This window comes from Amblyomma maculatum, chromosome 11 (genome assembly GCF_055883805.1).
Source record: "Amblyomma maculatum isolate TAMU_Amacu chromosome 11, ASM5588380v1, whole genome shotgun sequence".
Taxonomy (NCBI): domain Eukaryota; kingdom Metazoa; phylum Arthropoda; class Arachnida; order Ixodida; family Ixodidae; genus Amblyomma; species Amblyomma maculatum.
Window position 1 is genome coordinate 10,822,335 of NC_139354.1, and position 144,179 is coordinate 10,966,513.

At 46.1% G+C, this 144,179-nt stretch overlaps 3 protein-coding genes and 1 long non-coding RNA gene across 7 annotated transcripts; 2 read left to right on the forward strand and 2 right to left on the reverse strand.

The window, feature by feature from the left end:
- Positions 1-19,605: 19,605 nt before the first annotated feature.
- Positions 19,606-56,284, reverse strand: LOC146172852 (toll-interacting protein B-like). 3 transcript variants are annotated; one of them, XM_084585074.1, is made up of 8 exons: positions 56,212-56,284; positions 52,912-53,097; positions 49,533-49,666; positions 45,660-45,708; positions 41,047-41,199; positions 32,034-32,127; positions 22,768-22,904; positions 19,606-22,327 (listed from the first exon to the last, which is right to left on the reverse strand). In XM_084585074.1, the coding sequence occupies exons 1-8, from the start codon at positions 56,257-56,259 to the stop codon at positions 22,208-22,210; spliced, it is 921 nt and encodes a 306-aa protein (XP_084441200.1). In that variant the 5' UTR covers positions 56,260-56,284; the 3' UTR covers positions 19,606-22,207. The 3 variants fall into 3 exon arrangements, with proteins under 3 accessions (XP_084441200.1, XP_084441199.1, XP_084441198.1); XM_084585073.1 differs by lacking the exon at positions 56,212-56,284 and adding an exon at positions 55,666-55,960; XM_084585072.1 differs by lacking the exon at positions 56,212-56,284 and adding an exon at positions 55,627-55,960.
- A 153-nt stretch (positions 56,285-56,437) lies between these two features.
- On the forward strand, positions 56,438-97,469 carry CCT2 (chaperonin containing TCP1 subunit 2). 2 transcript variants are annotated; one of them, XM_084583862.1, is made up of 11 exons: positions 56,438-56,506; positions 62,537-62,690; positions 63,410-63,524; positions 70,523-70,712; positions 73,979-74,181; positions 75,070-75,254; positions 80,483-80,630; positions 86,462-86,676; positions 89,465-89,602; positions 93,822-93,921; positions 97,165-97,469. In XM_084583862.1, the coding sequence occupies exons 2-11, from the start codon at positions 62,544-62,546 to the stop codon at positions 97,332-97,334; spliced, it is 1,611 nt and encodes a 536-aa protein (XP_084439988.1). In that variant the 5' UTR covers positions 56,438-56,506; positions 62,537-62,543; the 3' UTR covers positions 97,335-97,469. The 2 variants fall into 2 exon arrangements, with proteins under 2 accessions (XP_084439988.1, XP_084439987.1); XM_084583861.1 differs by lacking the exon at positions 56,438-56,506 and adding an exon at positions 56,555-56,671.
- Positions 97,470-101,017: 3,548 nt separating this feature from the next.
- Positions 101,018-115,893, reverse strand: LOC146172854 (uncharacterized). The gene is made up of 7 exons (XM_084584413.1): positions 115,811-115,893; positions 114,458-114,949; positions 113,010-113,087; positions 110,654-110,710; positions 107,899-107,984; positions 103,291-103,455; positions 101,018-101,085 (listed from the first exon to the last, which is right to left on the reverse strand). The coding sequence occupies exons 1-7, from the start codon at positions 115,891-115,893 to the stop codon at positions 101,018-101,020; spliced, it is 1,029 nt and encodes a 342-aa protein (XP_084440539.1).
- Positions 115,894-122,072: 6,179 nt separating this feature from the next.
- Positions 122,073-123,417, forward strand: LOC146172855 (uncharacterized). The gene is made up of 2 exons (XR_014702395.1): positions 122,073-122,804; positions 123,293-123,417. It is a non-coding gene; the product is annotated as an uncharacterized LOC146172855 (long non-coding RNA).
- The last annotated feature ends 20,762 nt before the right edge of the window (positions 123,418-144,179 follow it).

The window sequence follows — 144,179 nt, forward strand, 5'->3', positions numbered from 1 at the left end:
AGGGAAATACTTTTTTTGTTTTTCATTTTCGCTGCCTCACGTAAACGATGATCTGTCCCACAGGAGACGTCTCGTAAGGAAACAAAAAGCAGGTTCTATTTTTTTACCGTGCAGACGGAAAGTCAGCCTTCTTGGCTTTATAATGACGACCTGCGAGGACATCTTCGATCTTAGTAACACATTATGAGAAAATTTATTTAAACGATACAGCTGTAAGACGGGATGGAAATGTGCCTAGAGTGCTGAGATTTGTTTTTTTTTTCCTCTCCGAGCAAGCATTGCTTTCAATAGTCAATGTCTAGCTTTCAATCGTCGACTGTTCTTCCTACACGTTTCACAGGACTATCAAAAAATGCAGCATAGTCTACAAAAAGCAGAAAAACTCGGCCAGGTCGTTTCCAGGCCACGACAGTATAAAACTGAAGTGATATTTGATATTTAACAAAAATAACAATCCGGGGTTGTTTTTTTTTTTTTTTCCTTTTTGCATATGACTCTGACCCCTTGGCTTTACAAATACCCACTCCCCATTCAGTGACCTCATATTTACGCGACATTGGAAACAAAACTTATTCTTCTGTTACGAGGGTAAAGTTCTTTCAGAATGGAGATTGTGTTTGACCTCCCGAATATCGTCCTGAGTTTGAATAGAAGATACATAGCATATATATATATATATATATATATATATATATATATATATATATATATATATATATATATATATATATATATATATATATATATTTGTGTGGTAGAAACTCGACACCCTACTCCATCGACAATCAAATAATGCAATTTCTTCTGAAAACTACCACGTAACCCGTTTTATTTTGGAAAAGCTCTCACAACTGATTGTATATACACAGTATAGTAAACATCGGCTGCTTAAATAGTTCAGATTTTTGCTAGCTTCTGCTATGATTAGCAATCAGTGGAATCGCGTTATACCTCCTGTAATCGATCCGCTGTAGTGACACTTAATGCGGCTTATGTTGAATGAAATTCGCACATTCACAGCACAATGCTGCATCGTGAACGATCAATCGCGCTGCTCGTATAAACATTCAGAAACGACTCTAGTCTTGACCCAGATCAGTCTCGCGACGATATCCAAGTAGAAGCCGGGGCACAGTCAGAAATAATCGAACCCCTATGATTACATGTGACCGTGCTTGAATACGAATTCAACTGGGGAAAAGCAAGCTCCGAAAAGAAACGAACAAATGCACACGGCGATGAAATGAGTACTTGCGATGTGGTCCTTCTTCCTTTCACCGTGTCTTTTTACGTCGAGATTCAGTTCGCCACTTCTGAAAATCATGTCTTGACTAATCCCGAATGGCACCCTCTCTCAGTGAGTCCGAACAGAAAACCCCAGTCTCCGCGACATGTTACAATGTAGTTACAATGTTACATGTTTCCCTATGGAGCGCGAGCTACAGTGGGAAAGGTAACAACAGAAAGGACGATGCAAGCCCCGCCCTAGACAATAGCTCTGTATAGCGCGAAGCAGTGCGGTTGACAGAAGTAATGCTACTTCAGTACTGATCTGCCTTTAGTCGCAAGTGGTTGCTTTGGCCACGAGAGCTACGATAAGGGACATTTTTCTTTAGCACAGTCGGTCGATTGCACTCATGGCCATGGCTTTTATAAGCATCTTTTTCTCACCCGACAACTCCGCGAGGACAACTACTGAAAAATCCCAAGAGTGGCGTTGAGTTCCAGCAGGGATCTTGCGCTGATTTCGAAGCCAAGTAGCACATTTCGGGGATAGGAGGAGAGAGTTCCGCCCACTTTACGAAAATGAGAGCCGAAAAACTTCACTGCTTAATATTTCTGCTAAGCACAATGGACATCCAAGACAGCGATTCTCAGGCATTTTTAAGCACAATGGAGTATTCATTCAATCGACTGGCTCGTATCTAAGACAAGCACATGAGAGATCGCTAGCAGCACATTCACGCATCCGCACCTGCAAGCGAAAAGGACACATACGTGGCCGAACGCATTGGTACGGCTTAGAAAAAGAGAAAGCAGGAAAACGCCATTATATGCATACAGAAAACTGCCAGATACGAGTTCAAACCGTGTGTGGGGGGCAGCCTGAGCCATAATTGTCGAAACGTGCTTCGACGGTACACCCTCCGAACCATTCAACGCTGGTACCTACTCTCGGGCGAATATTGCAGATTTTTTATCGTGTGCACCATAGTAATAATGCGATAGTGGTATACGCCCCTTTTTTAGAAAATCCGACGTCGTTGGCATTGTCGGCGTAATCCGCGAAAAATCACGGGAATACTTCTGGAAAGTGGCAGCTGGCAGGTAATTTTATCGGGAACTGATAGGTCGATGGGTTGTTGGTTTGGTTCGGATTGGTTTCTTTCATGTGGTTTAATGTCCCGAAGCGAGCCAGGTTATGAGAAAAGGGGTGTTGTTTTGGTTTTGTTTATAGGGTTTAAGGTCCCAAAGCGGCTCAGGCTATGAAAGGCACAGTTGTGAAGAGCTCCAAGAATTTCTTCCGCCTGGAATTCTTTGATTTGCAGAGACATCGTTCAGCATGCGGGTGTTTTGTTGGTCGCCTCCACCGAAAAGCGGCCGCCAGGGCCGGGATTCGATCCCGCATCCTTCCTTAGACGCCGCCGTCTTGCGTCCTAACCAATGAGCCACCGTGGCGGGAGAGTTGGCGGGTTACGTCACGAGACCACATGAGATGGCCGAGTTGACAGGCGCTACCAACTCGACCTTGTAAAGATGGCAATTGAATCCTCCGGGGACCCTTTTATCCTGAGTCGGACACGCAACTCCTATGCCACGTTGGCACGTTTGTGCGGCTTGGTTAAAGCGCGATTTTTATATATGTCGCGTGGTCTTTCACATAATGCTAATGTGTTATGTGTGGAATGTGACAAGCATAAATTAAGGGAGTAGCGAATAAGCAAGTAAAAAAGGGCTCGCACGCGAAAGAGGATCCTCAAGGGAAGCCACGGACAGGAGCCTTTAATGCGGTAGCCTCATGTGCGATTCATACGCTCTAGCCACGGAGAATAAAAATGAAACAATCTCTTGCAACCTGCTCACAGCCACCTATGTTTGTTAAGGACTAGGAAACGTACGTCATTGGAACTCGGGGATTGACGGCAACGAGCTGGCGAACCAGCTTGCCCGTGAAACTCGTAACCAGGCACCGTTCATCCCCTGGCCAAGAGCCTTGGTGGGTGGGTCGAGACTGACTCTTCGCGCCACCATCAGCGAATATTACAATGCTGCTCGCTTAGACCGCAAGCTCTATCCCGACACTCATCCTAATCTCTCCGTTCGGGAGGCTCATGTCCTTCCGCAGATACAGCTGTATACTCTTATTACCCCTGCACGGCTATATCTCTACAAATTCCGTTGTGATCCACCATGCCCCAACTGCCCTTCCCTTTATGCTGACCTTTTCCACTGCAATGAAATCGGGTTTCTTTCCCACCGCCTCCTATACTATCTGGATCTGTGTGGACTGGCTAGGTGCTGAGGATGAAGAACAGCGCCTGCTCGTCCAGCAGGCCATTGATGTATAGGCGCCTAAGTGTTGCGCCTTAATAAAGTCTCTACTACTATTATTTCTTGTTAACAATATAACTTATTATTGTATTACGGTCACCATGTTACTTTCGCTTATACGACAATTTAAATTTAATCATTGCTGATTTTTTACTTTTGATTGCAGTTGCTGTAGGAGGCTGCCTTCAGGGTTGTGGGGATTTAAAATCAGAGCAGAACGATTATATTGCTTCTTTTTTTTTTAATCGCTCACGTGACCTATACTTGAGTTTGACGTCGAAGCCATCGTTCCTCACCCAAAGAACGCTGAATAGGAAAATTCAGTTAATTTGGACACCCGCTCAAGCTGCCGTCCCTGGTAACGAGGCGGCTCACGAGCTAGCCCAAGCTCTCTACTTCCGGGTAGCCGTCGAGCCCCCCGAACACTGGGCATACGACAAGCGTCTGCAAAATTAGGGGGAAATCATCGACCATTATAAATTGGGACGTAGACTGGTACCCCCGCCAGATGTTAGACTAAATAATAGAGAAGATGTCGCGTGGAGGCGGCTGCAAACTAATAGGTTCATGAACCCGGTCTGGGCGTTTCACGCGCTACCAGACCTTAGAGACAATGATCTGTGCAAACACTGTGGGGCGAGAGGGACCCTCGACCACATAATTTAGGAGTGCCCACAATCTCCAGGAATAGGGCAAAATATTACAAGTAGAGTAGCCTGGGATACCCTGCTGCGAAGCGCGGACCCTGCGACCCAGCACCGCACCGCCCATCTGGCGGAAGAGGCCGCAACAAGCCAAGGACTACCTGCCAGCCTCAAATCCGCGGGCGCACGACTCCCCGTCTTCCCCGGCACGCATGCCGGGGGTGGGGAAGAGGACGCCCATTTCCGATGGAATTAAAAGTTGTGAAACCCAGCGATTGTTGAATTCGAATGAGATGAGAAAACTTTTGATTATGGATAATTTAGCGATGTGAGACAAATATGTGGCCATCCGTATACAGTATAAAGTCTTATGCATGATTACGAAGAATTTTTTCTTGAGATCACTGCAGAATCTGCACTGGAGAATTGCATAAGCCTAAGCGCTGATGTATTGTCCGCTGGATGTGTCAGCGGGATTCCGCGAGTGACAGCTGTAAATCGCAGTCTAGACGCAGTCTAGTCAGCGTCTTTCGTTACCTGTAAACCAATTATAGAACGCCGGTGAACTTTGATACGTTCAACGCTGAATGTGTTCGACAAGGGGCGCGCGATGTACCGTGTGTAGTAGCAACGCTCAGACTTTCGCATTTCTGCACTGAGACACGTGACCGGAAGCTAGGAACCGAAACCGGAAGTTGGCTTGCGGCCACCTTGGTTCCCAAATACATACTTAATTAGCTCTACTTAATAGCAAATTAGCCCACACCAATCATTTTTATCATGTACATACCTTTCCATGACGGTCTATCCGATGGTAACATTATGCTTTTCGATATTCTAACTAGTTCTTCTTTTACAGCACTTACAAGGTCACGCCCATGCGAAAACCGCCTGCATAGCCATAAAATGCTTACGCATTAATAAAACACAAAACCCAAAATGTAGGTGTCTATACTTATTCAATCTAACCGAAAACCACGTGGATTTTGTGTTCCTAAGCTGAGCTGTGAGATCTGAGCCGCACCGTGGTGGAGGACTGCGAAAGAAGGAAGGAAAAACTTTATTTAGCCCTATATTATTTTGGCGGTTTTTAGTACGCCTCCAGAGGTGTTTCTCTCCAACCCAATGGTCGGTTGCCTTCAGTCCAAGGATCCGCTGGCCACTGCCGCCCGTTGAGCTCGCTCTACCAGACCTTGCATGTTGGTCTTCGCAGCGGTCGCTCAACAGCAGTCTCCCATTGCAAAAAAAAAAATAAATAAATAAAAAATTGTGCGGGTTAAAGCATGGGTCTAAGGAAGACTGGAACCTAGCGATAGAGCGAAAGCTGCATGTGCTGTACCGATAGCCCCTCACACACCGCCCCTCACACACCGCCTTTTCCATCCGCGCTTTTTTTTTTCATAACTTTTCTTGACAATAAATTCGTTTACAGGAAAGGAAAAGCGCTCTAGCTTCACACTTTTTGTGTGGACCCCTGAGTGATTTGATTGATTGATTTATAGGAAGGGAAAGGCGAGGTAACTGTCTCACTTGTTTTCTGTGGACACCTCAACCACGCCGTAAGGGAAGGCAGGAAGATGGAAGTGAAAGTGGAAAGAGAGAAAGAGGAGCCGTAGTGGAGGGCTACGGATTAATTTCGACCACCTGTGGATCTTTAACGTGCGCTGACGTCGCACAGCACATGGACGCCTCTTCGTTTCGCCTCCATCGAAACGCAGCCGCCGAGGTCGGGTTCGAACCCGAGTACGCCGGCACAGCAGTCGGGCGTCTTACCACTGCACCAACCCGGCGGGGCATGGGGACCCCTGAACCGCGCTGTAAGGGAAGAAAGTGGGAGTGAAAGTGGAAAGAGAGAAAGAGGTGCCCTAGTGGAGGGCTACGAGGAATTTATGCCACATGGGGATCTTTGACGTGCGCCGACATCGCACATAATATAAGCACCGATCGAGAGAGATCTTGAAACATGGATGCAATAGACGATGAAGCAGGTGCTGCAGGATATGATGCGGCAAATGCAATCGCAAATGTAACAGATACAAGCACAATTGCAGGGCCAGATCTCGGAGATCAAAAGTGCTTTTCAAGAACAAAGAAATAACGAAAACATTATGGAAATAGCGTACAACCGTTCAGCGCTAACAGCTTTTGCTATCGAACAAGGCAAAGCAGTAACGCGTAAACATGGCCGTCAGCAAGAACAAAAATACTTAGATATTTTGCAGCTGAACTGCAGGGACTACAGCAAAAAGCAGAGCCTCATAAAACAATATATATACACACAGCTCACACTCTCCGATGCAATCGCTCTCCAAGAGGATGAAACTAAGCCCAGTTTAAAGGGGTAAGAAGTTCACGAGAGTAAAAAAAAATTAGCGACGATTACGTTACTTCCTAATGCGAAATTTGAGCGCAACAAATAAGCTGTTTCACCTTTTCGATAGATTGAGGCAAAGAAATCGAGCAACACATGTATGCGCTATCACATATTTTTTTTTTTATTTTTCACACGTATTCCTTTAACAAAGACTCCCTTCTCTGCGGCGGCGATGAGCTTCTGCTTCAGCCTCGCTTACACCTGGTTGCTCTCGACGGAGGGTCTTCTCGACGGCGGCGATGAAGAAGAAGAAGAAGCAGCAGCAAACAGCAGCAAACAGCAGCAGCAGCAGCAGCAGCAGCAGCAGCAGCAGCAGCAGCAGCAGCAGCAGCAGCAGCAGCAGCAGCAGCAGCAGCAGCAGCAGCAGCAGCAGCAGCAGCAGCAGCAGCAGCAGCAGCAGCAGCAGCAGCAGCAGCAGCAGCAGCAGCAGCAGCAGCAGCAGCAAGCAGCAGCAGCAGCAGCAGCAGCAGCAGCAGCAGCAGCAGCAGCAGCAGCAGCACACCGGTCGTCTCGCTCATGGCTCAGAAAGAACTGGCAGATAATTTCGCAGTGGCGAACGGCAGCGGCAATTTCGGCTCGGGCGGTGCACATATACAGATCCGCCGCCACCGATCTGGCTCTCTGATTGCCACCGCACAGGGGTTGCATTGGAGGAGGAGCGAAGAAAGGAATTAAGTTCGAGCCGGCGCTTTGACAACCGGAGACTCGCCGGAAGAGGGGGGAGGGGGGCGGCGTGTACACCCAGCGGCAAACGTTGGGGGCAGAAGCGCGCGCAGCAAGCGGACAACGCGATAAAGGGAGGAGGGAAGAGATAGCAGCGACTGACTGATGCTGCTGGCGCCGATAGTGAGTCAACCCCAGCTGCGGAGTTGGTTTCAGGGACAACGCCGCCGATGCCGACGCAAACAATATGATACCCTCGTGGGAAGGTGGTCACGTATTCGTCGACGTGCCGGGGCCTACGTGAAATAACCGGCGCGTCAGCAACTGAAGAGCACCCTATCCGCCACACAGGAACAGGGGGGGGGGGGGGGGGGACCCTCCCCTCCTCTTTCTGCATGTCGGCGACGGTGTTCTATGCAGTCACGTTATCTTGACTCTCTAGCGGCGTCAGCGGCATCCAGCGGTATCAGTCGGTCGCTGCTAGCGCTGGGGGGATGAAAGGGGGGCGGAGCTGGTTACGAGGCCGACGACGACGCCGACGCCGACGCGAAACCCAGGAACGGACGCCAAAGAGCTGCGCTCTAAAACGGAGGTAAAGGAGTCGTCCTAGTCAGCGAAGATTGATACTACCCCTGAAGGGGCTGGGACAGGTAGGTCACCGCCGTTTGCGGCGGGGGCTAGCCTGCCACGAAATTTTTATCAGTTGTAGGCCGTCATTGCACCCGCCACCATTGCAGTGGTGGACGACGGCTGTTGTGGCGGCGCGCGTCTTTCTCTCCCTCTTCTTTTTCTTTATTCTCTCTTTTCTCTTCTGTCCGCACGAGGCAGCGGAGGTGGCTCAGCCGCACGTTAAAGATCCCCAGGTGGTCGAAATTACTCCGTAGCCCTCCACTACGGCTCCTCTTTCTCTATTTCCACTTTCACTCCCATCTTCCTCCCTTCCCTTACGGCGTGGTTGCGGTGTCCACAGAAAAACAAGTGAGACAGTTACCGCGCCTTTCCCTTCCTATAAATAAATCAGTGGCTCAGCTACAGAGCCAGTAGCAGGCCCGGGAAGATGCAAGAAAAACTAACAAGAAGCGACTTCCTGTGTACAGTAATACCTACGAGAAAGAGGGCTCGTATGCTCGCACGAGGCAAGCAAACCGGACCGTCCCAACCAGTGAGGACCTGAAACTCATCTGCCTAAAAGGAACGCCATCCCAGAGTAAATGAGATATGCCGCCGCAGGTTAGAGTCGTACAGTGGGGGCACGTAATCATTTTCTCCGTATACTGACGCCAGCGGGCCATAATACGTGGCGTGTAAGCCGCATGGGCGATGAACTTATTCAAAAATACTTCTTGACTTCGGGTGAGGTGGGTTCTTCTCGTAAAAGGTGGGTCTGGTGTGGCCACCTGCATGCGATGGTGACTGAGGCTACGAAGACTGGTCCGAGTATAGTGCATAAGGGCAAGAGAAGGGGTGAGTTGCCCGCCCAAGGTCGAATAAGGATGAAGCAAAGGGGGTGGGGAAGTAAATGTGGACATCCCACCTGCCAAGGCAGCCACGGCGTGTGCCGTCGCATTGCCCCTGATTCGTCCGAGTGACCTGGAGTCCAGTGAATAGCGACAGTTCTGGTCGAGAGTTGGTGGCGTTTAAGGAGGCGCTGTATAGCCGTAGCTGTTGCATCTTGTGAATCCGGAGTAGCGATTTCCTTGTAAGCTTCAAAGAAATCAGTAAGAATACGTATTGACCCAGTTCCGGTGCAAGGCACTCCTGACAAGGCTCCCCAAATCGCGAGGAGTTCAGCGTGAAGAGGGGTACCTTGAGGTAGATGGCAGGCATAAGCGCCTGAAAGGGAAGTGTTGTCATCGCATACCCAGGCCATAGATGCGAATTCGCTTGTAATCGATGCGTCGGTGTATATGTCAGTCGTATCAGGGATTCGCTCTTGTCGGTGATGGGCAGCGAGGAGCTCCCGGGGAATGACAAAATCGCGGTTTATAGGTCGGCGATGGACGCGTGTGACTACTGGACGCCCCGAGATCGAACCCTACCGCCTGAACTACCGTTCCCTTCTAGAAACTGATGCTAACACACAGATGATATTTGCCAAGTGATTCGAGTGACGACCTAAACAATGAAGATTATGTCTACTCCCCTTTATCCCCATCCATGGCCATGAGCCTTCCCATTCAATAAAGGACATTCAATCAATCAAAAGGAACGCCCATACCGGAAAAGAGAACAATAAGAATTTTCGGAATTTGGATTCAATCCAAACAACGCAGCACTTACACTTTTACCCTGCTCAAAGCAACAACACTACAAGCAGCACGCATGATCACCCGCATCTCCAAAAGGCGACATGGCATACGCGAAGAGGTCACAATAAAAATTTGGAGGACGCTTAAGCTTCGCCTTCAAGAGTGGAACGCGATAGCGTTATTGCACCTCGTCGAGAAAACTTATTAAACGCAAGGGCAGCGTTCGGCGCGGCAACGAAACGTGCGCCTGAGCAAGCGGAACGAACCAAAGAACTCGGTGTCTCGGAGGGAGAAAGCCGGGCAGCGACGCGCCATGAAGGCGGACGCGATCATGGGGCTGACGCCTTGATGGGATCGTCCTCTATCTCGCTTGGGAGCACCATGCAGAAGCATGATTCCTCGGAAGCAACTCGGCACACATCGCAGGGGACGCTTTCCTAGCAGAAGCGCTACGGCGCAGCGATCACGTCAGAGGCGTCCGGCATCAGACGCTGCACCTAGCAATCGCGCTGTGAGCGGAAAGAGGAGCCGCGTCGCCTAAACACACTGTTCGAGTGACGCACGCTGGATATTGGAAGGGGAGAGAGCGAGAAAACGTATTAAACGCAAGGGTATTGGGGCATCCTCGCACCGGTACCCGCGCGTCCCGAAGGGGAGAAGCGGGTGAGTGAAGATAGTGATCTGAAGAAAGGAAAGACGCTTGATTTTACAACCCGTGAGGGTGCACGGCGAAACGTCAGGGGCGAGTGGCGCGCCACGTGTCGGGGCAGCGCCGCACATTGCGAGGAGGGGTTCTTCTGTGTTTGCCGTTTATGAAGTGCATGCCGGGATTTATCGCTCACGGCCAACGCCGCCGACGACACCGGCTTTTCTGCGACACGAGCTCCTTAACGCTACCACGTTAAAATTAGTCAGAATCTCAATAGTTAGCCGAATCACGTACAGCCTACCATATACCAGAGCCTCAACAAGAGCGAAATACAAGCGGATGCCCTGATAAGCAAAACGTATGAGACAGCGCTCCGACTACCAGAGCCTCAACAAGGGCGAAATACAAGCGGATGCCTTGATATGCAAAACGTATGAGACAGCGCTCCGACTACTACGTATCGCGTCTATATACACATACACCCATGACCGATTGTATTGCGAAACACAGCTACGCGCGAGGCGCAGCTTGAGTCGCAAAAACTTAGACTGGCGCAGACGACTGAAAGAGCGCTCTTACAGAGACGGATACCGCGAGCAGATGCGAGAAATGGCGAGGGCGTAAACGAGCTTCGCAAGTCCCTCAAGGTAGCGCCAATCCCGAAGAGAATCGACCCCAACGTCCACCAAGGCAGAAGAGAAGCGAGGGCCAAATTCATTGACAAAACATATGCTCCTCAAGACATGGTCATATAAGCAGACGCGTCCTCTACAGGAGGACAACAAAATTACAGCGGCCACGGTGGTCTATTCGTTTTTACGTGAAATATGACCAGCGCGTCTGTGCGAGATTGGACGGTAGCACAAGCCGGCGAAGTAGCCGTTGCTTTAGCGATCGCGGAGGGCTATACCCAGACTGTCGCTAACAGTTGTTGTTGTTGTGGCTGTAGGAAGAAAGAAAAGAAAATGCACGGGCCTGCTACTGGCTCTGTAGCTGAGCCACCTCCGCTGCCTCATGCGGACAGAAGAGAGAAATTAGAGAAGAAAAAGAAGAGGGAGAGAAAGACGCGCGCCGCAACAACAGCCGTCGTCCACCACCACCGAAGCGGTGGCGGGTGCAATGACGGCCTACAACAGATAAAAATCGGTGGTTGGCTAGCCCCCACCGCAAGCGGCGTTGACCTACCGTCCCAGCCCGCTAGGGCCAGGAACTGCCACCATTCACCCCCTCGCTCAGTCTCTGTCGCTAACTTAGCGACTCTCAAATAGGCTGCCAAAATTGCATGAATAGCAAGATAGATCGTCACGCGCTCTGCATAGTCCTCGCAGCAAGCAAAACCGTGAAGAAAGCGACAAGCTATCTCGCACAAAATTATTTGGGTACGAGGGTACACGGGCGTGGCAGGGAATCAAGTGACCGACAGGATAGCTCGAGGATGCACTATTTTCCGAGCATCCGACGAGACCACAGAACTCGCGCCAGCATGTAAGGAGAAGCAGAAGAATGTGATACCCTGCGCCGCACATATCTCTCAACAGAAAGGCAGATGTCATTTGGAGACAATTACAGACAGGTTCATACCCAAACCTGCACACACTAAACAAAATGCACCCTGCGATATACGAGGACTCATGTCCTTGGTGCGACGACAACCCCACGCTATTTACATCACATGGGCCTGTCAAAACATAAACGCGGTCCCCAATGTGCAAAGTCTGAGTGCGGAGCAGTGTGAGACTCTGCTGCCTAGCGACCGCTGCGAAGATCAACAAGGTCTGGTACAGTGAGCTCTACGGGTGGCAGTAACCCAGCGGAGGAATGGACCGAGGGCAAGCGACCATTGTTTAGAAGCCTGACGAAGGCTCTTGAGGGCACAATAATATAATATAATTGGTTCACAGGAAGAAAAAGGCGCAGTATCTGTCACACTTGCGCTGTGGACACCTGAACCGCGCCGTAAGAGCAGGAAGGAAAGTGGGAGTGAAAGTAGAGAGATAGGGGAGCCGTAGTGGAGGGCTGCGGAGTAATTTCGACCACCTGGGGATCTTTAACGTGCGCTGACATCGCACAGCACACGGACGCCACTTCGTTTTGCCTCCATCTAAACGCAGCCGCCGCGGTCGGGATCGAACCCGGCAACTCCTGCACAGTAGTCGGGCGCCTTACCACTGCACCACAGCGGCCGGGCACTCTGGGGCACAACAAAAACAAAAACAAACAAAAAAAAAAGAAATCTCTGAAGACGCCCAAATTCACCGAAAAAAAAACAGCATAGAACCAAATAAAGATTTCTTTTCCTGCCTGCCTACAAAAGTGAACCCAAGTTAGGGAATATGGGAAGTAGCGTGGTCAAGTCTGCAGTATTTTTGGCCCTGCGCTGTTACCATCGCAAACAACTCACGTCAGCATAACCGCCACACACGTCTCCATAACAGAATGCCACCCACTGTTTACTGTTTGTATAAATAAAAACTGAGCATCAGACTAAATTGCAAGTTCGAACATTTTGATGTGTATGGCTTCTTTGTAAGTGTCACATTTTAAATCTGCTTTCGTTTACTGTTAAGTGGAGATACACACGTTACGTACGATGGTCCACAGTTAGCAAGTGCGGCCTCGTTTTTTTTTTTTATTGTATCCTAATATAGATAACTTTTATATTACTGGTATCGATAATAAACCCTGAATACAAAAATTGTAGATAGTCTTAGATATCAGTTATCCAGCTCCATTAAGTGTTTCCACCCTGCTAGCATGTTGATATTTACGCAGTTTTATTTACAAACCTTACAAGAACGACATCACGTTACCAGCTACCAGTGCTAAGGACGTTACCAGCTACTGATGCATTTATACCTCTCATGATACCTCTCATCAAGAAAAGGGCGAAACCTTATGGAGGACAGCGTCCCAGACAGGAGCGGTTTCTGTTTTCTAAGACGCATTTTCGGAAGCTGCATGTAGTAGCACCACTGTCACACTGGTTCTTCTTTATTGTTGTTGTTGTAGTTGTGGCTGTAGGAAGAAGGAAAAGAAAATGCGCGGGCCTGCTACTGGCTCTGTAGCTGAGCCACCTCCGCTGCCTCGTGCAGACAGGAGAGAAAATAGAGAAGAAAGAAAAGGAAGAGGGAAAGAAAGACGCGCGCCGCAACAACAGCCGTCGTCCACCACCAGCGGTGGCGTGTGCAATGACGGCCTACAACAGATAAAAATTCGGTGCCAGGCTAGCCCCCGCCGCAAGCGGCGGTGGCCCACCTGTACCAGCCGTGTCATCTCCCAAGGCACTTAAGAAATAAACTACTTTATGCAAAAGGTACTTCGGTGCAAACGTTCCTGTAAGCCGTTTTTGAAGACGGTACACTGATGCTTTCTTCCTGAAGCCAATGCATCAAAGGTCGCTATTAAACTGCATTCATTAACTTTCGGGCACGAAACAATTTTTCAGACTGGGGCTACGCAGTTCTCGAACAGATTTCATTTGGTTCCACTAAGCTAGGACATTTCGCCTTTCTTAAGTTTGGTCACCTTCGACCTTTCAATGAGAAAAATACGTGTCCTCTTCTTGATTTCACGAACAGCCCCTCCACAAATGTGCAGCATAACAATTCAAATCTTGACAGCTCCCGTTGCCTTGAAGTTCGAGCGGCTGGAACGACGGATGTTATACCGTGTTTTCAACGTTTGCCGAATCTCACGCTCCTCATCCCAATGAATCAAAACATTGATATTGTAGGCCTTGACAGCGGAGCACTGCAGCTGGTCGCATGGGCAGAGTGGCTGACAGCCTATGCATTTGAATATTGAATATCACGATCTGTGCTGACATGTTTTGACGTTCTTTGGACATCGTTATCCCCTCCGATTGTCAGCAGTTTGAGAAGCGCGCACAAGTTTTAAGCATAATTATACTATGTATTTTAAACTTCTCAAAACTGAGCTCAAACGCACACGGCTGACGCGAATTAAAGCTTTCTTAGGAGTTAGCGTTCCTTTGCCGGCTAAACAACATGTAGAATAGGAACAAGATGATAATAATGATAATAATATATATATATATATATATATATATATATATATATATATATATATATATATATATATATATATATATATATATATATATATAGGGGAAATGAGGGTGCTCGTTATAATACATGAAGGAGAGAAGCCAACAGTCGGCGAGGCCAAAGAAAGCGTAGGGGATGTTATTTTGACTCTTTTTAAATATTTGCTTGGATAATCACAGAAATTAGTAATGTAATCTTGTTTAGGGGAAAGATAATTAAACACTAAGTAGCAGAGAGCTTTCTACTTTTTTCTGCTACTTTGTGTTTAATTATCTTTCCAACATTCCAACGAGATTACATTACTAATTTCTGTAATTATCCAAGCAAATATTAAAAAAAGACAAATACATCCCCTACGCTTTCCTTGGCCTCGCCGACTGTTGGCTTCTCTCCTTCATATATATATATATATATATATATATATATATATATATATATATATATATGAAGGAGAGAAGGCCTCGCCGTCGGGAAGGCATCAAGAAGGAGAAGGCCTCGCCGACTGTTGGCCTCGCCAACAGTCGGCGAGGCCAAGGAAAGCGTAGGGGATGTATTTGTCTTTAAACTTGTATATATATATATATATATATATATATATATATATATATATATATATATATATATATATATATATATATATATGCATGCTTGGGGACCTTTAACGTGTGAAGTCAGCGCACGTTAAAGATCTGCAGGTGGTAGAAATTACTCCGTAGTCCTCCACTATGGGTCGTCGTTCTCCCTTTCCACTTTCCCTCCCACCTTTCTTCCTTTCATTACGGCGCGGTTCAAGTTTGGTTTGGTTTGGTTTGTGGGGTTTAACGTCCCAAAGCAACTCAGTCTATGAGAGACGCCGTAGTGGAGGACTCCGGAAATTTCGACCACCTGGGGTTCTTTAACGTGCACTGACATCGCACAGCACACGGGCGCCTTGCTTTTCGCCTCCATCGAAAAGCAGCCGCCGAGGCCAGGATTCGATCCCGCGTCCTTGGGAACAGTAGTCGAGCGCCGTAACCACTGCGCCACCCCGGCGGGGTAAGGCGCGGTTCAAGTGTCTACAGAACAAGTGTGACATATACTGCTCCTTTCCCTTCTTGTGAACCAATTATTATTATTGTAATATCCTGCCTGACAACGGACGCGGGGAATCAATGCATAATGAAATAAAACAGCGCAAGGAACGGGACGAAACACGAAGGAAAGGAAACAAAGACAGGCGCTAACTAACAACTGAAATTTTCATTATGCAGTACCAACTAGCCCGGCATCTTGCACTTCTGAACTTCATCTCTTGTTCATCGGGCTCTGTTAATTGTTTCACCAGTATTTCATTATGCAGTACCAACTAGCCCGGCATCTTGCACTTCTGAATCAATGCAGTTCCAGGTCTTTAGTAGCTCTACTTGAGGTAGATATACAAACCTTTCTTTCAATACTCAGCTGACTTGAACACATGTAGAATGGAAGGTAAGGATTCTAATCAACGGATTAGATGAAATGGTTTTAAACTGTTGTAATGCGGCAGCGTTGCGTCCCGTTCAATGGAAACCCTGGAGTCGTATAGCACTTGGTGTTGTGCTGACAAAATGCGGATTGCTCGAAAGGGTCGTGACGTCACAGTACGGATAGCAAGTGATTAAAACACACGACAAATTTTGCGATAGAACGTCCGAACGTAAACCCATAAAAGTCTTCATGGTATGTAAAAAATTATCCACGATTACGTTACTTCCTAATGCGAAATTTGAGCGCAGCTCATCACCTGTTTCACGTTTTCGATAGATTGAGGCAAAGATTTCGTGCAAAACACGTATGTACAATTACAGACAACTTTTTTTTTTTTTAATTTTTCACACGTATTCCCTCAAGAAACACTTCACTAACAGTTCTTGGCTGTCATGAAAGAAGCTTTGTGGTTGGAGAAATGAAGAGAGCAATTGAGTTATTGAGGTTGCAGGAAACAGCGCGTGGGCCCATAGGAACGTTGTGCGACGAACGGATAGCAGCGACTGACTGATGCCGCTAGCGAGTGAAGGGAGTGAGAACGGGATCACGCATCGTGATCCGCTGATAGCTAGCCGGCGTTCCGGCAACCGGAGAAAAAAAAAAAAAAAAAACCTGATTGATTTATAGGAAGGGAAAGGCGCGGCAACTGTCTCACTTGTTTTCTGTAGACACCTCAACCACGCCGTAAGGGAAGGGAGGGCGGGAGTGAAAGTGGAAAGAGGAGCCCTATTGGAGGGCTACGGAGTAATTTCGACCCCCCGGGGGATCTTTAACGTGCGCTGACATCCCACAGCACACGACGCCTCTTCGTTTCGCCTCCATCAAAACACAGCCGCCGAGGTCGGGTTCGAACCCGGGTACTCCGGCACAGTAGTCGGGCGTCTTACAACTGCACTACCCCGGCGGGGACAGAGAGCACCCTCGCCGCCACGCAGGAAGAGGGGGGCCCTCTCCTCCTCTTTCTGCATGGCAGTGACGGGCGCCTTTCCCTTCCTATAAATCAATCAGGTGGCTTAGCTACAGAGCCAGTAGCTGGCCCGTGCATTTTTTTTTTTTGCCTTCTTCCTACAGCAACAACAGCAGCAAAGAGAGAATGAGTGTAAGAAGGCGAAGAGAACAGCGGAGACGCCCCAACAGAGAGAGAGAGAAAGGAACGGCTTGGCAAACCGCCAAACGGCGATTCCGGACAGCCGAGCGTAATAGACGGAGCGTAACCGCTGAGATTGGACCTATGGAAGAATTCAGTCAACGGGAACCAACAGAAGAGGATCTGGTTTGATGTGGTTTGTGGGGTTTAACGTCCCAAAGCGACTCAGGCTATGAGAGACGCCGTAGTGGAGGACTCCGGCATGTCGTGTGACTGATCAATCCATTCGAGTTTCCGAAAGTGCATCTGCGACCCGGAAATTTGAAGCAGACTTTGTGAACAATCCGTTTGAAGGCATGTGCAGGTATGCGAGAGACTGTGGCATCAAAGGGACTTGACACCGGTGAGTAGTCCAATGTATGACACTTTGCGTTTGGAGACTGCCAAACCGAAATGCTGTATGGACAAAATTGAGACCGCTGTATGCTATTTCACAGATCATCGGACAGTCTTCATCTCTGTCAAGCAAAATGAATAAAAGATGTGTATACTCAATGTCTCTCATTGCTAAACATGAATGACCACAACAAGCTCAGCCAGGCAAACGTACCTATCGCTACGTATATCTTGGCCATTTTTAAGGCGAAAGCCTTAAATGGCTCATTGTTGTAACTGTATTAGTGACAGCAAAACGGCTGTCTGGAGCTTTGGAAAAGGGGAGGGTCTCGAATGAAACAGTCAAAATTATAGAAAAACTTGAAACAAGGTTTCGAATTATTTGGACCCCTGCGCACTAATCCGCCCCCGGAAACGCGGCGGCGCACGAGCTAGTCCGAGCTTTCTACTTCCGGTCATCCGTCGAGCCGCCTGATTGCAATATGGGATGGACGAGAGGCTGCAAACGTATAAGGAAGTCTTAGGATACTACAGACTGAGCAGAAGGTCCCTGCTACCACCGGCCCGAACGCTAAATATAACAAGGAGGCCATCGCTTGGCGGCGCCTGCAAGCTGGGAATTTTCCACACATGCAAATGGAGGAAAAGGCGGACGATAAATGCGAAACCTGCGGAGAAAGGGGTACTCTGGATCATATAATCTGGCAATGCCCTTGATTCCCCAAGAAAAACGTGAATAGAAGCCTGGGAACTACGAGCGAGTCCCCCGCCAACCAACAGCAATCTATCCGCCTGTCTTTAGTCGCGGAGGCTTCCATCCCATAGGCCTGTGTGCCGGGGAGTAGGGGGCTTCCCATATTGGTGACAAAAAAGGAAGCTCTTGACAACAACAAAAACATGCATATACAAAGCTGACCCCACCGGGCGTCCAATCTAGGCGTCCGTGCGCCCCTACATTTGCCGCTTCCTCGAACGCCGCATCACACAGCAAACAGAACCAGACCCAGATGTCTAGGAGGCGTTAGTACAGCAGGCATCAGATTTATAGGATAGAAAAGGTGCAGTCAAAATTCTCCGCGTACACATGTACCATGCCGTAAAGGAAGGGAGGAATGTGAAACAGTAGTCTACCTCTTTACTCGAAGCATCATTGACAGCCACATTTGCAACAAATGCGTAGCATAATGAGACACTCAGGCTTTCGCCTTTCACCACTTTAGTCGCCAAAGTGTCATATTTTTTTTCTACATTTGTTCCGTGACCAGCCTTCGAAGACAGTATAGAGCTGCTGCGCCCAATTAGGAAGCATGGGACACCACAACCGGAGTAACTATCGACACTTGCGCCCAGCTGGACGGGAATGCAGCATATAAGCACGGAAGTCTTCAGACACTAACTGCGACAGCTCCAGAGAAATAAGAAAATGCGAGCGAAAAATATCGCGAAGATGCATGCGTGCTAGTCGCTGCACTGAGTGAAGTATATCATCACTGGGTCCGGCCCAATTTCTACGACACAATCCCGGGAACGGTCAGAGCCTGAGGAAATTGACCTACCCGGCCTGGGCCCCTGGCTCGAGCAGACCTGGCTGAGGCCCGAAAAAAATTCATAGGCTAAGCGCACTTCTCAAATGCAAATGTTTGTTACTTCAAATTCCATAAAAAGAGGCCCTCGTTTTTAGAAAAATGACGCAAGACTCTGATTCCTCATTCTTGTTTAGATGGTTGTATTTTTTCAATCTCAGAAGAAAGCATAGTGGTTCAGATTCCACGGACACGAATTTTCCGAAAGTAACGCTATCAAATAAGACAGTTGTGACTGTTATTTCTGCTTCATATTTTTAAAGAATAAGTTGCACAAATTCTGACTTCAAAATCGGTTTGCTGCTGGAGGTAACACGACCACGCGAGCAAAGGAGCCTGTGATTCTGCGATTGCAGCTCCTCATGTCAGAAGCCTGCTTGGTGCATTGCGGAGGAGGAGGTGGGGGGGGGGGGGGAGGCTGGAAGTTCTCGCTAACTTACTTAAAAGCAAAGAAAGTACAAGCCTCAAAAATACATGCTGCAACCATATGCGCCCAACATTGAACTCGAACTCACAACATCGGTGGAAGTCTAGAAAAAATTGTAATAAAATAATGTAAAAAAAAAAGCAATAAAACAATTACCCCTGCCCGATCAATGCACCAAGCTTACTTGGAAGAGCACAAATCGGGAAAATTTCAGTGTCAACAAGCACCTGCAGGGGTAGCAACTTCACGAATGACTGCAGCCATGTTCATGGACTGCATTAACTAAGCTCTAAGTTGAATAGTCATTGCTCTTGAAAAACTCGTTATTTACTATAGTTAAAAAGTCTGACATTCTAGCTTCTCTATAGAGATTTCAAAGCTCTTAAAAAGTCTGTGGATTTTAACGTGTTAATAGAAAAGAAACATCTTTATTATCACATTGCCACCGCGCAGCACTTGTACACAGGAAGAAAAACCAGATGAAAGTTGTACATAATCTTCTGACAAGTGACAAGATATATGACCCTGCGTAGCCGGTACACAGGTCGAATGGCACTGTTACCACTTCTAGGCATGGCCATGACCACACTACAATGTTTCTCGGTGAAGGAACAAAAAAAAAAAAAATCGAAGAAATCTACTCTGCTTCCTCAGAAATGCTTGCTGAACTCCTCATACATTCACCACTGCAAAAACGCCGAACTGCATTTCAAGCTTCAACATTTAGACACGGCAACAGTGAACGGCTCATGCAAACAGCAACAAACAAGCCCACAACATGACACAAGCACCGAAAACATGGCCACCCAAATTTACATGCAAATGACCAAGTTTGTGCCCTGAGGGTTCTTGCACATGGGTGGCTGCCAAGCTTTACTGTCCTCATTACAAGCTAGGACAACCTTTCAAATGCATAGCACTTACTGAAGGTTACAACAGAGCAGATTTTGCAAGGCAAACAAACATAGAATCGATCTAGTATGCTTCTAAGATGTACCTCAGGAAGACTCCCTAAAAAGAAAAATATGAACAGCAGAACATTTTTTTTTTCGGGAGACAAGGCATGCTCGACCTCACCACCACATATAGAAAATTTCTGATATATGAATTCTACCTGTTGCTGATAATTAGCATAAAATACTGAAAAAGTTAAGTGGGAGAAGCGGTGTAAGCAGTTCCTTATCTTTATGCAGCAAATAAATGACGTAGCGCATGACACACTTATATAGTTTTGTGCAAAAGACATTAAATGTGCTTCATTTTTCTCAACAGCATGTTCCATATCAAAAATAAGCCTAATACTAGAACTGTCATTGTCATGGTAACTATATTATTTTTCCATCCTGCTTCTCAGTCCTCTTGTACCGCAGCACTTTTATAGAAGCCAGTATTCAACACACTATTCAACATGTTTTTATTTGCAGCAAGTTGAAGCTTTGATGCAATTTCAAATCCTCATAAGCTCATCAACAGCCCACACCACATATTGAAACAGAGCCGCCACAAAGAAAGAAGGGTTCAATATGCAACAACTTCTAGCAAAAGCATGTGACAAAACGTGTTATTACATCACAAATACGAGGAAATAAATGAAAAACCCAAGGCAAGACTAAGCTCTGCTTCACTCTGATGCAACGAGCATTTCAAACGCTGAAATGCACATAAAATTGATCAGAAAAAAGGTTTCCAAGCATGTGTGTTATCCTGAACAAAAGCCTCCCATACAAAAAGAAAATTCTCCTTGGTGCAGAGGTGCTGTGACTTTCAGCTCGCACGTAAAGGCATGCGAATACACCTGTCAATATTGAAAGCGTGAATCCAAGTCAATAGCTAATAATGGAGCTATGGGCTTTGGCTAAGACTCGCATCCCGATTACTCTTTGTCCCCAGGTACTAGTATGTTCAGCAACGTTTGACTTGTTCTTCGTTTAAACAATCGCCAGAACTGCTCAGTGTGAGTAGTACGAGAATAAAGTACAGCTCTGTTTGGCAAAAAATTCCATTTTAACATGCGCATGAAAAGCATGGTGAGGCATTTTTCTCTCGACATTAGATATGGCTGGAGCAACCACTCCTGCGAGCTAGGGTGCAAAAAAAATTGCAACAGATATTTGCACACGCAAATAGTGCACTTTTCGCCAAGAAGAAACGGACCCAACTGACAACAGCCCCGTACCACCACTTTGGGTCAAACTAAACACATCTCTGTACCAGAGAGCCTTGTTAAGCATGAGTTAACAAAATGATACATTCCAGCTTAAGCTCCACACTGAGGTCTATTCAAGGGTGGAAGGTTAGCACTGCATACTAAATTCTGAAATGGATCACTCACAATAAAATGCCTAAAAAGGAATATATAGTACATGGAATGACCCACAGTAAGCTGGTTCATTGAATTAAGTCAAATTAGCCTGAGATTACAAAAAAAAAGTAATTTTTTTTTACTTTACATACTTTGTAACACAGAGCATGTTGCATCAGCAGTATGTAAATTAAAAGAACAACATTTTTAAAAAAGATTTATACAAAAACAGCTAACCAATGATACTTTTCGCTAGCCCAGAACAGCTGACAAGGATGTCCTCAAACTGTAAGAGGCTTCAACTATAGCTATCCGCTGTAGGAAAAAAAACATCGTAATAAAAGAGCTGATGAAGCAGGCCACTTCTAGCTCACAAACTTTTCGCACAGCCTCAGCAAACTGCTCAAGGCAATGGCAAACTTTGGAGTCACACTAACACACCCAAAACCGCAGCAGCTTGCTCGAACTACCACCCTGCCAACTGCAGCTTTCAAAGACATGACACCTAAGGTCAGCTAACCTCGCAGTCACACTTCAAGAAGCAGCTGATCAGAAACACTTTTCACAAACACTCATTTTTCTAACATTGCGGTTAGTGACTCCTGACGCAAAGAGTTTAACAATCACCTCCTGACAGCTTCATGCTTCAAGTCGCGCGCGAGGGAGGCAAAATCTCTCTCGTTTATTTCTAATGTACACAACGAAACCCTAAGCGTTGGCATCATTCATGGAGAGCAATGCATTCACGGCCGCGTCTTTGTTCCCTCGATGGGTCTCAAGGACTCCCTTGACCACCTCTGCGTCCATTTCAGGAAACATTTCTTGGACCTGCAATGAGCGTGCAGTTGATTGGGCACGTTAAGCACCCTGTAGCTCAGCTGTATCTAGTGCAATGACCAAGCAACACCGTGCCCAGCTTTTAAAGATAAAGGTTCAAATATGCTTTGTCCAGAAGAATATATTGAGAGTATGAAAGTTATTCCTACAATATCAGCGGTTCCACTATAGAATGCTCCCTCCTTTTTCTCCCATTCTCCAAATTTTTCCCAAGATAACACTGCAACACATTGTGCAAAGTTGGGACTGTGCGGCCAATTTCTTTTCATAGAACTCCCAGAGAAATGAAGCACAGACAAACCATACATTGTTTTTACATCATTCTATCCGATAAGCGGCTGTATCGATGTTCGTTATAACAAGGTTCAACTGTATCTTATCCTGAATTGAACAGCCTGCAAGGTAGACACTTTTCAGTGTTTCACCCTCACCTGCTTCACATCGTTTTCAGTGATGGGAACAGGTGGGGGCTGCTGAGCAGCCGGCTGCAAAGCCGGGTTGTAGCCGGGAGTAGCCGCCACCATGCCAGGACGCGCCACAGGGACAGTGTAAGGCGGGTACACGTAACCTGGAGGCAGGAATAGATTAGAAAAAAAAAATTGTATATATTGTAAAAGAAGGCTAGGTTGAGACGGCAAGGTCGTGACGGCAAGGCCAGCGATGCCTTGTCTAGCGTTTTTAATCCGGTGACAAAACCCAGGCGCGTGCCGGAGCCGGCGCCGCGGGACGATGATGATGGTATGTACAAATGAAAGAGGAAGATCATGGCATATACAAATGAAATAACATCCACGGAAGGCTCACACAATCTTCCCGGGGGGTCGGAAGCGGCCAGCCTGGCCGCTCCTACCTAACCGATGCATCGCGGCGCACAAACGGTTTCAGGCGAGACACATGAACAATTTCAGTTCCACGGTGGCGTCGATCAGCTGGGGGATCAACAGGCGTCACTTTGTAGTTCACTGGAGAAGTTTGGCTTATGACCTCATAGGGACCTACGTAGCGGTGGTGGAATTTGTCACTAAGGCCAGCGCTGCGCAATGGTGTGTAAAGCAGTACTTCGTCCCCAGGACGAAAAGAGACCACTCGATGTGTAGAATCATAGCGAGTTTTGCGGACTTCCTGGCACGCTGCCGTGTTGACGCGGGCAAGATGACGGCATCTGGCCACACGAGATAAAAAATGGGTAGGTACTGATGTGGAGTAGTCGGGCGTAGAGAAGAAGGAAGCGTCGAGAATTGTAGTGGGAGGACGGCCGTAAACAAGGAAAAATGGTGAGTAACCGGTAGTTCGCTGTACTGCTGTATTATAGGCGAATGTGACGAATGGTAGAATAGTGTCCCAATTTCGATGATCTGGTGTGATGTACATTGATATCATGTCCGACAAGGTGCGATGAAATCGCTCAGTCAGACCGTTAGTCTGGGGATGGTAGCTTGAGGTTGTCTTATGAAGGGTGGATGAGGCGTGAAGAACTTCGGCAACGACTTTCGATAAGAAGGCTGTACCGCGGTCACTTAGGAGCACCCGAGGAGCGCCATGACGCAATACAATTGATCGCAAAAAGAAATTTGCTACTTCTTCAGCGGAACCAGTCGGTACAGGTGCTGTCTCAGCGTAGCGTGTGAGGTGGTCGACAGCTGTTATAATCCAATGGTTACCCCCATAGGAGAGAGGTAGGGGACCATATAAGTCGATGCCGACTACGTCGAATGGCGTGGAGGGACAAGGAAGAGGTTGTAGAAGGCCAGCGGGCGAAGAAGTCAGCCGTTTGCGACGTTGGCACAGAGGGCAGGATGCGACGTATTTGGCAACGGTAGAAGATAAGCCAGGCCAAAAGAATCGTTTTCTCACGCGGTCGTAGGTTTTGTCAAAACCAAGGTGACCTGCAGTAGCGTCATCGTGGAGAGCCGCCAGTATACGTGGGCGAAGCACACGCGGCGCGACTGGGATCCAGCGAGTTCCATCAGGGCAATACACGCAGCGGAGTAAGATGCCATCTTCGAGCTTGAAATTGCGAAGCTGTCGGCGAAGCCTAGCATTGGGAGGGTCCGAAGCGCCGATAAGGCGGTCGATGATAGGACGGCAGTAGGCATCGGCTAATTGCTGTGAGCGGAGAGCGTGCTTGTTCCCAGAGTCGTCAAAACAAACGGTTGTGATATAAGTCGGGCAAAGAGATGCTCGGCTCTGGTCAGAGGTGGAAATGAATTGGGAAGAAAAGCAGCAAGTGGATTCCGAAAGGGGACAGCGAGAGAGAGCGTCGGCGTCTTGGTGTTGGCGACCAGATTTATAAGTGACGTCGAAATGATATTCTTGCAGGCGTAGAATCCAGCGGCCAAGTCGGCCTGTCAAATTTTTGAGTGAAGACAACCAGCAAAGAGCATGGTGGTCGGTCACAACTGTGAAGTGCCGACCGTATAGGTAAGGGCGAAATTTTTGGACAGCCCAGACGACAGCAAGACACTCCTGCTCGGTAATGGTGTAGTTTTTCTCAGCTGGAGTGAGAGTCCGACTGGCAAAGGCAATCACTTTCTCACGCGATGTTGCATCACGCTGCAGAAGTACAGCGCCAAGACCGTGACCACTGGCATCGGTGTGCAGGATAGTTGGAGCGCTGTCACTGAAGTGGCCAAGAACAGGGTCTGATGTGAGGGCGTGCTTGAGGTCATTAAAAGCAGTTTCGCACTGCTCAGTCCACACGAAAGGGCTGCGTGCTTTTAGTAGCTCATGAAGTGGTGCAGCAATAGTTGCAAAATGCCTTATAAAACGCCGGAAATAGGACGCGAGGCCGAGGAAACTGCGCAAATCTGTAGTCCGTTGTGGACGAGCAAAGTTCAAGACCGCGATTATTTTTTCAGGATCAGGGCGAATGCCGTCATGGCTGACCAGATGTCCCAATATTCTAATTTCCTTCTGTGCAAAGTGGCACTTCTTGGTGTTGAGCTGAAGGCCTGCCGAAGCGAGACAGGTGAGGACTTCATTCAGGCGCGTGAGATGGTCATTAAAGGTTGCCGAAAAGATAACAATGTCGTCCAAGTAACACAAACAGGTTCTCCATTTTAGGCCACGAAGTACAGTGTCGATCATTCTTTCAAATGTCGCTGGTGCGTTACAAAGTCCGAAAGGCATAACGTTAAATTCGTAAAGGCCATCGGGTGTTGCGAAAGCGGTTTTTTCTTTGTCGTCCTCGTGCATAGGTATTTGCCAATAACCTGAGCGAAGGTCCAAGGTCGAGAAATATTCGGAGCCTTGGAGGGAGTCAAGGGCGTCATCGATTCGCGGCATCGGATATACATCTTTGCGGGTAATTTTGTTGAGTGCGCGGTAGTCAACACAAAAGCGTACCGAGCCGTCCTTTTTTTTAACTAGCACTACTGGGGAGGACCACGGGCTTGTTGAAGGACGAATTATATTGCGATGGAGCATGTCATTTACATTTTCTTCAATTACTTTTCGTTCAGAGAGGGAAACCCGATAAGGCCGTCGGCGAATGATAGAGTTACCTTCAGTAATGATGCGATGGTGTGCAACACTAGTCCGTCCCAGAGGTGTGGAAGTGGCATCAAAAATGGCTTGGTGGTGTCGAAGCAATGTCAGCAGTTCTTGGCGTTGGTTCGGCGGGAGTTTAGGATTAATAGTCTTTGCGAGAACAGAAAGAGAGACGTCTGTCGAAACACGTTGCTGAGGCGGAGGGGCGGTGAGCACCATCAGGGAAAAAGGTTGAGCATCCACCATACAATTCAGAGAAGTTCCTTTTGGGAGCACGAGGGATTCATGTGAAGTGTTAGTGGCCACTACTGTCGCTGAGCCGTTGTGGAACCGGACAAGACTTGACGGGAAGGCGATGCCGCGTGGAAGATGACTATATGATGGTGCAATGAGTACGTCCCCGTCAGTGATGTGGTCAGAAACAACAGTAAGCAGTTTTTCGCACTGAGGAGGCAAAACAGTATCAACGGCGGCAACGAGGGGATGATGTCGTTCAGAAAAGTCAGATGAAAAATCGCTGTCTGTCATATGGATAAGACGGTCACCACAAGAAATTAACGCTGAAGCGGTTGACAAAAAATCCCATCCGAAAATCATGAGATGCGCACAAGGTGAGAGCACAGCAAACTGCACATGATGGCGGATTCCGTCGATAACAACTCGTACGGTGCACTTCGCTGAAGGGCGCAAAGGGACGTCATTGGCTCCACGGAGTTCAGGCCCATCATATGGGGTTGTCACTTTTCGCAAACGGTAGCACAAATCAGCGTGAATGACAGAAATTGCAGCCCCTGTATCAATCAAAGCTTCAACCGGTAAACCTTCAGCGATAACAGCAATCACGTTATACGGGCGATCAGGAGGACTTTTAGTTAGTTCGCAGAGTGCAGTTTGACCTCCGGAAACTGCAACACTTAGTTTTCCGGATGGCGGACAGGGAGAACGGTTGCGGGGCGGAGAGGGGAAACTGAGCGGCGGTATGGGGATGTGGATCGGCGTCGGGATACATGGTTCCCACGAGGCTCAGAGGAAGATACTGGAGGTGGGGAGGATCGTCGAGGTGGGCTTGGAATAGACCGCCGTTGATAATATGAGGTTGAAGGCATGTCGCATTCGAAGGTGTCGTAACCACGGCGCTCGTTCTGGAGGCGGCGACGACAGAAGCGGGATATATGTCCTCTAATACCACAGTAATAGCAGACTGGTCGGGGGGGACGCCAAGGTGCGTAATTGGGTTGTGTAGGTTGAGCCATCGCCATTGCATTGACGTGATTGTATGTTGGTGCTGGTTGGGGCGGGGGAACCAAAGAAGGGGAGGATGTAGCGACGTGAGCGTAGGTCGGCGCTGGGCGGTTTGCAGAAGGTTCGGTTGTCATAGGGCGGCTGATGGTAGCTAACTCTTCTTTAATCATGTTAACGGCGTCATTAGGAGGCGCGGAAGAATGATCGCAGCCATGTCGACAGAAAGGATTGAGGGCTTGAAGCTCCTCGCGGATGATTGCTCGTATCATTGCCCGCAGATCAAGGTCAGCAGAGGTCGGACCAGTTGCGAAGCCGGGCTGTAATCGAGAGGACTGCAGCTGGTCGCGATTAATGAACCAGTTTCTGGCGACCTCAATTAGATAGAACGAAACGTTGAGGAATTTTAAAGCATCGTCCCACCGGTTATAGGCACTGCAGCGTTCATATGTGTCCAGCCAGTCATCCACGTCTTCGTCACGACGACCAGCGAACAGCGGTGGGTCGCGTTGACGTGTGGGCAGAGTCGGAGGCATCGGTGCAGCTGAGGTAGAGGGTCCGGCCGGGTCGGGATTGCTCTCGGTGGACATGGTTATGGTTGTAGTTGCCAAACGGCGACCGGAACGTAGCTCCAGCGAGAGGCAGCAAGGGGATCGAATTCGACCTCCACCACTTGTAAAAGAAGGCTAGGTTGAGACGGCAAGGTCGTGACGGCAAGGCCAGCGATGCCTTGTCTAGCGTTTTTAATCCGGTGACAAAACCCAGGCGCGTGCCGGAGCCGGCGCCGCGGGACGATGATGATGGTATGTACAAATGAAAGAGGAAGATCATGGCATATACAAATGAAATAACATCCACGGAAGGCTCACAATATGTTCGCATTCCTTTCTGAAGAGCAAGAAAATAAATTTTTTAAGGGTTAGTAAACATGATGAAGCACATACTAAGGCTTCAATTTCTCTGAAATTCATTCTCGTTAAGATGCTAAGTTCTTTGCATTGAAACTTGCTGCAAAGGTCACACATCATTTTTATACAGTGGTAGTTGTGTGGTTGGCACAGTTTATGCATGGAAAATTGAGTCACCTGCAAGACCAGCCCATGTATACCCACTTGACTTTCTGATCCATAAAAGTTTGGCCAGTGGGGAAGGAGGTCCTGCATGCACTGTACATTTTTTTTGAAGCTGATACTTCATGGTTTTCACATATTGCTGGTGTATTTACAGAAAAAAATTGTGAAGCTCGATTATCCTTGCCAACAGGGGAAATTTTCACACCGAAAATACACGCAACGTATGAGGAACAGAAATTCCGATGTGCAATTTCAAAGACAACTGAACATATTGTTGAGGCTTCGAGCATGCGATCGCACTGCGAAGCAGCTGCAGCTGTGAAACACAAAAGTCGTATATTATGTCAGCCGCGGCAGCTGTGCCCGCCAAAAGCAAGGGCAACACAAAAAGCCAAGCTCCTGAAGCCTAGATAAAACAACACGCCACGAGTAATAAAAATGGCACAATAAACCTCTGAAGCAGCTGTCAAAATTTGATTATGGATTCATGCCGATCCCCACTGTTATGACGTCAGCGCGCCGCAGCTCTCGGCCTCTATTACTTTCCATTCCCTGGATTCCCTTTCTCTTACCAGCATGGGCATATAAGCAAAGTCCAACACAATAAAGCTGGCTTTTGCCTTGCTGGCATTCCCAAGTGCAGGCGTTAAGCCACTTCAGTGGCGACGAGGATGGGATGATTCGACGAACACCACCGGGGAGAAGGAATGAGCAACTACGCAGGCCCACCTCCGGTCGACGAGGACGTCGACAAATGGCTCGTGCACCAAGTTCGTTTGGAGGCGTTCTTGAAGGGTCATGGCGTTACGGATGAAAAGAAAAAACGGGCTCTACTTATCTCAACGCTGAGCACCAACACGGTGGGCTTGATTACAGGACGCTATGCGTCAGCCAAGGTGAACAAACTTTTGTACAGCGATGTTGTTGCCTTTCCGCAACTACTTTTTGCCGAAGCCTAACGAGATAGCCCAGTCTTACAAGTTTTTCATGCGCAACCAGTTGCCAGGCGAGCCGGTTAAAGAATTTCAGGTGGCCATTTGTCAGAAGGCAGACATGCGCAATTTTGGAGACAGTCTGGACAGAATGCTACGAGATAGGACCGTATGTGGGTTGCAGAGTTCCAGTGTGCATCGACAGTTTTTAGCAAAGGCAGGCCCGACTAGAAGCGAGGCTGAAGAATGACTAGTAGCAGAGGAACTGGCAGATGACAACGAAAAAGGAATATGCGGGGCCAAGTCAGACGAAGACGTGTATGCGGTGACAGAGAAAAGTGCACTGCGGAAGGGGCACCAAATGTCGTGCTTCAGGTGTGAAGGCGAGGGGCACAGCTCAGAAGCATGCCGTTCCAGCTCTGCTGTATGCTACCAGTGCCACCAATGTGGGCACCTTGCGAGGACCTGCTTCCGTCGCACATATAATAAGCTGCCAACTATGCCAAGAGCACCACCAAGCCATCAGTGTGCTGGGGCTGAGAGACGACAGCGCCTGCGACACCGATACCTTCATGCTGGACGCTGTAAAAGATTATGTCGGGGCTCTCGGTGCAGTCAAGCCGCTCGCTTGTTTGTTAAACTGGGACGGAGTTCCGGTCACCATGCAGCTCGACACGGGGTCGCCCGTTTCAATAATCACGTGGGCAACCTATACAAAACATTGGGCTTCCTGGCTTAAGCGTCAAAACTCTTCGTTAAAGTTAACACACTACTGGGAGTGATGCACACGGCGATTATCAAGCTTCAGCTGCCACTCAAGCGAGCGCGAATTTCCCATTTATTTTAAGCACACGTAGGCTATTTTATGGCTATTTATGTATATTCTATAATAAAGTGTTCAGTGCACTTAATGATGATCCGCATTTTTTTTTTTATCCGATTCACTCATCGCTGAAAATCAGACAAGCCTACATGCATGGGAAAATATGAGTGTGGTCCTCTGTTCTTTTTTTTTTTTCTTTTTGCCAGTCCAGATATAATCATAATTCGTCACAATGAACAGATTTTCCGGTTTTCTCAATGTTCTTATAAGTGCGCTGCACTGTATGTCAAACAAACCTGTTATCGTCCATGTAACATTGCACCTACCTAGCTGCATCGCCCTCAACTCAATTTCAGGCCATTTCATTAGCCTGGAAGTCTTAGCCCTGTAGATGAGTGTCAGCAAGAAGAAATTACCGCTGATCCCGGACATACCGAACCAAAATAAATCAAATTAAGGCTTATATCGAACTGTCAGAGTATCCCCTTAAAGACTCCATGAAAAAGTATAGCCTTGATATCCACCTAAGTCCAGTGCATCTGCTCCACCTTAGGAGGTTTCTCCTAAACGTTGGACTAAAGGTATAGCGCCGCCACTCATACAGTAAAAGCTCGTTAATTCGAACTTCACGGGACCGGGAAAAAAGTTCGAATTATCCAATGTTCGAATTATCGAATGGCCTCGAAAAAACTGACCAAAACAATTTGTATTACGGTAAATGTACCGTATTTAGTCGCGTAACGAACTCGCTCGCATAATGAACCCACGCAGCCCTGTTCGTGCCTACGAATCTGAAAAAAAAAAAAATGATAATAATAAATGCGTCAGTCATTAGCGCGTCCCTCCGTCCACAACACATTTCTTGGCAGTGCGCCAAGATGCTGCACGGTGATAACTGTGTGTTTATCTTTTGACTTTAGCTCCGGCAGGGGGGGAGGAAAGCTAGCTTGGCAAAGTGCCAGCGCTTGTCCGGTTGTGCAAGCCTCCTTTTCAGTACGTTCGTTGGGTGGGCGGCGCCGTCTACTGCCACTCCAATCAAATCATCGGAACGAATGGTGCTAAAAACAGGTGTCATGATCGCCGCTGGCTGACTGGCGTGCTTCCATTGACGACTGATGGGTGGAAGGATAGATGGCTATCGCAAAAAATAATAATAAAAAAAAAAATAAAAAAAAAAAGTTTAACCCATGGTGCCCGTTTGAGATCATAGCCTTTTATGGGCGTTGGCTGCAACCGCGCCGACAGTACTCATCCCTATTTCCAAATTAACAGGGTTGGAATTAACGAGTATTTAGTTGCGAGCTACGGAGGTTTCGCAGAAGAGAGAGCAGGCAGCCGCCGCCGCACAGCCATGCACTGACCTTGCCGCCGCCGCCGTCCCCTCCCTCCAACGCTGCCGGCCTGCCGCCACGCCAGTCATGGTGCCATTTAAGTTTTACCCACTCTTCCATAGTTTTACCTGGTTCCATCTTCTGTCCCTGTTTTGGACGTGCGCAGCCTCTAATTATGCCTACCGATCGCGGAGATGTTTCTTTACTATTTTTTTTCTCCGTGTGATGTGTGCCAAGCCGCCTAGACGCGGCAGCGCGTAGTTCAAATTATCCGTAGCGGAACTGACCTGCGTTCGAATTAACGGGCTTTTTTATACACAGATCTCTATGGGGCTTGGCTGGACCAAGTAGTGTAGTTCGAATTAACGAGCTTTCACTGTATTTACCAAACTTCCATTCGGCAGAATATTCTACGCATCAAACCGCAAGCCGTAAAACTAGAAAGGGCCCTCCTCCCAACAGTGCTCTGCAGCCAACACTTCTCATGCATGCAGCCGGGTCAACTTCACCACATCGAGAACAATATCAATGCTCAATGTCACCAGCTATCTGGCAAACAAAAAAGAATGCAAGGCATAAACTCTGGTCAGCCACAGATAGCACTGAAGAGTTTCATGTGCATGCAGTTGCCTCTGCACACACTGAATCAAAACAACTACGACACTTTTGAAATATGTCTTGGAATCGGCATTCAGAAGTCTCTGCACCCCTGCACCACATTCAGGACTTAATGGGTGATGCTTGAGTCATCAATATTGTCGTGCTACCGCCATACCTCTAGCATCACTGTCAACACATACTGCTACATACCAGCAGCTGCTGGGTACTGCACCACGCCTGGCATCATGTACGGGGTGTTGACAAGTACCACAGGAGGTGCCGCAAGGGATCCAGGTGGAATTGCCTGCAGTGACACATGTACCACGCACAAGATGAGAATGTAGCAACCACATCAGTGTGCGGTGCTACTCTTTTTGGAGGATAGGACAATGACAGGCTACATCAAATAAATTGCATCAAACCATCGCTTGACATCAGCACCCCATGATACTGCTGAAGCAGCAGTAACACGCAGCTTGTATGAACACTTCCATGATCTGGAATAGGCTACAGTTGAATCCCGCTATAACGAAATTCACGGTGCACGAAAAAAAATTCGTTCTCGCGGAACTTCGTTATCGCAAAAATTTGACGTGAAACGCAGAAAGAATTGCCCAAGCAGCAGCAAAGGCGTTTAATGCCAAAAATCTGTAAGCTTGGTTTGCTTACGCTTCACGGCGAGCAACGCCGTCACGCGATTTTCGCACTCGGTCAGCAAACCCATTGCAACATCGTCGTCTCGGACAGCAACGAAATTCCTGATGACATCAAAAGCGTCCATCACCTGTACGGCGGTTGCCGCAGCCGGCGCTTCCTGTACGTCGTCGTCTTCTTCATCGGAAGAGTCCTTATCATTCCGGGCAGCTTTTATGATCTGCTCATCACTCACATCTTCGTGAACAACAACACAAGCGTCAGCGCCGATGTATTCGTCGAGGTCGAGATTAGGCGGCACGGTTCCTATTTCTCCCAGCGTTTTCCAGGCGGCCGCGATCCCCGGAGCCGGTGACGCCTCTTCGTCGTCGTCTGTAACGCCTGGTGTTAGGCCAGCAGAGTGTACGGGTCGACCTTCGGCAAATCCGGCGTGCCTGAAACAGTTCACAATTACTGAGCGCCCCAGTGTGCTCCAGGCAGCAGACATAATCTGCAGTGCCACGTACAAGTCCACCTTCGTGTCTCGGCCGGTTTCAGTGTTAAAAAGCAGCCGCTGAATTAACCTCCCGCGGTAAGCGCGCTTCAGGCTAAGAATCACGCCCTGATCGAGAGGCTGTAAGACAGACGTGCAATTGGGAGGGAAAAACCTCAGCTCCGTGTTAGTGAGCTTGACTTCGTCGGAGTGATGCGCTGAACAATTGTCCAAAAGCAAGCAAACTTTACGGCCCTGTCGCTTCATGTCGCGGTCGAATGCCATCATCCACTCGGTGAAAATAGCGCGGGTCATCCATGACTTGTTGTTCGCCTTGTACTGCACAGGTAGGCTACGAGTTCCCTTAAAACAGCGCGGCTTGGCACTTTTCCCTATGACTAACGGCGGACGCTTGTCCGAGCCATCCATGTTTGTGCAAAGCAGCACTGTGATGCGTTTTTTGCTGTGTTTGCCGCCGTGACAGCGCTGCCCCTTGAAGTCGAGCGTCCTAGCCGGCAACATCTCGTAGAATAGCCCGGTCTCGTCGGCGTTGTAAATGTCTGCAGGCGCGAAGTTGCTTAAAATTCCGGCCATGTTACTCGCCTTCCAAGCAGCTGCTCCGTCCACGTCTGCTGACATTGACTCGCCGCACAACACTTTTCCAACGATGTTATGGCGGGCCTTGAAACGGTTTAGCCAGCCAATGCTGGCTTTAAAATCATCAATGCCAAGTAGGCATGCATAGTTCAAGGCTTTCTGCTGGACGATGCTTCCGGACAGGGGGACGTTGCTGGCTCGTGCTTCCACAAACCACGCATGCACTGCTTTGTCCAACTCTTCATGGAGGGGCCGCGTCACCTTTTTGTGCTTCGAGGATGTGCCTGAAGCAAGTGCCATTCTCACGCTGTCCTTATTGCCTAGAATCGTTGACAGCGAACTTGCAGGAATTCCGAAGTCTTCAGCAATTGCCGCTTTCTTCCTTCCGCTTTCTGCTTGGGCGATTATTTGAGCTTTTTGCTCAAGGGAAAGAGTTTTGCGTTTTTTCACTTGCGTTGCCATCGTGTCCTGCGGATGAAAACTCGTCGTTGTCGAAGAGAAAGGCAGCGAGTGAACAACGCGACCACGACACAAAGCCAAAATGGCGGAACTGCAATCACGTGATTTCATGCTTAATGTGGCTTTGGATTTGACTTGGACTTCTCGCCAATAAAACTAGTTTCGGTTTCGATTTTGAACGCGAAAGTTTCGTTGAAGCGGAAACGCTCTGCAAAAATGGTTCGTTGTGCAGAGAAATTTAGGCCATTAATTCTTATAGGATACTCGCGGGGAATAAAAAATTATTCGTTGTCGCGGAAATTTCGTTGTGGCGGTATTCGTTGTGGCGGGATTCAACTGTAGTAGGCTCCCAACAATATCAACCAACACTATATTCAAGTTCTCTCATAATCAACAAGCATGGTATACATATACCTATTGACCGAAAAAGTTAACAGGAGCTTAACCTGGTTATGAAAATAGCAGTGTGCTGACAAGTACTGGTTTGGCTCATGGCTTAGGTCAAGGTCAAAGGTGAAATCAAGGGTCAAGTCAGGGTCAGTCATAGGCAGAGTTGTATATAATAGATTACTTGTAATTATAACTGATAGCTTTTTTCAAACAGCAATGTTTTGCATAGCTCAATTATTTCAGAAACTGATTACTAGTAACCAATAACTTTTTTGCAAAAAGGCTACGGAGCAAAGCGTTCATGACTATGTGGCTGCAGCAGATCGTTCGGCCGCATGACGGTGGGCACGGCATCAGGGGAACTTTACCAGCTTTTAGCCGAAGAATTGAACTAGCCTTGCTTCGGCTCCACACCAGAAGCTGCACCTAGTGTCCCCAAAAAAAGCACCTAGAGACAATTTTTTGTCAGCTTTACAGTGGCCTTACCCGCAACACCTTCCCGGAAACTCCTTCCAACTCAATCATAAAATCTGGTTTGGCATTGTCACACGCCCCCGCCCACCGCTCAGTGCCACCTGCCGACCACAATCTGGCAGTGCATCCCCATGACATTTTTTGAGGCTGTAAGGTACAAAGGGCGGAGGGTTGCCATTGCAACCACAGGTGGTAGGTTTCTATGGCAACAGCTAATGATGTTACTTCCATCGATGATGTGCCAAAAAAGCTCAGCTAATCAGAGCGACAGCACATATATTTCTGATGCTCTTCTCGGGTGATTTTGTGAGTGTACTTCTCAGCGTACTAAATAACAGAAAGGTCAGGTAAAAAGTGAGGTAAAAGACCGCAATGCCAGACATGCAACACCACCTCCAGCCTTTCCAAGATTTCGCATCATGCTCAAACAACAGCATACCAGAAACAAACAAACAAAATATTCACTACTGCCAAGCCAAACTATCTTTGAGGAGAACCTTGTATGTCCACAAAACTAAAATAATTCCAGAAATGCGCAGGAACAACGCCGCAGAAAAACCACAAAAAGAAAGGCAATCATCGCTTGCCGATTATATCGATGCTCTCGCTGTAACACGAACCTTTGGGATTTTCAAGCGCGCCAGTCACCAAACATCAGGAACCACTTGTAACCGCTACCGACGTTGCAATACATGGGCTAACAAACTATCACAGTGTGCTTCATTTCCTTCAATGTGAAAATTCACCCAACATACAACCAATTTCTGTAGATACAAAGCCACAAAAGCAAATAAGAAAGCAAGAACACAAAAGGCAACATTTGAATAGAAGTGCTGACCATCACAAAGTAACACAGCTATACAACAAAATGCTCTGCTCATAGCAAAGTTTCCAATTTTAAAGCATACTGAGCACATTATGTTTAGTAAAAGAAGTAACCCCTTTACTCTGAAGCTTTTCAACATTTTCAGTTAACGAGAGTGTGCCGCTTTTACCAATTTCATATGCTGAAAGACACCATGCTTATATGATACTAGGTTATATGATGATAGCAGAGTATACAGCTACGTTTTGTAAACAACATAAATTATCAGAAACCAGAATTCAATTAAAAAATCATCCCATACCACTCTGAAGAATCTAAAGTGACCTTTCCATCAAGCCGTCGTCAACCTTTGAGTTCCACGAAAAGTGAAAATGTCTGACACCAGAGAAGAGAAAAAAATCAGGCCAGATTGACTAAAAACTGTGTGATTCAAAGTTCTCTAATACAGGCTACAGAATCCTTCTTTACCCTTACCCACCCTTCACAGCGAATTTTTATTTACCGACTTACAGGATGCTTACATCACCTCAAGGACATTATCACAGGCGGGACAGAAATTGGAAGACAATTTTGCACCCATTTCACACACCAAAAAATAAACAATGAGTAACATAAAGCATACCCTTTCACCACGCACCATGGAGCGTGCTTCGGTATTCTTATACAATGGTACCTTTTTCAAGCCTTACTACATTTTTTTGCTGCACTTGGGTTCCGTGCACACCTGTCAGCTCATGTCGTGGACCCTAACAGTGGCCTACAGGAGGCAAGTACAGTAAAATTGTGTTAATTCGTCCTTCAAGGAACAAAAAAACATGTTCACATTCACTGAAAGTTTGAAATAGCGAATGTGCCTGAAAAATCTACAGCAATTGTTTGCATCACAGTCATTTCCAGTTTTTCACAGTTTCTCCAAGTGCTTTACATTGCGCACACCAACAGAATGGTTGGCTAAAGTAGTGCTTCCAAATCGCTGAGTTTCCCGCTGCGTTTTTAGCCCTGCGAGGTAGTACACAAGTACCTTAAAAAAAAAAGGCCCGCCGTGTTTTGAGGATGCTTCACTGCATAGTTCATGCGGCGAAGCACGCTGCGAAGTGAAAGTCCCTGCGACTAGAGCACAATTTCAGCATGCTGAAAGAGTCATGTGGATGCATACAAAGAATAGATGCATAGTCGTTAGAAGGTTGCGCTACTACCTTCGAATAAAAATCTGGGTGATGCACCAAGGAGCGTCTGAAACAGCGTCTGGGCTATACAGTAAAAACCTCGTTTGATATGTCTTTTTTCTTATGCAGGAAAAATGTATTAATAATGCCGGGGAAGCGTATGATCCATACTGCCTGAGTTTAACTGTACATGAGGTACACAGTCGTTTAGAGTTTGCACTTTCACTGCACAGAAGTGTAGATTAGCATTTCTTGACACCAGGAATGAACGGCTCCTTTCTTAGTTCTCGCAGAATTCCGCCCATATTCGCGTTGTCGTAAGTATGGAAGAAATTTAATAACAATTCTGGTTTGTAGATGGCAATGATGAGCCGGAATGTTATAGCTACAAATGCACAAAGCAGTGTAGTCCGAATTACCCGAAAATTCGAATTATCGAGGTTCGATGCTTTCACTGTATACGAACACAGTTAGTCAAAGTTTTGAAGGCAGTAACCGGAAAATTGTGTTATCCGGGAACATATGAACCAAGAGAAAAATGGTGTAATTCTATGGAAGGTTTTTACTGTCCGCAGTTTTCAGCGTACGAAACGGGGAATCGCGTGGACTGGGAATGTATCAACGATGTTCTACCGCATTTCGGAAATGGAGAGGTCCATATTGGTGAACACGTGCTGCGCGGGTCGTAGCTTGACGTGATCCCTTGTCGTGAATTAACCAGAGTATGGCTGCCCATTGTCGGAATTAATGAGCGTCCGACACCATAAACTTATTGGCATTAGCTGGGATCACCCTCTCATTATCCAAATTTCCTAATTACCGGGGGCCAAATTAACAAGCTTTTACTGTACCACATGTTCATGCACTGAAGTTGACATTCATGTGACGCAGCACTGGCATAGAGTAACCCATATAATTTCAGAGCAGTAGTTTTAACCCTTTCGCTGTCATGAACGTACAGGTATGTTTTCGTTCTTGCCCCTCACAGGATTGTTCGGGTTGTTCTGCCATCTGCCGCAGGTTTGCAGATTTTTATTTTTATTCTGTTTTCGTCTCTGCTACGAAGCCGCGTCAATTCAGGGGCTCACGCCGTCGGCACATGACTCGATCGCTGTTTTCGCTCTCTCTTGCCGGGCTCTTGCTTGCGGCTAGCAGCAGCAAAGGAGGTTGATTTCATGAGTGTTTTAACCTCTTTCCATCTCCTTCTGCCATCTTGATTTCACAACGTGCAATTTTTTTCCGTCGTGCTGGCCACCGAAAGCGCGCCCTCCGTGCACGCGGTTACTTTCGGATGGCTGACCGGGCTGACTGACTGCGGACTGGAGCGATGGCTCTTTTGGTTATAAATACGAGCCGAGCTCGGATTCAGACTCTCAAGAAGTATTGCGCAGTTTTTTCTTATATTATCCTTATTTAACTAATTTATAGTTAGGCTGACAATGATGATGATGTTAATTAACAACGTCTGCAGAACACTGAAATGTGCATATTCCGTTGACTATGTTATATGTATAGCAATCAATAAAAAATAAATCGCTATGCTCGTTACATGATATGCTCGTTCCCTGAAACCAAGCCGACACTGGGGGTGCGTCACAGCCAGAAACACCCGACAGCGAAAGAGTTAATGAAAAACATGGTTTGATGGCAAATTGCTATTAGGCACAAAGCATATTACAATGTAATTCACTTATAACAATAAAATTCTTGGGGTTTATCAGATTAACTACTGCCCCTATGTAAAAATAAGCCATATGTAACGACCGGCAAAATATCGGATACAATGATAGCTTTCTGGCTGGCCAGAAGATTTCTACCACGAAAGAAAATTGCCTAACGTTTTGATAAAAATAAGATAGTAAGAACAGAATGGCATTAAAACTCGGTATAAGTGCCGCAAACCGGCGGCACGGTCCGCGACTCGCTGCCTGTCCCACGACCGTGGCCGCGCAAAGGGTTTGGCCATATTGCTACCGCCATCACCCAATTGTTCGTCCGTGGAAGATAGTGCAGACCATGAAAGACGGCAGTAACTTTTAACGTGAAATAGCAAATTCATCAGGATCTTCAGCACAGATTCAAGGTTGGAAGACTCACGAGAAGATACGGGCACACGCACTCTGCGATTTTAATTATCATTAAGGCTGGGGATATCGTGCAGTTCATCCAGTCGCTGATCGGTTTCGTGCATGCAAAAGGACAGCCGTCAGCATATGCGCTACTAGAAGCGACACAGTGATTGTTGATTTTCAAGCTTCAGCTGCCGCTCAAGTGAGCGTGAACTTCCAACTTTTAACAGGATACTTAAGTTATTCTAGGGCTATCTATGTATCCTGCAATAAAGTGTTCAGTGCTCTTTATGATGGTTCGTGTTGGTCAACTCGATCCACACATTGCTGGTAGGTAAGGAAGACTACATGCGTGAGAGAACACATGCATATTCCCCCCCCCACCAGTTTAGACATAATAATCAGTTATAAGGACGGATTTTTCGGTTTTCTAAATACCATTATAAGTGGACTGCACTGTATTCACCAAACAAGAAGATATATGGGGCAAAGAAGACTTACAAGTGGGCATGAAAAACGCTGAAACAAATAAACATAGAAGAGAAGCACATTAAGAGGAAGACAAGATGGAACAGGCACAATACAAAGCAAACACAAGGCTAACAGCAAAACAATGCATCGACTTCAAAGGCTGGAAGTGGCATGAAGTTTCCAAGCTTTGAGTGAAGTGGGCTCACGCACATATTTCTTATGTCCCTCAAGTTCAATCACAGGTTACTGACTGCATGCACTCCATTTTTACTGATGTCTACAACCCTAGGAATTAGTGTAAAAAGCCCACATATAATACGAATCCACACGTAATACTAAGTAATTTTGGGATAGCAAAAAACGGAAAAAGAAAAAGAAACATTTCTCATCTAGATATAAAGCGAGCGAGGAAAGACCAGTAAAAGTATTTATTTGCACTACATTTCGCCGAGGCTAAAAGAGCCGAGGCGAAATGCCTACAGAGGAGCCGAGGCTAAAAGCCAGAGCATGCTTCTTATCCCTAAGAAGTGTAGGTATTCTCTAAATACAATTATTAGTTGCCTCTTAAAACAGTATAATAAGAACACTCATTACACCAAGCCAATTTCTCACATTTGAATTTTCAAATTTAGAAGAGCCCAGAAAAATTCGTTTCTTTGGCTGCAACGAATAGCTTAGCTGCGCCTGGTTTCAAAAAGTTTCCATAGATGCTGCCAGTTACTCAGGTGAGGGAGAAAAAAATTAAATGAATAAATAAAATGATTCAACTATGCAATGTGCTGTTCAAACAATTTGGCGTGAGCTGGCGGCTGCTTTGCACTGGCTGTTCCTACACTCTCACTCCAGTTACAGGGGGCACCTAAGAGACTTATAAGGCTGACAATGCACTCTTATGCATATGCTTACATTGCCGGCACACTTTAATTGCCTTATCTCTCAATTATAGGCAAATGATGCCATTTTTCATGGCCCCACTTGGGGCAATGGTGTGTTTCTATGACGATGAGACATCATATGCTTCCGTATTATTAAACTACTCATGGCACTTGTGCCCAGAAGGACTGGAGAGCCTGATCCAACACCAACCGTTGTCAAAAGTGAAAAGGGTGAGAAAGTCGCTGCATTCATATTTTTCAGAATTTTTTTTTTTTTCTTTTTCTCTCTCTGACCATGACAGAGTCACTCCATTTTTCTACCGCTACTTTTCTTCTCCCCTTTCACAGATTTCCACCCATCCCTATTTTCTTATCTTTCAAATCTGGCTGCTTTGATCGCCGAGCTCAAGCAGGCTTCCTCCACACCATGTGACGGCCTGAGCCACGAAATTAAGCAGTGAGCAGTCCAAGGGGCCCTCCAGCCAAACTTGCTACAGAGACTTTTAGAGAGGCTTTGGCTCTGTAATTTTCTTTTTCATTGCCAACAAAACCTGTCATCGAGTGTAGTGATTGACAGGAGCTTGTTTCCACCACTCCTTTTCCAGGCTGATTACTAATGCAGCACGTCAGGATACTAGTCAAGGCGCAACAGTCACTGAATACTCAGCCTTTTCTGCGAATAGAAGACAGTGGCATTCACATCAGGCCCCATCAGGGCGGTTGCATGTAACGTGCAGTGCCGAGAGCTCAAAGACTGCCACCGTGCATACCTGGTAGGACAACACGAGGTTAATGTTGCCCTCCTTGCCCTCGCCCTGTCGGCCAGAAAGGGGGTGCCAGATGTCGACCGTCTGTCCCGAAAAGACTGCCTCTGGCACGACCACGTGCGCCCAGGCTATCTTTTCATTCACTGTGAACGCACACTGCAGAAGGAGAAACACAGAGACACACAGCCATAAAAAAAGCCGCCAGAAAAGAAAAAGAAATTCAGAGAAAGAGATATAAAGTGCAAATGTGCATGGTACACAAATGCCCCATATTGACCCCCATTTTTGAAAAAGGCCAAAAAAACAAAAAAGAGAGACAGTCTGCGCAAGAAAGAAACACGATGCATTTCAAACTGCGTATCCACTCTCAAACAGCTAACATTACTTGAATAGTACTGTAGTTCTTGAATCAGAGTAGCTTCAAGGGGTCACTAATGGCTGCTATGAAGATGTGCTAACATAACAGAGCATGGATGCATGGAGAGCATGGAAGAAACTTCAAGAGAACTTAGCAACAAGTTTGTTGAAATGAAACGTTCGATTAACTGAAATAACTGCGTGGACACTTGTTTACATTAGCTCCAAGAAATATCGGGTGTTCAAATCATATCTGAGCCCATTTACTTGTCACTGCACTCTTGATGCTAGCAAAGAATGCATTAACCTTTTGCAGCAGTTCTTAACTTAGGACTATAATGTGTTCTTGAACTCAGTCACAATGTCCCAGCTCCCACGAAGCACAGCTGTCTGCTCGGAAGCAAAGGCCTTTATTTCTCCAAGCTGACCACTGCTTCAACAGATCAGGGTTAACCAGCAAGCATACGTACGCAGTCTTGGGGCTAAAAGGGCTGAGGCTCTGGCTATGGCTGGCTATGACTGTGGAGCCAATTAAGCGTGCAAAGCCAGCTATGGATTCAGCCGGCTACAAGCTTGTTTACATAGCCAATTCAGTTTAAAGCTAAGTGGCAGCCATTTTTCGTCATGCGGTAATGAAACGTGGTTCTTAACATAAAAATATTCAACAAAAAATGCGGGTTGCACTTGCTGAGGTGCTCATTATGATGTGGGATACACAGGATGATGCTGCAGAAAATGTTTGTAGCACTGAAATGAGCAATAACCAAATTTGGTTAAAATTAAGGGCGTTTGCACAGCGTTCAGAGTGGAGCTTCGGTGGGAGGGTTTAAGAATACAACTATGCTCGCCAGAGAGTTAATAAACAGGCAAGGTGGCTCCTCTCTTGTTTACAGATAACGAATAAGTCTGTATGGTACCTTTAAAGCGAACGGCCGGCAAAGTTTTGTGGAAAATAGGTGCACAAAGTAAACACTGTACAGTGCAGTCATTCATAGCGATATTGAGGAAACCAGAAAATTTGATCGTTATATCTGGACTAGCAATAAAATAAATAATAAAACGAAAAACCATCAAAAAAGCACAACACCTATTTTTCCACGAAATGTAGGCCTGCATCCTTACCATCGATGAGCAAATCAGGTTGAACAACGTTAATCATCGAAAAGAGCACTAAATACTTTATTACAGATATATCAACAGCCACAAAATAACTTAAGCATACTTAAAAAAGTCGGAAACTCACGCTCGCTTGAGCAGCAGCTGAAGCTTGGAAATCGCAAAGAGCATCGCTTCGCGGCATTCCTTTTTGTGTGATCGAAAACGATTAGCGGAACCGACTAGCCTTGATGATAGTTAAAATCACAGTGTGAATGCCTGTATTTTTTGATGAGGCTTTCCAACCTTGAAATCCTGCCAGAAATCCCGATGAATCTGCCATTTCATCTCGAGAGCAATCGCGCAGTTGTTGTGGTCGGTGCCATCTTCCACGGACGCACAATCAGCGATGGTGATAAGCCCGCGCCCTTAGCGCAGCGGCAGGCAGCGATTGCGATGATGATAGAGCTCATCCGTTTTCACCGTATATGTCGAGTTTTCACGCCATTCTCTTTTTGGCACTTTATTTTTTATCAAACATTCAAACAAATGTTTGTGGTAAACATCTACCGGGCGGTGATAAATCTATTGTTGTATCCGACACACTGCCGATAATCAATTGTTATATATGGTTTATTTTTACATGGGGACAATGAATAAATTTCAAGAATTTGATCATTATAAGCGATATATTGATATATCTGGTATCAATATAAGTGGACTGCACTGTATTTGGACGGCACGCGTTTACACATGATTGTTCACAATCAGTTTAACAAATGTTCATTCTCAGTAAAAAGAAAATAATACTCTATTTAATCGCACAATTTGCTCCCTGGCATAATTTGCACACCTGTAACTTATTATCCGGATGCAATATAAAAAAAAAAAAAACTTTTAACCACATATTCTGTGCACCTCGTTGCACAAAACTGCCAGCATATGCATGGGAACAAGCAGACCACATTACTGCGGCGCACTGCCAAGGCCAAGCCAAAGCAAGCCCAGCCTAAGCGAAGTAGCAGCGCGGTAGTGCTAGCCAGTCTAGTAGTGCTCGTAGCGCGTCTGGCGCGTCCATCCCTTTGTTGCTGGTGGCTCGTCTTTGTGAGTCTTGGATTGAAGTCTGGTTGTTCGATCGCAATGGGCTGCCGCAACTAACTGGCGAAATTCGGACTCATTGAATTTGCAAAAATAAATTAAAATCGTGCTGCTACCAGGCAGTACCAGCCTAATGAAAGAGACCAGTATTGCACTAGTAAATGTTCATTAAATAATCCCATTTCTTTATTAATCTTTTCTCAAAACATGCATTGTCGGCCACTTGCAGTTTTGCAGCCTCAATATCTCGACACCCAAAACATATAGAGCTGAAGTTTGTTTTGCAATGGGAAGCTGAATGTATGTATGCTGTGTGAAAGGTTAGAAGCAGATTTATTTTGTTATTTAGAGTTAAAATTAATCATTCTGATAAGTTTACTCCTACTTAGTAGACATGTTTTGTATACTGAAATTAATAAGGCTGCAAAATGAGTGCTAATTAACATATCGGGAAGCTGCTCCCAACATTTTATTCTTTGCTTTTCTAACTACCTAACCATGCCTTAATTTTAAGTTTTTAACAACTCATTATTTCAGAATTTAGGCCTTAAAAATTGGAAGTTATTATCTTGCAAACTAATTGAGCTAAGGAAAAAGATTTCATATTTGAAATCAGCATAAAAAATTCAGTAAGGCCGTGAATTTTTATTACAATTCGGCAAAAAATAAATATAGCTCTATGACTCATGTCCCTCTTAAAGGACTATAGACACCAAATTTTCGTGGCATTTTACTTCTTAATGATGTGCAAGTCATTCCTGTATATCGATCCGCACGCAGTTTTCACCTACGACCGCTAAATAATTTATAATTAAATTTTCTTTTCTCACCCGTTTCGGTTTAGATAGCCGAGAGATGGCTGTGACGTCACAATCATGTCTTGAAGCGCGGTATGAAAAAACAGTGATATAATAGCTCATTCTTCACTTGGAGTGATTTCTGTTCTTGAGGCAGGCTGGCTTTATCATTGTAGTGAATTCAAATGACACAGCTATGATTATATCACTGTACTTTCACCCTCGCGTGACGTAAACATGACTGTGACATTACAGCCATCGCTCGGCTATTAAACTGAAAACGAAACAAGTAAAAAAAGAAATTCGATTATTAATTATTCAACCGTCGTAGACGAATGTGACGTGGTGATCCACGTACAGTAATGTCCTAGGCATCATTACAAATGATAAATCTCGAACACAAAAACTAGGTGTCTATAGTCCTTTAACGTCCCAAAGCACCTCAGGCTATGAGAAATGCCACAGTGGAGGGCTCCGGAAATTTCAACCAGCTCAAGTTTTTTATTGTGCACTGGCATCGCACAGCACACGGGCGCCTTGCTTTTCATCTCCATCGAGGAGTGGCGGCAGCAGCCAGGATTCGATCCCGCATCCCTGGGCGCAACAGTCGAGTGTCCTTACCACTCCGCTAACGTAGTGGGGTCCATCAACAAATGGAACAAACTGCCTGATCGTTTTGCTGAATTCAAATTTGAGACTAATTTTCAAACACTGTTGACAGTCAAATGGCGTGCGTGAATGCTCACTTGCTATTTACAGCCTTTTATTGTATCCTTACACTGGTACCACCAGACCATTTGACGTATGTGAATACACAGTTGAACGCTCTTGTTTTTTTATTCTTTCCTTATTTTTTAGCTCCTTTTTGACGTGTATCTTGTAGAACAGGTTGACGCATGTTGTATGTTCAACTTATGCATGGATCCCTCATTTCAATTACGCTGTCGCAGCTTTGCAGGAAACGTAAATATCCCGCCAACGCACATGAAACCTTTGCAACCTCACAATAGCGTCAGAAATAATTCTTCAATGTGTACCTATAACCAATTCCTGCTAGTAGTGCCTCACTGATTAAATTCTCCTCCAGCCAACCTCTTCATAAGGCTTCACGACAGCAAGGATTGAAAATGTTTAGCCAACAAAGACTATTTTAAGCATGCCTGCGACCCATCCATTTTGCTCTTGGCACCCTTTCAGCCAAAACACAGCACCAGCACCTAACAAATGCACCAGCATCAGTGAAGGTTCGGAAGATGGCCATCTACTCACCTCATCATAAATTTCAACCAGGAAAGTAGTCACACCCGGGGACAGGAAACTGGAATTGCAGAAAAACATATACATGAAAGTATAATCTCATTTCGAGACATTGCATTTATATAACGTAACCATGAATGCTATAATATGGAGTATGAGACCTCAAGAAAAAGGTAAAAAAAAAAAAAAAAAAAAAGAACTATTGCCGATCATAATAACTAGGGGTCAGAGTTTTTGCTTTAAACCACATAGTTCACGCCCTCTCCATTGGATCATGTTCCCCATGACATGACACTAACAGTGATACAGAACATACTACACCCACCACAATGGACGAAAGTGGTTCTGTGAACACTCTTAAGGTTAGTTTACATGCAACAACAGAAACATCCACAGAAGTGAAAGATCAAAAGCACATCTGCAGCTCGGCTGATAGAGCACTGCACGAAAAATCCGGTGGCCGTGGTGGGGTTCAGATTCCATCAGCAGCCTGTCATTGTTTTATCGTGTATTTTCTTCTAGTAAGTCACCTCAGCCACAAAATGAGCGTCCTGCCAACACCACACATTAAAAAAAAAATACAGAAGCATCCCCCTATGCTTTTCTTGGTTTCACTGACTGTTGGCTTCCTTCACGCTCACGGCATTTCTCTGCACCTGAATGCTCAATCTGAAATCATGCAAAGCTCACAACTACTATGGTACAGTTGCTCCTTTCTTTTCAAATCACATAACATCTTCAAACGAGCGCCAATTATGTCACAGTACTTCCACGACTCGTGCGAGATTAAATCATCTGTTATGTCACAGCTGAGCTTTTAGAACTGAACAAGCATGAGAAATATATTTGCTTAAAACTACTCAGCTGGTGTAGCTTAGCTTCACATTGTGTCTTATGTGTATACCATTGTCTTGTGAACCATTCCAGAAAAAAAAAAACTAACAAGTGCCTAAGCAGCTTAGGGTCTGGCCTAGTTTGTGATAGCACAGTCAAGCATTTTGAGGGTGGTAGCATAGCACGAGAGACTGCCAGTTTCACACGAGATAAAGCGGAAAGTTGAAAAAATTAGCTGTGGTTTAGATTGTGGTTAAAGCTGGAGTTAAGCAAAAGCAATCTGCATGGCCACGCTTAGGTTCGGCTTGAAAGTAAAGACATGGCTTTTGCACATAGTAGTTTAGTCTGAAGCCCCAGCCAATGGAACGGATCTGTTCTCAACAGTGCGGTTTCAAATTCTACTTCTGGCTTTCAACTTTTTATTTCGTTTCCTCCACAGGCCGTGACAGGCGCCAGGTCAGAGAATGCTTTATGCAGGCTCCTTGTTATACCGCACAAAAATATTTAAGCAAAAATTTTGTGTCTCTACGTCTGTAATGCATGCAGTCCCCAGCGCAGCACGGACCACTGACTGTCACCACCAAGTCATTGGTGGTGCTAAGTGTTTTGTGCTGCCTAGACCTGTGCATGTTTCCCTTTCCTTTGTTTCACAACTGCATTTAACACTTTAGCGCTTCTTTATTAGTTACCCAAGCTACCTTTATCTGCCTGTTCAAAGCGACCCTCCTTTCATTTTCCCCATAAATGCTGGTCCACTGTGTGATCCCAAAGTTATCGAAAAGTTTGCTTCCACTAGCAGGCTCACAAGTCTGGTGATGAAGGCCATCACAAATATCTCTAAAACTAACTAAACAAAATGCATATATTTGCATCTTGGTTCCTAATATACTTCGGTATTGCTCCTGAAACCGAGGAATTGAGGAGAAAAAAAATGGTGCTGCGTTCACTTCAATACAGAGTTTCCAGAGAACCTAAGCATGCCAAGAAAAACAAATAGGCTTGGCTTGAAGCACTACCAGAAGCAAATTGAGGCAAGTGCCTATCAGGAAACATGAAAATCCTGAGACTGAGAAGGGGGCAGAGACACCAAATTACAAGGTTGTGTAAAGCTTGCCACGCGATTCCTTTGTGTTTAAAGACCATCTCAGTCAAGTATTAGACTCAAGGGAGGCGTAGAAAATATTCTAATTCTTTAAAGCTTGTGAAAGTGCTCGCTCTCACATTCCGGGCCCATTGCTAGCGCATTGACTATGACGTAGGTTCACTGAAAAAAACAAAACATAATCAAGTATTTGTGACGTCATTGCACAGTTTTCTGATGTAAGGGACGATGCTGCTGGTCAGCTCGTTCCGGCTGTTCTATTGCACCGTTATGTATAACAGCGTGGCAGCATTCTAACAGTTCTACAGCACAGACAGCACAACGGTTCACTGTAGCCAAAATTATGCTTGATGGCAATATTCATTCACTAAAAGTTGAAAAAGCTGCCGCCAATGACGCGGCAACGGTCAGCGGACGGTGTTGTTGTCCGGAGAGGCCAACGGCGCAGCAGTGAGGCAGTGTAGCACTCCTTTGGGTTTGTACCAGAAAGGACGAATGTTGTCATGACAAATGATATACTAATGCAACAGTCGCATGCCTGCACAAGGACGGAGCCTTTGGCAATGGCGCCTCCCACGGGCACACTAGGTGACTAACTGAGCTGCTCTCTGCCTGCCCTACTTGTCACTAGGCCTACTAAGTTTCACCGGATGGCACTTTGGATCAGGTCAGCGACTCAACGCTATAATCAAGGTTCATCTTCCATTATCGCTTTACTATAGAAAGCATATCTCATAATAAAATAAGCTCAATAATACATGTGTATGGCAACTGTCCTAAATCGGCCTAATTTGCTCTCCATAAGTAGCACTGACGACTGTTCCAAGCCGCCTGCAGAATTGTCCGGTGCACCAGGGTCACACTGGCGCTTCGTGGTGATTGTACACGCGTTCCGCAATGTAAGCGATTGTCGATTTCAGTTCACTATTGCCAAAACTATACTCTATGACCATTTTCATTCACTAAAACTTGCTAACTTTCTCTCTCAACAATCACCAGATTCGCACACATGAAGCAGCGCTCAAAACAGCACACGAAAGCGGTGCTTCGATCAGTGCGATTCAAACTATGTACTCATAAGCATTTACGCGCACTCGTTCATAGTCAGTCTCTCCCGCTTTTTAATTTTTACCAGCCGTTCGCATATGGCTCATAATGCGGAAGAATTAGGGCAAAATTGTAGCGAAGCGAGCTGCCGACATTGGCCCTGCTACGAGCAACAAGTTGTTGGAGAGAAAGTTGGCGACGACATGTTTCCGAATCGCTCATGTTGGCGCAGCGTGACAGGATCAGCAAAACGACACAAACATCATGTTTACAGATGCAGTTGACCAACTCTTTCCACAGTGTGACTCCGCAATGAGAGCATATGGTGGAGTCGCACTGCGAATAGAGCACACCACGCGCCTACTCGTTGACGTCACGAGGTTTTGGCGCAAGTGACATTTGTGAAAAAATTTGTGAAGTGAATGTTGTCTTCTGTTTTTTGACATCATGTAAAAACCTGGCAACTACAAACCGAAACTGCTGTGCACTAATAATGCGATAATAAATTATGTAATGCAATTTTAGGCTTCTAACACCATGCTCTATGCTTACAGAATCACTACGCACTATTTACAATACAAAAGTACAGCACAAAAATTTGGTGTCCCTACACCTTTAAGGCAATCAAAGAATTTTATTTGTGATGGTTAAGAACAGCAGCTAAGGCAGCATTACCTGCCATGAGCATGCAGCTACAGAGGAGTGCTTTTAGTTCATGTTCTAGAGTAGACAGAAAATCCATGGAGATATAGTACAGTTTTAACTTTTATAAAAATTAAGCACATCTACTGCTAAACAAGGTTATTTCTTGTGCAACTGCAGAATTGCAATAAAACTCAGTACCTAGCTCAGCTGTCCCCCGAGGCTGACACAAAAATGGAAAAAAAAAAAAGGAACCTCACCAATGAAACAATTTGTTCCAGTGAGGGTTCTTGGCGCCGTTGTAGTCCGTATGCGTCTCGTACACATTGTGGCCAATGCGAATCCGCACGTAAGGATCCATGCGTGTGACGCCATAGTTCTTCACCAATTTTGCCTGTGAAAATTGAAAGTGAAAGCCCAAAGCTGTGTGAAAAACTCCATGGAGGGACGAAAGCCACATCACAGAGTGGTGCTCCAGAGACCTATGCATGTGCCCCTGCAGAAACAAGGCCGACAAATCAGACTTTACATACAGTGTCGCTATTTCCAGTGGCTACCTCAGCCATCCAACATGCGCAACAGCATTTTCCTAATAATGTCCTTTGCACTGACACTGCGTTAACCACAGAATTGTCTCTAGCCACAAACAGCTTCGTTTGCTGTTCTTGATGCTTTGACAGTTTCACTTAGCATTTTGAAAAATGGACTGCTATACCTGGATAAGAGGGGACACCAAGAAATATGATGTGATCATTACCTCAAGCCCTGCTTCGGTGGTACAGTGGTAAGATGCCTAACTACTGTGTCGGAGTACCCGGGTTCAATTCCGACCGGCGGCGGCTGCGTTTCATGGAGGCGAAACGAAGTGGCGCCCGTGTGCTGTGCGATGTCAGTGCACATTAAAGATCCCCAGATGGTTGAAATTACTCCGGAGTCCCACTACAGCGCCCCTTTCCCTCTTTCTGCTTTCCCTCCCATCTTTGTGTCCACAGAGCAAGTGTGACAGATACAGCACCTTTCCCTTCCTGTGAACAAATTATTATTATCATTATATTACCCTAACATGCATCAAACATCACTCGATTCGAGGGAAAGTTTTGAAGCCAAATGCAGTGGGGTTCTAGCCTGTGGTTATGAGAAAGCAGCTTCAAAAAGTAACTGCACTTTAAGTCTTTATTAATACAAAAAAGGCGACAGTTATAAAATTGTGATTTGTAGGATGCTAACTATAATTGTCGGCAGAGTTCATTTGGATTTTAAATTTGGAGCTGTCCCATTTATATCAAATGGCATCCCTGCCTCGGTGATTGAATCTTTGCACCATGGTACACATTCTGAGCTTGCGTCCTTTTTGAAAGTGTTGCCATCTCCCCGACCTTGAGTCATCCAACTGGTGGAAACACAGTTCTGGTGCGACCCATGTTATCCACAAATAAACTCCTGTGCCTGTCTCTTCTAATTTTCATGGCGAATTGTTGTGTTCTCGACTGCTTTGACAAGTTCATCTGCTTCATACTGCACCACCTCACTGTCAACCGCAGTGTCTCCTGCCGGATGTCCCAAAGTGAACCCCAATGCTTGCTCCATGCTGATCTCACTTGGCTGAAAAGGCTGTAAACAACAATATGCTGATGTTTCCAAGCTCTCGGTATTTAAGCCGCAGATTCGCGCTTGTTATTTCCTCGTGCGTAGCTCACCCACATGAGCATCAGAGGGGGGTTGCCGAACAACCATTGGTGTCCAACGGCCCCTTTATGTGGCGAGTGCCGGCGGAGATCTGGTTTGGTCACTTCCTTGGTCCTTCATGGTTTTTCCTCTGTCACTGTTACCTGCTCCCACATTTGCCTTATGCTCCCGAAGGAGTCGTTCAGGTTTACAAACACAGAGAGGAGTACTCTGCTTGGCTTCCAACACTTGCACCCTCCTCTTTCTGCATGTGCACAGACCTGAGAATGGGATGCTGCACCCTAGCACACTTCAAAGCTGATCTTCACCACCACCTCAAGGGCCTCCAAGAAGGACCGGCCCATGTCCCCTTGCACTATCTTGTTCGCAAATGTACAAATAGCACCCAAGGCCTGCCATCCCACCTGCCACTGGCTCAGATCCAGGAACTCCTACATAACCACCGTGGCACTGAGTTCGCGTTTCTCCAGAAGTGGTGTTTTTGCCTTTACCCCGAGTCATCCGAATGGAGGAAACACATAAACTAATACTTCAGAAAACAATGTAAGCTCGGAATACGGGCCTTGCATTTGCGTACATGAGCCCTGGCATCATCCGTTTTCCAGACCCTGCACAGCACCTTCATCCCGAAAAAGGACCACAGCTCTTTCCCTCAAAGCCCACTTTCACAGACCTCCAGGAACGCCCACTGCATTGTTAGGTCAATACCGGGGTATCGCGACGTCGATGTCTGGGAGGATCTCATGCTCTTGGAGCAAAATCTTAGTCTCCACAGTGGTCATTACACAAACAGTGCTCTTTCATGCGCTGACCTGCAAGCTCAGCAGCCACTCTGTATGTGCAGCGCAGATGTCCAGCAGCACCTTCTCCGAGCAGTGCCCGTGTACCCTCTATGTAAACACTTTCGGACCTGACTTAGCAGCTCCAAATCACTCAGCAGTATCATGAACAACAGGCAAAAGAGAGGGCACCCCATTGCGGACCCTGCTACACATCACAAGAACAGAGGCGTTGCCATTCTACAAACACCCTGATAGAGGATGAGAATATGAGCTACTAGTTCTCCGGGAAGCTCCTTGTGCTTTGGACTCTGCCAGTTTCATGCTACACATCGAGGAAAGGTTTCTTCCCTGGGCAAGCTCTACACACAGTATTAGAACAAGCAACATGTCTTCTAACCAGTGCCCTCGGCGAGAACCGTCCTGCCAAGAGCCTTTTCCCAATCCACCCATGCACAAAACCTGAACAAAGAGCCTGTACAGGACCAGTGTCACTGCTACTGGCCTACAAAGCTGCTGCAGCCACCTGAGCCTTTACAAAGCAACATGATTCCAATGAGCCACTAGTTGGACGGCATTTCTCCTGACATCAGGAATGCGCTCGGAGTATCTCTTAGTAACTGTCACTGTACAGGGCCAGTCTTCTTTACGAGCGATGCTGAATAACTGTGCATGCCTGGCCTGTCTTGGCAAAAGGCATCTGATCATATGCTTTAACTCCAGACCACCAATGGGTCCCAACCACTCCAACAGCATTTGCCCAAAACCACATACATATACAAGGACTCAAATACAGTATACAAGATTTGCTACATGGAGAATATGAAAATTTTCTATACACATACACATACTAAAAGTTTCGTTTGGTTTGTGGGGTTTAACGTCCTAAAGCGACTCAGGCTATAAAGACGCCGTAGTGGAGGACTCCAGAAATTTTGACCACCTGGGTTCTTTAATGTGCACTGATGTCACACAGCACACGAGCGCCATGCTTTTCGCCTCCATAGAAAAGTGGCTGCCGAGGCTGGGATTCGATCCCGCATCCTTGGAACAATAGTTGAGCGCCGTAACCACTGCGCCACCCCGGCGGGGCACATAATAAAGGCTGAAAGGGAAATGCTTACTCCCTTAAAGAACAAAACAAGCAGGCATCAGTTTATGCTACCAGCGTTACCTGGATGACTGAGATGCTCAGGCGGCCAACAGCTTGGGCAGTAGTGAAGGCCGCCCCTGACAGCTGGTGCTGGAGGGCGATCGCTGCCTGCTCATCAGCAGAGATCTGGCTCTGAGGACCGCCGCTGCTGCCATTTGGTGTTGTGTCAACTCGCAGAAAGTCGCCAGGAAGCTCACCGACAAGCAGCTGCACTCCCGGGATCCAGTCAACCACATTAAAACCTTGCCACGAGCTTCATCACAGCACAAATATGCTCGCTTTTTTAGCAGGCAACCAATGACAGCAACTAGAAGCTGGAATCATCTCCCAGTTCTAGAAGCATTGCACAGTCACTGTCACATACAGCATTCTACAATCACCTGGTCACTTGCAACTAGTACCTTGTGTGAAGTTTCCCCCTACATCAAAGCACACTGCAACAGTTTGCTAGCCCATAAACGATTAGTACATTAAACAAAAAAGGAGCAAGCATGTCTTTGTATCAATGCAAATTTTGCTCCCTTCATTTGCCGAGCCACTGTCATTTCCGCAGCAGTCATTTGTGAGCAAATGAAGGGCACCACAGCTTGCCTTTTAACAATGCCATTGCTAAAACACCATGCAATCACAAAAACGACGAACTAATTGCCATTAACTGCCACATGAGCACACATGTTGCTAGAAAGGAAGTTACACATCTTCAAGTTGCACAACTTTCATATGCATTCATACGGCTGTACTCAGGCGGATGTCAACAGTAATTAATCCACTCCGATTTCCCAGTGTTCCCTCGTACGCTTTAGACTGTTAGAGTGATCATGTCTAGGAAACAATGCATGTCACAAAAACTTTGGTTGCTGACTACTTCTGCATGCCTGAAATTGTTAGCATTACTGACGAAAATACTCTCAAGAACTTTTCAAACAATAAAAACATTGATAATGGTCCACCTATCCCCGCTCCAATGCGCGTGATGTGATGGATGCCATAGCTTCTGCAGTCAGTGCATGTCCAAACAGGTGGCAACAGCCGGATGAAAAGTGGCTTTTCGCCAAAGCTCCAAGTCATTAAAGAATGGCTGCCATTATAAAGTAGGTGCAAGCCATTCCTGTCCCGCAACGCTATTGCCGATCGGTATTGCCAATGCCTCCTGTAGTACAGTGCCTGCAGCGTCGCGCCCATTCCCACAGTATTGAGATTGCCCGCCTGTTTCAGTGAGGGACTGTGTGGTGGCGCTAGCCTTATGCACATCCTTCGAAACTTTCTTTTTTTTTTTTAACATTCCTATTTGTAAGTACCAATAACGCAGACAGTGTTTTATAAGTGGTAAAAATAGCGCCTTCTTTGGGAAGTGTGCACATCTCTACTTTAGAGGGTAGTTTGGCGTCCTGTACACAAGGGGCACCACCATTATGCCCTATTTTTTTTTTTTTTTTCAGCAAGCAAAATAAAACAAACAAGGGGAGAGGAGGAGGTACTGTCTAAAGGAAGCACTGGTATTTCCCTTAGGGGCCAAGAGGGCGCGCACTTGCCAGAGTGCATGCGCAGTAGGAATCCGCCTGATTCAGTTCACGACCACGCTCACTCGCGATGCTAAAACCCCCACTGTACGTGATAACGTTAGCGTAGCCACGTGGCAATATGATAACCCCACCGCAAAATCGCACACACAATGAGACCGAGAGGCCAGGAGCTGATTCCAGTCTTTAGAAACACAGCGCTCGCCAGCGCGCGCACACACACCTCTCCACATCCGCATTGGCCGCTATCGCTCCTAGACTAAGTGCAAGGTTTCACGCAGCGTCGCCAATAAAAGAAAAAGAACAAATCTCCCCTCGTGGCAACCGCTTGCAGCAGATAGGGCCGGTAAAGAAAAGAACGAGTAAGAGCCAACGCACGTGGACCACACGTGACAGGGATGAGGGTGGCATGCATGTTTTGTTTTCATTGTCACGAGGTGTGCACAGATCCCACTACTATCTACTACGTATAATGTCTACGCGATGGCCTCCAGGCAGTATCAACAGAATGCAAACAATCGAAGCCACTTTCGACACCAGAAAAGTGATGACGCGCAATTCGAGAATTTCGAAAGGAGCGCATGAAACCGTTCTGTCACAACGAATAAACCCTCATGCGAAGTAGTCAGGATCAATAATGGATCGCACATGACAATTAGCGGAAGCTGTAGAGTCAAAAAAGGCAACGCGGATGGCTCGACGATCAACGATGCGTCACTGTCGAGGCGCCGCCCCAAAGTTAGCCAACGACGATGGGAACCGTAAAGAACCGAGAGCTCCGTATAACACAACAGGCGGCGACGACGAAACCTACTAAACGAACTCAGTCTATCGACGCAGTTTCTCGCTCGACAGCCTCGACAACGCGTGAAACGCCTGGGGTTGTCGCAAAAAGCAGCACACACACACAAAAAAGCCCTTTCTAGAACAACTGGGCGAAGGGCGAAACGCCAGGCGACACATGACGCAGTTGCGCAAAGCCGGGTACGCGGGCAATGATACTCTGCCCATGACCCTGCTGACGCTGAGTCTAGGCTCAGTTTTCTTACGGTATGTCTGCAGCATCGAATGTCCCTACTCACTTACATACGCTTAAAGGAACTTTCGCGCAATCTAGTCATGTGGCCGCACGCTACAGCGGCACAGCTGATGGGACCGGCTGTTCGCTTGGCGCAGTGCCACATTTGTAACCACCGCTGCTCGTTCTGTCTCCTACCGCGTTCGGTGGGAAGTGGTAGACATTGTAAGCTGTCACCCGAGTCCTCTCCGAGTACGGCCAAAGTCGCCGGACGGATGTGCAGCCGCCGACCGGAACCAAGAACGGGATGAAAATCATGTCCATACGCGTGTCGTCGCACACGAAAGCTCGAGCGCTCTGTGACACACAGCTTTCAAAAGTGTAGGTGTGTGTGCGCTCCGCGCAAACTGTGCCGCCGACGCACAGTGACGCACGCGTTGCAACAGCGTACCACAAGATCTCGCTAAGAACAAAATAAAAATAATCGCCATCACAGACTTTAAAGTAAAAGTCATCGCCACGGGTTTTTTTTGGAGACGCGGTGCTGAGCGGATCTCATGAAGGCAAAAAGAAAAAAAAGCAAGCGAAATTCTCGAAGCCCGGGACATGTGATCAGGGACGATGACATCACGTCGTTGCCTTACGGCAACGGCTGGGGCATTTTGTTCGGCGGCGCACCTGTGAACTAAATAATCGGGATGGGATCACGACTTAGCGCAGCAAGTCTCGAGCTTTACAGCTACGTTTTAATGAAAGAAGTGTAGAAATAAAACCAATATTTACCTGTTTTCTCCGTTCCGCATTCCGTGCATCCGCTGAAGCAGACGCCATGTTTGTTTATATCGGTAAGATCTGGAGAAATCGTTACGCCGCTTTTTCGTATCCTAATTAAAATATTTGCAAACTATTTTTGTATTAAGTGACAAAATTTAGTGCCAAATTTTTAATTATGCCTTTATTTTGTTTTGTTGAAATAGTCTGTATACTTTAGAAAGTACGACAAGGAGGCTATTCTCTATGTGTCCTTAGTGTTGTACTTGCCTTGCATTGCTCGCGTGCTTTGTTACCCTAATCACCGGTAAGTTTTTCGTCTTCTTCTACAATGAAAACGAAGTTTTAGACCTCGAGGTTGCCTCTTCGTGCCTTTTTAGTTCTGAAGAGACGATTTGAAGGGTCCACGTAGGCTGTGTGGTATCATGGATTGCGACGGTAGTCTTTCACCAAGCACGTGTGACTTGCTCAGGTTGGGATTTGATGAACGCCCAGTTATTATTTCGTTGTTCATTAGCGATATGAGCTGTTTGGTGTGTGGGTTGGGTATGATTAAGTGGAGACTTTGAATCGAACTGCGTATCGTGTTAGTTAGTGCCAGTGGGCACGCGTCTGTCGGCCCGCAGTGCTTTGAAGATCCGTCACGCCGGTGCCTCTATTCCTTAGTCCATTCATAGCAGTGCATCGGCCAGAGGAAGTTCGCGAATGTTTCTCGAAATCACCCTTTTGCGTCCCCAAATCGATGTCATTATGGTATAATTAGTGTGCAATTTTCTATGAACTGTTGGTGTAATTCGCAGTGGTGGTTATCGTACCGTGCGTGGGTGCGTGACGCCAAGCTAAGCGGCGACTCCTTTTATGGCCGCCCTTTTTCATGGCCGCCCAGTTAGTTTTCGATCACACTCCTTGGTCAGTTCTTTGGCGTTGATCGCTGAAGTACTTTAGATTTTTTTTTTTTTTATCACTAAGCAGGAGATGTTAGTTTGGGAAGGTTCGAATAACTGTGGAGGGGAAGGAAACCTTTGTGACACGTCCCAGTGCCAGCGTTCTCAGCGGAATAAGGACATACGCACGTTTCAAGTTTGGGATCATTGTTTGTTTATTTATGCATACATACTGCAATTCCGTGGAGGGATTTTAGCAGGGTGGAAATACATAGCCAGAGCAATTCATGAGAGGGGAATAAATATGCAAACGACATGTTTCAAGAGCGCAAAACAAGATTGCATCAAGCCCAGTCAAGTCTTGACATATTTCAAGGTCTCGGCGGCCGCGTTTCGATGGAGGCGAAAAGCAAGATGCCCGTGTGCTGTGCGATGTCAGTGCACGTTAAAGAACCCCAGGTGGTCGAAATTTCCGGAGCCCTCCACTACGGCGTCTCTCATAGCCTGAGTTGCTTTGGGACGTTAAACTCCTCAAACCAACCAAATTTCAAGGATGGCTAAGAACTTCATTTCTGGTCGGTAAATTCCAGTCAGTGGCAGTTCTTGGAAAGAAATGAGTACTTAAATATGTTACTATTTGTGCGAAAAAGGGTTATGTCCGATTATAACACTGCTTTGTGGCATACCTTGATGAAAATGAAATGTTTGCAAAATCTACATTGTAATGTCTGTTAATTACTTGATACAGAAATTTAAGACTCGACACACTATTTCTGTTAGCTAATGGAACTAAGCCTGCTCTTGTTAGTAGTCCGCTTGCAGATGCTTTCTAGAATGCAAATGGCCCCTTTTGCACATTTTCAGTTTTATTTTAATTTTCTTGTATGGGTCCAAAGTTTGAGTCGGAGAACTTAATGCTGCAAACTTTTTTTTTTATGCGTGTGTGTGTGGCTACGTGCCTACATGAGTTTTCATTTTTTCCCAGGTCCCCTCAGTATTGAAAAAATAGCTTCCAACTTTCTATTAGCTATGGCATAAATTTCTTTTGGGATAATTATAACCAGTTTTCAACACATACTATTTCTATAGCCCAGGTTATGGAACTCCTAGGTGCAGAAATCTGTGTTGCATCGTCGGCATGTCCATTTCTAGAATATTGGCTACTGTTCCTGCAATTACTCAAAGGACCTATTGTACTGGCTATGCTGTGCATTCTCCTTTTTATATTCGTCAGCATACTTTGTATTGGGACTTATACAATATTCTTGGTTCGGATCCTGTTTAAACAAGCCCTTTTTCATGAACTTGTTCACTTCATTTTATTTCTTTCCAGGTTTAAAATTCTGTTTTAAAAAGAGGGCCCAAGGTGTGATGTACCAAATCCTGCTTTGAGTACCAGGCGTCATACCTTGGGGGAAACAAAGAATTTTGTGGGAAAGGTGAAGCAGTACTGCTGCTGCCACCAGACAAATGAACAGTAAGCGAAGTACAGTTGCCGAGCCCTGTGATGCATGCAAGGCATTGACAGAGCTATTGTTCTGGAGACCAAGTCAAACAAACATGCGCAGAATCGGGCTTGAGTTTTGGGACATTTAGCAGATGTAGAGAACCTTTCCCTTTTATCGTGCGCTCACAATATAAAATTTAGTGAGTTGATGGCTGATGTATGTTGAAAGCCAAGCTGCAGCTCCACTGCTCCCATACCTTCATAAGAAGACCATGTTCTGAAATGTGTCTTCTTGCAAGAGCCTTGTCTGTTTCCTTTCTTCCATTTGCATCCCTGAACAAGACAGGACTAAGTAAAATCACGAGACTGTATATGAACAGCTTCGATAATTGTTTGCTTGGAGGCATCGAAGGAAACCTCTCTCTGTACGCTGCATACCTAAATGCGTCCATACTTGGCTGAGCTGTGCATGCTTTATCTTCTAGTAACGCTCTCGTAGGGGTTCCACAATCATATCAGACACATTCTATGGTAGAAAGGACTGGCGCTCAACTACTGTTCCCAAGGATGCGGGATCCAATCCCGGCCTCGACGGCTGCTTTTCGATGGAGGCGAAAAGCAAGGTGCTTGTGTGCTGTGCGATGCCAGAGCACGTTAAAGATCCCCAGGTGGTCAAATTTCAGGAGTCCTCTACTACGGCGTCTCTCATAGCCTGGGTTGCTTTGGGACGTTAAACCCCACAAACCCACATTCCACATCTCTCAATGCCGTCACAATCTAGCTGTGACATAACAGTGGGCTCTTCTTACACACTCCTTAAACATCTGCTCATTCACAAAGGATCATCAGCGCGCGCTGCTGGGGAGTTGGTCGATGTTTAGCACAGAATCCGTTCTGCGTACCTTTGCGCACACAAAAAGAAAGGCGCAAGTACAGCCACGTACTGATGCTGTCTGCCCGTCCCATCGCGAGATTGCACTCCGGGAACAGATAAATATGACGGTTCACATGCAAATAAGACCTGAACAGTTGGAAAGTAGTGGAACTGCAGTGAGAAGTGCAAGCCGTTACCTCCCTTTTCTTCCTTCAAATCAAATAAACGCGGTTCTAGGGAATGGCGACTGGCACAACTCATTTGTGCAAGGAACTGGAAGGAACCGCTTCATGGTTCAGCCATGCCTTTTTGGCATAGCCCACATGCAGAGCTGTGTTGTGTCAGGTGCACAACAAGAAATTGACATGTTTTGTATGTACGCAGCGCACCACATAAGCTCTCTCAGGTGGCTTTGAATGCCTCCTGCTCCTCAAAGTGACGTCACAGCGCACGGAGAAGCGAGATTTCCCTCTCTGCTTTCCTCCTCTGTAGCAGTCGCGTGGAAGATTTGAATTGAGCGCTTTCAGTCTGCAATTGCACAGGTGTTTTATGCACAGTAGGAAAAAAAATAACTTCACAGGCAGGATCAACAAATAACCTACTTAAAAATTCTAGAGTATTAGCACATTTGAAAACCGCCACAATGTCCCTTTAAGGGTGGTTCAATGTTGCCGGTCGCGTTAGTCGTTAAGCAATAGGTTATATGATTCCTTTGGTCGAAAAGTCGTTGGCGTAGTAGTAGTAATACGCACTGTGGGTCGGAAATAATCGGGACCTACGTAAAAAAATCCTACTGTGGTAATTCGTAGTTTTAGGGATTGATGACTGATTATTTTAAGATAGACGATGCCGAGTTAGACAAACTTGAATGGTAAATTAAAGAAATGAGAATTAAAAATAGTAAAAATAGGAATAAGCGGTTTTAAAGGTGGAAGAATGCTAAATTTCAGCGTTAAAAATCAAACAAAAAAAATAAAGTGAAAAACATCGTTTGTATGAGTCTTGACAGCGGAGCTTAATGTGCCCCTAATTTTTAATTATCCAACGTGATCAAGGTGCATTGCCTTGGAAGTGTGTGCGTGCTCGTTGTGCTCGCTCCTATTTCATCGCATTCCATCTAAATGAAGGTCTTCTTCATCATTATTGTTTTAGCAATAAGACACATGCCACTCAAAAAAAATTGTCCGAGGCATAAATGTGAAGCCTCTGTCGTCAATGTCGTCTGAACCCCAGACTTAAGTCAATTAAAGGACTTTGGGCAATACAAAGGATCGACACATCCCCTTTCACTGTCATATATCCTAACCTGACAGGCCTTGTATGCTTTCATGAGAGCTTTTGGCGCTTTCTTCACCTCTTCCCTGAGTTGGCTAATTTGTTTTTGTTTTTGCTGCTACTGACTAAAGCGGCATGAATCAGCCAGCCTCTTCGTCAAATGAGGAGCCCCAAGGTGCACTTTTTTCATGGGTTAATATAGTACACTTTTTTCTTTTCAGAGCCTTTGCCATTTTCAAACACTTTACACCACATTTCTCCATAATTCAGTTAATTGCCCTCTTTGTGGGAGACAGTCCCTCCACTGCTAGAGGTCCAACATGCCTTGCATAGTTTACAAAGCCTGCACAATCTCCTCTACATCTCTTAATGAAGGGATTGTCAGGTCCATACGGGCAATGCCGACACCAGTTGTCCGCAGGCAGATATTCCGCATCTCATGACTTCTGCGGAACCCAGCACTAGCTCTTGGTAATATTCCTGCCTTGGAAGAAAAATCATCTTATGGTCAGTGCCCATTTTCATTCCTGCCTTGGAAAAAAAATCATCTTATGGTCAGTGCCCATTTTCATCCAGAGCTGCCGATCGCTAGGCAACCATAAAATGCTAACTTTTTTTCCAACAGTGGATTAAATTTTACTCAGCTGATTTACTCGATATCTTCAGCAGCACATCTCTTTGTGTAGTGGCAATGCGTGTAACTTTGCTGCTTTCTTACATTTTTGACAAGTACAATAGATGATTAGGACATGCCAGGAACTGCATCACGCCTGAGTAACCATATGCCACCCGCTAGGTTTTGACCACTTCGGTGATTGCATATTTATAGAATTTAACAACATTCCCTTACCAGAAGGTCTCACCGGGGTACCGGTCCCTCCCAGTTGCAGGAGAAACTGCCATTGGTAGGCGGAGAGAAGTGTCTCCTCCTCTAGTTATGCCGGTGCCTGCTGGAATATTATGGCTCAAAACACACTGGAATATGGTTACTCAGTTTCAAACTATTTTAAAGAAGATAAGTAAAAGACCCTACCTGCCTTCTGTGTGATCGTTCTCAAAATTTTGCGCTCTAGAAATAACGTCAGGCAGTGCATGCTGCTTTTAGGTCGTCGATTAGTAATTCATGGACTGTGCCGACGCCCATGCTGAACTGCAGGGTAACATGTGCAGTACAGCCGAGACTGTACAAACATTCGGAGAAAAACATGGTATTTGGATAAAATAACACCAAATAAATGTGCGCAGCTACTGCAGTGTCAGTAGCGCTGCCATATCAGTGCGTAGCCAACGTAGCGCAAATTTGACTTCAGCGCCATCTCACTGCCTAGGTGCAAAGATCGTGGCTGCTTTCAGAGGTGCAGTTCCAGAACTGAAACGGTAAATAACGATGGCACTGTCAGCCATTGCATGTGCACCTGACTTGTCTTGGCTGCACATGCAAGCTATCCGTGCCATTGGTCCATTGTATTGGGATTACACCAGAAATTGAAATTGGTTACCAGACGCTTAGTTCTTTTTAGTTACATTAAACTCGATAAAACTCGTTCAAATTGAGGATTGGTTCATTTGTTTGTGCATGCATTTTTCTAAAGTTCTAATCATTCAGACTTCACGCGGATGGAACAAATTTTCGTTTCCTTAATTTTGAGTCATTGAGAGTCAACGTTATGTTGCAAATCCCTATTTATCTGCTGCAGCGCACCTAGCGCAATGACGCACCAACTTCTTCATGTCCACATGGGCTCTGACCATGGATAGGCTACTGCGAATTCACAACATAGTGTCGCGTGATGTTCTGTCTGGCATCCAAACAAATTGGATTGGTAATGGGGAGGAAACTTGCTGCACCCTTTGCAGACTCACAATGGCATACATGGACAACCTGAACGCTGTGCGGATCCTTAAGGGTGAGGCTGAGGAAGAGAAAGCAGAGACTGCACGGCTCTCGTCGTTTGTGGGGGCCATTGCCATAGGTGACCTCATGAAGAGCACGTTGGGACCCAAAGGCATGGTGAGGAAAAGTTGCATTACAGCTGTGTGACACACATTTAACTAGTGCACGTCTTTATTCTAAAACACAATAAAAAGGCGTTCTTCTAATGAGCTAAGCAGCATAAACCAGCCAGGAAATAATTTATTCGGCCTATGCTCTTTGCTTAAGTATAAAAAAAAGAACTATTGCCATTTGTTTCGCTTAGTGCTTTCATACGACATGTCAAGGTCATACTGTTTGTATATTACAACACCTCGGTAAAACATATCAAGGGTATTTTAAATATGAAGTGCCTAAGAGGGGTTACCCAGGTTTGGACAGAAGCAAGGGTTAACGTGACTACTTGGGCTAGTAGGTATATATTCATGGTAAATGAGTCTGCAGGGAAGACTGTCAACGCGACACAAGGGTTCTTTCGCTTTCACGCTCGTTTATCGTGAGAGCAAACCTCTCTAAAACCTGGACTTCCCATTACTGGTGTCAAACCCGCTTTAAACTGGATTCATACTAGGGACATTTAAATGTTATTTTTTGTATATGAAGGTCAACACGTCCATTGATAGAAAAAAAAAAGCAAAACAAAGCTCCACAGTCGGTAGTAGACGTGTTGGTGATAGCAAGCTACACATGGCATAACTGAGTTTCTCTGTATCCTTCCAGAAAGGGCGCTATGCTGCCTGCCTGCAGTTACGGGATATATTGCCATTCATAGTTACTTCTTCCATCTTGCATTTCAGGACAAAATTCTCCTATGCCAGGGTCGTCAGGAGGGCAAGGTCGAAGTCACCAACGATGGAGCCACCATCCTGAAGGCAGTGGGCGTCGATAACCCAGCTGCTAAGATCTTGGTTGGTAAGTGTCAGTGCTGGGACCGAGCCAAGAGTGTTGCAGGATAGCTGGGTGACCAGATGTGCGGTTTAGCTTCTAGCTCGCCCGCTGTGCGAGATTTCAGTAATAAAAGGGGCGAGGGTGGTGGGTGCACAAGCAGAGGTCAATCTGCGACACTAAAGGCCAGTGCACAAAACGAATGGAATCGCTGTAGTCCGCGAGCAGACTATGTCATTGGCTCCTCATCTGCGGATGGCACAGCCTTCGCAAGCCAAAAACAGTCATGTGTTTCGTCTGTCAAAATGTAGAGGCCGTCTGCTGCTTTTCTAGCAGAATTACGTTGTGTAAGCGGGGCAACAGTGCTATTTTCTTTTCTTTTTCAACAGCTTTAGTAGTGTTACAGTTCAGTGTAGTAATGTGAACAGTGGTAGCGTGGTTGGCCTGGAATGCCGTCGCTTGCCAATTTGCTTTTCTGTGCACAGCACCGATGCCTTCACCATGTTGGCCAAACCTGTTTTGAGGCAGACATTAGATGGAGCACTGGACCGCTACCGTATTTACTCGCATAATGGACGCACCCTCAACTTTAGCTGTCAGTCTTTTCTTATATCCTGTGTAATAAACGCACAACCAACTTTGATCCCTTGCAGTCCCATGAACGGTCTTGGTGTAGCTTTTCTACTTCACTCGACCTGACTGATGCCATGAAAAAAGCAGCACCAGCTACACGGCGGCTTCTCACGCTAGCACATTTTTCTTTATTACACTGACCTCTTCCGTGGTCGCTTTTCGCTAATGCAAAAATTTAAGGTGGCCAATGGAGCTGGTGGTGGGAGCGTACGGACAGCCAATCAGAACAATGCTAGATGGTAGCCAGGCTCAAGTCTTACATTTTTCCGGCAGACATTACCGTTCCGTGACAGCACTGCAAGTTGCTCGTTTGGATGATGGGCCGCAATGTTAGATATGCTGCTGGTTTCAAGTTATCGTATAAACTGTAATATAGGTTGAGATTTTTTCTCAAAAGAAGCAAGCTAAAGTTGCCCCTTGTCTTATATAGCAATCTTTAGCAGAATTTGAGGCACAGTCTGGCAACAAGTGGCGTGCCTGCTCATGAATGGGCAGCCAAAACCGTATCGACATCCTGCAGTTGCTGGCATCTTTTTTTCCGTCCCAAGCGCACATACCTTCGCGTGTGCTCTTTTGCTCGACGTATGTGAGTATAAAATGCCTCTTTAGCAATGAATAACGGCATGTGGGGGCAGTTTACAGCGGCTTTCCAAAGAAAGTGATCTTTGCAGAAGGGAACATGGCCGTTTTCTCAGCGACAGTTCGGCATTTCAGAAAAAAGCGTGCGGTGCCGTGGACAAGGTCAGCTGTTCGCATGCAAACTTTCAAGAAATGCTGTGTAAGCAACACGCTTAATGGAACTAGAGATGTTTTCTGGGATATGGTGAGCAGCTAAAAGTCGTATTCTGATGATGCTCCTGAAAGTTTGGAGTGAGATCGTAGCACAGCCGATGTTGTAAATGTATGCACTTCTCCACATTTTTCCCACTTTACGCTAAGGGGTCAACCTATATTCCCGCGAGACCTGTAATAAGGTTTACACAGTAGAGGCTGTGGAGTATGCAGTTGAGCACGGGAAGCGTGTTGCCGGTAGGCATCTTGGAATAAATGAAGTTCGCGTGTGTTACTGGTGGAAGCAACAGGACAAACTGTGCGCTACAAATTGGGATCAGCATATGTTTAGAGGGCCGAAGACCAGAAAGTTTTCTCATGTGGAAGAACAGGTCCTAGAATATATCCGGGACCTGCAAAAGGAAGGCTGTGTCGTTTTGCACAAAATGTTTAGGAGGCATGCGCGAGCCACAGCCAGTTAGCACGGCATTGCGAGCACCGCTTTAAAGGCGAGTAATGGGTGACCTGTTCCATGTGGCACAACAGACTGTGCTTGAGGAGGCACACGTCACTTTGTCAGCGACTGCCTCCTTGATACGAAGAAAAAGTAGTGGACTTCCACAAGTTTGTGATAGGTCTGCGTCATGACAGAATTTATTCTCTCTCAAATGGGGAATGTCAACCAGGCATCCATCAACTTCGGCGTGCCAGTGAGTAGGACGGTCGATGAAAGTGGAATGCTCAACGTGCTCGTCAAGGTGGGGAATTAATTTCCCAAACTCTATGTGCTTGTCCTGCAGTTTTTAGCTGTCTGTTTTGACCCTGACAGGATTTGCTGTGATGCTCCGTTAAGCAGAAGAGAAAATTTTCAGCTGTTTCAAGTTCCCCTCTTGCTTCATGCCATATTTCCTGCTATTTGGTAACGTACAAAAAGCGCGTAGTGTTTTCTGCGTTAGTAATTACGTTCAAGTGTTAGCTTGCGGTCAATCTGTTCATTTAATAAGTGAACAGCATTAAAATATCATCTTCACACCTCGAACATATGTTGCCCCCCCCCCCCCCCCCTCCTCTCTCTCTCTCTCTCTTTTTTTTTTTTTTTTTTCTGGGAACATCATGCGATCGACCTAAACACAATATGTTCTGGAAATGACGCGAAAACCAGACACGCGGCAATCGGACTGCAAACTTTTTTTGCATTTCTTGTTATTACCTAGCGATTTGATTGGTGGTTTAGTGCCCATTGGCAGAGTGGTGCATCAGTAGCTCTGTAAATAAGATGCTGGAATGGAACCTTTAAGTGCAAAGCTTCAGAGGCAGTTTCAATGCAAATAGAAAAAAAAACTTCTTTGTAAGCACCCTCCTATAGCAAGGCACTCTTGGGGGATCATATGCAAGGGAACATTTACATCACTCATTCGCTATTTTATTTTTGAGTAGTTACAAGCTCTGCTCAGATTTCCGGCATTCAATTATGGTTAACAATCAAGAAAATCATTGCACACTTCTGTGCGTTAACAAGTGGTGGCACATATGGCATTGGCAGATTCATCTCATTACATGGACAGGAATGGCCGCACTTGAAACAGTGGAAAATATTACCTCGTTCTTGTTTCTCTCCAGCTTAATGAAGTGTCATCATCGAAGACTAGGAATCGCAAGAAAAACCATGCCGAGGTTTTTATCGTGACCTATCTCCCTGTGCTAACATTCCAAACGAGACAAAAACAACCACTTTTCAAATCGCTTCATCTGCGGGAGCTCTGTAATGGGATTTAGCACGCAAGGCATCCTAACGAAGAGCACTGCTTCAGGGCACCAGCCCAAAATGAGCGTTGAGCGAGTTTTGCTGTGCACAGCGCCCTTCATGACAAGCACAGCGCTCTGCTGGCACGAAATCGGACGCCGGATGTGCTATGCGCTTACTTGAGCCTTGCGTCAGTAAACAACACTCGCAGCTGGGGAGCAGTGGCCACCGATGGTGACCGCCACGCCGCTGCTCAGCCTAGCACTTGCTCCTCTGGCCGGCTGGGCTACTTGGTTACTTTTTGCAAAGACTGTACATGACTGGGTGGCTCAATGCTTTCTCTCTTCTGTCCTACACTGCGAAAGCATTCTTGCAGGCTAGTTGGTACATGAATTGCTGGAAGGGCAGGGACAACAGGGTTTTCAAAATACATGTGGCGTATCTGTAGATGAATCCATTGGGCTACTGTTCATGTATCTGAGATCCACGCATGCTCAGTGGAACAACTCTGTAATCATTCAGAAAAAAAGAATCTGCATCAGTTCGTGCCTAGCACCAGCTCTCTGTGCATCTTCTTAGGTGCACATAACGAAGTACTCCGAGACCGCTTTCAAAACTAAAAGTGTTCAGATTTGTTGATTATATGGTTTTTATTGATTGCGGCAAGGAATCTGTTTCTGCTAGTGTAAACGAGCATCTTTTGACCTCCTCTTAAGTGCCTTGACCCATTAGTGATGGCACATGAATTGCCAGGGAATAATCTTAAGTTCTTTGATCTAGGGTTACATTTTTCAGACAGCCATACCTGCCAGATCTTTGAAGCCAGAGGCAGCAAACCCTTGCTCCCTTTCCAGTCTGCGCACTCCAAGTTGATCAAAAGAGGCATTGCGTTGTCGTGTTTCAATAGCGCTCTCAAAAGATTGTGTCCGCATAAGGTGGCTGACAGCTTCACAATCAGGTGCAGTGTGTTTCAAGAACAGGATATCGGCCTTCACTGCTGGTGTCAGTTGCCTAAAGCCCCCTTATAAAGTTAAGCGGACCAGCAAACAAGCTGATTGAAAAAGGCATAGAGAGGCTGAAGGTGGCTGTTATCCCATATTTTCATGGGAGCCTAAAGAAAATCGGAAACAGGGTAGACCTGACAGTTCTGTTCTCAGCTTCACAGCAAAAACAGTCTCCAAGCGACGCCAACAGCGCTTCTTTGAATGCCACCGAAGGGTGATTTATTCTATACCGCTGGCTTGTAGCAAAAGTTACATAGGCTAAACTGGAAGATGGCTTAACGAGAGGCTGAGGGAGCGTGCCAGAGATCTGGAAAGAATGAGAGGCGGTAATATGATTGATCACATTCGGGAATGCGAGGGCTGCGCTCCTACACTTCAAAGCACTGCAGTTTTGAGCAGAGCTAACTCTCAGCTTGGGAAGGAAATAGTAGAGGCCGTTTTAATTAAAAAATGTGGTAGTTCGTGCCTCAGCACCCCCTCCGTTTCACTGACAGCTAAAGAGAGAAAGTTTCTTATAAAGCAGCATCACTAAAAAGGTCACTTTCACCACTAAGCAGAGGAGCTAACTTGGCTATATGATTAAGCATTCATGTTGCATTTCCTTTGGTTGTTGGGAAAAGCCGCTGTATTTAAGCGGCTGTTTCTTGCAATAAAACCTTAGTTGCTCGTAGAGCTCTGCCCTGTCTTCAGTGTGTCTGTTGTTCTTGTTTTCTTGCGCTAACCTTCCGACATGCATTGTTTCTCAGAAGATGCTCTGACCCTCATCTTTGCATGATTTACACGGGTGAAAACTTGGATGAGTCAGTAACGACACTACGCTCTTGTCACAAATCACTGGGCAATGTTCTTCCATCTTTCTTAAAGGTCCCCAGAAAGGGGTCACAAAGAAGGGTAAACAACGCCATAACACTGATAGTTATTGAACCACCCATCATTCTCCCGCAAAAGTTTTCGATCTAGCTTCTGCAACACCAGAGATATCGGCGATTAAAAATGACCCTTCCAATTTTCCCTCTCAACTCGTACGCCGAAGGGAGCCATAAAAAAACAAAGAATACAAGCAATTTCAAAGCTCCGCCCAGACATACGTCACTTCGACAAACTTCCGGTTGCCGCGCGCTCGCTCGCTGGCGTACTCGCGCCAACCCGTCCTCGCTCGCACACGCCTGAGGAGTTCGCCAGTTCGCGCAGCGACGGTTAGTGTAACCGCAAACCCGTGGTTATCCTATGTTGCACGGCGGACTGAACCATGGTTGCACCACTAACCGCGGTTATCGCAAACCGAGCTTGACGACCTCGGTTTGCGGCATTAACCGAGATTATGACGGCGTCTGTTGACGGAAGCTACTCGTCGGCGCCCGAGTGCGCGAAACGTACGAGCGGGTCTGCTTCACAAAGTTATTCATTTGCCCACTGTATCACGTTTAAAAATCGATGTATAGATTATGGTGCCGCCCGACGTCTTCGATTACGGCCGACAGCGCAGCGACTGCGTACTGAAGCCTTATCTTGCCTACAGTATCGTTTGAACGACTTGTTGCTGAGCAGATCGTCAAAAAATACGCGGCCTTAGCTATGAAAGTACACGAGTTTGCAACGCTTGCAGCACGGGATGCCGCGAGCAGGCTGAGGTACGTTACACAATTACCGCGGGGGTGGAACGTGCGAGCGCGGCGAACGCCGGCGCCGTTTGTGACCGTCCCTAGTCGTCGCTAGGCCTACATTGTTTCGCCTCGAAGCCGCGGCGGTCGACGCTTTGGAACATGATCAACACTGTCGTAAATCGTCTACTTATGAAACTGCCTTATAGTCATTCCTATCCTGCCATAGTAAAATAATTATAGGATTAACTCTGCTGACGCATAATCGCAGAGCTAGTACGAGCAGATCGGATCAGCCGAAATGCACCAGCGGCAGCTGGCTTGAGCAGAAACTAGCTTGTATCACGGCTATCGCTCTTACCAGCAATTTGCTGCTGGTCAGTGATCGTCACGAGGGCTTCATACTTGATATTCGGCTCAGTATTCCAGACGCCAACAAATTTTAGCACGCTTTATTTCGGACATCGGTGCTAACGATCCCCCGTGTCGTTCGCGAACGGCGGGAGGAGGGGCCACAACAGCGGTGTTTACGGCGGTCGAGGAGGTGCTGCCATCGTGCAGTGCTTGACCATGCTGTTGACGCCTCGTCGGACGACACTCCGATACTCCTAAAACCACGTTATATAAATAAGATATTTGTAAATGCAGCTTCGTTCTGCCGATCCCTGCATCGCTTCGGTTGTTGCACTTAATGGGCAATGGCCACCTAACCGATAAGGGCGGCGAGCTGTGTAACAGCCCGCACAGAGTTCGAGCAGCGCACGAGCAGACGACTTTCGCAGCTACCGGAAGTGTGTCCGTGACGTCCTGGTTGCAGTGACCGCAGTGAATGGCAGCTTCTAGCAAGCCTTGCCAGTCAACCGACCCGTGACGTCACGGGACTAGGAAATAGTTCCATGCGACACTGCCAAGCGACAATCTCTCTGCCCATGAATTTCAGAAAACGCTGTTTTTAAAAATTAATAATAAATCGCTGGCTATGTTCCAGAGTTATACTTTGCGTTAATGCTCAAAAGGATGTGTTCTACACACTGAACACGTTTATCAGTGGTTTCTTGGGGGCCGTTTCCGTGGACCTTTAATCTGGCTGTCTCCTACATGTAATGTGTCTAGTTCGCTTCTGTTTGATGCTCAGGAGTGCAGAACCGACTGTTTTCCTTTACTTCAGCACTGAAATTTATTGTGTAATAAACTGTTTAATTAGGACCAAGGAGTTTTCTTGCGTTCTAATTGTTCCTTAATTATTTATCTGTCCCTTGTGTTTATGTGCAGACATCTCCAAGGTGCAGGATGATGAGGTTGGGGATGGCACGACCTCTGTGACTGTGCTCGCGGCTGAGCTGCTCAAAGAGGCCGAGCGGCTGGTCACAATGAAGATCCACCCGCAGACTGTTATTGCTGGCTGGCGCCAGGCAACCGCCGTGGCCCGCCAGGCTTTGGAGAGCTTTGCCGAAGACCACAGGTGCATGTGTTTTTTTTTTTTTTTTTTTTTTTTTTTTTTTTTTTTTTTTTTGCTTGCAAGCCTTGGATAAACCAGTGGGGGGGTGTGTGCTTGACCTGCACATCACTGGCACCCACATATGTTGAACTCAAGGGGGATAGTGAAATATAGTCAAACCTCATTAAAACGAAGTCCGATTTTGAGCAAACATTCACTGATGTTCGTACATTGCGGCATGGCAAGGTGACGGTTTAATCATATGTTGGTCACATGCCTGTTGGTCACTGATGCTAGTTTCTGCACCTACTACAGTGAAATCTCGTTACTACGAACACCACATTAACGAACTTTTCAAATTAACGAATTTTTTAAGAATCCCCGGCAGATTTGCCATGTTTTCAATGTAAAACTATTTCAGAATTATGAATTTCAAAATAGCGTATATTTCAGAATAACGAACGTATTTTATTTCTTGTTCTATAATTTTGGAACATCAGTATTACGAATTTGGCTAAAATTAACAGCACCGCAGCTTGCAACTCTCGCGTGAAACGAAACAGAAACCGCCGTTTCTGTGTGAATGGTCCGTGGGCTGTAGCTATCATCATCAGGACATCTAGGACCAGTTCCTAGCGCCACCATGAAGCTATGGTTTATTACGCAGTAGCCAGCAGGCCTAGCTGCCTGCGTTTTTTTTTTTCCTTCCTGTGTTGTGTGCCGTACGCGACTCGGTCGTTCGTGCGTTCGCCCGTGCGGGACGGTTTTTTTTTTTTAATTTTTTTTTAATTTTTTTTGCCGCTGATTATCTTATTGCGATATTGCAAAGTTTGTGCGAGATTGGCGATGATATTAGCCAGCGAAGTGCCAAGAAGATATGAACGCAGCTGCTTTCACTGCAAGAAATCGACGCAGGGAAAAAGCGATTCGGCCTCTACAGACAACTAGCATTGCCCCATCGACTGCCGCGATCATTATGAAAGACCGAGACAAGATTTTCAAAGCTCAGGGAGCATTGAAGATGGGGTCATAAAAAAACTCCGATGTTTTTGCACATGGACAAAGTCCGTACTTTCATCGCTCGGTGCAATCACGCACGCGATGAGGTGTTCCGGAAAGCGGAAGGTGTATGTGCTGTAGTGGTGTAATGTAGTGCGCGGTCGTGTTTGCTGCACGTGGCAGAAGAAAATAATGGATTTCTTCAAATAAACCAGCTTTGGAGTTAGTGCAACCTTTTCTCTTGAGGTTTTGCTTGTCTACACACGTGCCTACTGCCAAGGTACGTCATTTTCATACCTAGGTTTGACCACTGGCTTATAATCGCAGATTTTTCATTACAACGATATTTCAAAATAACGAATGATTTTTCGCGGTCCCGCGGGATTCGTTATATCGAGATTTGACTGTAGATGGTTCAGCATGCGATCACATGGACACATGTTCTTTGTAGAGAGGTTCGGATGGGGTTCCACATGCAGAAAAGTAGCAATAGACAAGCTTATCAGTAACCTGGCTTATCATTTGTATGGTTCAACCTCTAACAAACATCCGTGTACCGAACTTCTGGATATCATATTTACTAGTGTAATAAGCCCACTTACATAATGAGCCCACCCCCTACTTATGCTGCTCAGTTTACGCCATCATCGTCACAGTCTACAGTGCATTTCTTGGCGGCGTGTTCATCTTCTGACCTTAACTCTTGTGGTGATAAGGGGGGTTGTGGGATGAACATGGCAAGGACAGAAGTGTCAGTAAAAAGTGTGTTCATTATGCAAATGTACATGGTATTATGAAGTTTCAATGCCTCCTACAAACCTGCATTAAAGAGCACATACTTGAAAGTACCCCGCCGGGGTGGCGCAGCGGTTACGGCGCTCGACTACTGTTCCCAAGGACGCGGGATTGAATCCCGGCCTCGGCGGCCGCTTTTCGATGGAGGCGAACAGCAAGGCACCCGTGTGTTGTGCGATGTCAGTGCACGTTAAAGAACCCCAGGTGGTCGAAATTTCCGGAGTCCTCCACTACGGCGTCTCTCATAGCCTGAGTTGCTTTGTGACGTTAAACCCCACAAACCACCAACCACATACTTGAAAGCTTCATATTGTTGCAAGGGCTACTCTTAGCACAATGAACCCTTTGTGTTTACTGTTTTCTAGTTACTGCTTAGTTAGTGGAAATTGCCAACTCCATTGCCAACAGCACATCCCCAGAACCCCAGGTGGTCAATATTTCTGGAGTCCTCCACTTCGGCCTCTCTCATAGTCTGGGTTGCTTTGGGATATTAAACCCTAAAAACAAAACCAAACCATATCACATATGTACATATAAGTGTATTAGTAACATATATTGTACAGTTTAACCTTTCACAACGAAGCTGATGAGGCTCCTGGAAAATTTAATTGTGCCGAAATTAGCCCGAAAAAAGTCAGATTGGACCACACCGTCAATAAACATAATTCGTTTACAAAGGTGCCTGTGAGTGCTGGTTCTGCTTTTTTTTTTTTGCCGAGCGCCTTTGTGCGATATCATACTCAGTGAGCAGTTACATCGCCGTGTTATTATCGTGGGCGTCAATAAGACTGCAGATAGTGGTGCTACAAGATAATTAATTGCGGCTCTGGCTCGGAAGCAAACGGCTGCAGTTACATGTGCGCTTTGTTGCAAGCCTTAGTTGTCATCCCTACCAGGCAGTGGCAGTCTTTTATGTGTCTGTGAACGGGTGAGCCAGTAGCGGCACAATTGATTCAAGAAAAAGCAGTGTGGACCTACAGAAGTGCACATGTCGACAGCGATACTCTTATTTTATTGCGGAATACATATTTAAATCCAACCTCGATTAGCAAAAATTTCATTGAAGCGGAAACACGTCCCAAAAATGGTTTGTTGTGGCAAGAAATTTGTTCGATTAGTTTCTATGGTGAGGTGACTGGGAATAGGAAATATTTCGCTGAAGTATCGTTTGTTTTAGCGGATTGTAATACTGCAGATCAAGTAGCAAAAAGTATTTTTTTATTAATATTATTGTCCTTTTGTATTTGTTAGCCTGAGCTGTTGGAATTCAGAGGGAACTGGTTGTTTTTTGTGAACAATGCACTTCGCTTTGTTGCTTGGCAAGGCACGGCTTTATTTCTTTGTCTCTCCAAGACCACGCTTGTGCTCTTTCTTTTTTCTTTCTTTTTTTTTTTTTTTTTTTTTTTTTTTTAACGAGTCTGTTAGGGCCAGGGTCTGTGGCATTTGGCCACCATTATAGCATCGTGTCATCATGGAGGATGGTTGTTTCTGCGCAGCGCTGATGAGGCTCATTTCCGGGAGGACGTGCTGAACATCGCTCGCACCACGCTGGGCTCCAAGATCCTGGCCCAGCACAAGGAGTTCTTTGCCCAGCTCGCTGTGGACGCTGTCATGCGGCTCAAGGGCTCAGGCAACCTGGACGCCATCCAGATCCTCAAGAAGCTGGGTGGCAACCTCACAGACTCCTTCCTGGCCGAAGGTGAATTTTTTTATCATTATTGAATAGCCAAGTCACATCCCTTTAGCACTGACAATTTGTACCTTTTCAGCCAGTTGCCATCAATTCGATTGGGGTAGTACACAGCAGTTCTCTGCGTGGGTTCCATGGGAGAGGGACCTGCTGTAAGCGGCATGCAAAGCACCGGAGATGTGCGGTGAGCCGAGCGTGTGCAACAAAAGTGGCTATAAAGGCCAGTGCGCGATTCATCTTGTCACACAAAGGGGAATGAAAGTCTAAATGCTCAGCATTTTCGTTGGGACATCCCACCAATCATCACCTGTCCATACTTTCCAATCCTTTCAATTTTCGACCGAGCTTCCCAATTGTACGGCCACTGCCCTGTACATTCCAAAAAGTTGCCCCGGCTCACGCGAGAATGGTTTTGCAAAACTGACACCACGCAATCTGCAGCTGCATCAGAATTGCCAGCGCTACCATCAACAGCAGCTCTAACATTGTTGGCTAAGCATCTGATAAACCAAATCAAGCCAAAGTTAAAACAGCTGGGGGTGGCTGGTTGCCTTTTATGTGTACTGTTGCGGCCGCTTGTGCATATGCTCAGGGCCAGCTAGGCTGCTTGGGTGCGGTGCATGGTGTACTGTAGGGATTCTCGTGTGCATGAAGTCATGAATCAAAGCCCAGAAGTTTTAGCAGTCTTATACTTCTGTTCTTTGTGGCGTCAAGAAAAGGCGAAGATGTTGCATTATACACGTGAATGCGGCGTACCCCCCCCCCCCCCCCTCCCCCCCTTTCCCTTCCTCTGTTGACACAAATAAGTCTCCAAATTTTTGTTCATTCGCCAGGTTGGCAGTTGTGCCTGCCTGTTCTTTTTAATTAATTTGCCTTGTGGTGCGACTCGCTACGCAGGCTTCCTGCTGGACAAGAAGCCCGGTGTGCATCAACCCAAGCGCGTAGAGAAGGCCCGCATTCTCATTGCCAACACGCCCATGGATGCGGACAAGGTCAAAGTGTTCGGCAGCCGCGTTCGCGTTGAGTCTATCGCCCAGATTGCCGACATGGAGCTGGCTGAGAAGGTCAAGATGAAGGAGAAGGTGGGTATCTCTTTATCTGCGCTAAACAGCTGGAGGTTCTGCAGTGCACGACCAAGGAACAGCAGCTCATTTTTTTTGTTTGGAAGCGAGTCTGGACAGCACTGCTAACTTTTGGTTTGTCTCCTAAGTTTTTTCTGCATTGCTGGGTGTATCGCCTAGTATTGAACAAGGGTGGGAAATGCACAAGCTTTCAGTTGAATAGAGTGATTCTATTTCAGTTTTATGTTAGCTGTCATAGTTGAGTTGAAAGTTCTGTGAAATGCCTTCAGTTTCACTGGTAGATAGATCTTGATGGATGGTGAGCTTTTTTTTTACTCTGTTGAAAACTGGAGCAGGGTTGGTCGGCTCAACCCTACTCTTGCTGATGATCATTAACGGGGGGCACGGCTCTTTGCAGCCGAAAATCGGTCTAAAAAACGGATTTCAGATTGCTTCATTTTCGCGGTCCCGAGACGTTTCCGCAACTACCTGCAAATTTTGGTTGTAAAATACCACTTATTTCGCACGTTACGGCATTCCAGAGTTGCGAATCCGAACGCTTGGCCCTTGAAAGGTCAAATCGCGCCGAGTTTTGATTGGCTGCAGATCAAGAAATATGCATTCCCCCGGCATCATTTTGGTCTCGTTTGAAAGATAGTGATTCAGGCTATTCCCCTGTCACGGTTGGCGCCCGTGAGCGAACACCCGAAGCAGGAACCAAAGGGACAAAATTTCGCGAAACGTGCACTGCTATTGGGCTCCGAAAACATGTGACCCAAATGGTAACTTTTGGTTAGCTGCCGGCGTCGACTGCTTGTGGCCTGGCGCCATTTTGAAAAAGTCGTGCAGTTCGGCCTAGCTGGTTCAGCGGTTCCGTCGTCGATCACTGCCTAAAATGTGGAATATTTAGGTTCATGCGTCAAACTGGCCAAAAAGCGAAGGAAGAGAGGCGCACCGGTGATGCGGCAATGTGGCATCCTGTTATCTACAATCCGTGACGAATCGCCGACGCTCCGCGATGGGCCAATAACGGCCTAGCTGGGGGTGCTCGGCTTAGCAGAAAGGAGACCGAACGATTTCCTCGAAGCGATTCTTGCCGCGTACGAGCGTCGTAATCATGACGACGCAGATGAAAAAGCGATACCTACGCAGTTTTCAAGGGTGTGATAGATTGAGCACTCCGTAAAGCTAACGCGCGGCGGTCGCAAAACAGCGTCACATGCGGCATGCGGAATCGCAAACCTTGCTGAAATAAATTTTCTTCGGAGTTGCAGGGGCAATTATCTCGACGGGAAACATTGCATTCACACCAACAACCACTCATAACTCATTTTATCGACTTGCTGTTAGCCTTGGTAATTCAGAAATATGCCAAAAACATTTCTCGTAGATTCCTTAAAATTTAATTCTAGGCACAGTCGCCATTTTAGAGGAATGATATCTCGGATTTTATAGCAGCTTATTGCTATAATTCTTTTTTCTTTTTCCAGAAAGATAAACTCATAAGCTCTGCAGCATCACTGCTTTTTAACCAGTTTTTTTTTTTTTTTTTCAAATATTATTTGTCTCAGTTACTAAATGACCTTTTTCTTTGCCAAGTTTGATAAACCATAACTTTCTTCCAAATCATTCTAGAATGCTCATTTATGCTTTATTGCACTCCTTTGTGATTCTAGGTCATTTAAAAGGATTGAAATTGTCTCCTGAAGATCTAATGTTTACTAACCATGCTTCCTCTAAACAAGACCAGTTCTCGTTGTTATATTTAAAGTTACCTGCATTAGGTAAAAACAGTTTGCAGTTTTGGAATAAGCATGTGAAAATGCACACTGGTGCAAATCTGTCCATAAATAAAAAAAAAATGGTTCTAAGAGGGGAGTCCCCCTTCAGAAGAGAGCTAAACTCTTCTTTTTCTTTTTTCTCAAAGCACCCAATATTGACTCTTTGTTCATTTGCGGAAGGGATATCTCTGCCTTCAATGAAGGTGGACAATAATTTTTGTTGTGGTATGTAGCTAAAAGGGCAAAGCACACAATGTTAGGAACAGATTTTACAATTGACGTTTCAAAAGTTTTTCAGTTTTGCTTTAGATCAGACAGTAAGGCACCCACGTTTGAAAAGTGCACTTTGAACTGCTATAACATCGATAATATCTGTTTATCAAAAATGTGCTCCTAACATTGTACAGTACAACCTCAATAATTCGAACTCGGTTAATTCGAAATCCCGGATAATTCGAAGGTTTTCTGCGGTCCCGTATTTTCCAATGTAAATTTGGCCGGATAATTCGAACAGGCGGCTTGCGCCAGCCCGGTTAATTCGAAAATTTGGACTGCTATGCGGCAATGCCTGATCCATGTTTCGCCGCAAACCCGGCGAAACGACGGCCCTACGGAGCCGCGAGGCAAAGCCACATAGTAATGGTGATGATTTATAGGCGAAGCGCCCCAGCCGGAGCACTCTCTGCACAAAAATCGGTCCACAGTGTGCCTCGCGCACCGCCAAAACACTTGCCTGCAGAGGAGAAGACGTGCTTCACTGCAACACGGCGGGCATACCGGTTTTTATCACGTGACCTCTCCCCCACTCCATCCCTTGGTGTGCTTCGCCCACTCTTCCCCCGTGCCTCTGACGCTGCAAGTACGCCACCACCACCGCCGCGCCGGTCTCGCCTGCACCATTTCTTTGTGTTGTGCGCTGTGGTTAGGGGCCGGCTACTGTGCTGTTTTTTTGGGCGGGACTGTGCAGAAGTGCTAGCTTTGTGACCGTAGCAGTGCAGAAATGCCAAAGTGCAAGACTTTAACGCTGCAGCAGAAGTTCTGCTTGATCCAGAAAGCAGGGAAGAGCGCTTGTTCGAAGACCGAGTTGGCCAAAAGGCATGGCGTGCCCCTCTCGACGTTGTCCACAATATTGAGCAACAAGTCAAAAATACTAGAGGCTTACGGCAAGACCTATTCTTCGAAGCGGTCACGAGCGCGGGCTCCCACGTATCAAGATGTGGAAGCTGCTCTGCTTCGCTGGCTGCAGAAAGCAAACGCTGCCCACCTTCCCGTCAATGGAACGCTACTGCGGGAGAAGGCCAACGACCTAGCTCTACAACTTGGGCACGAGGAATTTAAGTACAGCAATGGATGGTTTTCCTAGCTCTACAACTTGGGCACGAGGAATTTAAGTTCAGCAATGGATGGTTTTGCCGTTTTAAAGAACGCAGTAATTTAACCTTTCTCACCGTCTGTGGTTAGAGCGGCAGCACTAACGAGAGCGTTGTCGAGGATTGGAGAAACCACACATTGGCGCCGCTGCTTAGCGAGTACGGTGCAGACGACGTTTACAACCTTGACGAGGCTGCACTTTTTTATAAGATGCTGCCAACAAAACCTTCGCAGTGATGAACACCGCCATCAAGGGTAGGAAACAGGCCAAGGACAGGATTACTGTGCTGTTCGGCGCAAACATGTGCGGTAAACACAAGCTGCCGCTACTGGTCGTCGGGAAGACGGGGAAGCCTCGCTGCTTCAAAAATGCGCGGCTGCCGCCAAAGGATGAACTCGTCTACAGGCACAATAAGAAAGCCTGGATGACAGGTGCAATATTTGAAGAGTACGTGCGGCAACTTGACCGCAAGTTCGCGGCCACAGGCAGGAATGTCCTATTTGTCGTCGACAACTGCCTGGCACATGGTGACATCCCACATCTCCAGGCCATCAGGATGGTATTTTTACCTCCGAACACCACTTCGATCTCACAGCCGATGGACCAAGGCGTCATTCACCACACTAGGAAGATTTATCGGTACCACCTGCTCAAGCGCATGCTCCTTTGCTACGACAATGGCAAGGAGTACTCCATCGACCTCCTCGGAGCCATATGCCTCATGGTGTACGCTTGGAAACGAGTGGAGCCCACATTGATCAGGCGGTGTTTTGAACACGCTGGTTTTTCTAGTGAAAGCACTGTTGATGCCGATGCAGACCACCCATGTACTACTACTCTTGACGAAGAAGAAGCAGAGTATTGCGACCACATCAATGCGCTCTGCGCAGAGGATGAGTCCAACGCAGTCGGCTTCGCCGAGTATATCAACATTGAGAGCGAAGAGCAGACTGGCTACTCTGACTTGGAGAGTGAGATCACTGCTGGTACGAACATGCGCAATGATAGCGACGACGACACCGACGAGCCTCCCCGAGCACCTGCTCTTGGTGAAGTTATCGGATCGCTGAACGTTATCCGCAGTTTTGTTGAGTGCCGCGGTGAAAGTTCAGAGATGTTTCGTCTATTTGACCAACTTGAGAGCATGACCTTAGGAGCCGCAAACTACCGGACGCGGCAAACCAGCATCTCTGATTACTTTCAGTAGTAATTCAAAATATGCCGAATGAAGGTAACACGTTCCTGCAACGAATTTTTTTGCCTAAGTCTTATTTCTTGGTGTGTTCGGTTAATTCGAAAACCCGCTTAATTCGAAGATTTCTCGCGGTCCCGATGACTTCGAATTAACGAGGTTGTACTGTATTACAGTCAAACCTCAATATAACGAACACGCATTTAACGAATTGACGAATTGTTGAATATTTAGAAATCACTGTGAAAGTTTCTGAACATCCCACAGACGAAGCTCAGGCTGACCCTGCAGACGATGAGAACATTCCGACTTACAAGAAGCACTTGCTGCATTGGATTTACTGCACCGCCACTGCAGTGCTATTGAGAGCAGTGGGTTTGCCCTTGTTGAGTGTTTGCGGTCTGTGGAACAGGGCGTGATACAGAACGCGATCAACACAAAAAAGCAGGCCGCGATAATGCCGTCCTTTGCGCGTAAATAAATGGATGTGACCCAAGTAGGCACCCTCCGAGTTTCTGTGCCTTCTTTGATTGAATTTTGTTGCTCTTGCATGTATTTTGTACGAAATTTTATATTACGAATTATGGATAGGGCGAACTATTTTCAGATTTTTTAACTGTTCGTTATAACGAGGTTTCCCTGTACTTATGCTTTCCAGTACCTAGCAAAGTGTTCGTGTGCGGTTATTTTTCTTTGTTCCTGCAAGTTATGAACAATTCATTTCATTTATTTTTCGAACTTTTGGCCAATCTTTTGGCCAATTGGACATATTTGAAATCACTGCAAGAGTCTGAACCAGAATACCATGTTCTATCAAGTTTGGTCAAAAATTAAGAAATATAGTTTTAAGATCAATGTCCCCCCTTAATTGAAGTGGCTTTTCCCTTTATGCCCTGGCACGCAGGTGGAGCAGATTCTGAAACACAACATCAACGTGTTCATCAACCGCCAGCTCATCTACAACTACCCAGAGCAGCTGTTTGCCGATGCCGGTGTCATGGCCATCGAGCATGCCGATTTCGATGGTATCGAGCGCCTGGCTCTGGTCACAGGTGAGAACGCTTACAATGGTGTCAGCCATCGCAGACCACTACTGCTGGGATGTGTGTTCTTACTTTGGTTTTGCTGTCAAAACTCGGCATTTATCAGTATCGCGGGGCTCATTGCAATTTCATTGCAAAGACTGCAGTAAAATCCCCCAGTGCAAATCTTTCGAGACTATTTAACAGAAAAAATATAGGGGACGTGGGGATCAAATTGCGAAAATTCAGATTTTAGAAAAGATCAAATTCGGAATCTACAAGGCCTATAAGTGAGCCTAAAAAAACTTAGCTGTGGTTTAGCTTGTGGTTAAATCTGGAGTTACGCGAGAGCAATCTGCACGGTTACGCTTAGGTTCGGCTTGAAAGTAAAGACATAGCTTTTGCATATAGTAGTTTACTCTATGGTTTCAGCTTTATTTATGCCATAGGGGAATCACTGCACGTATGAGCACCCCTTACCTCTCGTCATTGACCATTCTCATTCAGGTGTAAAAGACTTCTAATGGTACGACATCGTCTCTAAGTCGAAATCAGGGGCACACCGCCGTCACAACATTTGAACGAGCCTTCTGTCCTAGCAACTTATAGTTGTCGTTCGCCTCTACCAGCTACTGAGTTATCTGTCTTCCTCTTCTTCTTTTACTTCTTCCTCTTCTTTGGACAGGCACGGCGAAATGGCGAGACTGTGGCCAATGTAGCTCTCGCTACAAAAATTGTTTTTCTGACCGCTGGTAGCAAAAAAAAGAAAAAAAAAAAGACAAAATGTGCACGAAAGTTGTCGATTTTTGACTGCAATAATTCTGCTCCCATATTGCTGATCGTGAAAAGCTTGCCGGCATTGGAAAGCTTGTTTCACCGCAGTACTACCATCAGAACCAGATATCTACAATAAATTAAATGCACAAACGTTAAACATGTGAAGGCCCCTGTAGAGCCACTGCTGGACGCTGAGTGGTCGCGTCATCTGCTCTCGCCTCATTCGCATACGCTTTTGACAACTGCGTGATAGTATGTGAATCTGCGGCTGCTGTTCTGCATTTTTCGTCATCCCCTCTGTTGTGTTGTGATTGAAGCAGCATCTCGGCCCTCTCCTTGCATACCATGGTCATGAAGGTGTTCAACAGTTTCGTCTTGGACATGTCCCAGGTGGTTTTGATGCTTCCCTGTTTTCGAACCATATTTGTGCAGCGTCCTCCAAGGCGAAGTATACGTAGCGGACCTTGTCGCGTTTCATCCCATTTGTTGAGAATCGCGACTATTTCATAGCTCTCAATCTAGTCTTCTGGATCTTCACTCGGAAAGCCATGAAAGGTAGGAGGCTCCCGTGGTTGTTGCAGCACTACCCGAGTCACTACCGAGATGGTCTGCATGGTCAGCGTGTCTGGTAGGCTCGAAATGTTCTCCGGTAGCAGGACGAACTCAGGATTAAGGTCGAGGAGTCGGTGCACTGGCGGGATGTCCGCCGAACCGGTAAAGTGAGGGGTGCGCTCATGGTTTTCCGAGAGCGTATGATGCATGGGCCGTACCCAGCAGCTCCACTAGATGTCACCTCAGGAATGCCTTGTGGGTCAAGGGCTGTCGAAAGCAGTTCCTTGAATTCCGGGCAGTGCGTAACTGAGCTGGCGGCGACACTTCAACAGAACACACAACTCGCGCGAGAGCAAGCGACTTTTTCGAGATCAGTGCCAGATTTCTTCATAGTCGGTGCCAGGCTGCTTGTGAACTTCGAAGATGACATAGGACAATATATAAGAGCCACCGAAATTTTGGATGCAGTGCAGCTTATTGCTCATTTTTCGGACTTCACATACGCTGCCAATATGCCAAAGTTACTTGTGTGTCGGTTTGGTGGAACAGGTGCCCCAAGGGGAAAATCCTGCGACCCTGTACTTTTATAACAAAGGCAAGTTCTGCTTGAAAGTAACGTTTTGGTTATATTCACAATTGCTGGCCTAATAATCCCAATTCTTACCTATTTAAATTTGCCTTTAGCGCTCCAAAACGTTTGCTCGAAAATTTTCCCCAGATAATTAACGTACCCCCTAACTTCGCATCAATTTTCCACGAAAGTCGCACTGACTCTGTTTCAAAACTAATGCATGATCACGGTATCAGAGCCCTGCAGTCCAGGCGCAAGTTTTTGCATCTGAAATTTTTATAGCTCGTTAATTCGAACTTCACGGGACCAGGGAAAAAAGTTCGAATTATCGAATGGCGTTGAAAAAACTGACAAGAACCTTTTGTATTACGATAAATACCTATTTAGTGGCGTAACAGACTCGCTCGCATAATGAACCCACCCAGCCCCGATTTGTGCCTACGAATAAAAAAAAAGTGTCAGTCGTTAGCGCGTCCCTCCGTTGTCCCTCTGGTTCGCGCAGTCACGGTCTACAACATATTTCTTGGCAGTGCGCCAAGATTCTGCGCAGCAGCGGTAACGGCGTGTTTACCTTTTGACTTTAGCTCCAGTAATGGGGAGGGCGGGAGGGGGGAAGCGAACTTGGCAAAGTGCGTTGGCTTTATCTTGAGTGACGGGGCGGTGTCTACCGCAATAGCAGCAAGCGGCTTTTGAAGCGAACGATGCTAAAAGCCAAAGCCGGCATCATTGCGGCTGACTCGCATGCTTTAGTTGAGGACTGATGGGTGGAAGGATGGATGGCTGTCTCAAAAGAAAAAGAATGAAGTTTATCCCATAGTGTCGGTCCGAGATCACAGCCTTTCATGGGCGTTGGCTGGGACCTTGGCCGACAGTACTTATCAGTATTTCCAAATTAACAGGGCTGGAATTAAGAGTACTTATTTGCGAGCTACGGAGGTTGGCAGCCGCCGCGCCGGTCATGGCACCATTTATGTTTTACCCACTCTGTCATGGTTTTACCTGGTTCCATCTTCTGTCCTTATTTTGCACGTCCGCAGCCTCTAATTATGCCTTCGTATCGCGCAGATGCTTCTTTACTTTTTTTTTTTTCTGCCTCATGATGTGCGCCAAACCGCCCAGACGCGGCGGCGCATAGTTCGAATTATCCGTAGCGAAACCGACTCGCGTTCAAATTAACGGGCTTTTTTATACACAGATCTCTATGGGGCTTGGCCGGACCAAGTAGTGTAGTTCGAATTATCAAGGTTCGAATTAACGAGCTGTCACTATTTGTTACTAAACCACAAACTTGTTCTAGATCCTAACCCATATCTAACACCATATTTTGCTAGGACTAACTTATTCAAATTATCGCTCTTTCCCCGTACTGTTCATCGCTCGACTCCATTGACAGTATGCTGCAATCAAATGATTGATGTTATCCTTACGTCTTTTTGTTTTTGTATCACCGCATCAATTCGTTATTACTTTTCGTGCCCTGGTCATGAACTATTGCTTCCAGTTCATGTATCTTGTGCTTGTATTTCATTTACTCTACGTCTTGTATGCCCCTTCTGCTTGGGCCTTTTTCTGCAGTTTCTTATAAATAAGTAAAACAATGCGAGCGTTATGCAAGTAAATACGGCAGATCGAGAGACAAAAACAGAATTTTGGGAGACTACTGTTAAGCTCACACCCTAGGTTCAGCTAGGTCTAATGCAGTTGGCTGAACACACTGCCCAGGTCCAATGACTCCTGGCCATCATCAAGGTAAATCGACTGATGCCTATCCTGTATCTGTTGGCTAATAAAGTTTTGCCACGACCACCTTGATGGTCACTGCGAGAGCCCTCCATTGTTGCTCTGCGCTAGTGGATCAGAAAACGAAAGTGCAGCACCCCGCGGTGCATCATTGCGTTGTGCCGCGTTGCAGCTGACCGTCGGCTGTGAACACTGAAAGATAGTGCGAACAGGCACCAGGGAGCTTCATAGGACCGGATAAATGTTGGCCTCAAAGAAACCTGTAAATTTACAATGTTTATTTGCAACCGATCTTTCACATTTGCCAAAAAGGCGTTAGTCATGAGCGCACCGCTCCATTCTCCATTTCGCACCGTCGCTGATAATAATGCATTTCTTGGCCGTGCACCAAGATGCTGTGCAGCGATAACATCACGGTGTGTTTATCTTTCGAGGTTAGCTTCTGTGAACTTGGCAGAGTGCCAGTGGCCTTGACAGTGGCTTGCTAGGCCCATTTGGGTTGCACAAGCTTGGTTTTCTGTATTTTCACTTTATCATGCCGTGATTGGGGCCGGCGCCCACTACAGCCACAAAATCATTGGCACACATGATAGCAGCAAACAACTTTTGAAGTGAACAATTTTAAAGCTGGTGTCATGATTGCGGCTGACCGCATGCTTTCGTTGCTGACTTAGAACCCTCCGCCTGAACTGACTATATTTCTTGGGGCGGGGGAATATGGTATTTGATGGGAAATTGAACAATGATTACCTGCTTTTAGATGAGAGCAGCGCATCAATGACTACTTTTTGCATTGCAATCAATGCCCTATTAAGGAAAAAGCCTTTATAATAGGCTCACGAGCATATGTGCATGCGTGCGTCCACGAGAAGTGTCACACTTCTTTGCGAGATTCCAATGAGTTCTGTTTACCTTTAAAGTTTCAGTGAAGAACTTTAGTTAGTGGTAGATAGTGACAGATAATGATAGTGTTATTAGTGATAGTAACACTTAGTAATGAATATGATAGTGATTGTGATGTCTGCGCTCATGGCCGTATGCGAGAGGGGCTTGCTAAGGGTGTTGTCATAATGAAATGCTCTTTCCAAAAAATTAAGTTAAAAAGCAAAAACTTTATTAGGGAACTCGCAAAAAATCTGAAAATTCCCTTTTTTGTCCTGAGTTGACAAAAATTAGATAGAAAAGACACGATATTTAGAGGCATTATTAACAATATTTTGAATATACATTTAAAGATCAATGACCCAGGAACACTGCGTAAAAAATAAGGTATCTGTACATCTTTGTTCTTCAGCTGTTTAAAAAAAAAACTACAGGTGGAAACAGCCTCATTTCTTGTGCCATGTGGTGAAGCAATTCCTGGTTTTCGTGAGGCACCAAACCAAAACAACTGCAAATTGGCTGCAAAATCTTGGGGAAAGAAACAGCAGCGCACTCTTGAGGCATGGACAAGGAAGGAAACGACAACACAGTGTTGATATTTATTTTCTTTTTTGTTGTTCCTTTCTATGTTCATGTTTCAAGAGTGCGCTGCTGGTTTATTTTTTTTTTTTTTTTTCAATATTAACTACCAACTATCCCGTTTTTCCACTTTGGCTGTAAAGGCCCGGTATACATGTTGGACATGCAGCGGACCTTTAGAAAAGTGTTTTCAGGGAATAAAACCACCCAAACTCAGAATCAAAGCTCAATGGTGAACAGCTGGAGCCATTTTCAGGTAATTACCACCACTCAACGCAGTCAAATAAAGAAGCCGACAGTATCATTCAATATTTGACTTGCCGGTAGTCTTTTGATCATAAAATTTTGATGTTAATGGTGCATTACCACGAGTGGGACATTTTTTTTCTTAGCGCGGCCGCTACGTTTTGTTTCGAAACAACACATACGCATTAGTTCTCAAAAAGGTCCATCAAAAATCGGAACGTTGCCAGAGTGAGAAAATTTTAACTGGTTCTACAAATGTAGTGCGTAGAATAACCACTGGGTGGCGCTTGCTGCACGAGAAACGATTCAAGTTTGGAGATCTGATTTATAGCATCGATCACGATCACCGGTGATCGATTTAAATATGCGTGGTAAAGAGTTAAGAACCCCTGGCCCACTGTCTGCCATGGTACAGAATCGCAAAAAGAGTATGCATGGTGAAGAGCTAAGAACCCCTGGCCCACTGTCTGCCATGGTACAGAATCGCAAAAAAAGTGTCTGTGTGTATGTGCAGGGGGCGAGATTGTGTCCACCTTTGGCCATCCCGAGCTGGTGAAGTTGGGCACGTGCGAGCTCATCGAGGAGGTGATGGTCGGCGAGGACAAACTGCTCAAGTTTTCCGGTGTGCCCCTGGGCGAAGCCTGCACCATAGTGCTTCGGGGAGCCACGCAGCAGATCCTGGACGAGGCCGAACGTTCCCTGCATGACGCTCTCTGTGTGCTTTCACAGGTCGGTGGCCGCCACTCCCTTTTCTGTGTGTGCACGCTTTGTCAGTTCATTTATTCTCTGCAGAAGCAGTATCTTGATCGTTCTGCCAACGTGCCGGCGGTATGGGTCCCTTTGTTTTGATCCTGGTGTCCAGCTCTATTGGACCAGGGGAAATGGCCGTAAAAGTCAAGTAATGACACTAAGGTGTATATTTATATATATATATACATATATATAGCAAAGCCAGTCTGCCAACTTGAATCCCGGGTGGTGTCTTTCACTGCTTTGGCAGGGACAGAAACTTGGCTGCTTGTGGCTCACATAGGCCACAAAATCAAGTTCGTTGACTCTAAAGGGCCGAAAGTGTTGACTGATGTGTACAGTCCCGGCCATAATACTATGCTATATCAGTTGTTGGTAATGTAATGGTTCTGAGAGATGATGTCTGGTAATTAAATGGCTACTTACTAAGCAAGTTTCATTGCTTTGTGAAAGAAACAATCTAAAATGACTTTCATCCCTCTCTGAAGCGGTATTCACACGGGGGGAGCTTTTTTTTTGGGGGGGGGGGGAGGGGGCGCGGGGGCACTGCACGCCGGCGGAGCCCTTTCCCTTGCTCCCACACTCACACGGGCTGTGGAGTATGAGAGGGGTGTCGTCGTTGCCAGACAACAAAGGCTCTGTGCGTGCCGAGGAGAGCGCATCTGAGCAGCCTGCCTCGCCACAGCCGGGTTCAATCAGTCGCCTTGCAGGTAGCGTAGTTGTGCCGGATAATGAATGAGGCCGGCGGAGACGGGTTACAAAGAAGTTGCCTGGGAACTTTGTACCCAAATTTGCACGATTGTCATGTTCAACACAAAAGTCTGGGTGTAAAACATGGTAGGCACCCGAGCCACAAAATAAACCGAGTGGCAGACACATCCACACTTTCAGAGAATACAATTCCCTGTTGGATATATGTCTATCCTGTTGTTTCCCAGCATCAATCTGGTATTATTACAAATAGCTATATGTTTTGAGTTAAGGATAGTACAGCTCTTGTTTTCTTTGTATTAACTTTTATATAAATTTATTTTCCGTCCACTGACTCAAGCATTCCAAAAACTGATCCTGATGTAACATTCCTTGCTATGCCAGTGCACGTTAAAGAACACCAGGAGGTCGAAATTTCCAGAGCCCTCCACTACGGCGTCTCGCATAACCTGAGCCGCTTTGGGACGTTAAAGTCAGCAAGTGCTACAAAGCGCACTAGGAGGAGTGTATACTATAAAGCATCTATATACAAAAGGAACAGAGAGGGCATAAAATGCATCCATACGGCATGTCAGACATATAAGTGTTTCCTCACCGGAGAGGCTACAGTCCTGGCCCGCGCTTCGATGTCTTAGCGATGCATCAAGTAAGAGCATAATGATAGACTAACGCCTCTGACGCCAAAGCAGCAAGTTTCTGAATTAAAAAGGCTATGGTGGAACAATTTACACGGTTTCGATAAACCTGTAAATTACAAGGACATCTGTTTGTCATAAAATTCATTTGTTAAAACTTTATTTTGTCTAAGTAATGCTGATCTTTTTGTCTCAAGACAAAATGGCACTCGAAGAGGATCGAATGCTTTGAAAAAAAAGACAAATAATTCTTGGTTAGGTAATTCTCTCTGTGTCTGCTCTGTCTCCACAAGCGTCTCTCGCACCTCTGCCCCACCGTCGAGTTTCTTTGTCACCCTGGTCATCTCGTGCCCTTTCTGTGCGCCTGTGTAGCCGTCATCGTTCGTTGACCCTTCTTCGCCCCAGGTTTTCGGACAAAAAGGGAGTAAATTTGCAACATTGCTTAGAAGTCGCTGGCTCCCGACTTGTCGCGCAAACAAGACTGTCACAGATAGCTAGCCGTTACAGTGTCACCTGTAGCATTTCCTATCTGGCTGTTTTTCTCGTTTCACTGCGAGCGAAATGAAAATTAGTTGACCCTGTGCTGGTCGCACCTTCGACCCGGTCACGCTAACTCTGCGGCGCATAGTGGAACGTGCTGCTGGCCGGCAGTGCACGTCTGCCACGTTGGGATCAACCAGCGCATATGTACTGCCTTTATATACGGCCTAAAAGCAAACCCTCTGGGCTCTAAACTTTTGATAAAAGCTGTACCAGCGGTACAGGAAAAACCATTGCACGCTACGCTGCATACAGAGCATGGGAGTGACCGAATTTGCATTATAACATGCAGTTTTTCTCATATAGATGTTTTTTTAAGCTCACTGATTTTTCGCCGTTTTTTTTTTTTTTTTTTTTTTTTTTTTTTTTTTTTCCCAGACCATTTTCCTTTTTCCGCCAAGTGTAAAATATCAGCGACTATTTAGGGAGCAGTCTATATGCAGTTTACCACATGCCACTGGTGCGTTCGCCTATGGACTCTACTAACCACCATATCTTCCCTACTGAACAACAACCATGCCCTGCAATATATAAGCCACGATCCTATGAGGTAAACGACGGTTTGTGTAGTAAAGTCCATTTTATGGGAATGTGAAATGAAAAACTGGTTTAGTACTTCATGTGTTAAACAGGCGAAAGAATGGGTGAGTTTTGGTTGCTGCCAAATAGATGTCATAGCTGTTTGAGCTTGAATCGTGGCTCTCAGGAGTCGGGACCGACATTGTTGGTTGCGTTCGGTGATTGAGCACATGATTGCTGTCTTTGCTCATGTTGACGATCGGATATTTTGTTGTCTTTGAGCTGTGCATTGGCCCCCTCTCATTCTTTGGTGTGTGCTAGGCTGCCTCCCTGTGACCCTTATCCACTACGGGCGTTTGCAGGTTGTGAAAGACAAGCGTGTTGTGTTTGGTGGTGGCAGCTCCGAGATGCTGATGGCTGCAGCTGTATGCAAACTGGCCGAGTCCACCGCTGGAAAGGAATCGCTGGCCATCGAGGCATTCGCCAGGGCACTCAGACAGGTGAGCACATCTTGGCTCATTTGTACCTTTTGTTGTTACCTGTACTTTTTTTAGAGTTTTTTTATCTTGGCTCACTTCAGCGCTTTGTGACATATAGGGGCTGTGTAGTAAGGGGCGTACTCTTTTGTTGCAAAAGTGCGGTTGCTTTAAGGGGGGACACTGGTCTTAGAGCTATTTTCATTATTTTAAAGCCAATCCTGATAAAATCATACCCTCTTGTTCAGATTTTTATGCTGATTTCAAAAATGTAACTTGTTTTTCTCTATGTCAGTTAATTCCCGAGATAATAATATTAATTATTCATTTAATTAGTACTTCCGCGCAAAAAAAACGCCTCTATAAAACATCATTTTTAATGCATGGCGGTACAGTACAATGACCAAAGAGTGCAATGATCAAAGCAGTTTTTCCATTTTACCCTTATTAGCAATTTTGCTGCACTTTGAAAGTTGTCCTTCAAGACGTGCCTATCATGCTTCAATTAACTTGGCAAAATAAAAAATTTTTGAAGCTTGAATAAAGAATTCTGCTTCGATCATTGCATTCACTGCACCTTCAGCTTTATGTAGAAAAAGGAATTACATCTCTATCTGTCCTAGATGCAGAGATATCGACGAACTAAACCAGCCAAGTGTCCAAAATTTGAGTTTTGAGAAAATGGGAAAAAACAAACTAGGCACAATTTATTCAAAATTTCGAAAAGATATATACATATTTACACTTGCAGACAGCTAATATGCACCAGGCATGTAATCTGACTGCTTGGGCTGACTAGAATGCCGCTTTTTCAGTGCCCGATGCATGTTTTCCGCAGAGGCACGCTTGCGTACTGATTCGGCTGTTCGGCGCCTGTCCTTCTCAGCCATCCTCCTGATATTCTGGACGCCAGGGTTCATATTTAGCTCACTCAGTATTTTTGAGCATGCTTGTAGGTTTCCTGCATTGAAGCGGACAACAGCCTCCGCAACAGCTGCTTGAACGGAGAACAGTGACGCATGGCGCTCCTTTGGTGCGAGTGACCATATTAGGGAGTGCAAGCTTTCATTACTGTTCTGGGTTTTTCCCTGCTGGCACCGCTCTAGCAGCTTTGGGTCTGCCAAACGCTCATAAATAGGCAAAAGTGCTTTGCACACATGTGGTGGCAAACTGTATCTGTGCTTGGGAGCAGGCTCTCCCTTGGCTGCAGCAGCATTCTGGCGGCACCACGAGTTTGCGCCTGTCGGGCAGAGGGTGTGATTTGACACGGTATCATTGGAGGTTACGTGATGATAGGTAGCCATCACTGCCTTATGCATTGCCCCAACATCTCCAGCATGGGACTTCAGGGCCCAGCTGTAATACGATGTCAACTTGGTGACAAGGTCGCCTGTCAGCTTTCCTTTGCCACTCAAGCTCTCTTTTGCATCACCTTTATGCTTGGCAATTGCATTGCGTAGGGCCGTTCCCATCCGCTTCTGCACATGGTTTGTGCAATCTTCTTTGCTGATTTCGATGTAGCCGTACACAGCTGATTCTTGCAATGCAAGAAATGTGCGGCTATCGCCGTCTGAGAGCATGGTCGTGTACCTAAGGCCATGTTTCTCCAGTGACCTTTCGAACAAAACAAGTCCGGCCTGAACTTCCATTTCACCGGACTTTTTGTCCGTGTTCTTTTGGCACAAGTGGCTTTCTTTCCACGCCTCATAGGACGGGTCACCTTCTTTGGGCCCACGCTCACACCCAGCACAAAAGTTACTGAAAACTACATAGTCAAGTACCAGTCCAGTAAAAAGTTCTACTACGGCGCCGACACCGATGTGGGATGAATGACCCCGGGTCATCCATGAACCATCGAAAGAGACAGAAATGTTCCCGGGGTTGTCAAGGTTCAACTCGTTATAGAGTTGCCGAACAGAACGGGCGCTGTCTTTCAACACTCCTTCGGCTGCGCGTGTTGCTGCGGGCGTCAGCTTACTCTTTACGTAGTCCTGCCACGTTTTCGTGTGCAGGCCACGATGAGATATGTTCATCGCCGCAAACACATCATTCAGCGCCGTTTGCCTATGTCCGGTACTTTGCATCGCGCGTGCAGCAAGGATATTCACGGCAAACGGATTTATCTTCTGGCTGCCTTGCACGCGCGGCGAACTCCATGCCGATGAAATGTCCCCGCAAATCACGCACGCGAGAGAGAGTTTAACGGCTAGACCATATTCACGATTTCCTTTTGAAATATGGACATCCCCGCCACACACTTTACATTTCACAGCAGACAACAGTTCGTTCAGCGACTCCAAACTCACAACAGTGAACGTCGTATCGTCCGCACGGCAACCGCCGGTCGCGTCAAGAAGACGGGCATCAGAAGTGGCGATGAAATCCGCTTTCCTCTTCGTCGCTGCGGTTGAACCCAGCTCCTGCAGCATTCCTTCGGCTTTTCTTTTCTTTTCAATCAAGTCCGAAGGCTGCAGCATCGTCGTGTCGGGGCGGACGCGTCCGCTGGGCGTAGGCGCCGCCGAGCTCGCTAGGCCTATTTCGGCCGCGGGGACTTCTTGACTTGCCGCTGGCTCCTGCACATCCTCGGAGCTTTCGGGTGCCGCAGGACGGTTCCGAAAGTTGTCGCCGCGCGCACTCTTCTTCTTTTTGCCGAATTTGTGGCGCGAGCGGAATTTACTGAGGGGCATCGTCTCGCCTCGGTCTCGACTCAGAACAAAATGGCGTCTCGGACGCTTTCAACGGCTGCTGGCCCGCCGCAAGCAGACGACGTGCGATAGAATCAGCCAATCGGATGGCTCAGTTGCAGTCACGTGCGCTCAGCAGCGAATCAGATGCCGCGTTTTCGTTTTTCTTTGTGGTTATTTTTCTCAGTGGCCATTGAGGGCAGACAAGCGCTAGCGGCGGGAAATTGAAACCCAGAAAGCGCTCTTTCAAACGAGCCTAACATGGCCGAGATCGGTCCGGCGGAACGGCAGTTGCGCGCAACGAAAAATGTGCCGTTTTATCGTCTGCTGCTGCGCAAATTCAGCCCGCGCGATGATTTCAATTCGTTATTATGCTGAAAATACTGACTTCTGGAAGAAGAAAATTGGTGAACTTGTCGATTAATAGCCACAGATTCCAAAAATGCCATTTTCAGAAAATCGGTTTTTTGGTCATTTTTTGGTCCCAAAGACCCGTGTCCCCCCTTAATCTAGGTGGTTAAAAATTGAGGGGCTGCTGTGTTCATGTTCTCCCCTTATCTTCATTTCTATACTCCGTTTCATACATCAAGTGCAACACTACCAAAGCTACAGCTCTTGTTTGCGCTCTCCGCATCCGCGCTAAAAAATAGTGCCTGCTCTTGACGAGAGAAAATAATAGTTGCTTTGTTTGCAGGCTTAATACATTTTACGTTTGCCATCAACTTCATAAAAAGCACCTTTTTTAGGGAGAAAAGGTCGGATGCGGCTAATTTGTATGTTTTTTATGTCGTTTTTGTTCGTGCCGCGTTTTGCTGCCCCGCAACCTTGCCAGCTGTGCCACCGGATGGCGCTGGCTGTGCCCTCCGCGCTGCGCATCTCGTTTTGAGAAAATGGTTCTTTGGTGCGCATTGTTTTTATAAGATCCGCTTTGTGAAGATGTCTAAGCATGCGAAGCATGTTATTGCAAACGTGTATGCTCGGAATAGAGCCCGTTTCGGCAGGAACCACTCGTCTACAGAACGAGCGCGTAGTGATACGCCTGTTTTTTTTCTTGTGGACTACTTGCGTAGCTTTCGCTGCGTTGCACCTGATGTATGAAATGGAGTATAGTATCTTGCCCTAATGCTTGAAGCTTGATTCCCCGTTTCAAAGGGAAGGAGACAGTAACCACCTCTCATCATCATCATGCCAAAGTGGGATGTGCATTGAGAATTTTAATGATCTACTTGATAGAAGAGCTGGGTTTAACAGAGCTGAGCCGTCTCATCGAGCTGCAAAATCTCAAGCACGTCTGGGTGGAAACTGGATGCGATGCATTTTGGGTCATGTCTAGTATGCACGTGGCATTAGGCAGTGAATTTTTAAATTTTTCTGGGTGACACCAGATGGCGCTAGATATGCAGTGCTGTAGTGCACTTTTCGTGCGTTTTTGGCCTTACTGTAAATTGGTATATTTCAAAGTAAGGCCTTGCTTAGTGCTACTATCACTGTGGCGTTCTTGTGGAGCTGTTAGAAGGCATAGCTTCATTCTTAAGCGTCTCTCATATTTTGTTTTGCAGATTCCCACGATCATCGCTGACAATGCAGGCTTCGACAGTGCGCAGCTGGTCTCCGAGCTGCGGGCGGCTCACTCTGAGGGCAAGCATAACGCAGGCATCAGTAAGGCAGCCCTTACAGCATCAGCGGGATGTTATTTTTTTCTCAAGTTTATGTTGCGGTGTGCTCGTTAAGTGTTCTATAATGGGGGCATTGCGCATTATTGTGACTAGAGGCAGTCACCTTGCAGGGACCATACTTCTCAAAATTTCACTGAACCCAATTGATGATTAGTGTATGAACTGTTTATCAGATGCATAGGCCTTGACTAATCGGCTAGTGCAGACTAAAACATAATTTGAGGTCATTGGGATTGCAATAAAAAAAAAAATTTACTTGCACAATGGCCCCACATCTTTTTTTTTAAAGGAAGTTATCGGTTCCGGAGGAGGGTTCAATTTTCAAGAGGAAAGTTTGAGCAAATTATTTTGTGAGTCGAAATATCATATCACAAGTCTGCACACCAACTGGCTGAAACATTTGTCTGCTTGTCCATCAGTAAAAGCGTGCTGCAAGCCGCAATCATGACACTGGTATTGTCGCCACAAAATGTGTTTGCTGTTATTACAGTACAATTTGACAATTTTGTGATGGTAGGCGACGGTGGCTAATCGCAGCAAAATGAAGCAGACATGCTGGACACTGACCTTGGAGGTCAGCTAGGCGTTTTTCACTGCAGGGGGATAAAAAACTCGTAGGATGGTCACATGTATCTGATGGAATTTCTCAAGCTTAGATACTGTTGTGAGGAGTCAGGCAATTTTGCTCTTTTTTTCTCGACCTCGCCAAATTGCTGAGGTTCTGAAGGTGCTGGTTTCGCCATATCACTTCAGTACAAAGGATGTTTTTTGGTATCCTGGTTTAAACTGCTTCTGTCCTCTCCGATGCTCAAGTGCTTTCTAAGCATGCACGGGCGAAGCTGGGGTCCGGTAGCATGCCGAGCAAGCCACCTGTGCCAGTGCTGCTATCATTCACGTAGTGTCTTGGTGCTCTGCCGCATTTACTGACCACTCATCAAATCATAAATACACTGTGGTGTAATCAATATGCAGCTTTGAAGCACAGTGCCAAAGTCTATGATGTCAACAGTGGCTACAAAACTGGGGACGCCGCTGAGAAAAGTTAACTATTATCTTTAAAGGAAACTAAATCCTCAGCAACAAAGCGAAGGGACATGGTTCACTATATCAGTAGTTTCATTGCTAGAGTGAATGCAGCGTTTGGGCTAAATGACCCAAGCAGAAAAATAATGCATTGCGGAACATTGCTATCTTTACTGCACTAACTACGTGGCACCAGATATTGTTGCATAATTCGATGCCTAACTCATAGCCCTAGTTAGAAAAGAAAAGGGGATGTGGGTTGTGGGGGCTCAAATTCAGTAAAAGCTCATTAATTCGAACTACACAAGCCAGAAAAATACTTGGAAAATTTTGAATAGCTCAGAATAAGTGACAAGAGCCACTTGCATTGAGGCATATTTATTTGACAAAAAATTTAGAAATGGTTGCCTGCTCTTTAGATGAGGGCAGCACAACAGTGACTGTTTTTCTCATTGCCATCAATGCTTTATTGCATGCGGCAGTGGAAGAACCGTGCGGATGGAAGTGCAGAAAACGCTCAGCCAGTGACTATTCAAAATACTGCACAACTGTAATCAGTTACTTGTCCGATGCATGGGCAGTAGCCACTGCCGAATGTCGTGAAGTTCATAAGAGCAAAAGCAAAACTAAAAAGAACCAAGTGCTAATCAGCCTACTATTAGAGACTTGCTTGCCGTTGTGCGCACGTCAGAGATCAATCAACTGCACATGTAGTTCAGGTTTGAGCAGGGCTATTTTGATGACCACCCACAGTGCCAATTTAACCTGGGCGCGGATTAACCAGTGAGAGACCCGTAGCGTCTGTCTGATGCGATAGCCTTACATGGCGTTGGCTGGGACCACGTCAACGTAAGGCTTTATCCGTATTTCCGGATTAACAGAGGTCAAATTAATGAGCATTTAATGGGAAGTCTCGGAGGTCATGCGGAACAAAGAACAGGCGGCCACCGTCACGGCTGCCAAACATGCAGTGCTGCCGATCATGGTATTAATTTGGTTTTACTCATTGTTTTCATAGTTTTGCCCAATTTCGCCTTTCCTCCGCGTTGGAGGCGAGCAGTCTTTTTTAGCTATGCAGCTGTATCGCAGGCGTGTTTCATCGGCCATGTACTGACTGAGCACCAGATTGCCCATATGCGGCAGCGCATCTAGTAGTGCAGTTCAAATTACTACAATTTGAATTAATGAGCTTTCTCTGTTCAGTCAAACCTCACTACAACTAGCACATATATGACAAATATGGGATAAAAAGCAGTAAAAGCAATGTTTGGTTGGTCAGTGCTTTATCATAATGGGAGTTCTGTCTGTATAGCAAAGCGAAAGATTCAAAATTTTATGCTCGATCGTTTATGCTGATGCGTTTTTTTTTTTTTTTATGAAGCCAAGTTATCTAGAGCTAACTGTACTTTTCTGTAACAGTTTGCTTTTGTAAAAATGCTCTCCCCCATTGCAGCTATGGGGGAGTGGAAGCCATTAACTGTTCTCACTCACATTCTCCGTTTGTCGAGCTGATAAAAGTGAACAGCTAGTTGTGTAGCTAATACGCTTGCAACAACAGAGTAGCATTCTTTTGTGAAGCTCATAGGTGCTTGGTGACGGCATCAGAACAGGGCAGATTAGCAAATAAGGAATGCCAGGTGCCCTGCTTATAAGAGACAACTCGAGTAACAGGTAAAAACTGCTTTATAATACATGTCTTGTATAAAGGGATTCTTCAGCTGTAATAAATGTCCAGTGTCAGTGTTCTCATCCAGTTCTTTTTCTATTTTTGGGGTGCTTGTTTATTTCATTGTAATGTAAACCCACTGCCTATGCCAGAGGACGGCAGGGGAATTTGTTCTTCTCCCTTCTGAATGCCGTAACTTTTATGAAGTGCTATAGAAGGCTCATTATGTACTGTTACGGACAAAAGTAAAAGTAAACAGAGCACACACCGTTTCCTAAAATTATTCATGCGTTGCTTAATTGAAACTGGCAGTCGTGGTATGTGCCAGTGCCCTCTCACTTGCACAAATGTTTCCTTATTTCCGGTGCAGGAGGCCTGATATTAATTTGAAGGGAAAAGCGTGCTCCGTTTACTTTTGTCCGCATCTACACATAGCTGCGAAACAGGCTCCTTGGACTGTTTTCGATGAAAACTGTCCTCTGCTCGTGCATTCATTTGTCCTATTCCTGAGACCATCTTGGTTTGTTGTCATTGCAGACATGACTGAGGCCAAGGTGGACGACATGGCTAAGCTGGGCGTCACTGAGGCCTTTGTGGTCAAGCGCCAGGTGCTGCTGAGCGCTGCGGAGGCAGCAGAGATGATCCTTAGGGTGGACAACATCATCAAGGCTGCTCCACGCCAGCGTCACCCTGATAGGAGCCACTGAGAAACAACTGCTTTCTTGTGTTTCTACTGCACTGTGTAACTTAATTGAGAAAAGGCGAAGGAGTCTTGCTTGTTTCAGTTAATTGTTTTTATGTTTCATGACTGTCATCACTTGTAATAAAAATGAGTTCTCTGATGCTTTTTGTGCTTTTCTTTGAGGTTTATACACAGTGCTTGTTGAAGATTCATTGAGTTGAAGTTTAGTTTTTTAGCGTGTAAACTGCATATATCGGGTTTATCACTGAAGCCAAACTTCTGCTCCTATGCAGGCAATAGGATGTCGACGTCATCCTATTACTCTCACTAAACATTATTTTGTTTTTTAACTGTACAACATTGTCTTTTTGCATTATTTAAGTTGTACCTGTAGTTGCCATCTTATGCCTGGAAGTGACTACTGCTACTCCACTGACAGCCTGCAATCAAGCAGTGGCTGGTTATTTAGCATTAAAGCCATTTCTTGGGTTAGTTGGTTCATACTTATACTGGTGAAAACTGCACCAAATGAAGCACACCACAAGAAAGAAGAGAGACAGGCACTTGCAGACAGGGCTTTACCTTGCTTTATATTTATGTACTTGCCCACATGCAATCCTGTTGCTCGTGCTGAGGCCCCATAATGTTTATTTCTTTTTATTAAGGTAATCACTGGTGGCTGAAATTTTCTCAGCCCTCCACTACGAAGTCCCATATATAGCCAGATTCTCTTCAGGACGGTAAACCCTATAAACAATGTGGTCGTAACTGAAAATGTGATCCCCGCCGTGGTGGTGCAGCGGTTAAGATGCCTTACTGTGCCGGAGTACCCGTGTTCGATCCCGACCGCAGCCAGCTGCGTTTCGATGGAGGCGAAAGGGAGAGGCGTCTATGCTGTGCGATATCTGATTGATTGATGTATAGGAAGGGAAAGGCGCGGTAACTGTCTCACTTGTTTTCTGTGGACACCTCAACCGCGTCGTAAGGGAAGGGAGGAAGTGAAAGTGGAAAGAGAAATAGGAGCCGTAGTGGAGGGGCTTCGAAGTAATTTCGACCACCTGGGGATCTTTAACGTGCGCTGACACCGCACAGCACACGGACGCCTCTTCGTTTCGCCTCCATCGAAACGCAGCCGCCGAGGTCGGGTACTCCGGCACAGTAGTCGGGCGTCTTACCACTGCGCCACCCCGACGGGGCAGCGCTCATTAAAGTTCCCCAGGTAATAGAATACTCTGTAGGCCTCCACTAAGGCTCCTCTTTCACTCCCACATCCTCTCTCCCCTTTTTGCGCGGGTCGGGTGTCCACAGAACAAGTTTGACGTACTGCGCCTTCTTTTTCCTGTGAACCAATTAAAAGCGCAAATGTTTGTCCGGTAAAAGCTGCTTCCGCCTACTAGGAAAGTGGTCGCACGGTTTATAGTGTTCTGCAACTTTATCGAACCCCAGTTTTAAAAATTCTCCCGCTTCAATCGGAGAGAGAGAGTGTAAACTTTAATTGTTGAACGGAATAGCGTGGGTGGTTTCCTCAGTCCAGGATACCATTGGCCTGGGCTGTCTCCCGGGCCCTGGTGAGCAGGCTGCGCTGCTCAGAGAGACCCGTGTTGCCCCGCCGGGGTGGTGCAGTGGTAAGACGCCCGACTACTGTGCCGGAGTACCCGAGTTCGAGCGAGCCCGACCTCGGCGGCTGCGTTTCGATGGAGGCGAAACGAAGAGACGTTCGAGTGCTATGCGATGTCAGCGCACGTTAAAGATCCCCATGTGGTCGAAATTACTCCGTAGCCCTCCACAGCTGCCGCTCCTCTTTCTCTCTGCTTTCGCCCCTACCTTCCTTCATTTTAAATCAATTTTTCCCTTACGGCGCACGTGTCCACAGAAAGGAGCGGTGAGACAGTTACCGCTCCTTTCCCTTCCTATAAATCAATCAGTTTACAACAATCAGACCCGTGTGCGCCAGCTCTGCCTCCCACTCCGCTTGTCTGAGTGCTCGAGCTTTATATTAACGCGGTAGCGTTAAGGAGCTCGTGTCGCAGAAAAGCCGGTGTCGGCGGCGTTGGCCGTGAGCGATAAATCTCGGCATGCACTTCATAAATAAAAAGCAACTTCCACGACGGGCTGGGTGGGAATCGAACCAGGGTCTCCGGAGTGAGACGGAGACGCTACCACTCAGCCACGAGTTCGATGCTTGAAAGCGGTACAAAAGCGCTTCTAGTGAATGCGGTGTTGCCTTAGAAACGTGCCGTAGAACGTTATACTGCGGTGTATATCGGTAATTATGAGCATGCTACTTACAGAAGTCGCAGTTACACGAGTAGGGAAGTAGGTTTCCGCTACATTTCTTCTGCGCTCTGCGCACATGCAGAGCCATCTTGCGGCAAACAGAGAAGAACCCCTCCTCGCAATGTGCGGCGCTGCCCCAACACGTGGCGCGCCACTCGCCCCTGACGTTTCGCCGTGCACCCTCACGGGTTGTAGAATCAAGCGTCTTTCCTTTCTTTAGATCACTATCTTCGCTCACCCGCTTCTCCTCTTCGGGCCGCGCGGGTACCGGTGCGAGGATGCCCCAATACCCTTGCGTTTAAAAAGTTTTCTCGCTCTCTCCCCTTCCAACATCTAGCGTACGTCACTCGAACAGTGGTGTTTAGGCGACGCGGCTCCTCTTTCCGCTCACAGCGCGATTGCTAGGTGCAGCGTCTGATGCCGGACGCCTCTGACGTGATCGCTGCGCCGTAGCGCTTCTGCTGGGAAAGCGTCCCCTGCGATGTTTGCCGAGCTGCTTCCGAGGAATCATGCTTCTGCGTGGTGCTATATATATATATGTAAACACACACACACACACACACACACACACACACATATATATATATATATATATATATATATATATATATATATGTGTGTGTGTGTGTGTGTGTGTGTGTGTGTGTGTGTGTGTGTGTGTGTGTGTGTGTGTGTGTGTGTGTGTGTGTGTGTGTGTGTGTGTGTGTGTGTGTGTGTGTGTGTGTGTTTTGCGATCGGAGAGACTGCAGCGTGTAGGCAGGAAACAAGTAAACGGTGCTGCGGCTCGTTTAGTGGGGCCAAAGTGGGGCTAAGTGTGCCGCAACGTTATAAATTTCATTCATGGTTCTATGCTGTGCAGTTAGTTTCACGCCTGCCGTCTGCTCCGGTGAGGCATACGCGTATATCATTAGCGTTATCCTCGTCTCTCGTGCAATTGCCTAATGGGGAGCACATCCTTACGTCACCTGAGTATGTGGTATATCATGCGCACAGGCAGAAATGTCATCGTTGCTTGTAGGCTGCGTCGGTCTGCGTTCAATCCTTGGTAGAGACGCTGCAGCCCTCACTCTGGCTGAGAGCAGAAACAAGATCAATAACCGTTTTGGTCAACCTAGGTTTTTTTAAATGGGCGTTGACGTCTCGTAGCACGTGTGCTTTTTTCGCATTTTGCCTCCGTCGAAACGCGGCATTTGTCTTGTGCTTCCGAAATTGCTGCTGTTATAATCAATGATTTGGTCGATGAGACACAATTTTGACTATAAATTGTGCAAAAACGCCTGCTGCTAGCGTTGTAATAATGTGTATGTATCAATGTTCAGCGAATACCATCTCGAGGCCACACCACGTAAAAAGTATAGAGATGAAGGTCACAGCTCAGTGTGGTTTATAATGCGCGCCATTGTTTTTTTTTTTTTTTCGGGATATGCTTTTTTACCATATGTCGAGTATTTCGTCGTTGTAGTATGGTGCTTCTGCAGTCACGTTCGTCGTATGAATATCTGCGAAAAACAAAGAAAGAAAAAGAACCAGAGTTAGAAGGCCCAGTGGCATTGTGAAATGCTCATAAAAGCCGAAGCTCGGAAGCGTACAAAATCAAATAATGGACAGGACAAAAGGCTACAATTCTAATATAGCAGCTTCTGAATTAAATGAAGCACACAGCAATGCGGCGCATCGCAGATATCACTTTTTCGTTATAGAGAAATTCATGCATGTACTGCCAGGATTTTGGGTTTGGCAGGTGGCTCCGATTGTTGGGCGCGTGCATTGACTCCTCGATAGTAAGCTGGGGTCATAGTGGAGGCTAGGGCAAGCGGGACAAGAGAAGGGGGGGGGGGGGCACATTGATGCACTGTTTAAAATATGAGGACGAAACCACAGCACTCCTGCAGGGTTCTTAAAGTCAAAATAATCTGATTTCAAATACAATTACAATTGTACTTCAAATTTCTTTGTTTGTTTGTTTGTTTTTTTTTTTTTTTTCAATTTAGGATTAAGGTAAAATGGCTGGTTAGAGGGTAGAGTCAATGTTTTGACCTTCAGAATACGTAAGTAGTCTTAAGTACCTTTGTAACTTTTTTTTTTGTTTTGTGCCCGTGATGCGAGGCTCTATACCGGTGTACGCTTTAATACACGAGCTACGACCGATCATTTCGCATTTCAGGGCGTAGGCTTTTAGACTGTGGGCTGTATTACACTGAAATAATAAACCTGTCATGTTTGACCCCATCTTGTCTTTCGTAAATTATTTGGCCTCTGTCGGCTATTGCAAGTTTTTGACTGCGTGTAGGAAACCGTAGGTCAGGCTTTCGCTTGCCCACAACGACATTTGCAGTGTGCGGACATGCGTCGAGTTGCAAAAGCTTGACCATGACAGCAAGAATGCTGGACGAGAGTAACTGAAGGAGCCTGGGCCTACCAACCTATCCAACTTTCGCTACAGGACAACATACACAGAACGAAGATTTTCGCATCATTTTGTATACATTTTCTTTGGCCTTTTTGTCTGTAACTTTTTCACTTTCACTCTTTTGAGCTATTGTGAGCAATGTATTATTGACAATCCAAGGCTGTTTGCCTTACTTCAAACACGCGTATATAAACATATAACGTTAGATTACACGCTAACCGAAGACACCGAGGGTCAGAATAAAATTATCTGATTTGTCAGAACGGTGATGACGTCACATGTAGTGATATGATTGAACCACGGTAGCGGTGTGCTTCTAAGAAAGGAGAACACTCTAGCGGAAAAGGTACTCCCTGAAGAACATTCGTCCAGTGCGAAATATTAGAAGCCTTAACCGTCCTCCTCATGCAAGGGAACGTCAAACATACATTATACATTATAGCTGAACATCTTTCAAATGAGGACTATTAATTAACACTAAAAAGTATATATAATACTTGAGTCTGGTAATCAACCCTGCTAATAAAGATCACTGCTTAGAAAGAGGGGCAATAATATAATAGATGGGCAATAATAATAACATTGCGGCAGTGCTATTTTATCATCTGTTAAGGATATTTAAACGCGTTCCCCGGCTTTTATGTCCTCCGTATGTACGTACAGTCTTCGTCAAAAATCACTAAGCCAGAAAGTTTTTACAGAAATTTGGAGCTCTCACATGGAAAGGATCTTAAAAGGTGAGAACGAGAGTTGGGTCACTGTAGAGATGCTCAGGGTACCAGCGTTTCTATAATTAATTCACTGTGCACGGATCAGAAGAAAGCTTTGCTGCCTGCAGAATAATTCTAACCAGGGTCGTTGTAACTGCGCCATGGTTTTGCCTGCCCTTCTTTCCTCTGTTTCACTACCCCTTGTGTCCCCCTTAAAAGGGCGATGACAGGGTCGACCCGTCTGATGTATTGCAGTTTTATACTTCCGTGAATAATATACAAGTCTGTGATTCTAATAGCAAAAGTTTGAATGCTTAGTGCAGGATACAGGAAATGCTATAGGATTACGCAAGGGGCGCAGTAAAATGTCACCCCTCGGCTCGGCTGACACCTATTATACTAGCCGAGACACGTTTCGGGAGCTCATCTTGTTATTGGTTCATCGTTTAATAGCTGCACAGTGCCGTCGCTACTTCGTGGCTATCACTCGATTTTTGTAGGCTGGAAGTTTCATGACTTAACTCCACATTCTGTTTGCGTGTTCGAAGACCAATGACCAAAAAAAAAAAACACGATAGACTTGCCAGTGCTAGTCAGTTCTTGCAGGGACCCGGCGTGCGAACCGTGGCCAACTTCACTCTGATGACGGTTGTGCAAACGCTGGTCGCCGCCCAGTGTACCACTGCTGTTCTGAGCTGGCGCTTGCACATTGAGTGCCACACCAGAATAACGCTTGGCGAACGCACGATCTGCATTGAAGAGTGGGAGAGGACATAGAAAACTAAGAACGATTCCGGGGGAGGGGGGGGGGGCACTTTTACGTGTGGCAATGTGAAATCATTTCTCTCCTGGGCCTGCTGTGGCGGGCGCCAGCACTGTTACTATGGTAACGCCTGGCGTGTTCAGACATGCCTGGGCATGCAGTGGCGCCATCTACATGAACTCGTATGACTTAGACATACTAACCATAAGTATGACCATGACTAATGCTAACCAGGGTTATGACTAATTAAATCATAATTATCATGATTATTTATCAGTGATTGATTTCTTTATTATCGATCTCTGGATGATTGATTAGTGCGAATGACAATTTCGGGTCTACGAAGCATGAGGTAAGAAATGATTTGGCATTAAAAAAAATCGTTTGAGATCATTGCGGCCACCCGCATTGGGGGAATGCTTAGGCATTGCTCCCCACTAATACCCGCGTGGCGTAACGTTGCACTACACTAGGCCACCGAGACGATGGTAATTTTTGCACCAGCGCACATCTTCTCCCAACGCGCCCAGATAACGCGCCGCCGGTACAGTCTGCTGACTCTCCATGGCGTCACCGTTGTTAGGAGTGCGCCATGCCAGCGCCGGCAGCGGTCACCATGGCAACGAGTTGTGCTACAGGGGTTACTTCCTAAGGAATCACGGGCAGTGACCAAGATGACGAGGGAGAGAAAACGGCACTTTTGACACATCGGTGACCTGCATATTGAGCACGTCCTCGATCTTTGGTGCGACGACCCATACAACATAAAGGCGCCCCTGGGACATCCCGTGGATACGATTATGGGAGATTGGTATGTCCTAGGAAAGTATGAAGAAGTCCCACAAAAATCCCTAAAGCATCCTAAACGAAACAAGTGACTTCCTCAGGACGTCTCAAACAATACCGCCATTGGACATGTTTGGGGTGTTTCGGGAGCTTATTGGGACATTGTTCAGGAGCTTTTCCTAGGATTATTGCTATTCTAGGCCCTCTCTTGCAAAGGCCTTGTAAGAAGCATGCAATTATGTTGTCTGTACAAGCATTGTCGGATGTTCTCCCGAGATAGTTGGGAAGACAAAAGCCCGACAACACTATTGCTTGCCTCTTTTACGTCAGTGAGGTGGAAAAGCCAGGAGATATAGTTCCATTTCATTCCCGCTGACAAAAGACCGAAGGCAATGCAGCTTTGGGTGCAAGAACTGTGGAATGGAAAGCTATATGGTTGTGACGGCGTTCGTTTGTGGCATTTTAACGTGGATACGATGCCATTCTTCCAGCTAAGCACTATGTGTCATCGTAGCTTTATTTTCTTTCAATTAATTGTGGCATGGTCTATTTATTTCAGTCCCAATGCATCCGTAACGCTCGTAAAACACATTTTCGTAGACCAAGCTGGAATTAAGCTGCAGACATTTTTTAAGCGAAAGCTTCACTACGCCAGCTTTTCGAGCCATCGGCATTACCAGTCCCTCAATCTCCATTGACCTTGACAATACTGCGCCTTCCCTTTCTTATAAACCAATTTACAATGGAAGCGAAAGCTTCATTAAGCTAGGTATAGCAGGCCTTCGTGTGACACTAAATTTGCCCTTCAAGTGACCTTGACCTAATTAAGTGTGAGTGTGCCCGATTTCGGGGTGTTTCCGCAAATGTATATCGCGCCTTCATTTCACTAAAACCTAACTTAAACGGAGAGGCCGCCCCGCGGTGGTGCAGTGGTAGGACGCCCGACTACTGCGCCGAAGTACCCGGGTTCGAATCCGGCCGCCGGCGGCTGCGTTTCGATGGAGGCGAAACGAAGTGTCAACCGTATGCTGTGCGGTGTCAGTACACGTTAAAGGTCCCCAGGTGGTCGAAATTACTCCGGAGCCCTCAACTACGGCACCCCTTTTTCTCAATCCGCTTTCACTCCCACCTTCGTCTCCTTCCTTACGGCGCGATTCAGGTGTCCATGGAACAAGTGTGACAGATCTCGCGCCTTTACTTTCCTGTGAATCAATTATTATTATTAACGGAGAGGCATCCGTGTGCTGTGCGATGTCCGCGCACGTTAAAGATTCTTAGGTGGTCAAAATGATATTTTACAGCAAAATATCAAACCAAGGGAACCGAAGTGGCGATAGATGGACCCTTTAAAAAATTATGGAGACACTTGAGCTCCGCCTTCAAGGCTGCCAGCCCACATATAATGCCCCGTTCTAACCAAGCCATGTGAACGTGCCTGCGTGGCCTGGGGGTAACGTGAATACAAGAGTCCTAGCAGGCTAATTCTGACATCATCCTCCCATATACGAAAGGAGAGGCTCGAGTTGGTGCCAAACGTAATTTCAAGCAGCGCTATGTCCAGTCAGCGCTCGACCAGTTCAGCTGCCACCTACCAGCGACATGCTCGTGATTTTTCGCTCACAAGGCCAAGCCGGTGCAAGATCTCCGGTGAAAGGGGTGTTTAACGCTATCGCGTTAGAAGTGGAGGCCAGTGGGAACGAAGGAAATAAAACGGCGAGGACCTCACCGGAGCTTGCCGGCTAAGGGTATGTTTTACATAATAAAAGCCATTGATTAATTTTACCATCCCGCGTTCCACTCCTGGAAATTAAATTAACGGCAAATGAAAGCAGCGACAGAAAACCGCATCCTCTACAGGGTCTTGAATATTTGGGGGCTGGGATTTAAAAAAAAAAATGCTATGCAAAATCTACTACCCCATTCGAGATGAAATAACGTTCACAAAGTAGCAAAATATCGTCTACGTTATCTGATAAGTGATTCAACATTGGTACTTGCCTAGATTTTCCGAAATCGAGGAAAAACTGCTCTCGGCGGCGTGCACAATTTTCGCAGAAGAGAGTCGAAAAGCTATTTTGACATGATACGTCATCTGTCGATCAGTGAGACAAGCTCCAACCCGGCCGTTGGCGCGCTTGCCTTGCTGCCCGACAGATGACGCATCATGTCAAAATAGCTTTTCGACTCTCTTCTGCGAAAATTGTGTACGCCGCCTAGAGCAGTTTTTTCTCGATTTCGGAAAATCTAGGCAAGTACCGATGTTGAATCACTTATCAGATAACGTAGACGATATTTTGCTACTTTGTGAACGTTATTTCAGCTCGAATGGGGCAGTAGATTTTGCATAGAAATTTTTTAAATCCCAGCCCCGAAATATTCAAGACCCTGTATATTCGAGCCGTTGCGCCTCCGATGGTGCACGCATACAGTCCCCGCCGCAAAGCAAGTGAGCAAGGTTGTCACAGAGAGGTCTTCTGCAGAGCGCGCGAAGGGAAATGATACACCAGGTGTCGAACTACACGGTGTGTGGTCAAAGCATTATGAGAATATATATAAAAAGGCGCTTAGAACAATGTGCTAACATTGAACGCCTGCACTTCGTCTGGTATCAGTGAGTACGATTTCAGTCTTCAGGCGTGTTTTTGACGCAGAAAATTGCTGTGCAGACTATAAAGTGATCATACCCTACAAGGGAATGATGGCCGACATAGTGGACAAGACGGTACACACGAAAGATCGCAACAAAAACATTTCGCTGCGTATGTGTAGGTTCTGTATACACGTGTGTTGTCTTTTGCTCTGCGGCCATTAAGTCTAGTAGCTCACCCGCGCCTCCATCTCTGTTCTTGGGCCTAAAGGTTTAATCTAATACGTTTTATGATGTGATAACCTCATATAGAATTTATCACCATATGTCCTACAAATATCACGCATATTCCGCGTATATGATATGATTGAGTTGTATGATATTGGGATATCAGTGCATGATAAAGCCTGTATATGTTATGCATCATACAACTTTTTAGTAGGGTTGATGTTCATTGGCCCAGTTGTTTCTTACTGCGAAAGCAATACCACGATAGCCAAAGCGAGACCTCGGGTGGCCGCAGCATACGCCGTGAAGAGGAGGCAGCTACACCGCGAAGAGGCGTAGCTACGGTCTCCTCATAAATAAATCAGCCTGCCATGACATTTGAATTCACGTTACCCATGTGCCACGGGCAGAAGCTGCCAACTGGGGTAGCTCCTTTCATATGGGAGGGTGATATCAGAATCAGCCTGCCAGAACCGTTTGCATTCTCGTTACCCCTACGACACGCAGGCACGTCCACACGGATTGGTTGAAGCGTGACCTTATAGGTGGGCTGGTAGCTTACGCTCTCGCGTCATACCCTTAAAGGATGAGCTTAAGTGTCCACAATAATGTAGCACCTTACACCGATAGGGCGGATAGCGGAATAGTGTAGCATGCAAAAGAAGCTTCCGCCGTTGCTTTCGCAAAGGGTTAACCAGAGCTAAACTACAACTAATTTTTCCGACCATGATTTTACTTCACCGTAACACAGACAAAATATTCTTCAACTGCAATCCTTTCGCTCGATTATGACGTAGATTACTAAAGGAAGTATAGCCGTAAACTTACTTCCGTAGACCAGGGTCACAGCGACGACAAGCACTGCCAGGCCGAGTAGTGCGAGTGAGCAGCAAACACGCACGCAGAACTTGGCGCTGAAACAACAACAAACAAATGCTTTGGTTAGCAGCTTGGCTCATTCGGAAATGCCAAATTTTCAATCACCCTTCAAGATAGCTGCATACTTAGCTTGACATCGACAAATTAACAAAGACTAACAAGAATGGTAACGCGCTATACTTTCTTGTTTGCCTCCGTTAACTGTGCCTCTGTCGACCTAAGCACCACAACTAAAACGAAAATAACGAAGTTCCAACTAGTCCACTCACAAGCAATTCTTGAGGCAACTAGGTTTGGCACAAAGGGGGGCAAATAGAGAGGTTTAGAATAGGGGTATCCGTTATCCGCTGCAACCCGCTTCCGCTGGGAGGAAGCTGTGCATGCTCAGATGACCACGAGGGGCGCACACTGTTACGTGCGTGCGCAGTTGGTTTCATGCGCGTACGAATCACGCACATGTGCAGCTTTGTGGGACACCTTTTAATTGTGAGGCCACTGTGGGATATTGCAAGATACTGTTATGCACATATACTGATTAGAATGGTCAAAGCTTACGATGTGTGCCAAAATCTTTGTTAAAGTTTGTCCTGCCCTCAGAACGAGTAATTGAGACCACTATCGAAAACTCAATGTGGCTAATAAATGAATGTTAATGGTAACTAAAAGCCGACCGAGGGAGGATTGGCGGTTTCATTAATTATTATTTGAATTTATGCAATACATAAAAATTGTGTTCAAAAAATTTATCAAAATTTCGCGGAATTTCCGGGTATGGTATACAGATCGCGGATCGCGCTATGCTACACCTCTCTAAAATGGGGCCGACCTTTTTCTCACAGTGGGCTTGGAGAAGTAATTTCAATAAAAAAGCATCAGCGTATAGCAATGTCACATGATCTGTTTATGATATTTGCATGTGCCACATGAAAAGTCATGCGATTCATTTCAGTGTCTGCAAAATTGTGACATGCTCTAATAACCTTATTTGTATATCACTAATAACGCTTGACCAGTGTAATGTACCCCTATTACAAACATACTTAGCATGTATCACGCATTTGTCTTTTTTAATGATTTACAGCATCAATCCGCTCTTAAAGATGCATTGATCACAACACCAAAATAAGTTTCATACCGCACCGATTACTCATATCATCTTTTCTAGCGCTTCTTTAACACACAAGGGACAATAGATAAAGGAGGAACACATAAGAACAAGACGTACGCTAGCGTCCGTCCTGTTCTTATGTGTTAGAAGCGCTAGAAAAGATGATTTCAAATGCTTTCCAACTCGCCCAAGTTTCCGCCTGATTACTCATAATTGGCTTTCCTCATGGCTTAACAACAGCCTGACTAAACTATTTCACTTCAAGAACATCGGCGAAGTGGAACTACCTACCACCAAATATTGTAGCTGTAAATGACATTTATGAGTTGAAAACAAACAAAAATGAAACAAAATAACAAAATTGTTATCATTGCATTACAGTATACCGTAGCCACTGTTGGTTCAATTCTTTTTGAACATGCGTATTATTTCGATTCCTTACCTTCTTATATTTATAGCCGTCTGCAATCACACACAGTGGCCGTTTTCAATGTTTCTACTGTTATCTATTTCATACTTTTGTGTTTACATGTTACAACCTTTTGGATGGTTTTTGTGAAGTTATTTCTGTTTTGTTGCGTTGACGTTCTTAATTACTTTATTGTTTCGTATTTTCAAGCCATGTATTTTCTTGTCAGTTGTCGCAGTCATGCGTATATCTTTTGTTTTCGGCGTGTGTGTATGCGGTGTCCCCCTTTTCTTACCAATTTCTTTCCACGTATATCTACCGCTCCACACAGTAATTCCTTGTGCGGCATGATGATATCGGATATAATAATAATAATAGGTGTCGCTGAGAATAGCATTTCATGAACGTCGCTTCCCCTTTTTAAGCGCAGTAGAATAATAGAACACTCTTCTCACTATTATGTGATTTAACTGTTCAGCATTGAACACTAGTTTTTAGCCAGTCAACTTACAAATTAGCTGAGAATTTGTGTTATGCCCAACAATGAACAAAATTCTACAACAAAGCATGACGTCACTAAAATGCGCGGCATGATTGAAAGATGTGATAACGAGTACCTCTCCTGCGAGGTTTATTTTTTGTGGTTCAAAAGAGTTCAGTAATGTATGTTTATTTATTCATGTTTTTATTATTTTTTTTTGTGATTTTCATCATATTATTGTGTACAAACAATGGTTTAAGCGATTAAATAAGCCGCATAATGTACTAGATAATGTTTTCTTTCGGAATCAATAGCCAGTTACTGAACATTCTGCTACGCCCAGAAAACGGCAAAGGATTGTAAGTTCTGGTTATTATTATTATTATTATTATTATTATTATTATTATTATTATTATTATTATTATTATTATTATTATTATTATTATTATTATTATTATTATTATTATTATTATTATTATTATTATTGTTATTATTATTATTACTATTATTATTATTATATGAAAAGCAAGAGAACAGCTAAGCGGGCACGCATACACTCTGCTTCGCCGTTTTTCGGTTCAACTTTTCAAACGTAGTTTGCATGCGTAATCCGTGCCGCAAAGCCATTTTGGTTAAAAAAAAGGTGTCGGGATAGTTAGTGCTGGTTTTTGTTGTAGTGTGCAGTATCATTGCTGAGGTTGCTTACGGGTTTTTCCGGGCTCTCCGCCGAAGTGTGGTGTAGAAATGGTCGCTATCGACTGACCTGCAACAGTGGGAAAAGAAATGCTCCTTTGTAAAAATATGACGAGCGACAGAATTTTTTTTTCTTGAGTCGCAATGTTTCGCGAAGTGACATGAAAAATTATGATAAAAAAAAAGTGTCATTCGGTATGATAACAAATTGAGCGAAGCAACAACGTGACAGCCATAAAATGAATGTGAAGAACACACCGACCTTCCAATCTTAGGGCGGAATTCGAATCGTAAAGTCAGATGGGATTTTTCAGTGCCTCTTGAGCTAAAGAAAAAAAAAAAAAGTCGATTTTGCAAACGTGAGGAGGATGAAAGCGAGCATTGAAATCTTGAAATGAAGGCATCTGTCTTCGGTTTCTGAAAACAGTCACAACATGTGAGAGGCGGCAAAAGCCATATGCTTTCAAATCCCCCTAGAGCCTTCGCGCTTGGCATTTGAATATATTTTCGCGTGACAAATATCGTGGGTTCCCGTTCAACAGGCACAGTGATCTCGTTGCCCGATTCAAATGATCCGACGTAGCAACGCTGGAAGATTGAGGTACAAGAAAACAGAACAGATAGACTGTAGGGTCTTCTGTTACATCGTGATCGCCTAACCCCATAAGCCGTCCTAGTAAACGAGTGGTTACTATAAAAAAAGTGCTATCTGCCGTCAAAGGTCGTCCTGTCTTGTTTCTTCGTCTTCGTCCCGGGAACCAGACTGGATTCTAAGATCAAATATTTTAAAGCGACTGCGTGAAATGATACGCTCTGCAGAAAGTCTGGTGCCAGAGTGGCCGGCATTCTCGGCACGGGTGTCGTGAGAGAAAAATCACGAGCCACCCGCTGACAGGGGGTACTTGGCAGGTGACATGGTAGGGTGCTGATATGTCGTCGTGTTGAGTGACGTGATGAAAACACGTGACATGTCCGAACTGATAGGAGCTGTCCATTGGGCAGCTCATTTCAGATGGGGGGATGGGATGGTAAACTATAACTTTGGACGCTTGGATCTTGAGTCGCACTAACCAGCTCGTAGACCCCGGAGGCAAGTTCATGCGGTTTGGCTAGACCAATTTTGTATCTATGTCGAGTGAACTTTCACATAATTAGGTAGCCTACGACTGTGTACTAATGAGTACCCGCGCCAAAATAGAGGCACAATTTAAGGAACTAGGGATTGAGGAAGCAACAAAAAGCGCGTACGCAAGCTAGGATCTGAAAGGGGAGCCTTAGATGGGAGCCAATGACGTCGTCGCTTCTACACTTAAAGCCCAAACTTAAGCGCACGTCCCCCTATCAGATAAGCCAGTAATAAATGCATGAAAACCTCTATGGGCGCTGTTACGGTCGGCGCGCTGCCCCTCGGTAGCGTTGGCCTGGCGACTCCGTGGACGGCGGACGGCATCAAAGGTGCCAGCAAAGACGAGGCGTCTTTTAACGAAACAACCTTTACTGTAACATCAGGAAGAAACGGGCAGTGAAGCTGACCCGGAGAGATTACAGACACTCTCACACAGCTGGTGTCTAGCGTCGTGCCAACGGCGCGTCAAAGTAGTCTCTATCTCAGGCTCTCAGCGGAGTCGGCCGCTGCTTTTTATAGGTTTTCCCGTTCACAGGGAAAGGGTAAACACTCACAGGAAAGGGAGAGCCAAACATGTTGGTTCACGACGAATGACTCAATCGCAGGTGTTCCGACCTCATCTCCTCCACCTCCTGCAGACAGGAGAGGGCGACGCACTTTCCCTCGATCTCCAGGCTTGGCCAGCTTTTGCACACACACGCACGCACACACATTTGGCGCGTGGCAGGAACACGCTGAGACTTGTCGGCGGGAGGAAGCGTTGCGCGGCCGATGAACGGCGCCGAAATGGCCGATCCACTCGCGGTTCTGCCTGTTGCTATGCGGTGGCCGCGTCAGCTGTCCCACTCGTCGGTGGAGAAACGTAACAGCGCGCATTTGTAGTTTACCCTACGACCAAATTTCCGATAATCTCTCTAAAACAGCGGGAAACGGCTAGTAGTGAGTTACATGACTTAGATGCTCGTAGGACATCCCGGAAGTGCCACTGGGAACATCGGTGCCAAACTGAGCCAGAGCTCATTTGGTTTGACCAATCCGTCATGGGCTTGTCGGAGCGATTCCGCACTGGAAGCGTCTGTCAGGATTTCTAAAGGAGTGAGCGGTTTCCAAAGTAAGCCTAAATTTGCACGCTGTGGAAAAAAAAATTGCAATAAACAATAGATGCAGCCGCCAAGCTTTCTGTGTGCACACCAATAGTTCCCAGGCCCCAAAGAGTTCAAAAGCAAATGCTCCATGTTCTCACCTTGTATCGGAGGCAAACACGGTAGCAATCTGGTTTTCGGCATAGCTTGCATATGGGGGCGCACGATATTCCTCTTCCCTGGAATCAGGTTTAATATAGCTCCGAGTTAGATAAATTTTGCATACAAAAGGCTTCGTTATTTATTTAATAATCTTTTTATCTTTTTTTTTTTTCAGGTGTATGACTTGGCCACTCAGTTATTCGGGTTCGGTACCTAAGGTGGCGGTCCAATCCCAGTGGCGGCATCTGCGTATTGTTTCTTCTCAGATGCGACCGCAGCGGTCATTGCCAAATCCGTAACCTCGGGCACAACAATAGAAATCCACGAATAATGAGGATCGCGGTGAATATGGTAAAGCAGAAAAAAAAAATACTTCGACTTTTAAATGCGAACCTTGAAAGAAAGCGGAGACGAAAAAGAGTGGAGTAGTGTAAGCCAGAATCGATACTAGCAAAAGGAAACTTGTCTCTGGAAACGCTCATGATCATCTCCTCGGTGCCGTTTCAGTCTCCATTCCTCGAACTTGGGACGGGATTTGGGGAGCCTAGCGGCTCCATCACGCTGCTCTAAATCCAGTGCTCAAGGATGGGAAAAGAAGGATGCTACGCAGTTTCCGTTTTTTTTTTCTTTCATGTGAGTAGCAGAAGCTAGGACAAATACATTGATGTAAGCCCCTGAACTAAGCCTCTGACTGAAAGCCATTGTCCTAACAATGTAGGGATCTCGAGAAAGAAACATTGCGCTTGCACAATTCATAATTTGTAACAACAAAATTTGTAAGAAATTTCTATAGTAACATCACAAAGTTTGTGTAGTTTACACAGAAAAGTACTTCAGAGCTACAGCCTACAAAAAGGACAGGAAAAAGCTACAGAACTAGAGAGGGGGTTGGGTGGCATGCTCCTGGTCCTACGGAGCTGGGAATCGGCGGGGGTTCGCCTGCCACCGGGGGTTGTACGGGATGTAGGCCGTCATTGCACTCGCCACCGCTTCGGTGGAGGACGACGGATATTGCGACGCGCGTCTTTCTCTCTCGCTCTTTTTTTTCTTTCATCTCTATCTTTTTCTCTGTCTGCACGAGGCAGCGGAGGTAGCGAGAGCCAGTAGCAGGCCTGCGCATTTTTCTTCCCTACTTCCTACAGTCGCAATAAACAAACAAACTAACTAACCAACAAACAAAAAACAGAACTAGAAATGAGGTAGTACAGAGCGAGAGAAAATTCGGGCGTTACGACTGAAATACAGAACATTTTGTCGTATTTTAACATGGTTATACAGCTTTCTTTTTTCAATTGGGAATGACATTGGATGAGTCACCATCTATGTTCAGAGGGTGATAAACAGCAACTTTATGGGTCGAATTATGTCCGCCTCACCCTCTGAGCCCCCCATAGAAGTCCACTTGGCGTAACAACTGCAAGGATGACGGATATCGTGTGAAGCTTACACGTTTGCCTCCGCTGATTTCAGAAGTTCCTTGATGACGTTGTTCAGCTCGTCTTTCTCTCGCACCATGGACGGTGTTATCCTAGGCTGCCTAGAGGAATGAGCTTCTCCATGTTCCCAATGGATGTGCGCGTTATTCCTTTGCTCTTTCACAGGCTCGATGTTCAGTAGCGAAGGCACGGGGCTCAGCTGCCTGGACGTGACGGGGCTGTTTCGCTTAGACGTCCATGGGCTGCCTACTGGGGACATCGCCGGGACATACTTTGACGAATCCGTACTGGGGTGCTTAGAGGTGGTTGGGCTGTTCTTCGACGGAGCGGGGCTCACTTTCTTTGGCGTTGACTGCGCAGTCTTTTTTGACGGCCTCGGGCTCGGTCTCCTGGATAACGCCGGGCTGACTGGCTTCGATGGCACCGGAGTATGCCTACCAATCGCTGCTAGAACCGTGGCCTTAGCCCGGCGGCCTATTGATTCAGCGGATAACGTAGGGCTCCTGTAAAAAAAAAAGAGATGCACTGTGACAATGTGTATACCTCATTATAGGAATGAATAACTATATGCTGCAAAGATACGCAGAATGCCTTAGAGAGTGAAAAGTGGATGCTAAAGCGCAAGACGAAGAGCACACATGCACGATAAATGTTTATACTAGCAGCAAATACGTGTTTTATTTCAACGTTAAAAACAATGGCGTTGAAATAAAGCTCCTTTGTTAATAGTAAGCACTTGTCGTGTGTGGTCCACCCTCAGGGTGCTCTACCTTTTGCGCTTTAGCATCCATTATGGATTTTTACCAATAGGACTAAGTTTTTGCACTACTTGTTTCCCTTTCGCATGAGAAGTCCTTCATTAACCGAACCAGTTAGCTTCGAGGATTTAGCAGGTTTACTTGATCGTAATAACAGTCGCAGTTGAAACTGATGGAACATCGGCGACTCGGGTTATTATGCGCCACACTCGAGGCGATGCAGGTAGTTATAGTAATGGCTGAAACGGTAACTATAAGGTAGTAATGGATATTGAAACTGAAAACTATGGGGTTTAAATTCGTATAAACTGGTAATTTTTACTAAAAAGCGACTGCCTAAGACTTCCTCGACTTTTTATAGACACTATAGTCATCCTTTAGACATCGAGTTTTGTCTATAGACAATATATAGCTTATCTATTGACAGAAGTTTAAAGTACCCGGAATGACTTTTTATCTATAGAAAATCCATAAACTATCTATATACAAAAGTTCATATCTGGAATATTTCCTTTTAGTTATAGACAGTCGATAGTTTGTCTATAGCCAAAATGTTAAAATTGCCCTGAAGTTATATAATTACAAGCCTAAGGCTTTTTCACCGACCGATGCGATGCAGGTGAGGAGGTGCTGTGGGACTTTTCTTCAAGCTTCTGGGCGACGATTGCCGCGATGTCCGCATCTGGCATCTCCACGGCCGACCCGGTGTTCGGCGCGAAGGTGCTGGCACGCCGGAGCAGGGCGCGGCTCTCCTCATCTTTGATTGATTCACTGTAAAAAAGAAAAAAAATACAGAAGTCCCAGGCGCTGTGTGTTAGCGAGAGCTAGCGGTTGATAAACAACGTTTCACGCACAGTAGGACTATGTAAGGAAAATTAAAGGAGTATGGAAGACGACCAGCAACCAGAAGGCTCTGCCGGTGAGCTTGGCTCCAGAACGGAGAATACCAAGGCGAACGTAAGCGAGGTTTCGAAGTTACGTATAGGCCACCCCCTGTTTCTTGCATGCTGCACTGCCGCTGGAGTAGCGCATGTATCTATAAGTATGGTGGGCGAAGCCCGCAAGTGGCGCGATGGAGTCATCGCTCTGCCCTGCAGCCCGACAAGTGCGCGCATATCCTGGCGGCCCATCCCGTTCAAATTACGTTTTTAAAGCGATGGCGTTTTCCAGAAACCCGGGCGATATCAGAGCTTTGAGCAAAAATAAATGACCAAGGCTCCGGCAGGTGGTAGTTATCACGTGACGAGATCGGACACAAATTGGTCGGCGTGATGCATAGCGTCATAAAACTATATGACATTGTAGGAACTGCCAACGCGGGTAGCTGGTTTCAGATAGGAAACTAACTCACCGATACTTTTTCATTGCGGGTGGGACACACTGCTTCTAGGCCATGCAGGCTCGTTAGTACATTGTTTAGTGAAAGTTATCTATAAGTTATGTTGTCTTTGACATAATGTGGCAGCTTGGGACTTTCATGCTGATAAGATGTGTGAGATAATAGAGAAAGAGTGAACGGTTAGTAATAAAACAGTATCAGAATGAGTTGACGCTAACGAGGATTCGCGAGGGGAGCCCTAGACGGAAGCTATCAACTCTGACGTGTTATTCTTTTAAATGCGGAGATTACGTAATCGTCCCACAATTATTTTTCTGCTAAAATCAACCCGGAGCGCGCTTTCATATGGAGAAATACCTAAAGGGAGCCTCATTTCTTGCACTTCCTTTTAATGGTCAAATTTCCTTGCAGAATTAATGCCATTTAATGCGATCAATTGACTCAGTTGCGGCGAGTTTTCAAGACACGCTGTGCTGCGGCCGTAGTAAAGCTGACTGTATTTGCATAAACAGACAGTACGTTCTATTCAGGCGGGAAAATTTAAGCATGTTTTTGAACATCGGTTGCTGACAGTGAGTATCCATTGCATTGCTGGCAATAATACATTCCGCAGTCTTGGAGATATATAAATTCCTAGAGGGTAAGGATTGCGAATTTCGCCCTTCGGAAAGCCCCACCGTGGTTGCGAAGCGGTTAGGACACCAGACTACTTCACGGAGTACCAAGGTTCGAACCCGACCTCCGGCGGCTTCGTTTCGAGGGGCGTGAAAAAGGAGAAGCGTCCGTGTGCTGTGCGATTTTAGTGCATGTTAAAGAGCCGCAGATGGTAGAAGTTATTCAGCAGCCCTCCACAAAGGAAGATTTTAAGGTGAAAGCCTTTATGACTCGCCTGCGTGTCCGTCCGTGCGTCCACGACAAGTGTCCCGCTTCTTGGCGAGATTCCGCAAAATACCGCCGGATTCCACTTGTCAGTCATCCTGATTGCTTCATCAAAAAAAAACTAAAATCCTGTCTGGATCGGGAATCGAACCTCCAACCCTGGGATCCCCAGCAGAGCGCTTCAGCCAACTGCCCCACGCCCGGGATCCTGAAACGTTTATCAGAATTCTCCTTGTCTACCGTGAGGATGATAGTAGCGGGATTCCGCGAGTGACCGATACTGCGTCTTTGCTTTCCTGTAAACCAATTATGAAACGCCGGTGAACTTTGATGCTTTGAACGGAGTTCTGGTTGTGTTCAATGATAATGATGAAAAACATTTAATTTACATACAGGGAGACTACGGCAGGGGTCCTCCAGGGGCCGCCGGCCCCTTAAAATGACTAGGCGGCCCCCCTTACGGGAGCCCGTTGGCTCCGGCGGCGGCCCGGGCCCACTCGACCAATATTCGTTGCACCGTCAGGTCAGAGCAGCCGAGCAGGACCGCCTCCCAGTCCTCCCGGAAAGAGTTGGATGGGGGGGGGGGGGGGGGGGGGGGTAGATTGTCTTTTTTTTTTTTACATACCCATATCAAATGGAAAATGTCCGAGGACTTTTCTTCGCAGTGCGGACATTTCCCGTGCTAGTGGGGTCAAACTATTTTAATACTTTGCTTTATTACTACTTTGCTACTTTGCTCTATTTTAATACTGCCGGGCACAGCAAAATTTTGGTGTAAAGGCCCTTGCAGGGCTTAGGATAGATTGATTACCTGGACTGATGGAACTGAATGATTTCTTGGAAAGTGTAGGCGGTATTGGGTTCGGAGTCCGGATCGGTGGTTTGGTGCGCGGAAAGTGAGCGCGCGTGCGGCGGCATCGGCCGTTTCGTTTCCCTCGAGGCCAGTGTGATCCGAAGTCCAGATAATCGTTCGTTGCGCGGGGGTATCGTGATAGTCACTGTTTTGCAAAATTTTTCTGGCGAAGTACGATATATACCTTTACTCAATATTGCTTGTGTTCAACAAGGGTTCCATGATGTACCGTTCGCAGGAGCAGCGTTCAGGCTTTCGCATTTCTTCAATGTAGGGGGAGGTGGTGAATGTAGGGGGAGGTGGCTGATCCTAGCCGTGATGGGGCTGGGACAGGTAGGTCACCGCCGCTTGCGGCGGGGGTTAGCCTGCCACCGAACTTTTATCTGTTGTGGGTCGTCATTGAACCCACCACTGCTTCGGTGGTGGACGACGGCTCATGTTGCGGCTCGCGCCTTTCTCTCTCTCTCTTCTTTTTTTTTCTTCTCTATTTTCTCTTCTATCCGCGCGGGGCGGCGGAGGTGGCTCAGCTGCGGGGCCAGTGGCGGGCCCGTGCATTTTCGTTTCCTTCTTCCTACAGCCACAACAACTCCACTGTAGATTAAGCAGTCCTCTCAGAATTTTTTCGTTTCGATTTCACTACCACCTTCTTCCTTTCCCTTATGACGCGGTTCAGGTGTACGCAGAAAAGTGTGACAGATACTGTGCCTTTCCTTTCCTTTACGCCAATTATATTACATTATGTTCGGAACATTTAATGTCTTATTAGATGTCTCCATTTAATGGCTCCACGAGACTGCACTTTACATTGAGCACAAATAAATATTTTGCCCTCAGAATGTGGGGAGTAAGCAGCGAGATAGCTGAAGCCAAGATTTACTGCTGTTTTGAAACTAGGCCCCTTTGAAACGTATATGATGCTGAATTCAGCGACCAGATTTTTCTCGATAGCTTCCACCCCACGGAGACTTCTTGACAAGTGGCGTGAACTCCTTTAATAGCAGGTACTTAGGCTTGGTTTAATCTCTTTAATCATAGAGTACTGTTAGAAAATACATTGTTCCTGAGTACAACATTTCCCGCACTTGCAGTTTAAAGGCGTTTAGGGCCGCTTACTCGTGGATGCCGATGCCCACGTTGTCTGCCGAACGTGCTTGCTCCGTTGACCTCCTGGGTTGTTTGGGCGCCTCCATCAACGTAACTTTCTTTTTCACAGGAGCTTCGGGGGCCGGTGTCTTCACCTGCTGCACACCGCGGAGCCTCTCGATGTCTCCTAGAAGGCGCTGGGCGCGTGCTGTGTCTTCTGCTGACTCCTGGGACTTCTTTTTATCCAATGCGGCCAGCAGGTTTTTCGCCTCCAGTTGCAAAACCGTAGCCCTGCAGTGTGAAAAAAAAAAAAAAGAACCTTTTGTACTCCATTTCAATCATGAGTTATGACGCATTCGGTTGGGGGGACGAAAACAGAGGCGCCGAGCAGTACAGGAGCACGCCGAGCGAAGGTGTAACTCTCCTCCCACGGGAACGCTCTCTGCGTTTCGAGAGCAGCGCACCACGACCATGTGACCGCACTTCCCTCCCCAGCATTCTCCGCCTGCCCGCAGTAGCGGCAGTTGCAACCCGAGGAGAGGCCAACGCTCCGTGTAGAACCGCTTGTTTTGTATGCCTTTGTTCTCACAGCCCGGCGATCTGCCTCCTTTGGCCCTTTCGACGCCAGCAGCGACTCTCAAGCATGTACACAGCACCTGAGCAATGCTTTCTGCTCGCCGAGCGCCGACGTTTTGGAGCCGCCATTTTGAGCGTCGCCGACTCGAGAGAGAGAAAAAAAGAAGATGCCGCGGATATGACGCTTTATGCCATGTGACTTCCTCTACTCTCGCTTTAGATGAGAGCAGCCGGGAGTGCTCTCGGGTGCTCTCAGCGGAGGAAAAGCCCTCCTCCTCTACCATAGGAAGCCTGTGATTCTACTCCTTCTCTCCCACTGGAGGGCGCCCGCTTGTCTGAGAGCACTTTCGATGTGCTCTCGAGTGCGTCTGCTCTCCCACTCGAATTCGCCATTAGAGTAAGACGGAGTCGCAGCGAAAACAACCTGCAAGGCATACAAAAGCCAGAGATAACTGAGAAAATTGGCGCGACAAAAATTGCGGGGGTTTGTCTCGGTTAAACCTAGTTGTCCGAGCGTAAGCCCTGTAAGCATGGATACACACCAGCCTGATGCCTCCGCCGAAGCGTTTACTCACACTTGAGCGACACGCACCGCATCCATGGCTAAATGTGCAACAAACCCCACTCTTCCCCGCACGTTGTCAGTGCACGTTAAAGAACGCCAGGTGGCCGAAATTTCTAAATCACTCCACGATGGCGTCTCTCGGCTCAAGGTTAAATGCGCAAGTGTATGACCTTGAGCGCAGTTGGTCGAAATTTCCGGTGCTCTCCACTACGGTGTCTTTTCGGTCAAGGTCAAATTTGTGGCACCACGTTACCTTCGTAGCGCTAAGAGTAGAGATCATACTCTAAACTGGAAACGAACAATGAAACTGACCTCTCGCAGGGGTTAAGTAGTTAGGACTCGTCCGATGACTTGAATGTCTGGGTTCGAGCAAGATCGCGGTGGCCTGTTTTGATGAAGTTGAAAGGGAGCGGCGTCTGCACATTCTCAGTCTGGTTACACATATGAGTTTCGGCTATTAGCGGCATTTCCACTTATATAAGTTGAAGTTCCACTTAGCTGAACTTCTTTAACACTTCCCTTACAAAAATGAGTTTTGAAACTCTATTGTTGGACTATTGACCGCCTTTTGAATTTATTGAATTTCGATAGACATTCAATCCCAGCTGAGTGCAATCTTTACAGGGCCCACAGAATTTTCATTGTGTTCTACCCAATAGACTTTTTGTGCTATTTTTTCTATGTGCTTTTTGTTGTCAGTTTTCAACGTTCACGAACAATTAGCGTGTACTGTTCAAGCTGACCCATGTTTTTAAGTAGTTTTAGGCACAAATGATAAGAACATGATGTGACAATTTCGTTATGAATTTTTGGTCTCACTTGTAATCAACTATTGGCCACATTCTGCAAAGGGAGATATAAGAGCAGCATGCAGTTGCGTGCTCGTTCATGTTATATAAAAGTACATATTAACGGTGCACACTTAGCTCAAGCTTCGCAACACAGTGAAAATATGCCCTAAAAACTTCATGATGGCAAAGCCTCCACTAATAATGCAAATACATCGTTGAATGTCAGTCAGAATCCGTAATGAATCAGCTTCTGTATGTCGCAGAAGGTAACTTTACTGGTAGGACATATTTTATATTTATCATAAAACAAGTTCAGTGAGTCATCATACTAACAAACAGGATCCTAGATTGAACCTACCATGTAGGGCAGGACAAAGCTTTTTTAAACCAGTTGCAAAGTTCACTATATATATGCTTCAGGGTCTGACATTCTGCCCAAGCCTAGGTATTTTTGCCCGTAGCTTTTGCCGCAAAATGAGGTGCAGTCTGTATTGGAATCCTGTATGTCTTTGTAGAATTTAACTGTTATTTTTTTCTTTTCCTTCCTTTCTTAAAGTGGACACCATGCTAAAATGAAGTCACTTTAAACATTGAGGGGTTCTAATAATGACGGTTTGATCCCACGCATACTATAGAGTTAACACGCATAGCAAAAACATTCGCGTATGAAATAAAAAGAAAAAAAAATAGGATTACACGCGTCTTCTATCCGCGACTCGTCTTTTCAAAGAAGCATTCGGCCACTGCCTTGCTACTGTCCACACCCATCTTTCCCCCGTGCCGCGAACGGCGCCAGCATGTCCGGAGGGTCGAGAGTTACTTCCTGTCGGCTGGGGGGAAAAAGGGGGAGGGGGGGAGGGGTTGCTCCCTCTGGGTCTCTGCTCTCTGCCTTCTCCGTGGTTTGTCTTCACGGAGATGACCTTGGCTGCAGCATAGCTCGCGCAGCGGGGGCGGCGGCTCCCCCTTTTCACCGAAGCTGTTCTTCCGCGCCCTGTTTTCTTTGCACGCGGACGCGGGTACGCTGAGTGCGGCGATGTGCCAGTTCAGTTGGCGTTTTCCCGCCACCGTGGTCGCATCTTGCACTGTGAGCGAAGCACCGTATGTAGGTTTTTCGCTGGTGATTATCACGAAGATCGTTTTGTTCAAATTTGAGCGCGAACGTACGCATTTAAGTCTTCGGAGGAATCCGCTCTTGGGTGGCAGCTTCTGCGCAAGGAGGACGTGTTTAAGAAGTTCAACAGTCGCAGGCGTTTTGGATTCTGGGCGAAAAGCCGGCACGGGCGGAGGGAGCGTCTGCACTTTGGTGAGAGTTTTACTTTTTCCTATTCGTGTTTGTGCCAGTCTTGTACAGTGTGTGCTACAAGGGGAAGCGAGCATGTAAATATTTCTAGCAGGCAAGCCAGCCTCGTCGGAAAAAAAGGAGGGAGAGAGAGAGAACCAGGCTTGTCTCTAACGCGGACGCTGGGGCCGATGGAACGCCAGTTGGGATGGCGACATTTTCTTTCTTTTACAAGGTGACCGTTTTTGACGGATTGTTCGGCACAGTGCTGTACTCTTTCGATACGCTACTCGCGCTGAGACGGACACATTATCGAGATCATAATATGCCTCTGTCACACATTGTGGATTATTGAATCTGTGCAGCTCCACCATTTTTGCAGTGTTTGTTTTTGTTTCCACTCATTTTGGTGCCTATAGTTGGTAATTCTGCTTCAAGTTTTCTGGGTAGTAATGCTTGTGACTTGCACTTTGCTATTTATATTCACAATAGGATCTTTGACGGCAGCATATATTGTTTATCAGGGAGAAATGAACGATGTGGCAGTGCTGCCGAGCTGTGGAAGCGGCGGTCGATGCCGTCTAAGCAGTGAAAGACAGTGACAACTCATTTTAGACAAGAAATTTCTTGAGCTATGACGTGGAGCAGCGCACAAATGCCTTTCCTCTATTTTTAAGTTAGTATATACCGCAACTTAATTATGATTTATATTGTTTATTTCAGCATCACATGCGAGGAGTTCCCGGACGTATCAGCGTTTTACGCAAAGAATAGCCTGGCGTCATACCTTGCATATGAATTGAAATAAAGCAAATAAACAGCCCAGCTCATGTTATGGGTTCACCAAAGATGCATATTTTTTCTTTCTCATTAACGCGCATTTTTTATTCTGTGTTCCCTTTCCGCTGCGGATTAACAGAAAATGCTGCGTGATCAACGGTTAGCCGGGAGCAGGCACGAGGTGGTTTACATTAATGCAAAAGTAGAACAGCACATATCCTTGCTGCGGTCAGTCAACACATTCTATGTTCTGCTCGATCAATCAACAATTTAGTCAGTTTAGTGTAGGTTAATGAGTGAGTAAGTATAATGGGGCTTAAAAGATCAAGATCTGTTTTGTTCTTTTATGCCTCACTATGCTTATCATTAACCAGCACTGATCAGACAGGATTGTTGATTGGTCGGGCAGAACATAGAATGTGGTGACTTATCGCAGCTAGGAGATGTACTGTACTACTTTTGCATTAATGAAAATCACCCCGTGTCTGCTCCTGGCAAACCGATGGTCGTGTACTATTTTCTGTTGTTCAGGAGTGGAAAGGTAGCAGAAAATCAAAAAGCGTCACTTGCAGAGTTTCTGAAGCATTTGAGCCTGAAATCAACAGAATTTCAGTTGCGCGAATTCCAAAAGCGCTCTTAAGAAACACATGGGCCACTATTTCATAAGCGCTCAACAAGAGGTCAACACTGCATCATCCAAGATGTTGCCGATTATCAACAGACTTTCAACAGCGTGTATTGACACAACGCTTTCGAATTTCTATAGAAACCCTACATGCATTTTTGTAAGGGTTATGTGGAACCACATTAGAGTGTCTATATACATACTCAGTGACAGCAAAAGTGCAGTCCGGGTCTCACTGCAGGAGCCATAGCGACGACCCCGGGTAGAATCCTCGATTAAAAACGAATAGAAAGAGACGTACCCTTTGTTTAGAGACGCCAGCCCACGCAGGCGTGCCCGAGAAAGAGGCTGCACACAAACTACCCCGAGATCTGACACACCGGGCTGGAGGATTCGGAGGAGTCCCACCGTAGCAAGACAAACAAGATGATCTGACAACTTGCAGCGAAATAACAACGCACTATAGAGTAAGCAGGAGGGTCCTACCACCACTAGACCCAATGCAAGGAAAAGAAGAAGCAATAGCGTGGAGAAATTGCTACAGACGAATACACACCCAAATCCAGTTCGGGTCAACCATATATATGTCTGGAAATCAGTTACTCATTTAGGGAAAGGGGATCACTAGATCATATAATATGGGAACGTGCGAAATCAGCAGGCAGGGCTAAAATTTTAACAAGAGACACCTGGGTGACCCTTCTGCGAAGCTCAGACCCAAGAGCCCAACAATAAATATTACCGATCTCCTTGATAGCATTTTCAGACAGCAATACACAGCGAAAAACGCAGGACTTCGACTGAACTTTTTGTCCATCTCACAAGAACACCCTTATTGCATGTTGTTGTGATAAGAACATAACGTGCTAGCTTACTGAAGACATCAGCTCTCGTACTGTGTTCTTAACGCCATTAAAATTTCTCGTGTTTATCATTCGGTAGCAATATATAGGTTGAACATGCCGGCAGTAACGTTTCTTGAAAAGTAGTCGCTCGTGTAACTCTGTAGGCAGGAGATTGTTAAATCTTTGTGAAATTTTGTAGTATGATGCAGGGACAACCTATATCAGGAGTGTTTAGGAGATGTAATACCTTGACTGCTCTGATAGCTTACTTTGAGCGCGACACGACGGACATGGTAGACATCTGCAGGACGTCGTCGGCCATGTCCTGCACCTTCTTTGCGGTCTCCCTGGCTGTCGCCTCTCCCGTGGCCACGGTAGCTTCCTTTGGCCTATGAAACGAGTGTACGGAATGGCAATTATTAAGTCCCTGCGTTTTCCCAGGGTGAGAAGCACAGACAATGGTAGACAGTTAGCACGTTACCATCAGTGGGAGCCCACCACTCTCTTCTTATGCAGCATCGAAGGAACGTGCTTTTGTGAAGGGAAAGCCTAACTCCGTGATTTTCGCCGTGGTCGGCCAAGGTCTGAACTGCGCATACGCCTTAGTTATGGCAACCAGCTGAGCCGGCCCAGGTGCGCCGGGCCAACACCTCCTTAGCCGTGCAGCAGAATATAAGCCGAAGCGTGCGTACTCGCCAGGCAGACGCGCCATGGAGGAGGAAGGGAAACGATCCAATGAGGGACGGCAATAGCTTTGGTCTTCCAAAGGCAGTCTCTGGCGTCTCGCTACTGTGTAACCAGTGTCAAAACGGCAGACAACTACTTTACTGGCCATCGGTCCGTCTCCAAAGGAATAAACGATCAACGTCTAACGTCCATGTCTAACACTGCTTTTGCTTGCATAACCTGGCATAACGTGCACGTTTATCCACCGCCAGTATTTTTGTTTTACTTCGCATATGTACTACGATGCGGATTGAGGTATTCAAGTTGTTCTCTTATGTTCATTATTAATTTAAACAGCGCGAACAAGAAGACAAAGGACAAGATAAAAGGAAGCCACAGTACAAGCGCTTGTACTGTGGCTTCCTTTTATCTTGTCCTTTGTCTTCTTGTTCGCGCTGTTTAAATTAATAATGAATGTGTACCAGCTCGCCCAACAAAGTGCCTTGGTAAGTTCTCTTATATGTGTTCTCGCGTAGTAAAATGGAGGTATGTTATGCTTTCAAGGCAAGTGTTGGTTATGACACGTCTTTTTGTTTAGAGAAGTCACTCTAGAGATGAAGGTCGCAGTTGATGCTGTCTGTGCTGCAAAGACTTCCGTCTGAACAAGCCAGAAGAACTCGCCTCGTACAAACTACAATAGGGTATTTAGAAAAAAATGGCAAGAATGAATGGTCGCAGCAAATACGCTACCGTTTCTACCTCCCACAGAATGCATCTCTGCATAACAAACGGAAATGGTGTTTTCTTGATCGGATTTGCTTCAGCTAGTTGATGAGGGATGTTTGTGCAATCCACACGAGGAACGCGCCAACGGATCGCATGTCAATCATTTTGTGTAAGCAGGTTTTCGGGTTTGTTTTTCAGTTCTTTTGCGTCGTACGCGGCTATGGTAGGAGCACGGCCGCTCAATGTAGGCGCACTGAGCGGCCGTGGTAGGAGTGTCGGATGTGGATGGATGGATGGAATATAGGAGCGTCCCCTTTGAAACGGGGTGGTAGTAGCTATCATGCTCATTTTTCTCTATATATCTTAATTATTGTTTTAGATTGATTAACTATACCATCATTCTATGTGAAAATGTCAATGCACTGACGATTCTGTTGCAAGCGAATTTTAAATTCATTATATTCAGCAAACAACACAGGTGCGTGATCATTGTATTGTACAAGAAGAGTAAGTGCGCGCCTTAAAATGTTGCTTGAGACAACTAAGTTGTTTAATAATTTTAGTCCGCTGTTTTATCAAACTAAATAATGCAATTAAGAAGGGAGGGAGCAATCGAAGTGTGACTTATATGATCCTATGAAGCCCTTCAGAGCACTCTATTAAGAGAAGAAGACTATATTGTACTAACGGTTGTCCGGTCATGTTGGCCAACCTGCACAACTGTTGAGCGAGCGCCTCCGGCTGGAGTTCACCTGGCGACTACTTTTGGCCGAGGTTCTTTCCTGGACACGAAACACAAGCGTAAGTAAAGCACACAATACCATCATTGCATCCTCGTGACGTACAAAAAAATTCGAAATAAAAGGTGTAGTAGGCAGCCGTAGTTCGTTATTAAGTGATCGCAGCAAATATTATCGCAGCCTTCGTCAAGTATTTTAAGTGCACAAATTTGTGTTGATATAAACGGTTTGGATATTACATTCGACCTGGCCTAAAAAATGCCATCTGCCCTTACCAGGCACACGTAGATCTGATTGTGTTGCAAGCCGCAGGTGGCCATCGATAAATGCTGTAGCGGGCAGCGGCGAGACAATGAGAAAGACTTAAGCCTATATAATAATACTATATTTGCCGGCTCAAATGTTTTATACTCGGTTCTCCTGGCCATGTCAGTATATAGTACAGAAATAATTCCTCTCTGCATGTTTTAGTACCTGGTAGAAAAGAATCTAATGAAAATGAGGTTGATTCTACGAAACATTGAGCGGAGTGGGGTAGGGTATTATGGTAGCTTTGATTACAATTATGCCTTCAAAATAAACGCCACAAAAGAGGCCGCGAGGTTGTTCCGTCTAAAATCGATTAAGTCCATGATTTCTCTTGGTATCATACAGCACTGCAGTCGAAATTGAGCGAAAAACTGCACTCACTATCAAAATCAGGACGAGAGCTTACGTTGACCTCTTTTGCCTTGCTTCAGCTTCGTCTTCTTCAAGCTCTGTGAAAGCTAGCATGCGAAGGAAGAAAGCTATACACTAGGTCGGTACATTATGCGTTTCTGTAAAACGATAACGTAACTTTTCCTCCAATAAACGTACCTATCGTTAGTAGACATCATCCCCAGAGCATCAGTATAAAGCATTAGCCGTGATTTGGGGAAAAGGTACTATAGAGCCAAGTGCAGTTACAATATAATGATGATGACGAAAACGTTTTATTGATAGAAAAAAGGGAGGGGGAGGTGGGAAGGTTGATCATGTCTTTAGTCTGGATTTCGTTGGCTAAGGCCGCCGTTCTCGCTGGTCCTCTAGGTCCAAGCTAGACAGACATGGCTGCCTCCCATCCTTCTCATATTGACTGTTATAGTGACTAGGCAGCCTGGCAGGCCCACACCATATGATACAGATCTGCTTTTTACCCACAAATTCTACATTCCTCTGAGAAGGATTCTGGTTCGATAGCGTGAAGCTTTGTTGGATTGTCAAATGAAACGGTTTGTAATCGGCGTAAATTACACTGTTTTCTTTTGTCTAATCCCTTGGCTGGGCACGGGAGACTTTTCTCTTGACAAACGCAAGTGCTGTAATACCGCTGCTTCTATAAAAAGCTCTCGAGTATAAAATGTAGTGCCGCTTAGGAAACTTTAGGCGCTTGAAGTTATCTCAGTTCGGTCCACTGAGGTGTCCATCACCCTCCACGATGTTTAAGGCTGAAAGGGGAATTTCGAGATAAGGCACGGTAGCCGTCCACGAGAGTCTGAGAGGTGTGTTTATTGAATGGAAAGGCAGAGTAGTCTGATAGAATATTGAGCATCTAGCTTGCTACTCTGCAGCAGATCAGAGGGAAAGGAGGAGAGGGTCGTGATGAGTGACGATGTGATGAGAATAGGTATGAAACAAATACGCAGGCACAGGCATGTGTGTGTGTGTGTGTGTGTGTGTGTGTGTGTGTGTGTGTGTGTGTGTGTGTGTGTGTGTGTGTGTGTGTGTGTGTGTGTGTGTGTGTGTGTGTGTGTGTGTGTGTGTGTGTGTGTGTGTGTGTGTGTGTGTGTGTGTGTGTGTGTGTGTGTGTGTGTGTGTGTGTGTGTGTGTGTGTGTGTGTGTGTGTGTGTGTGTGTGTGTGTGTGTGTGTGTGTGTGTGTGTGTGTGTGTGTGTGTGTGTGTGTGTGTGTGTGTGTGTGTGTGTGTGTGTGTGTGTGTGTGTGTGTGTGTGTGTGTGTGTGTGTGTGTGTGTGTGTGTGTGTGTGTGTGTGTGTGTGTGTGTGTGTGTGTGTGTGTGTGTGTGTGTGTGTGTGTGTGTGTGTGTGTGTGTGTGTGTGTGTGTGTGTGTGTGTGTGTGTGTGTGTGTGTGTGTGTGTGTGTGTGTGTGTGTGTGTGTGTGTGTGTGTGTGTGTGTGTGTGTGTGTGTGTGTGTGTGTGTGTGTGTGTGTGTGTGTGTGTGTGTGTGTGTGTGTGTGTGTGTGTGTGTGTGTGTGTGTGTGTGTGTTGTCGACGGAGACGCCCCATTTTCGTCCCACAGGCGAAAGCCGCGCCAATCAGAATCACACTAATCATATAACTCGAGTTCGGGGAGATAACGACAGTTTCGATAATGACGCAAACATGAATACGGGCCGTGGTCGGAGAGGGAGTGACAAGAGGGACCGAGTAAACAATGCCGCAGAGGAAACTGACCCTTCGGTGCAGTGTGTGCTTGTACGCCGTTCGAGCGATTTGTTACGCAACGTATGTACAATAAACCTGTTCCCTTGTTCTTGTTAAACGACTGATCGGCTATAGTAAATTTTCAGAAGTGGAATTAAAAACTAGGCATACCCTCATCAACGAGTGCATATAAGGAGCTTCTACCATGAAAAGCCACGATGATGCTGCGTTCGAAGACGACGAATGGAGCACGCGAGGGTGAGGTGGTACTACGACCGGCATACTCAACGAATGATGACAGCGTACAAAACGAAGCCGAGATGCAGCCCAATGCCAAAATGGGATCCATGAAACGCTGCAACGACAAAGAACCACGGCATGAACAGCCTCAAGGAAGCAGTGCCCGGTTCCGGTGCCTTCGACTTACAGGCGCTGATGCAGGTTGCGATAAGGTGATACGAGGGCCATTGTGGGGAGCAGCCCAGTTAATTCGATCGGCAACTCGTCGGCAGGAGCATCAGGCGTTGCGGATGTACGACTGGCCATAGCAAGCGCGAAACTGGTGCCAATATTCGACCCATCTTCACACGATCAGCCAGCGGTCGAGAAGTGATTTAACAGAGGACAATCTGGCTGCAGCCTACGGTTGGAACGACCAGCATTCCACTTGACTCGCCCTCATGAAGCTCCCAGGGCATCGCGAAAAATTGGTATGATGGCCTTATGTACAGATGTCTAACGAACTTAGGTCGACTGGAAAGCAGAAATGAAGAGGGCGTTTCCTTCTTCACCCAGTTTGCAACGTACATTCTAAGACATGGTATCACGAAAGAAGGGCCGTTACAAAAGCGTCGAAGCTAGCATCTACGAAAAGCTGGCCAGATCAAGGCGCTGCAACATCGGCGAAGCGTCATGCATCGATTACGTCATCACTGGGCTCGACGATGAAGATCTGGTGCAGTATCTCAGCGTTCGAGAATACGCTAGCCGGATGACTTGCTACAGTGCATGAAACTTCTTTACGATTGCACGAACGGCATGAAGAAAAGCAGACCCAAGACGCAGTCTCAGCCATTGGATGTTCGACGTTCACACGGCGTCCAAGATGACTACATACCGGCAACGGCTCAACGTCCACCTCGCACCGAAGGGGACAACTAATCGGCAAATACACCCCGACGAAAATGCAACGAAAAGGCGGGTCACTTTGATTTAATTGATCTTAGTATGGACATTTTTTGGTGGCATGCCCAAAATTTCAACGTAAGCCGCGATGTACAAATTGTAAAAATTCGGGTCACGAGACAAAAGATTGTATTCGAGGAAAGGCTCAACAAACAACGACGAGACGGACACAGCAGTTCTTGAACAAGAGAAAAATACAGTGTGCAGCATGGTGCCTAGTCAGAAGTATTTTATCAGTCCCTACAAGAACGGGAAGCCTATTCAGGTGTCCATCGACATAGGAAGCCAATGCATAACGATGCGAGAGAGCGAGGCGGAACAGTTGCGGTTCTCCTATGAACCCGTCTATCATGCAGCTCTATCACTGATCAGTTGAAGGGGAGACAACCAAAGCAGGACTCCTGTGCTCATCCAGTAAGAACCGTCGGTCTTTCAACAATACAGGCCAGATTAGTCCATGGGGTGTAACGTCCCAATGTGACTCGGGATAGGAGAGACGTCGTAGTGGACGGCTCCAGAAATTTCAGCCACCTGGGGTTTAACGTGCGCTGATGTTGCACAACATACGGGCGTCTTGCTTTTCGCCTCCATTGAAAAGCGGCCGTCGTGGCCGGAATCTGATCTCGCAACCTTGGGTACTGCAGTCTAGTGCCCTAGCCACTGCACCACTGCGGCAAGCCAGAATACAGAATGCCAATCACGGCAAAACTGAACGTCAATGAAGTGAAGGAAATCCATAAAATCCATATCTTTGGACTAGAAATACGCTGAGTTATGCAATATCGTTCGAAGAAATAAAAGAATAATTTCACCAGACAGCAATAATAATCACGTGCATTTCCTATCGAGAGAGAGGAATGAACGAGCACGATCTCTTCCCACTCAATAACGCCTTATGGTTAGCCAGAATAACGTACCCTACCTCAACCTACTGAAGGCCGAGCCAACGACAAGCTACTTGTGCTAGGAGTGCAAAACACCTTTAAAGAGCTACAAGAAGCTCAACGGACAAGGTAAGTGTACAGGCTGTCCCCTACCCTCCAGGAAGCACGCCACCCTACGTAGATTTGGCATCAAATGGGAGCCCATGGTGGAATGTCTAGGGCCAATACCAGCCCTAGACCAGCAGTTTTTATTTATTTGCACTGTTTCTCGTTAGTATTGTATTATAATTTTTCTCTGCACGCCTGTATATTCTTTTCTTCACTGCCTAGTATGTTACCTGCTAATCTTATCCATTCTGTCATAGGAGGTCCCCCGGACAGTTTATACTTCGGGACCTCCTTCTGTAATACTGATAATCCATGCACATGTACCTCACAAGGAAAATAAAGGTGAAAGATGAAAGAAAGAAAGAAGTATGCATGTATATGCACATGTATGTACGTAAGCATGAATTACATGGTGCTTCACATCACCTGAAGCAAAAAGCTTGTGGCTGGCTGGCACCAATGACATATTGTTTGTCGTCAAGTAGTGTTCCTGAGAGTATGTTTTATATTTCGCTCAATCAGCTAATTATCTGAAGTATGCAAAATATTCATAATTCAATTTAGAGCCCAGTTCAACCGACCCAGCTTTTTCTATTAACGTATCTCCTACGTGGTAGTTTCTTCTAGCGTTTAAAGAAGCCCGAAGAAACATGAAAAAATAACCAGTGACTGCGGTTTTGCACTACCGTATTGCAGCGCTGCCAAACCCGTTTTGAATTAACGAAGCGTGTACACTCCCCCGTCTCGAAATTAGCGGCCGACCACGCCACTATCAGCAGTCCCAAAGCTGCGTCAGCACATTCTGCCGAAGCGGAAAGCCTGAGCCACGATCAGCGATAACCAATGGGCAGGCCATCGACAGTAATCATGGACTGATAATTTATTGGTCGTTCACACTGCCAAAAGAAAAGGGAAGAAAGACTGCTGTAGTCGCTTAATTCAAGGCAGGCTCGGCGTTTTCTTTTTTTTTTCTTTTCTGCATCATTGTGCAGCCCTGCAAAATGAGCGGCGGCCGCTCGTTTGGGAATGGTAACCGCGTACGTTTCGTTCGTTTAAACGTTATTGGAAGTGCTGAAATTCTATAACGCACAGGTGCAGCCACGTGGCACTTTTTTTTTAAATATTTCGTGGGCTTTCTTCAAATGGCAAAAAAAAACAACAACAACAAACGTCATGTGTACTTTGGTAGAAAAAACTGGATATGTTGTATTCGAACCCCCTTCACAATATGATTAACCCACTGGACTCCAAAGTGAACAATAAAGATTTTGCAAAATTTATTGTATTTAATTAAATAATTGAGCGAAATGTAAAAATTCTCTGAGGAGCACTACATGACGGTTCATTATACGCCTTGATCACACCAAACTTCGGTGCACCGTTTTTTTTTAATCCTTGGTTCAAGTTATGTGAAACACCCTGCATATATATATGAAGGGAATACCATGAGCCCAAACTGTCGGTGAAATAAATACTAAAATGGAACAGTCGCGTTTGTCGTAACGTTCTACTTTCTTGAACACACACACACACACACACACACACACACACACACACACACACACACACACACACACACACACACACACACACACACACACACACACACACACACACACACACACACACACACACACACACACACACACACACACACACACACACACACACACACACACACACACACACACACACACACACACACACACACACACACACACACACACACACACGCACGCACACACACACACACACACACACACACACACACACACACACACACACACACACACACACACACACACACACACACACACACACACACACACACACACACACACACACACACACACACACACACACACACACACACACACACACACACACACGCACGCACACACCATATTTACTAGAAGAATCTGTGGACTGTTTATATGAATATCGCCTGAGCGTATACCTTTCCACAGATCAAATGGACAAAGCAGCGTCTAGACAGCTAATCATAGGAAGTGACTGGCCACACAATATCCTCGCTCAAAATTCAGAATGCTCACACATGAAGAAATAAAATCTCGAGTGGTTACTAAATTTCTTGGCTAATTCGACAACGCAGGACGATTTGCAGCGTGTGTGCACAGACGAAGTAGAAATAGATCTCGATTGTTCATAAGCTGTTCGCAAATTCTCACCTTAAGTGCGCTATAAATCATATAATATAGTTTTGTGAATTCATCCTGTAGGACTAATTGAAGCTCGCGAAAGGCAGCGTTTCCAGAGAAACTGTGATATTATGTTCTCTGTGCTGACGAACAATAAGGCAAACAACATTTATTACTCCAGACGCCGTCGTAACGCGTGAAGCTCAACCTTTTCAAAATTCGGCACTTATGTAAAATGACATTGTTTCTGAACTAACACAAAATTAAAGTTTTAACACGCTCTAATAATCAGTAATGTATATTTACATTTTTACGTATTGTTCATATTTACTAATCTAGTATATTTACATTTTGCACACTACTTGCACATTTAAAACACAAGGAAGCACATTTGCATGTATCGCACACTTTTTCTGCTTTCAATTTAGAGAATAAATTCATATTTTATGAGATAGCGTATGCAGCTCACTGCACCGAGAAGCCGCCGCCGGCGGCGGTATATAGGCGGTAGGCGGTGGTCGGGAAAAATACGGTGCTACCGAAAATAGTGTGGGCACTTGAGCTCGGCATTTAAGTTTATTATCAGACAGCATTAATGCTGCCCCTCATTGCCGCCTCCCCATGCCAATTCTTTTTCGCGTAAATGCAATTTCGTTTAAAATAGGGTAAAGATTTAAGCCCTGCTATCGCGTCTAAAAGACCGCTAAGGTGTCCTCATACTTTTTACGGAAGCATTACATGTTTAAACAATGAAGAAACTATAAGTTTAAATATTTTACAGGAATTTAACTTTTAAATGGGGCGTGTATTCGCATAACATGTCTGATTTTTTCATTCCACTTTTGAGCATGCGAATAGATGTATTTAGGTTTCTATAAGCGTTTTCCAGCCTTTTGCTGGGAGTTTCTTGATGAGATCTTACGCATTGAGCGGCCTGAGAATCTCGCGTCTCTATACTCACAAGCAACTAAACATTACAGAGGCGGCTGTGAGCTATGAGAAGTCCTAACCTCTAATAATTTATCACATTTGTCACAACTATCACTGCTGCTCAAATTAATAAAACTCGCAACTTACCTCAACAGCAGTAATGACAAAGGTCAGTTGGTCTACCAGTTGGTATGAGCGGGCAGAGGAGAGGAGGCGACGCTTCGCGGATATAAGCGCGCTTCGCCTGGGTGGAATCAATCTGCCGTGACATTTGAATTCACGTTACCTCTATGCCACGAGCAGGAGCTGCCAACTCCGGTAGCTCCTTTCATATCAGGGTGATATCAGAATCAGCTTGCGAGAACCGTTTGCATTCTCGCTACCACTGCGACACGCAGGCACGTCCATACGGTTTGATTGAAGCGTGACTTTATATGTGGGCTGGTAGCTTACGATCTCGTGTTAAAGGATGAGCTTAAGTGTCCCCAATAATGTAGCACCTTACACTGATAGGGCGTGATAGGTGAATAATGCAGCAGGCAAAAGAAGCTTCCGCCGTTGCTTTCGCAACTCAACTAAGGTTAATCAGAGCTAAACCGCACCTGATTTTGTTGGAGGGAAAGCTGCTTTCAGTAAGAACTGTGAAATTCCTTCCAGGCGACCATCGAATGTGTTTACAGTAATTATCAAAGGACTGTATGTTGAGGCCCTCATCGACACAGTCGCCATTTATTCTGTCATTAATTTCATCATCTGTTCTCGCCGGCTCAAAGTTACTATACTCCATATATCAGTCCGCCACTCGTGGAACTAATGGCACTCTCATCAAACCTACCGGGCAATGCGCAGCACGCGTCCTCATCAATAACCACAGGCATTATCATATCGAATCTGCTGTGCTCCCCATGTGTGTTCATATCCTGATTTTGGGATGGGACTTGTCGTCGGCGTCCTCCCGAATCCCTTTCCTCGAGCACCTCATCTTTATTGCGGACCCCGATATAGTACCCACTTCTGACTATTCACCTCCACGTGTGTTCGCAGCGGTTGATTTCGTTCTACCCCCTAGACGTGAGGAGCTGGTAATTGTTACATCCGGACGGCGGCGCCTTAGTTATGCGTGCACTCCACGGTGGACCTCCGACGGCCTAGCTCTTGCCTCTTGCCTCACCTGCTTCAACCGCAGTTGCGCGGTGGTTGTGGCACTGAATACGGCTAGCCAGCCATTACTGCCGAGAAGCGCCACTGTTGGCTTTATTTTCGACGGGCACTTGGTCCTTCTCAACACACTTTCCTGTGCGCCACCGCCAGCCTCCAAGTCTCCCCCCCCCCCCCCCCCCTTCTGCCTTTTATAGCGAAATCTACACTGCGGTAGGTTTTCAAGACCTCGAGTGGTCGCAACTACGTCTTGAATAGGCGTATAGCTACGAGAAGCAGAAAACGACAACGAAGAAGAAGACAAAGAAGAACAACACGAAAAAGAAGACAAAGAAGAACAAGAAGACGAAGAAGGAGGAGAAGAACATGAAGGAAAAGAGGAAGAAGAACGCTTGGTCACCCGCAGCTAATGCTTTCTCTCCACATTCGGTTCAGCAGCGTTGAACCTTTCTCATTTTTTTCCTTTGCGCTCACCGCCACCATCAGCCCCGACCTCACATCAGAGCAGTCACCAGCTCTGCTGGCCGCCCCTTAGAGACAGATGATTTTATTGCGAAACCAATATTACTCTAGGTTTCGAGCCTTCAGCGTAGCGCGGCGGAAGTCACGTCTTACCCACATGACGCTGTGACTTCACACCCCACGTGACAATAGGGTGAGAGCAGGGATACCAACTCAAACGGTCGCGGCGGCAGCCACGTATTACCCACGTGACGCTCTGACGTCACACCCCACGTGACACAAAAGCGAGAGATGGGCTCCCAACTCAAGCAGTAGGCGTGGCGCTGTCGGAGCCGCGGCACAGTTGGCAGGAGCTGACAACTTAGGTCTCTCGTTTCACATGGGAGGGTTATGTCAGAATCTGCCTGCTAGGACCCTGGCATTCAAGTTATCTCTACAGGCCACTAAGGCACGTTCACGGCTTGGTTAAAGCGGGGCTTTATATGTGGGCTAAGGAAGAAGAAAAAGAAAATAAGAACGCTCGGTCCCCCGTAGCTAATGCTTTCGATCAATATTTGGTTCAGCAGCGTTGAACTCTTGTAATTTTTTGACCTGTACACCTCAGCTTTAGAGAAGACCTTTGTCACCTCTAATCGCATAGAAGCGGAGGGCTCTGCTATTGTTCGACGACGACCGCATCGTGTTTCGAAATCAGAATGAAAAGTCATTAAACCGCAAGTTACAGACTGCTTGCTCGAAACGTCATCCGGCCATCAATGAGGTCTTGGTCCTCGCATGTAGTTCTTATTCATAAAAAAGATGGTTTAGTTTGTTTCTGCGCGGATTACCGGTCCCTTAATAAGATAATCATCACGGTTGTTTACCCCCTGCCTCGCATCGATGACGCATTAGTCTGCCTCCAAGTTGCTGAGTATTTCTCTAGTCTCGACCTTCACTGGGAATACTGGCATATCATACTCTATTCAGACAAGGACTAGACCACCTCTTCTACTCCCGAATGTCTGTACGAGCTTACCGTTATGCCTTCTGGACTGTACAATACCGGCCATCTTTGAGTGCATTATCGACTTACAATGTCTCACCGATGTCCTCACGCACCTTGCCCAGCCCGGTATTCAGCTCATTGCCAAGTGCTATTTTGCCAGTACAACAACGAAAGTCCTCGGCCATATCGTTAGTAAGGCGAAATCCAACCTAATCCCAAGATAATTGCTGCTGTTTTCAAATTTCCTCAGTCCCAACGTCAAAAAGATCTTAGCAGGTTTCTTGGCTTGGCGTCATACTTCCGCCGCTTTATTCGAAACTTTGCCTTCACTGCGGCCCTGTTACACAAACTATTGACTTCCGAAGTGCTTTACACGTGGTCCACTCATTGTGAAGATGCTTCCCAAACTCTCAAGCAGGCACTCACTTCCACTCCTGTGCTTAGCCATTTTTGACGCGGACACGCCCACTATACTTCCCACCAAATCCAGTGGCTATCAGCGTCGTTCTCTTGCAAAGTAACGTCGCATCTGAAGAGCAAATGGTCGCACATGTCACCCGTGCGCTTACTGAAGCTGAGTGTAACTACACTAATACGGGGCAAGAGTCACTGGCCTTTTTTGGTCAATTAAAACATTAGACTTTTTTTGTATGACCACCACTTCAACATTGTAGCAGATCATCACTGGCTCTGTTGGCTGTCATCGCTCAAGAACTTACCGGGTCGTCTGGGTTGCTGGGTGCTGAGTCTTCAAGAGTACTCCTTCACGATCATCAATAAATCTAGCCGAAACATCTCGACGCTAACGCCCTATCTCGTTGCCTATTTCTTCCTGCCTCCGCGGCTTTACACTCTTAATCTGGTTACACATACGCGCTAAAAAAAGTTCCAATTATAAGTGGAACTTACACTTGTATAAGTGGAACTTGCACTTATAACTAACTTTTTGGCACGTATATGGAACCAGATTAAGGGCACACCTATGGTCTCCTCTCCACCATCCTATGACAGTCAGTCTTCTGCAGACCATCTGAATGTTGCACCGATCGCTGTGACTCCAATACCAATCAGCGTTGATTTCCCATTCCTGCTGCTGGCTGGCCTCTACTGCCGTCCAATCATCGCTTGTCTTCTTGGCGAAACAGCGGTACCAAACTGTCGGTTACGCCGTCAACTTCGTCGGTTCCAATTTCAACATAGAACACAATACCGCGAAGTTTGCCAACCTACGGGTCAACTCTGGGTGCCCATTGTACCTCGCTCCCTTCGTCTTAACATTTTGGAGGCTTACCACGACGATGCCATTGCTGGTCACTTCGGCCGTCATAAAACTTATGACTATATCAAGAGTCACTACGTTTGGTCTGGACTTTCTGCCAGCGTTGCCAAATACATTTCATCCTGTCCGCGTCTGGCCAGCATTGTAAGCGTTCAATATCTCTTCCAACAACCTATACTTTGCAAATCTGTCCCCTTTTACACGGTCGCCATTGACGTATTTGGCACTCTTCCTCTCTCGTCAGACTGCCACCGTTGGGATGCCACTGCCATTAGAGAGTTTTAGCTTACCGTGATCCGCGATCCGCCACCGTGGCTCTCTACCACGCGTGGGCGGGGCGGCAGGTCTGTGTGCAGACATCCAGTATGTGGCGCCATCTGTCGGCGTCAAGGGGGGTCTGGGCATGCGCAGTGGAACGCGCGGTGGCGGATCCCAGTAGCGGATCTCGGATCACGGATCACGGTAAGCTAAAACTCTCTATTGACCACCTGACGCGGTACGCTGAAACCGCCCCTCTTTGCTCCGGTGCCGCCTCTGAAGTCGCCGACGTTTTCTTGCCTGCGATAGCTCTGCGCCACGGAGCTCCTGGAGATTTTTAAAAAGAGCGTCGCTAGAGGAAGCATTGCCGTGGAAGTCATGCTATCTGCTTCTACGGCATAAAATTTCCATGACTTCCGTATTTCCAGCATTATAAGGGCAAGAGACACATTTTTTTTAAATGCGCATTGCGGGAAGCCAACTTTTCGACTAAGAATACGCTTTTTTTTTTTACAATTATTTCGAACTGCATTGCCGCTAAAGAAAATTTAAAAACTGGATCCTATATTGACAGCCTTAAATTTCATGATATAATGTTGGCCCTTGAATTTAAAGTTAGAAAGTTGATTGAATAATTTTAGCTAATTGTGTCATTACTTTTCATCACTTTCATTATGTCCGCCTTATGTAAAATCCGCCTGCACAGACCACGCCGATGTTTGCTAACTGCGATACAATAGTAATAAAGTTGATTGGATAATTTTAGCTAAGTGTTTCATCACATTTCATCACTTTCGTTATGTCCGCCTTGATGTAAAATCCGCCTGCACAGACCACGCCGATGTTTGCTAACTGCGATACGGTACAATACAATACAATACAATAAAATAAAATAAAATACAATACAATACAATACAATATATTTAGTGTGGTGGCCCAGTGGCTTCGGCGTTCAACTGTTTAATCCCAAGCTTGTGGGTTCCATTCTCGGCCTCAGTGACTGTAAAAATACAAAATAGTCTGCGTTCTAGCTGTACGGTGTGAGGGCACTTCGAGCGCCCTAGGTTCTCTAATTTCATCCGGAGCTATTCACTACAGCGTCCTCCACTGCTTACATCTCACGTTTTGGTATTAACGACCACAGTGCTTTCAGAATCAAATACTAAGTAAGAGCAATATGTTCTGGCATTAATACTGATCTCATCGCTAGCACTATACAGCAAGATAAAAGCATTTTCTTTCCTTACTGTTTTTGAAACAGCTGTCATGACTTTAAGACAAGGAAATAATAAATTTTTCCTCCTTTTGCAAGAGAGCATTAAGTCAGCTTTGTCACCGCAGCTGATTCCTCCAAAATATACTATCGTGACCAAGAAAAAAAAAGTTCTCTTTTAAAGAACAGATTGCACGCGGTGCCGCATTCATTATGGTCGCGGCTAAGTGCGCCACTACTTAAAGAACGCGATAAAAAAGGTTGAGAAGTAGGAAGGCTGTGAATGGCGAAAGCGTTTTCTCGTCCGTCTCGCTAGAAAGCTTAATTGAAGCTGGAAAGAAAATATCTTAATTTTTTCAGTGGCGTGACGTACCGCATTTACCCGATTTCAACCCTTGCTTTTGTGTCCGGGAGTTCCATAGGCGGAAACAGAAGTGAAAAGTAGATATTATAAATCTCGTTCCTTGACTTCCTTAGGGTGCTTTGTTAAGGTGCTGTAGAAAACTATACCCTTTCATCAGTTGTTTAAGTTGCACTAAAAACAACTTTCTTTATGTCAGCTCCACTTTCTTCTTGGACACGCACGTCGGCATGCCGCCAGCGGCCCTTTCGTCTGGCTAAAAGCGTTTCTCTTTTTTTTTTCCTCCCGACATGTCATCCTACTTCTTGTTTTTTGTCTCTGTGACCCTTATTACTCGCCCGAATGGGAAGAAAAAACATGAGATTTTAACGCACTAAACACTTACCCATCAATATACTTACACTCCAGTATTCGCTGCTGTGGAAGTTCAATCTCTCCTATTTGTTACTTTTCTTTTTCTTCTTGCATTGTTTTAAAGGAACTGAAAATGTGTGGCGCCTTAATATGCCCAGAAACAGAAACGAACTGACAGCAACCCTGATGAAAATCAGGTTGCCGGTTCAATCTTTTTTTTTTTATTTCTGCGTTCTTTGCAATACAGAGAAACATCCTCCTTTTAAGAGTTAAAGATGAGAAATCAAATAACTTTGAGAAAATTAAAATAGAAGCGCAGTAATGGAAAGTGCCGGTCTTCAGACAGCCACCAACTATGTCTCCGAACCACGCTGCGACGTCCATTTTTCTTCCTGCTTGTAAATCTTTTGGTCAGTACGCCCTTCTCTCTTTTTGCTGGCGGCTCAGCGTCGTGCCATGTTCAAACAAACAAAGTTGTCGAGTCAAGGGTGGTGGTTATCTAACAAACTGCACTGACCAGCTGTCACTTATTCGCATTCTTCTGCGTTCTTCCATTCTTCAGTTTCTCCATCCCTGTGACAATATAAGCATGTCTGCGGGTAGGCCAAGCTCTCTTTGTATCGACCAGTCTCCAAGTTGGACACTTTATCTGTCTACGTGCCTTTCATCGGCCTGTATGTGTTCCTAACAGCCTACTGGCCTCTTGTACATTCATTCTTCTGCCCGTCTGTCCATCGTTTTGTACCTGTCCATATTTTTCACTGTGCATTTCATCATCATCATCATCATCATCATCATCATCATCATCATCATCATCATCATCATCATCATCAGCCTAACTATACCAACTGCAGGGCGAAGGCCTCTCCCATATTTCTCCACTTAACCCGGTCCTGTGCTAGCTGCATTTATCGGTTTGTAAGCCTATATTTTTGAATAATTTGCTTAAGGCCGGCAGTGATTCGGTATGACGGATAGGCCCCGATGGTCATCTACGCTATTGGCGAGGGAACAGGCCAAGAAGAGAATCGTCGTTGATACTATCCGGGAAAGAAAAATCCCTATTAGGAGTCTGGGCCTAGTCGTGACGCTGACATTGATTGACGTTGGCCGCTTTGGGCCACATTGCATTGAAAACAAACATGTCCTTCTTATACCTGGAGTTGGAAATTTGTTGAGTAGTTAAGCAACGAACAATTATGGGCAGCAGCAAAAGAAGGACGCTTGTTGCTCTAAAGAATCTTCATCATACGTTTAGAAGTTTTGTTGCAACCAGCATTTCACCGAACGCATCAAAGTTCACCGGCGTTCTATAATGATCGTTTATCGGGAATTAAAGGCGCAGTATCTGTCGCTCGCGGAATCCTGCTATCCTCATGGTAGACAAGGGGAATTATGATGAACGTTTCACGATGCAGGGCGTGGCGCCATATGGTTCGTAATCAGATTGTGCAACAGCAAGATACCGCACACTGTACGAACCATATGACATGTTTTTCCTTATTGAACTTCATAGCTTGTGGAAGACACGCATGTCGGATCGCAACGCTGAACCTGTTTTTCCACCTAGACTCCATTTTATCAGAATGATGCTGCAACTGAAGGACACTTATGATGAAAATGACTTTCAACCTGATTGGTTTCCGCTGGTGACACGGTGCTTATCTTTGCCTGCCTTTTAGTTGTGTTTTCTGTTGTGCATCTCAGCAAAGGCTGAGCGCATTGTAAATAGTCTGTGTACGTAACCCTTTCTGTGCATAACCACGTATAATAAATACCATGTCAGAAAAAAAAAATACGGGGCGTGGCGCAGCTCGTAAAGCGCTCGGGTTGGGATCCAAGTGATGAAGGATCGATTCCCAGGGAGACGAAGTTTATTTATTTTTAACTATCGCCCTCGAAAGTGTGACAGCCTCTGCCGACAGCTCCTGCTGACAATGATGAGGCATTAAAGGTTTTCGACGTAAAAAAAAAGTGAGCGCTTTGTAAAGTCGTTAGGCAGCTCGAATGTTGACAAGATTGCCGAGATCGAGCTTTAATATCGATCAACTTTCATTAAACAGCAAGGGTAACCAACCACCGCAGTCAACCACAGTAAATTGCAGCCACAGAATTCGCACAGAGCCAGCCTGCCATCGACGCCTTTTTCTCGTGTCGGCTACAGCAAGCGCTACTTCCTGAGAGCCTCGTGCTCCCGACGCAACCGGCGCATTGCGCAAGCCGACGTCTCCGGCGTGTGGAGGAATCGAATTTCCGTTCTTTCGATTGCGCTACTCGCTTTCAATGAGTAAATAACGAAGAATAATCGAGACAGAGGCGTAATTGCCACGCACGAGAGATAGGCTCGAATTCTTCGCTGGAAGGGAGTATGTACGCTGGCGCGACACGCTTCATTGTCTTACCGGGGACATCTGAGCTTTCCTCGCAGTGACGTAATAAAGAACTCTAAAAAGCCATAGCAACTAAACTGTTCGTTCATATTTTTGGTTGGTTGGTTGGTTTGTGGAGTTCAATGTCCCAAAGCGCGTCAGGCTATGAGAGACACTGTAGTGCAGGGCTCCGGAAATGTCGACCACCTGGGGTTCTTTTAATGTGCACTGACATCGCACAGCACACGGGCGCGGTTTTCGTCTCCATTGAAAAACGGCCTCTGCAGCCGGGATTCGATCCCGCATTCTTGCGTAGTTGTCGAACGCCATAACCACTGCACCACCGCTGCGGAGCCTTTAATGTGTGTGTGTGTTTTTTTATGTGTAGAATCGCATGCCACACGTAAGCAAATATGGTTTATCGCGTGGAATTCGCCTGCCCTCTTCAAATGGGATTCATTCTTGAATTTGCTTCCGGCGCGCGAAATGTAAGTTTCTTAGAAATCTCATGGCCGTCTCCACAAGACATGATACATGAATGAAAGCTCGTGGTTACCTAAACCCGAATGATATCCCACGCGCCATTACTGACACCCGGTCTTAGCCAATGCGTCTGTTGGCGAGTCGCTGTGGGTCTGTCAACGTACACCAGAAGTGGTGAGACATCTCTGAGTGCGAGATGTCTCACCAGCAGCATCAAGAAGCACTTCAGGCTACCAATAAATGTGACGTGGCCAGTGATAGCAACCTCGTTTTTCAGGATCTGATTCTGCTGCCCAATGGCGAGAAGAAGCGGTGAATGAAAGGAAGGGTTGATACGGACGAGAATGGGCCGTAGTTTTTGCGCTTGTGATACAGTCGCGGAAATATTCGACTGGTTGATGTCACGTGTAGTGCAGAAAAGTATGAATGGCTATGATAAAGTTTGTGAAAAAGAACATTTTCTACACCAATTACCGAGATTTATTAGCTCCTTCTGTAGTTAGAATCCTAGGTTGATTACTTTGTCACTTTTCGGCGCAATCGTCTGCAAACATGACGAATGAGCGGGCGCAGAGGATTACAAAAACACAAAGAAGACACGGGACAAGCGCCTTTTTTACAACTGGTTTATGGGAAG

Bases quoted from the DNA above. Each gene is read 5' to 3' on its own strand.
- LOC146172852 (XM_084585072.1), bottom strand. From the start codon at position 55,752: ATGGACATGATTTTCATCCCGTTCTTGGTTCCGGTCGGCGGCTGCACA. The intron at 53,098-55,626 runs GTAGGAGACAGA...CCGGGAGTGCAG, and splicing joins ACCACTTCCCACCGAACGCG to CTGCTTGTCGGTGAGCTTCC. The intron at 41,200-45,659 runs GTGAGTAGATGG...CTCCTTCTGCAG, and splicing joins TGGTTGAAATTTATGATGAG to TGTGCGTTCACAGTGAATGA.
- LOC146172854 (XM_084584413.1), bottom strand. From the start codon at position 115,893: ATGCCAGATGCGGACATCGCGGCAATCGTCGCCCAGAAGCTTGAAGAA. The intron at 113,088-114,457 runs GTAAGCTTCACA...ACCTGATTCCAG, and splicing joins AAATCAGCGGAGGCAAACGT to GGAAGAGGAATATCGTGCGC. The intron at 110,711-113,009 runs GTGAGAACATGG...CCACTGTTGCAG, and splicing joins GTGTTTGCCTCCGATACAAG to GTCAGTCGATAGCGACCATT.
- CCT2 (XM_084583861.1), top strand. From the start codon at position 56,625: ATGGATTGCGACGGTAGTCTTTCACCAAGCACGTGTGACTTGCTCAG. The intron at 70,713-73,978 runs GTGCATGTGTTT...GTTTCTGCGCAG, and splicing joins AGCTTTGCCGAAGACCACAG to CGCTGATGAGGCTCATTTCC. The intron at 93,922-97,164 runs GTAAGGCAGCCC...TTGTCATTGCAG, and splicing joins CAAGCATAACGCAGGCATCA to ACATGACTGAGGCCAAGGTG.